A 144,179-nucleotide genomic window follows, 5' to 3' on the forward strand; every position below is an offset into this window, starting at 1 on the left:
AGTAGCAATAACATTGAAAAACTCAACTTTTTTTTTTTCTTCATTTCACAAAGAATTTTAAAGTTGATTTCCTCGATATTTGAAAAACGTTCCCTTTGATTCTGGGTGTCGCATTACATGTAACACTAACTTGTATAACTTGACTAATGCGTACGAGACCTAAGGAAAGTCGAAGAGGAAGGAAGAGAAGAGCCACGCAACGGTCAACGTTCTGCTTCTTACGTGGATTCTAAATACATTTTAATATACGACTGTGCTCGACTCGCGTAGTGTTCGCCGTCCATGAAAATTTGGTACGCGTTAAATTCGTTCCATCCAGGCCAGCTGATCGAGGCGAGGACCTTCGATCGTGCGCCTCGCACCGAAAATCGGAAATAAATATATTACCGACTGATCAGAAATAAACGTGCCGGGATAAACGTAGAATATATCGAAACGGAAACTCGATTCCGGGGAAATATCGGCGACTGACGAGAAATCGTCTCCTCCAATCGAATGAAAAGACGATCGAGGAATTTCGAAGAAAATTCTTGTATTATACATCGTTAGGCATTATTTGAATGAAACGCTTGAAACACATAATTATCTGAGTAGCGCAACATCTTGTTTGGCTACTCGATGCTATTTTGAAATAATCTTGCGATTTATTCGAACAAACCGAATAGTTTTTCTCGTTGAAATTATTTCATTATTTAGTCAACAAACGAAATAGCCTGCAATTTATTTATTGCACTCTTTCATTTTATTTTGTATATTTTGTGTTTTGTATTTGTTTCTGAAAATAATATTTCAAATACGTGGTTTCTAATTCTGTTTGAGTAAACTCCATCTTGTGCTGTGCCTGTGCTGCGATTATTTGTTATTCTGCTTCGATGAATTAACTCAGATGAAATTTGATTTGCAAATGATTTGTTGGACAGAGGATAAAGTTACTTTCTCGATGTTATTTTTAAAGTAAAAATAATAAATAATAAATGGAAATTTACTTGATTTGGGATATATTTAAAATAAAGAACAATTGAAATTGATTAATTTTGAAAATACAGAATGATGAATTTTAATCTTTAATATTTCAAATAAAATATTTTGAATTGGTAATTTGTATTGTAACTTGTGTAACATATGTACACATTTATTTTACGAAGTTCCATTATTTCGTACATATGTAAAAGAAATATATATTTGCATGTAGGTAACAATATTTTTAAAAATTGCCAGTAATTTCAGCAAATTATTTATAGTATTTTTTTATTTATTATTTATATATATAATCCTTGCTTAGGCGGCTTAGGATGACTAATCCTTATCGTCTACGTCTTATGAATCTAATTTGCCTTTTGCTCATCTACTTGTAGGAACTATGAGTAAAAGTAAAAGTAGAATGTAGAAGTGAAGCAAAAGGTAACAGGTACAACAGTGTGAAAAATAAAAAGAGCTTTCTACTGTCTTCTACTATTGCTTCTTCTTTGGTATAATTATTTATAGTACATTTACTTTCTTTAATTCTTAACTGTCATTGAGAATTATATACACATTTAGAATTAAATTATTTAATTCTTAATTCAACTGAATTTTATTACCTCTACCACGGAGAATATAAAGTACAAAGCCAAGAATTTTATAATCTAACATAAATTAATCTATCATAAATCATTACGATCTACAACATCTGAAAGTTAAGTTAGTTTCTCCAAAAACGTTATAATTAGTTAGCAATAGACATGTTTGAAATTTCATGAAATGAAAACAATTCTGTAGAATAACTCATTAAACAACTGATTAAAGATATATATCGTACAGTATCGCAGTGAAATCGCAGAAAATCACGTTTTCACGTGAAAAGAGAAATTTCGCGTTGAAGGAAATTTATTACGCAACAACTGATTAATCAGTTGCACGCGGAATATCGCGTGTAAATTGCATTAATTTCACCAATAATTTCATGCGTCCGTGGCATAACATACATCCGCGTCATTTACGAAACACAACGGAAGTTTGACGTATGAAGGTGCCCATCGATGAAACTATCCGCCAATCAGTCCCGTGAAAGATACACGAACAGTCGATATTCTCTCATTATAACCAACGAAAATAGACATCGTTACTTCGTCGCTAACACGAAGCCGCGGTTCAACCGCATGGCGTTATTTTTAGGTAAAACATAAAGTGTTACGTAAAAGTCAAGAAGCATATATCGACGTTCCGAGACATTTTCGCGTGAATCTTTGTTCCCCTTCGGTGTCTACTTCGCCATTCAAATCTTTCGCCTCGACACTGTTAATCTTTCAACTCGTATATTATAACGCGCACAAATTTGTTATTCGATATATTCTTCGTAATAATACATCCGTCTTTTCCTCATTTGGACACTAAATTCAAGATATTGATATTGGTATGCGATATATAATGCATATTTAATACGTAAATATATATAAAATATATATTTTTAAAGCTTAAAATATATATATATATATATATATATATATATATATATATATATATTTCCAGCTTAAAAACGCTGGAAGGATATTAACAATGTTAATTATGAAGATTAATATTAATCAAATAAGTTAAATTAGTCTGACAGAGTTTAAATTAACATCAGCGTACTTAAAAAACGGTGTAGATTTATCTTTTAAATGATTTATATCTTCGAATTTATCAAATTATATATATTTTTATTTTATTAAGTGAATTATTTCATACTGTTTAATATTAATATGCTTACTATTTAATTTTATTGTTATTGTTAAGATGTGGATTTTCTGCATTTATGAGAAATTGAATGTTGCAATAACATATATAATTAATGCATGCAATATACAAAAATATTTAGATGGAACATCCAAAGCAGAGCATATTATATCATAGATAAAAGTAGAGTATAATATATCATAGATAAAATAAACTTTGTTTAGATTCTATTTCATTATCATTAAAACTTCCAAAATCAAGATGATTAATTTACAATTTTTTAAAATAGTTTTACAGATACACAACGCATTTTTTGAAATTTGAATGATTTTTGTAAAATGTATGAATAAAAGTTTTGTCTTACTGTATTACAAATTTTTTTCTTGCACTCCAATTTCTCTGATACAATTTTTACAGTTTAATCGTCGCTAATTCCAATGTTAATGATGTTCATAAAAATTTCAAAATAGATAAATAAAATCCTAATTATTATTATATATTACTTAAATATAAATATTAATTTATATTTAAATATAATATAATATAGTTTAAATATAATATTAATCTCGATCTTCAGAGATTCAATGTCTTTAACAAATACAATATTTTAAACAGTATCAATTCCAATCATTAAAAGTTCAATGCACTGTTACCAAAAATTTAGCAATTTTTTAAACAACAGATATTAACACTGAACGTTAACACTAGAACTACCGATTAAACCATAAAATTTCCATCAGAGATATTAAAATAAACAAAGTGGAAAAACTTTGGAATATTGAAGTTTCCATGTATATACATTAGGGATTAAAATTGACAGAGTCCTTTCATTTTTAAAAAAATTCTATTCGAATTTACATAATTCGTATGAAAAAAGTATCTGTTTTTGTGGAATTTTTATAGAAAGAAGTGTTGCACATAGAAACATCTTTGAATAATATTCTCATAGAACAATCTCTATAATAAAAATTCAACAGAAAGAAATTTTACAATATTTAGTTAAAAATCCATTTTTATATTCGAGTTCGAGTTTTCGAGTACTATATTTCATGGAATAGCATCCAGTGTCAGTATTTGCTACAAATAATTTGATAATCATAAACAAATTATCTATTCTTCCGACTGAAAAATTTTTAATTGTATATTTTGCAAGTTCCATTTTGTCTAAAACTTTTATTTTTAAAAACAACAAAACTATTCTCATCGGGACTTGCATTAAATTGGTAACCTATTTCAAAGTTACTTAATTTCCTCCATCCTTGATTTATATATTTTACGAAAAATCATTTAAATCTCCAAAACTATACTAGAGTTACAACTATAAAGTTTCTAACAAAAATCATAAATTAATCGTCTCTAGCACTTCGACAGTTCCAGTATCAAAGATTCATTGTTTGAATATTGTACAATTTTTTTAGTAATCAGTTCCGACCTCTAAAGATTCAACGTATTCGCATTATTATCAAGCTCTAATCCTAGCGAAGCTCTGTTAAATGGAGCACGTGTACCAGAGCTTCGATAGAATTCAGATTAACGTGAATTCTACCGGAGCGATTTTGAAAATAGAACGTTGAACGTGACTAATTTGATTTTATTTATGGACATTTTTATAAACGACGTGCTAAACATTTACGATGACATCGGACATCAGGTCTCGGATGATCCCGTAGGACCTGTTCCCGGACGAATCACCCAACGATAAAGAGAAACACGTTATTTCTTTTGGCAAAAAGTTTGAAAACGGAATCTGTAATAAAATCCCGAGTATATTTGACACGTTTCATGGCTAAAGAAAAACAAACATGCTAGAGAAATCTTAAATTTAAGTGAAGTTCTGTGATAAATTCTCTCGCATCCACACTTCAGATGAATAATAAAACAAACAATATCATTGTTTGCTCGTTGCAATTTTAAACCAGTCGGCTATCGTGAAACGCTGATGGTTTTATGGGAATTTTTGAATAGAATCCTTTCTGGGTTAGGTTTTGCATGTGTTCTTTTCGAAAATTTTTAAACATCTTTTCGTTTCGTTATGTTATGACTCTACATTGACGAATATGTTCTTTCGATCCTCGGAATGAGATGTAGGATTTCTTTTTATGTGTGTTTTATTAAAAAACGTTAAAAACTATTAAAAGCCAAAATTGAAAAAAAAAAACAGGATAAACTAGAAATTTATGTTAACCAAGTTTTTCGTTAACTGACGTTCGCATAATCGATCCTTTCGTTAATTAAAATTTTAGTGCATTAGAAGATAATAGTTATTATTATCCGAAAACTCATGTTTCCTGAATTCCCTACTATTCGAATATTCTGTTATTTGAAGTCTCTGTTATCCGAACACGTTTCGTATGTACACAATTCAGTCTATGTTTAGCGCTGTAACAATACAGCAAATGATTTGAACAAGTTTTCATAGCAGCAATAAAGGAATGTCAATTAAAAAGTCGCCAGAGGGAAAATACTCTCTTATTACTAGACAATGCTCCGTCTCACGTGCTTTGTCTGAAATTCTAAATGAAAAGTTTGAAATTACATTATTGCTATGAACCAGTGCAAGTCGAAAAAGTTAATTTCCGGATAATGAAGTATAGTAAAGTTTTAAAAATGTTAAGGCTTGAAGAATGTTACATCTCTCTTATGCAAATCGGGCTGGGTAAAATATTAGTTCAAATAGTAAATAATAAATTGAACAGTAAATAATCTTATTTATTTTAAAGTATAACTTTGAAAATGGAATATTTTATTTTTGGTAAATTTTTAAAATAGTTCCTTATATTTCAATTTTTTTTTTAATATTTTAAAAGTATCTTTTTAAATATTTTAATAGGTTTAAAATAGTTTTTAGTAATTTAGTAAGTCTTTAAAATAGTATTTTATTTGAAGAATTTTATTGAAAATGTTTGGACTTTGTCTTGAAATATTTTATTCATTCTAATTCTTTTTTCTTTATTTTAAATCTTATTGATTTTGAATAATGATTCATATTCAATACAAATTCCTTTATATACCGAAAATTATGATAAATTGAAAGATTAATTTCTTCCAATATCTCGACTATAGAAATTCTTAAGTTCTAAATAAATGAGTCAAGAAAACCGCACTTACTTATGAGATGACCGAATACAAAAAAATTTTAGGTTTTTTAAAATAAAATAAAATATTTCATTTTATGGTTCAGCTTGTTAAAATGAAAATATCTTATTTGTCGAAATTTTACATTCTACTTAAAATATTATTTTATCTAAGCCGAACAGAATCTAAGTTTAAAATATTTATTTCGCCAAATATTACTCAGCTCTGACCACTGTCAAGTTGTACTTCATATAATTTTTATATCTTTCTTTAACTTCAATTTTTTTTTTATATAATTTTTACATAAAATAGAATGAAATTTAAATTTTTGAAATGTGATGTTAAGCGAAGCAAAGAAAAAAATTTGAAACACCACTTTTGCCAACTATTGAAGAACTTCACTTAAAGAATTGTTGTTATATCGTGGTATATACTTGAACAGATGTTAAACATGTATCATTAAAAAGAGCAATAGAGAAGACAATGTCGAAGACACATGGAAATATAACGCAGATAATAATACGACAGAAACTCTTCTGCCTTCCACACAATATCAGGATACAGTGACTGTATTAATGTTGGTACGATAGAATGGTTTCAATCTGACGAAACTTTTTTAATTGACCATGATACAAGTATTGTGCGTGCTTTGAATAACGAGATGTAACCTGAATATAATGATTAGACTGCGGATTTTTATGCATTTGTAGGGAGTTTTAAAGTTCCAAGTCGCACAGAGTGCACGTAATATGAAAAATATATATAAAACGTTGAAAGTATAATCTTTTTAATTAAATCCTCAAAAATATGAAATTGCATAAAAATCCGCAATCTAATGACAATATGTGCTGAACTGCTCTAATATGGAATACCACGGTATTAAAAAATCTTGACATTGCCATCTATTGACGATAAATACTGTCAGTTATGTTTGCCAATAAACATATGCAGAAATTATAATAAAATACGTGTTTGCAACCGATTATTGAGGAAATCACACTATCAGAGTTTTTTTTACCGGAATTTTTATACCGATATCATTACGTCACAAGATAAGCCCTTCATTTTTATGCGATTATCTTTCAAACATAGTCAAGTTTATGTAATCATCGTGGAAACTATTAATTTCTATCTCGTTAATAGAATATTGACGAGTATTGAAAACATAAGTAAGAATGATTTTTCTAATATGGGATATCTCGAGAAGCTCAATGCAGAAAGTAAATGTCCAAAATCTTTAAAAAGAAAATGTTCATTTACTCAAAATATAATTTTATCAATAATACCACCAATGTTAATGTGAAAGTATTAGTTAATTTTGATTGATAATCACTTTTCTGCTTAATTTTGCATTAAAAAAAAATATTTTTTAAAATTATTTAATTATAAAATTTTATTTTATTTAATTATGAAATGCGTTATTTACTTAATCCATCAATTCGAAAGAGTAAATTCAATATTATGTGGTATTTCACATAAGGCACAAACGGTATTTCATATTAGAAATACCATGAGTCAAATATAAGAAATGAAGATCTTAATAAAAATAATAAATATTATCTAAACCGTTATTATACCTTAAATTTGGTTGTCATCAGCCAAAAGAGCATAAAATTTCTTATAAAATTATACTAGGTTCGTACAATTATAAAATTATATTTAGGTTCGCGGGGAACAAAAATTTAAGACAGACTTCAAGATGAGAATGTTCCTATTTGAATGCCTGGTTTTGGCAGTTCTGCTATACGGTGCTGAACTATGGGGATACCAAGAGAGAGCAGATGTCGAAAAACTAAATCTAAGGTACATCAAGTGGACATTGGGACTGGACATCAGAACACCAGAATATATTGTCTTGGAGGAAACGAAGAGAACAAAAGTAAGAGTGGCAGCGAGAAATAGAGTCTTAATGTTTGAAGAGAAAGCAAGAGAAGGGACAGGAAGACTATTGGTGAAGGAATGTCTGAAAGAAAAGGAGGAAGGGAAACAGAAAACAAAAAGTGGAAAAGAAAAGGAAGAATAACTAAAAAAGTAATGGAATTAGCATGTTGGGGTTGGAGCAGGAAAGAATACGAGGGAAAAATGCCAAGACAATAGCCGAAAAATTAAGAAGATGCGACACAGAAAGACAGGGACAAATACAGTACAACAAGATTCAGAAATCACGATACAATAAAAGGTATAAGCACATAACGACGGTAGGGCTCCCAGAGTACTTGGGCAAGGCGGGAAAAGGAGATAGCCAAAAGTTGATGGCACAGGCAAGGTGCGGAAACATGGAAAAGGAGAATAGGTACTGGGAAGAGGAAGAGAAGAGGAAGTGCGACCTGTGCAATGAGGCACCAGGAACAATCAAACCTGGTGAGAGACGAAGGGAGGGATAGAGGAAGAGGAAGTGGTTAGCAGGAAAGATGAGAAAGTAGTAAAGTGGCTGGAGATGATAAGGAAAAATAGGGAAAAGAGAGAGAAGGCAATAAGAAGATATACACCAAAGAGGAAAAAGGAAATGAGGAAAAATTAAAACCAAAGCAAATAGATAAGAAAATAGAAAATAAGTTTACAGAAGTAAAATGTATGTAAAATTTAAAAATAGTCGAAGCAGTATAGTTTTTTTAATACAGCGTTGCAAAACAGTATTGGAATGAATGAGAGAAACGAGTGAGTGAGAAAAGAGGAAAATATGTACACCAAGTCCACGTTTCATGGCTCTGAGGCCGAAATAAAGTTTATTACTATTTAGGTTCGTATAAAATCATTGTAAATTGATAAAATATGTGCATTAAAAAAATATTCCATATTAGACCAACTCACTCCTATGCATTTTGAAGCATTTGAGGTTTTAGAAAAGACACATGAAGTATATAATTTTACCGAATTAAAATTACTAAAATAATTGTGTGAATTATGTGAGCTGCTAAAAAAAAACTTGGAACTCATAAATCTCTGATCGAGTAATGTTTAATTTCATTACTCGTAATTCTCATTAAATAATATTTATGTCCTTTTTTGGAATATATAGAGATCAACGTCAGAAAAGTAACTGATTCGAAAAGTTCTCTCACCCAAACACCCATGTTTCCGAATTAGTTTAAATAATCGAGGTTTTACTATAGTTTGATTCAATTGTCACCAAAAAACAAAAAAAAAAAAAAATGCAATTGCCACGTTTCTATCTTCAGTTGTATCATACTAAAATTTTCTTATTTAGGAATTTTAGTTTAGAAATTTCTAGTTTAACGTCTTTTCCCAATTTTGGCTATTTCGCAATTAGATTTCTTTAACAAGAGGTTTATCAAACAAAATTTTTATCAATCGGAAGAAGTCGAAAAAGTTATATAGTTCTTGTTTCTTTTTTTCTTTAATGTCACACTGAAAAATGTATGACAGAATAAACAGAAATAGCCAAAATTGGCCGCTAAATTAGAAATTCAGCCCCATTTAATCATAAAACGAAATAAAAATAAAAAAAATGTCACGTCTTTTTTTTCTCCTATGATCTTCAACTGTTTCGAATCTCGTTTCTTCCGAGGCGAGAGGAAGGAAAGAGATCCAACAGAAAGGTGAAAGAAGAAAATAGTTTCGAATCGTTAAACTGGCAAAGCAAGAAGACGATGATGTGTGAAGAAGAGGCAGAAGAAATCACGTAGCCGAGACGTTGAGTTTTGGTCAGAGCCAACAAATCACGTCGAACGCTAGACACACGGCCGGTGAAGATTTACAAGCGAGGATCAAAGTTGAGACTTCGAATGACAGATGGGGGTTACAGGGGGGGACGCAGAGCGCGCGAGATACATCTATTCTGGATTCTGGCAACAATAATGCCCGCCAGGGACAGCGGACTGAGTGGATCAGCTGTACACACGCGCCTTGTGCTCCCGCAAACAACTAATAACGCGGCTCGTACAAAGGCCGCCCCGGTCTAATTTCGTATTATCCTTTGCATCGGTTGTCTAAAAATACGAGACCAAACAGGCCTGGGTACGTTCACTTTTTAACGAGGAAGCAGAAAGCCACGCCGTTTATCGACGATAATGATGACATTAATCTTAATCTCTTAGTGCCGATCGAAAAACTTATAACTGAATGAAAAACAGTTTGGCAAGGAAAGAGAAAAGTATAAAAATTCCGTAGAAAAGAAAAATAATTATTTGTTAAATAAAATTATTAAATTATTAAATAAATAATTAAATTATTAAATTATTAAATTGTAAAATAATTATTAAATTATTAAATTAACAATAAAATTGTTAAATTATTAAATTACAAAATAATATTATTAAATAAAATTCAAAACGGAACATATTAAGAAATAAAGCGGGAATAAATTAATATAGCCAATATTAACGATATATCGTTAAATGCTAAAGTTAACGCTAAAATTGGCGAAATTTTAAAAGAGAAACTTAAACGTAAGAAATAGGAAAAAAATCTGTAAAGAGGTTGTTGTATATTTATTGTATATTTTATGAAATATACAGTATTCTGTCAGATATCGTATGAAACAAATTCGAATTTGTAAAAATATTTATGAAATAGATATGGAAAATAACGATGATTTTGATCATTGTCTGGTAGTTTTACTGTTGAGAGATTTCGGTAGGACGAATGACGAAGGACATAAACCGGATTCTGTCTGCAAGAAATACTACCCAAAGTGATTTACGATCCTGCGTATTATCGAAGGATATAAATGCAGCAGTGGTTACCATAGATAGTTATATATTGTGGAGTGAATATACATAATGTTTTTATGGAAGGATGAGTGTGGCGAGTGTGCATATAATTGTGGTGTGATCTGAGTGTTTAACATATTTCATGACAGAAGAAAAAACGAATGAACAATTGAGAGCACGGTGAACACGAGAAACAGTTGTGATCAGGAAGATCCCCAAAACGCGAAGCATGAAAGACGAGAAGCAAGAGTGAATAGATAGAGAGTGAATCAATGAGTATTAAATATTATATGTGTTTCATAATTTATAAATATTAAATCTGTTAATAATCAGTGTGTTTTTTATTCGATCCACTAACAATAAATTGAGCAGTTTCCTGAAAAGTAGGCTCTATGAGCTGCTAAATTATTTTTAATCATCTGCCGCATTATTGTGTACTAATTTTTTATCTGAATTTTATTGCAATCTCAGTGTAAAAACCAGGGACTATTATAACCAGAATGAAAAGAGTCAGAGGATAATAATTATTCTTTTGACTGAAATGTTTTTGATTACAAGTAATGATTACAAGTGCTTGAAAAATTTTTTCGTTGTCAATAATCGTTATTGATGAGAGACATTTATACGCTGAATTTTTACGCTGGATTATAAAGAAATAGTAGTGCATGCACGTAGAATGTTTTCTTACATATTGTATTTATTTTGAAAAAAAAGTCTGGTTGACAAGTGGATTTTTGCACGACGATATTCAATCGATTTGCTATCCAACAACGATTAAGTAAAATCTCATTAAGTGCATTTTACATAATGTGCAGGATGGATATCCATCATATCAACATTTTTTATAAATGAACATTTAGAATCAATTTCCTTCCAATGATGTTTTCGTATCTGATGTGTTTGAAACATTTTTTTTCGACTACAGTAACATGGAAGCAAAACACGTGTGATTAAAAATACGACGATGAAAAAAAAGAATGATTTCATTAAGGAAAATCACGGTCCACGATATTTGTCTTCCGGAACATCTTTTTCTGTATCGTTAAAAATAACGAAATAAAGATATCAGTAGGACGATAGAATCAAGATCAAATCACATATTTTTTACTATTTGTTTTTATATCGCTATTAAAAGTTTACACTATGAAAATGAAGTAATCAAATGAAAAAGAATCCTAATCAGGATTGATATTATCACTGTTAAAAATGAAAATAAACATCAATTAATTATTGTGCAACAAATTATTGTAACAGTAATTTTCTTATAATTTCGCGAAACTGAAATCCGACGTAATGAAAAAGAAGAAACATTTATTGTAAAAATTCAATTCATCAGTTTTATCATTCCTACTCTTAAGAAAGATACGTTTAATGACGTTGGATGGTTGTTTGACTTCTTGTAAGTCTGTTGGTAATTCAGGGTTCTTAATTAGAATGCTTGATGTCACGGAAAATAGAAACGGATAAACACGTTGATAGATGTACGCGTGAGTTGAGAGATAGATTTATAAAATTAGTAACGAATAAATAAAAATTTACTAACGCAAGGGTTAAGAGAAGAAAAGATTTGAAGCGATAAAAACGAAGTGAAATCTTCAAATTTCTATCATTTGTATATCTATCGCTAGTACAAATAATTTTTACGAAAAAAGAAAAAAAAATACGTCGACAATTAATTTTACTTTTCAATCTCGGTAAACTCAACAACTTTCTCAGACAACTGCGTCCCGATTGCGAGCTCTGTCGCAAAGCTCCTTATCAAAGTAATCCATTTCCCTAGAAAGACATTTCGCACTGACAGGTCCAAAGTACTTAATTGTTTATTGCCCTATCCATAGATACATAATAATGGCTTTGAATATAATTTAGTATTACATATCTTGCTTATCACTTAGCTAATCTATGTTGCTTAAAGAATAGTTCTTATGTCTAGTACGATCTCTAATTATTTACAAAACATTGGCGGAGAGTTTGGTACTTATCACAATTTATATATATATATATATATATATATCACTTCTTGCAGACTATTGCACTAGGGTTTGAGGGCTGTTTTAATTTAACTATCTCGCTTTCTTGTAAATTCGCATATCTTCATATCTACCTTTCCCTTCATAATTTTGTCTAACTGTCTGTCTAGATCTTTCTCGCTTGCAAGTTCTTCTGCCCAATGCCACAGTTCACTCTCAGCAGCACTTCTCGTGTTTGGACACTTCCAAACATGTTTGAATTCAAGAGGATTGTAGGTAAATAATTTGGCATAAAGTGGGCATAATTTTTCCCCCGTATCCTTGAACCTTAAGTTTCCTACATTCCTACATCTTATTCTAGCCCATTGCTCTTTATCTTTATCCTTGATGGAATGATTGTTCCAGTAACCTTCTTGCCCAAAACTGTCTTTCCAGATTTTGTACTTGTTGTTGTAGCCGCAACTCTCTATTCTGCACCATCTCGCCAGAATATTCTACTTTTATTTTTAATGCCAGTTGAAGACTGTGGGCCCTCCCTCGTTCTAGTCATTTCCAGTATCTGGCCCTGTCCAATCTCTCCAAGTGCATTCTCCAAATTTTTCAGCCATTTAGAAGCTTTCCCCATTTTTCCATGTACTAAATTCTTCCTCTAGACACATCCCTATTAATATAAATATAGTTAATATATATTCATACTAAGTAGTATTTTTATTTAGAAATATAATAAAAATAACTACTACTACTACTATTACTAAATAAAAAATAAATACTACTTATTATAAATATGTAATATATATTAATTATTTATAATATACTTATATATATACTTATATATAATACTACTTATTATAAATATGAAATACATATTAATTACATATAAATTAAATAAAATTTTATTACTTTAATAAATAATTAATAATTAATAATATATATTAAAATTTATATTATATTTAATGTAAATTGCACATTAAATTTTGATTTTAAATGAATCGCGTTCCCCTCATGCGTAATAATTTTACCATCTGCTCGCCCTTTTCCTCCAAATTTGTTACCTCCAAATTTTCTCTACCCGCTTCCAACTGCCGTAAATATGTGTTTCGGAGTGTTTCTATTATAGGCCCATACTCGTTTTGACGTATTTGCCCAGGTTCAAAGTGAATGGAGTAAATGAAGATGGTACACATGCACGCGATCGAGGAGAACAACAACGGGTCTTTGGCTCGTATGGTTGCGTCGCGGCATCGCATTCTTTTCGGTCGGAAGTCTGAGAGACGCGGACTCGTCGTCGTCATCGTCGTCGTCGTCGTCGTGTCTGTCAAGCGGCCACACGATAGCCCGATAATGAATCAAAGCGCGAATCGGCCGCGGTTCTCTGTCCTCCTTCTCCTCTGCCTCTTTCCTTCCTATTCTCCGTTCGTTGATTTACACTCGGGGTTAACAACGATGGAACGATCGGTGCCGCTTATGTAAAATCTTGTGTACGAGTAACATTGGCATTCTAATAATAAACAGGGCGGTGATGCTAGAAACGCGTTCATTATCCCACCTGCCCGCGTGCAACGCCGCAGTCAGAAGAAGAGCGATTTTGCTATGTAGAGAGGACATCCCGCCGCGTTAGAGGTGCTAAACTAAAAATACGTACGGGGTCCGATCAACGGCCAACTGGGCCAGTGAAGTAACCGTAGCTCAACGTCCCAAATATAGTCGGACATCTGTACGTATAGTCGCGGAGTGCCGATAGTTGGCATCCGCGGCTACGCACAACCACACACCGAGTGCATAATAGCGGCTGTCACCACAGTTTCCTAATGACATACCGATCATTGGATCGCGTCTCGCCGATCCAACACGAGTCAAATATTCACTTCTGACGCGTTACTTTTGCCCTTTTTCTCTACTCTTCGAATTCTCCAGGTATCTATGATCACGTTGTTCTTTTCTTATTGCGTATGGTGTTTCTTGGCGTGCAGGCTAAGTAGTAAAAGACGTGATTCTTTATGATAAATGTAAGAATGATATTGATGTCAGTCTTTGCTTTCGAGGAAATCGAAGATTTCTGACGGTTTACCAAGCACATTTAAATTTACCTAATTTTAGATGTGACGGACAAGAATAATTAACAGGAGATTATTCTTCGAGAAAAATTAGTAAAGAATATAGAGTGAAATTTGTTTACTTTCAGCTCCATTTTCAAGAAAACAGAATATCTGATATGTGTTTCGTTAAAAATTGCCTCGGTGCAAAAAAATGTCATCCCCTACTTTTTTCACAATTCGGCCAAACCGAATGAAGATTGAAACTAAGAGAGAAAAATTTGTAGTTAATTCTGATTTTCGTTATTTGTCGACTACTTTTATTATTTGAAAAATAATTTTTTTTAAATAAATACATTTAGTTTAATAATTCTAATCATTGGAACAATAACAACGGTTTCTTATTTATTTCGTATTATCAAGGATTGATTAATATTTAATTTTATTTGTTGTCACGAAGATAAACTAATAAACAATAATAATATTTTGAGTTTGAATTCTTTTAAAATCTATTGCTTCAGCATAATTCAACGTTGCCTATAGATATCATTCTGTATATGTTACAAATTTGAAGATCAAGGAATCTCAGAGAATGATAATGATCAATAGATCATTGGTGTATCTAGGGTAAGTAAAATAGATTTGGCAGTGAAGTATTGCGTTTGGTTTGATACACAGTCACAGTTTTCGAATAATATTTATTATTTAGTTATTAACTGCTCAGTGAAAACGATTATTTCCCTTTCTTTCTTTACAAACTCTGTCAGAGGTAGAACTGGACCATTCTATAATAAAAGAAAATTAATTTTAGCTTGATGAATCTCAATTTTTATAAATACACATGCTTGACGTAATATGCAAATATAACACAACAAAACCAACTAAAATATCGCCGAGATCGATCAATTATTATGTCCAAAAGTCCTACCTATCACTTATTTCAAAGATTGCATAAATGTGAACATTATTTCCGATTCAATTTCCAACGTATACACGTAAATCTAAACTGAAATAAAGCTGAAATTCGGCGATCGTTTGCGTTTAAAATCACGGAATTTAATTAAATGCAAAGTGTTCTCCGCGTTGATTGAAACCTCGCGGCTCAAGAACTGGTGGAGGGCATTCGTGGAATGAATTTTTCGAATGATCTCGTCGAAAGGGACCGATGCCAGAAACTTAATTTTACGATTTTCGCCAGCAACGGGCCATCCTTCGTACTAAATCGTTGCCAGGAAACCTACACTGTTGTTACGTTTGCTTCGATACGATCGACGACGACACGTGCAACGGTTATAAATAAATGGCACGCGATTGTTTATGCGTCGATAGCGACTGACGACATCGTGAAAGTGGTCGCGGGACGTTTGCATCAGACGTCTGGTTACGAATCCGCGCGACGTTGGCCGTGGAAGGGTCGTAGAAGTCGCTTCGACCCTGTAAAGGCAAGACAAGATGTTGATGGATCGCAACGGGGGAAAGAAAATAAGCTCCGCTCTCAAGGAAATTCGAATATAAATAACGCCGTGAAATTTATATACGCAACCCCGTTCTGCGACACGAGTTTCCTTTTTCCCCTTTTTTACCCTCAAGTTGCATAGTTCGAAGGACAACCGATTTCCCACGCAAGATCAGTTTGAGGGGAAAAAAAAAAAAAAAAAAAACGTCGGAGTTGTCGGGGACATCGATCATTTTTTCGACAGTTTGGAAAAAAACACTGGTTACCTGGAGGTGCTTCTTCTAAGGAACATCGAAAATAATGTAGAGACAAAAAGGGGGGGCTTGAAGAAGCGACGAGGAAGAAAATAAAAATAAACATGACAGTAAAATAAGAAAAGGAGTATCGAGACGATGTTAATAAAAAGCTGCTAAGAGAAACCATATAATCGATCGCGGTAGGTAACAATATTAAAGAAAAAATTGTAAACAATATTAGAGAAGAATTTGAAAAATGATATTTCGACGTCTGATTCTAAAGACTGTTATTTATTTTATTCAAGGTCACGTCAACTATTTATATGGTTAATAGCGACCGCACTTTGTGTGTTACATGTGAAAAACACACAGATGCAACAGCTTCGTGTTACACGTATAAAACAATATTTATGTTTTATCAAACGATCTTTCTAAAATTTCCTGGAATTCTTATTTTAGTAACATCGCACGATCTTCTTTTTATTGCCCTTTGTCACGCAGCAAGGAAAAGAAACGAAACAGAGTGACAGTGTGACGAATTCCATATGACCGACGCGTAGAGAACGGAGAAAACAAAAACAGAGAAAGGGACGAAGCGTACGTCGTAACCTCGGTTGGCGAGGTGTCAGAGATTACGTTTACAGAAAAATATTACGTAGGTATTCGAACTCGTTATTCCAGAGGCACGTAGTGAATCGTCACATTTTCAACAATACGATTGAAACAATTTTTTATAAATCATACCCATAATCATCCCCCTTTAAAATTCAACGAACGATCCTTCTATTAATTATCCATGAAATTAGAAAACGAGAAGACAATTCTTCGATGTTTAATCAGAAATAGAATGTAAAGATTGAGGGGAGAAAATATAAGAAAAAAATAAATAAAAATGGAAAAAGAAAAGAAAGGAAAAGGGTCACGGCCTGCCTTTCATTAGACGTGTTTACGGTTCGAGGTAAGCATCGATTAGGATAGCTCTATTTTTATAATACACCGGATAAAAAATGTGTCTGCAATCAAACACTGCAATATTTGGAGAATCTTTATCCGCCGTTAATCTTATTCGTTTGTCTATCATTTTACCTTTTTATTGCTCTGTTTGTTAAGCAGCATTTTATTTGCTATTCTTTCCGATCAATTTACACAAAATTTCCATAAAATTTCACTTTTTAATAATGCAACAACGAAAAGAAATTCCAAGGATTCACTTAACATTTTGCCTTCTGGCTAGATTTTACAATTTTGTGAAATTTCAAAAAATTTGAGTATTTATAATAGTACTAATGGGTTAATCTTTAACAGTGTTTTAATAGCAACAATGCGTCAGAGATTATCAAAGTGCTGTTTTTAGTATTTACAAAATAGTATTTACAAAAGTTGAAGTATTTAATTTTCCGTTGCATCTTGAACAGAGTATTCAAACATAAGGCGTTACTTAAAACTAATTATTAATAAATAATGAATATTAAATTTCCATAAACTATTGCATTAATTAAAAAATATGAAATTATATGCTTCTTGAATTTGTCTAAATGTATCCTGTAATATAATGAGAGAAAAAAATTTGATTCTATTTAAAAAACACAAGTTGACCTTGGTTCAACTATGAAAACAAGCTATTTTTGAAGTTTTAATTATCGCCATTTCAATAAATTTTTGCTTAATGACCATTTCTTGTCAAATGGAAACTGTGTATCGTATTTTCAGTGATAAATTTATACCTAATCTATCTTGAACAAATATATATTTTTTCTTATATAAACTTTATTAATAAAAGTTGTTAATAATAGTAATAACTCTTTTATAGCTAATGGCGGTTCGGAGATTTCAAAGTCCATTCTTTGAAATATAATTATGTATGTTTTAATCCATTAATTGATGCAGCTCGATGTTTTCTATTAAAAAGTATTAATCTATATATATATATGTCAAATGTATAGACAATACATGTTAAAAAATAATTAATTTAGGAAATATTTTAATTTCAATTTCACGCAAAATTCATCGAATATGAAAAACAATATCCTTGTCTTTCATGCAATAAGTTTCACTCGAAGTTGAAGTTAAAATATCTTCTAAGCTAATAATTTCTCGACACGTAGAATGCTGTATCGATATCAATGAATCAAAAAATATACGATTGCATTCTAGAAAGTGAAGTCCTTGAAATCTTCCACACCTCCCCAACAATTATTATGTACATACTGGACAATTTTCGTTAACAAAATCTCTTTCATACCAAAAACAACTATTTATTGTGTCATAATATTTATTGGATGTTATATTTATATTATAGATATTATATTTATTATTTATACATTATATTTATATTATACATATTATATTTATTATTTATACATTATATTTATATTATACATATTATATTTATTATTTATACATTATATTTATATTATACATATTATATTTATTATTTATACATTATATTTATATTATACATATTATATTTATTATTTATACATTATATTTATATTATACATATTATATTTATTATTTATACATTATATTTATATTATACATCAAAAATAAGTTAAAAGAATAATACCGATTGTTTCATGTCGTGTAAATAGCTACATATGGAATAGAATACAGTAAGAAAATTCGTTATAAAATCAAAAAGTAAAGATTCGCGCAAAAATCAGGATTGGCAAGCGTTCATAGCACGAGTACAGGCCGAGGGGACCGCACGAGGCGAAATCAGAGGACGAAACGGTAGCAAAAACGACAGGTATTGTCCGCAGTCCTAAATTATTCGTTCCACGTTCCCTGCCACTGGTTCGAACGGGAATCTTTGGCAGGTTTCGAGCAAACGCGTCGCAGAGGAAACGCAGAAAATTCTCATCTATCATGTCGAAACGTGTTACGCGCGAAAATAGTCGCAAGGATAGACCGAGGTCGGACTTGGTAAGACCGTGGACGGGATGATGTCGGCGTCAAGGGTGCACGCGGATTGTCGAGCGTATGCGATCAGCTGCCGTGACACTCTCACTATCCACCGTAAACGTTATCGATCGCTTTCGATCGCTGTCTCGGCTTCTCGTCGATTAATTTCAACTTCGAGAAGAATCGAGAGTCTGGAAGCTTGAGAACTTGAAATGGAAATTCCGAAAGTTTCAAAGGTTTGAAATGTCCGAGTATTTTTGAAAATTTGCAAGTTTCAATGTTCCAAAGAGCTTGGAAATTTTGAAAATTCTTCTGAAGATGAAAAAAACTGTGAAAACTAAGAAAGAGTGAATTCATTCTCCCTTTTTTAATTTATTTAATTAGTTACATTGAGCGAAAATTGTTTTAAAAATGCGTTCAATGTTTCAACGCAAATTTTTGCAGGTCGACGCTTCGTGCGACGACGGACTGAAAATCTTGGACAAAATTTGTTCGCAAGAAGGCCATAGTGTGTTAAGTGCATGTGCACTTAAATTCGATATAATTTGCCCAATGATATATCAGTCCACTGTTTATGTTTACTCGCAAATTTTACGAGACTTAGACTAATGATCGTGTTATTAATATAAACAATTTTTTAGGAATCACATCCACTGTAAAGCTACGCTTTTAATCAAATATTCTTAACCAAGACTATTTCAATTTCTTCGATATTAAAAAATATTTATGCCATTGAGACTTATTTCTAATTTTAATCAATCCTTTGAGCATCGTACAAATAATCTGAGATGCGTCCATAGAACATTGTACAAATAATCTGAAATGTTTAACGTAACTAAAACAACAGAGATTCAATAATATATTACAACATATTGAATAAACATATTACAAGACATAAATTTAAAGACAAATGCATTATCAATTTTGTCATGTACTTTTCATTCGGTGTTAAACTCCCAGACTTTATGTAGATAATTTTAACGAGCACTCAAAAGATTTTGTAACTTGTCTCGTCTATTTTTATTAAAAGACTGAAGCTATTTATAGGACATTATGAAAGTGTGTATAAATAGTTTGCGGTACCACAAATGCGACATAAAACATTCATTGTAAGTATCTGCGTGGATCGGCCAGGTTGACGCAGCTTCTAATGAGCGTCATGAAATGGAACGATTGTTATCTTGACTTGAAAAAAAAAGAGCAACGCAAACATTTACACAAGCCCTGTCTTAATATTTTTAGTGTTATACTCACCTTCGTTTTATCGTTCATTTTGTAATTGAAGATGATAGTAGGAGATGGACAATAGTATTCAGGACGATGGATGATTTCACTTCTCGAAGGATTGATAGAGCCAGGATGTTTAGGTGAAATTCTTACAGGATTATAGTATTCTGAAATAATAAAAATTTGTTTTTATTACATCCAATCATTAAGATGATTTTAGTGAAATTAATTTTGTGTTTTAAATATTATTATTATTGTTGTGGATGATGTTGCTGTTGTTATTATTATTGACACTAAATATACCTGGTTAAAAAATTTGATTCAAAATTCTGTACTCATTGTCATTTCGTTTGTTCCAAAAAATGAAAATATATAATTTTGTTTCTTATCGTTTAAAAGTTATTTTGTGCATTATTCCCTATATTAAATTGACAATTAGCTGCGTTCCTTTTGTAGAAAGGATCTTTATTTCATAGCCGGCTATTTAACCGATAGGAATAGGTATATTAAATATTTAAATTATATTAATTTGCAAAGATGATTAAAAAACTGAAAATATAGTTAAAGAAACAAGCCGAGGATGAATAAAGAAATAGATTTGCCTAAAGTCTGAAAATTAGATATAGAAGACAGAAATAGATTTTGCTTAAAATGCGTAAAGAGCAAGAATCTTCATTGACAGACCCAATGAAGGAAAGTCTATTTAAACAAGGAGTATTTATAATTCCATACTTCTGTAAAACGTTGGATTATTTTTGTGTGCTTCCAATGATCAGAGGAGACGTAACGTTTAACTTCTAAGACAGGTAAGTGTTCTATAAAGTGTTTAATACTCATCTTCATTCATACACACACGCACACATAACATACAATGGCTATAAAAAGTATTTACATACCGTTTGTATACATTGTATTATATTCATTATTATACTTCCACATGTAATCAATGAAGTTCAAGCATATTAAATTTCGTATCACTTAATGAAAATGGAACATGAAACTTAATTTAAAAACATTACATTGAAAAATAAAGGTACATGTAAATAATTCACGTCAAACAGTCAAACACTAATAAATAAAATAATTAAATAACGATAAAACGTAAATACACTGAACAAATAAATTTCACTTATATTTCAGAAGGAAAACAATATTTCTAATTTAATTAATTAATAAAATTTAAATAGTATTATTTTACATTTATATTATTTGACATTTAATTAATAAAATTTCATGCAGAAACACATTATCTGAATAGCCAATGACGTTTGACTTATGTCTCTAAAGAAATCGTATAATACACTGGGTAAATAAATTTCACTTATATTTCAGGAGAAAAACAGTCACTCCATCTAATTTATTCTCACGTAAAATTTCATAATCTAAACAGACGCGTCATCTAAGTAGGCAATGACGTCTGATATTTGTCATGACGTCACAGTATGTATATCCTTGAAAGAGGTGCTATTATAGCCGGTTAAGCCTACGCTCTAGGCCAGGGGCTAGGCTAGACTATTTCCGCTATTCAGCTTATGGACCAAAATAGTCCTAAATAGAGCTTTCGAACAAGAAGCTGCTGGGATCTTTAGTACCCCTCCGCCAGAGAAAGACGAGTTTTCCACTTCCTCCACTTCAACCTATAATCTCTTCAATCCTATCGCATCGTTCATTTTCTTTATCTACGTACGATACTTCAAATGTAATATAAATTTTTATCTTCAATCATTTCCACCAGTCGTTTGTCCATCATCCGCTGTTTTTTTTTTTTTTTTTTTAACTTAATGTTTAGCCTAATAAATAAAAACAAAGTTGATATAGAAAGTTTAACAAACGTTGAACAATCAAATTGCTAAAATTAGAAACCAATATTTATCCATTAATTTTATTTTCTTTTTTCCAACACTAAAACTATCAAAATTTATGATTTTTTAGAGTGATTTTTCAACTGATTTAGAATGCTGCGTTTTCAGGGATTTGAATAATTTTTGTAAAATACACGAAAAGTGTATTTTGTGTTCTTTATTATATTATAAAATATTATTATATTAATAAAAATTTATTAAAAGTTTGTAAAATTCATTATAGTATAAAATTATAGTTATTTAATTTTAATTAATTTATTATAATTGTAAATTTATTATATTATATTATATTATAAAATATTATTATATTAATAAAAGTTTTCTGTTCTTTATTATATTATAAAGTTTTCACTATTCCTTGCGCTCCATTTCTCTGATATAATTTTTATATTAGTTCTAGTATTAATTAACCTTTTGAATAATCCTCGCTAAAATTATACATCAAAGAATATGTCAATTATATATCAAAAATCTAAAAATCCGAATAAGGATCATATAAAAAGCATTCATCTTAAATATATATTTATTTAATCTCTAATAAATTAATTATTTTAAGCATTATCCTCAGATTATTATTTATTACGATATTCTAATATGGATTTGAACGCTCAAAAGATTGAACTTATAACTCGATAGTTAAAAAATAAGATTTCTAAATCAGTTTTAAACAATTAAATTGCTAACGCTAGGAATCAACATTTCTGCATAAAAATTCTAATTTTCATTACACAAAAACAGAGAATTTTTTGCCAATTTTCCTTACAGAAAAGAAAAATACCCCATTTCCTGCAGTTGCTTTCCCATTTCCAAAGAACGAACAATGTCAATGTCTTAAATAATAAACATTTCATTATCAGGCTTAACAAAGTTTTATTACAAAATACATTATTACTATTAATTAAGCTGTTGTGATTGTTGTAAAATCGTTTACGATTGTAACATTGGATGCAAGAAGCCTCTTTTCAAGTAAAATTAGCATATTAGCATTCTGTACAAATATTGTATACAACTCAGATCGTGTTACCCATTAACGTCTGTTATACTCAAAGAAGTACACTTATCTGCCTGTGAAATTTCTAGATGCTGCACTTTGAATTCTCTCTCCGTTTTGTTATTTTATATTCAAAAGATAATCGTTGATGAGTGTAACATTCAAAAGTTGATAAAATTTTAAGTCAAGACTTAATACAGTATTAATCGTGTCGCACAATTTGCTTTTAAATCCAATCTCTAAAAAGTTTAAAGAAGAAAATAAACAATTCGCTTCGAAGAAACTTACGAATGAAATTTTACTTGAAATGTAAACGATCTACGAATTGTCTATGGAGAATTAAAAAGAAATATGAAATTATAGAAGAAATATTCTTTAATATTATGAAATCATAAAATCATAAATTATAATTTGTCAAGTCAATCAGTTGAAGTTTCACGAAAAAAAAAAATAGAAAAATAGATAAAGTATTGTACATCGTTTTCAATACTTCTTTCAAAATTTAAACTGAAATATATGACAGTAAAATGTATTATTACAGACGTACAGTGAAGATCATAATTGAATCAACGTCGATGAAAAATTGTTATGTTATAAGATATTTATCATGTTATATATAATTTAATATGTTATAAAATAATTTAAAGCGACGTAATTGCATAAAAATAAATCTTACAACAATTTATTTAGTTTCATTTTAGAACGTAAACTCCTTACTTTGATAATCCTGAGTTCGAGTTTCAAAGATGATTTTACAGCATGTAGCGGGCTCGAGAAAAGTGAGCATATTTTTTTCCGAAAATTATAAAAATTGAAATATCTGTAAAAACATTAAAAAATTTTTTTCATGACTACAGCAACCATCAAAATCAAAAATCGAAATCTCTTCTTTACTTTGACTCTTTAAAACTTACTGTATGATTTTTTTCGTTTGACCTTAATATTTAAAGTTTAATGAAATGGTGAAAAATGAATGATGAAATCATACAATAAATTCCAAGGGATCTCATTAAAGGCAAGACTTTAATCGTTAAAGTGGTGATAAATCTAGTCGTGAAAAAAATCTTTTCATACTTTTACAGACACGAATTTTTGAATTTTTATAGTTTTCGAGAATAAAAATATCCTTATTTCTCCATCCGCTACATAATGTATAATCATCTTTGAAAAAAAAAAAGAATTCAAGACTGTTAAAATAGAGACTTTATGTGTTAAAATGAGGTCAAACGAATCGTTATACGGTCTTGTATTACAAAATTTAAATTATCGGCAATTTTTCATCGTTATTGGTCCAATTACATTCTTCGTTGTAGCTTTTATCTAATGGCACGCAAAATGCATAAAATAGCGCGTCCTTGGAACAGTAACTTTGCGTAATTTCTTCTGAAATAAATTATTTATCAAACAAATTTTTGTTCAATTGCTAAAAAAAATCTCTTTCAAATGTACGAAATTAAGCATCAAGTTGACACTAAAAAAATTAAAAAAAAAAAAAAGACTCAAAAAGTGTGATTGATCTCTTCCCATCCCTCGATAATGTTCAACTTAATAATATTTTAACTTTTAAATGTAACTGATTTTTTGATCACTAAAATCCTTCTTGCGTCAAATTTGCAATATAGCCCGATTTCAGTCGGTAATTGATGCGAGCAATTAATCTCGGCGCACCCACGGTAATCGCGATACTCCTCATCGGCGCAGGCGCGCGTTCCCCTTCGTTGAAAACATTTTCACTGTCGGCGAGGCGCGACAGGTGCTCGGTCCATGCCAAAGCAAAAGCGCAAGCCAGGCCCACACCTCTCGTGAAACATTACAATTCTTAGCTGCGCGATGGACGTTACGAAACCGTGAGACCAGAACGCCGACACGTGTGGGTATTTTCAATCGTCTCTTCTATTTGCTGGCAGAGTACGTTCAACGGTCCGAGCGAATCGCCTCTCGTCCTGGCCAGACCGATAGATGAAGGCGATCGAATCGAGTCACCTCTCGACGTATTTTTGGGCAAGCACGTGATACACCGTTCTCCACCTAGTGCACAAGCTGCAGAGTAGGCCCTCGCTACCAATCGTCGAAATTTTCTTTTTCAATCTTCCTTCATCCTTCCGCAAAATATTTATTTCATCTCGAGGATTGCGTAGCTTGCGATTTAGTGGATTTCGTAAGAGAGCCAAGATATACGAATTTACGTGGATTTTCGGGAATTGATGATCATTGGGGTTCGTTAAGCTCGGAAGATTTAGTGATTGTGAAACATAGAATTAATAAATTTAACGATTGATTATTTTTCGCCCTAAGGAAAATATGAAATCCATATTGATTTCACGAAGGCTGAGTTATTCTGTTAGTAGCGAAATTTTTAGTAGAAGTTTAAAAAGTATCCGGAGACACACGAGCCCCTCCGCTGACGAGACGCGTAAGTAGAAAATTAGGAAAAATGAATTGTTGTAAAATAAAATTGAGAATTATAAAAATGGTAAGTACTGAGAATACTTGTTTCATTTATCTATTTAACTTGCGTATATTTTATTTTATATTAATAAAAAGTAAGAGTGAATTTTTATATAGTGAGTAAATAATGGCATTTGATTATTTATCGTTACTTTACCATTAGTATATTAGTATATAATTACTACTCTTCTCACTTTACTTCCTTACAATAAAGCTACAGCTGTTTTTTAACTTGTTATAAAGTATTACACGAAGTCCAATTTTCATGATTAAAAAAGGGAAGTCTAACTTTCATAAATAAATATTTAATTCACTTATCAACTAAGGGACTCGTATGAAGGAGCTATAGTCTTGTTAGTAAACCTAATTAGTAAAACTAGTTGAATGCTCAAGATTAGTCTTCTCTCATCCATTCTTTCTCTTTTTCATCACTGTCCACAAAATGCATGAACCGAGAGATGAAGGGAATTGGGACAGGCTTTTGTTTGTTTCGAAAAAAAAAAGCAGCAACGCAACGGCGATTAGATAATTAATACCGATTGCTGAAGAGAATTTCAAAGATGAACAATAATCTAAGAATGTTCGTCATAGAAATTGTGCCTGTAGAAACGAGAAAATGACGAATTTGGTTCACCCAGTTCCATAGAGACCTCGTTTCTAGCGCTCGCGACCTTTACATTAACAGAGTCGTTGAATCGACTCTGAATGCGAAGAAGCCGAAGAGTGAGATCTCGGGAGCTGTTCCACCTGCCACCGGACACCAGTGTGACCAAGCTGACCGTCCGGCAGCACGCCCACACGAATTGCTACTGTGTTATTTCGAGTGTTTTAGCCTTGGGTGGCGGCCAGAGAAAACTTTTGAAATATCAGGGAACGTTTGGCCTCTTCCTTGGCCATCAGGATTTTCGAGCTAAGTACAAAGTGGCACAAGTGGGTTCTTTGAGTAATTGCAACGGGCATGCGATTGACACAGCCTCTTTTCCATAGAACGATCATCTCCTTATTGAGAAAATCATTTAGTTTGTCTTATTCACTCTACCAGACTGCGGATTTTTATCATAAATCATATTTTTATGGAATACAATTGGAAAAGTAGAAAATTGGCTACGAAAATGTTTTACGTATCAAATATTATAAAAAGCACTGTATTTTGAATATTTCATGCATTTCTTTCTTCATGTTACATGCATTTCGTGCAATTTTATATATTCTAATTCGCATCATATATTTTTAGTGTGGATGATTTAATTAAAGATCAATTTTTTGATCGAAATATTCTCTCGAAGATTTTGGAATGTCATCGACGTCACTATTTTCTTAAGGAGACCTCACATATTTGAACATCGCTTAATCGAAACCATGAATCTTGGATCATTTGCCAAGATTACAACGATATTTACGATACGATCTATTACGTGTTATTTCTTGTTCTTTGTTTTCGTTTCGTCATACGAATATAGCCGTCCGAATATGTGTAATATTTTCATTTTATTTATTTTCTAAAAGATTCTAACACAGTAGCTCCTAAAAAAAAAAAAAAAAACTAACATATACATAAGACAGACTACACACATATCTGTATATAAGAATAAGGGACATTAATTCAATTGCACATACTTCAGCAATAATCTACATGTGCAGAAAGGAACAAGAATGCACGAGATTGTTAAAAGAAAAATAGAAAAGAAAAGAAGAAAATATGACTAGCAAAATTTCGATAGATCGTAGGCAAAGACAGGGGTGATTGGATTTTTCACGAATGCAGAGGGATTTGGCACAACGGTGAATAGATTCCTTGACAAAAACGAGCTCTGGCCCGGAACGTCGACAAACCAGAACGAGAAATAATAATAACAGCTCACAGTAAAGATTCCACTCGCGATTTCGATCTAACATTTAAATAGATTCTGCAGCTGGTGGTCGCGTACGAGCGTAAGAAACGAACAGAGACAGAGGCGGAGGTACTCTTTCTGAGCTGACTGATCTGTGGGAACCTAACCGAGGCTTGTTTTATTTTTTCATTTTTCTTTATATTCTTTACATTTCCATTTTATTTTTATATTGTTTCGATCGTTGACGATCTATTGTGTAGGCTCGTAATAATATTATCTTGTTAGAGGAAATTTATTTAATTTTTGTCTATTTATTTAGAAAACTACGATTTTTATATGTTACACTATTTATTTATTTATTTTGACTTGACATTCATGCAATTATATCATTTGTAACATCGCGTTGTTTGCAAAAGTTCATCGTCCACGTTTAAGGACAAGGAAACAATAGTAAATGATTGAAGAATTAAACCATGATTTTTTGATACAAAATTATATATTTAAAAAACTAACTTACAAAAAAGTATATCATCAAAAATGGCACAAAAGTGGAATTTAATTTTTACTGTATTCTGTATAGAGTATATATCTGTATATGCAAATATACTTGATCATTTCGTGACTTAAATTCTTACAGTACCTCAATTATTATCACTAATTATACAATAAATACAGCAAAAACAATTATTGAGTTCAGATACGCGTTAGAAATATTTTTTTAATAACCACATAAACAAACCCCCAAATAGAACAGCTCCACTCCTGTAATTAAAAATGATTCCTAATTAAAAATAGTTCCTGACACAGTTCTTTGTCCCGTTTGATTTCTTATAGAAAGCAATGTAAAAATCTTTGAAAAATGTGAAATCTTTAATCCACTGCCTTACGATTATCTTTTCAATCTTCTTAGATAATCATTGATTATTATAATTTATTACATCATATTGACATTACGTCTGTATAATTTATTAATCTTTAATTTAGAGAATTAAAATTTCAAATTCGATAAGACTAGAAAAAATCAGAACAACGTACTATGAGCATGATTCAATATCGTTTTAACAAGAAATTAAAAGCTTGAAGGCTTAGAAAATGTAAAAAAATCTAAAAATGAATTTTTGGAGGAAAATGTAATAATTGTGTCTATCTTTAAGCAATCAATAGTGTATTGATAATCCTATTTTCGATCAAAGTTCGATCAATCTGATTAATTTTTAACTGCGTGTAGAATACATATAATTAATGTATATTAATGCAATTAATATCAAGGAAAAACCGTTATATGATGTTCATTTCGAAATAATTTCGACAGACATTGAGAGACGAATCGAATTCGACAATTTTATAATTTCAGCATTAGGTAATGATGCGATGGACACGAAAGCTTCGCAACAATTATTGGCACCGCGACAATTATCTTCACTTATGCATCTACGGTAATCTTGGTGCTAATTAGAGATTCTGCAGTCACACACAGATCTGTGTGGAAGAGTCATTAATTTGTTTGACGTAACGCGGGCTCTGTCTCGTTCGAGCTGAAACACGACGATCGAATTTAGGCCTCGCCGGTGTTGTGATAGTGTCACGATTCATGCAGAATTACTGCAATTCTCAAAATGTCACGGACGACAACCAATCATTTAACGACATGCTCATTTTTGAAATAATAATAATTTTTTGATCGAATGACAGTCTAGTCAATTTCGATTTCCAATAAAAAAATTATTTCCAAGTCGTTTTAAAATCAAAATTTTATTAAAATTTCAAATGCTTCGCGTATATCTAAAATATAGCAAAAATTCTAATAACCGAGATTAATTTAAAATAACATTAATATCTCGAATAAGAATATTAATATTATTATTAGAATTTTAGATGCTCATTGTATTTAGATACTTATCTAATGATGAAAACATCTTGTGTGACTGTATTAGTATATGAAAAATAGGAAATTTTGCAATAACGTACCACAAACCAATGGTGATGTGTTTCGCGTGTCTTAAACGGCTGTACGGTGTCACCTGAATCTCCGAGTTGTTCTTGAAAAACTGCAATATGTTTATCGCGCTGCAACAGAATTTTTCAAGCGACCACGATTTATAATACATTAATAATACATGGGTAAAAATAATTTCGTATCGATCACGTTGAGCAACCTGGCCTGATCGACGCGTGTTACAAAGCAAGCTTGAGTTACAATTTTATTAATAACATCAATAAAATTAACAAATAAGTACTTGCTAAATTCAATTTGCCCATTATTTAATCAATAACCCTTTTACTATTCATTCAGCCACATTATTCGACGTTACTTTTACTGATATGCTTATTGAAAGATTTCCAAGAGATTTTACGAATAAATTTACACAATACATATGAATGTAATAGAAAATTCAAACATAAAGAACGCTACGGGATAGAATCTTAAATACTGTTTATAAATTTGTGAAATTTGCGGAATTTAATTCAACTGATCTATAGTTCGCTAAACTAATTCTCTGTTGCGAAACAAATCTAAGAAATTCGCCCAATAATATAAAAAAACTGCATAATCATAAAATTATAATTTAATACATGGCGATAAACAAATGTTGTTTAGTAATTGAATGCTGGAAGAATGCCAGCAACAAGAGAAATTTGACGTTTATAATATATGAATACGAGATGCAAGCTGCGAATGAATTGTGCCGGATGCTTAACGCTAACGAAAGAAACTGCATCATGCTCGTGAGAATGCACACTTGATAGCGGAGCACTAGATAATTCATTTCGATCTAATTCGGGTTCGATGAAATCAGTCGATCTGATTCGCGAGCATGCGACAAGTTTTGCGAGTTGAACGGTTCCATTTCGCGATCAAAGTTATTGGTATCAAATTTGTTTTCTCAAATATATAAGAAGGTTGATATTCTCAATAATGATTATACGTTTATGCATACATATGCCTTTTGACGATCAAAATTAACAAAATTGTAAACTTTATATTACAACACATTTCTATATTTTTTTCTTTTTATTCTTTGAATATATTTATTCTATTAATTGCCATTCAGTTCAAAGAGATAGATTTAATAGGTCTTCTACTAAATTAATAATTTATTATTATTTTATATTATTAATCGTTATTAGTAGTTGAAACAATAAATGTTAGGGCGCAATGAAAATTTATGGTAGAAAACAGTAGGATGTAACGATTTTGCGACAATAATACTCATATTTAAGTGCCTGTTATTTCGATGGCTCAACGAATGAAATGTAAACAAGCTTCTAATTGATTTGCCTAAGATGATATCAATACTGATGGTGGTTTGTGATTTTAAGCTGATGAAGAATGAAGAAAACGCGATCGATTGCTCGTTCGATCCGGCCGAAGAAATAAACCACAAGCCAGAGCTGCCAGTTAGAACAACTCAATACGTGTATAAAATAAGACATTATGATATTAACTAGTTGTCAACGCATCATGTTCATATCACATTCTATCTGCATCGAAGATTAATATTATGAATATCATGATGATATTATGAAACACAGTAAATGTAATTTTTATTTTAAACGTACAGCAAAATATGAAGTATTTAATAATCGAATGAAATTTGAATTCGTGCAATTAATTTATTTTTTGAAAATATATTCTTCAAGCAGAAGAGTTTAATGTATACCAAATTATAATTTGATATAAGAACACCAACGAGACGTGCATGATCTTCAAGAGATCTTAGGTCGTTCACCTTTTCCGCTGATAATTATAGTTTTCCTACTGATGCTCTACTGACAAGACGTACGATTATAATTAATCCGTTTCCTGGTAATGCTATATTGGTCTCGTTACGTTTTAGAAGCGTAGCTTCTAAAGAAAAAATACTATGCTTCTGCTGGTATTTATTGGAGCCTTGAAACGAACGTCTCTTACCTGTTGCATTTCTGAAGAGGATTATATATAATCTATGCATCTAAAATCTTACAAAACAATACGCGGTTAAAATATCAAGAGCAAATTAACTAGGGCAAAATTTGGCAAAACGAAAATTCGGTTACGTCATATAAAATCACGTGCATCGATATCACACTTTGTAAGTGCAATGATGAGTATACGCGATTGCCCTTGGATAAGATCCAAAATAATTCCGGCACCTTACTTCGAAGAGCTTCATACTAAAATACCAACTGCGTACTTAATACCTAATTATATTTGCTTGGTGCGTAAAGTATAACAGAAAAATAAAGAAAATAATTCGAAAGAAATAATACATATTTGAAATGATTACTACATATCCTACACATTAAGAGTCTCGCACGAATTCATATTTGCTTCTTTCCTTTAATCTCGCCTCATTGTTTTGTTAACCTGCATACCGTAATATGTAAAATATAAAATGGGATTCTAGGAACCTATGTTAGCTTGACGACTAACAGTGAAGATACTTATACTGTAACATCATCGTTGTAAATCGCACATATCTCGCACGAATTCGCCATATTTACCTTTTTCTCTTGATCTCACCTCATTGTTTTGTTAACTTGAATATGTAATACGTGATATGTAAAACATAAAATACGAGTTTCTAAGAACCTGTTTTGCGTCAATTCGACGATTAATCATGAAGATATTTGTGCTGAACGAAGACAAAGTTCAAATGTGTTTCAAGCTAAATAAGTTGATTATCTAACAATATATAGCTGCATACTTTTATCATTTGCAGATTAATTGCAGATTAATTGCGTTTCGTTGTTTGTTACTATTTTTAAAGGATAACGGAGATATGTTTTGTCAGATTATGGATCAACATTAAAATTTCTTATATTCTTAATCATTAAACATTTCTTTTGTTTTATGATAAAAAGTATTGCTAATCAAAGCAAAAATTATACTAACCTATTATGATTTGTGACAGCTACTAAAAAACACCTATGAGCAAAAGGCATTACATCTACTGTACCAAAAGATGAGAATTTGTTTATTAACTGAAAAAAGAATAAGTACAGATTAATATAGTTTTCAAATACAATTTCATATTTGAGAATACCTCCTTAATATCTATAGATGGTGAGTTTAATTTGACGTGAAGCCATTCTGGTCTTGAAAATATTGGATCCTCCCCATCAAATTGCTAAAAATTTATACTGTAGTTAAAATATTATTTTAAACGTATGTTTTATAATTATAAAAATGTATTTTTCTTACCATATACATTTCATTGCTTCTTGCTATATTTATAGAATTTACAAATTTTTTTACAGAGCTCATTAATTCAGAATGTGTTACTATTCTTTCTTCTAAACCTCTAAAGACAACAATATTATTTATAACTGTTTAATTGATATTATTATCAATTATAATATGAATATAACATAATTATGAAACATACGTTCCAAATTTTTTTACACAAAATAAATGTGCCATTTTCACAAATATACACCCCGCAAAATAAGCATCCCAGCCAGCACTGTGATAACTTTTCTGATCTAGAATAAAATTTGAAATAGATTTTTATATAATGATGAAATAAAGTTGAATAAGTTATAAAGTTAAATTACTTGAACATTCTTCATTAAGGACAATGTTTGGTGAATTGAAACTTAAAACTCTTCCTGTGGTCGTAAAATATTCGTACAGAATATTCAGTGAATTTTGCTTCCAGTTCACTTAAAACAAAAATATGTTCTCAAGTTTATACATATAAATTATCTTTACAAATATTTTACATTTATATCATCTTTACAAATGTTCTTTACCTTCAGTTTTATATAAATTCCGCAATTTGAAACTTAAAAATTTTGTGTCATATATCTTAGGAAACAATGTATGTATATTATTTTTGAATTCTGTGTATGAATCTGAAACATATATAAAATTAAATTATGTGATTTATCAATTATTGTTATTTAATTTAATTTATTTAATACCTGGTAATGGTTTATAGAATTGTTGATGTATGAACATTAAGTCCAAAAGTACATTATGCCCTACTATGAATTTCTTAGAAGAAGATAAAAGTTTAAATATTTTGGAAAATCTCATAAAAGAATTTAGCAGTATTTCTTCCAAATTATTTTCCTGCTTCGACACATACTCCTGTGTATCAGGTATTGTTTTCAGAAAACTCATCTGAAAAACAAACAATCTTATGTACCTAAACTAGTATCCGAATAAAAATAATACAATAATACATACAGATTTAGTGTCTGATATAGTCCAAATATTATAATTATTTCTTAAGTCTTTATGTAATATATATTGCAAAACAGGATTAATAACTGGCAATTTTAATGTTGTCTGTTCTGACCTGGCCATCCATTCAGAAAGTTGGTTCTTATATTCATTGAGCTCAACTTCTTCTTCAAACGACAAATGTTCTAAAATATTTGCTAAATCGCCTTGTGTTAAATAATCCTTTAATAACTTTTCATCTGGCTCGTTCAGATAACAGATACCATCGTTTAGAAACTAAAAAATTCATAAATTTTTCTATGTAGTATATTTATTATTGCGAATAAATAGATATGTTTTACTCCAAGTATATTATCATAGCTTACTTTATTAAAATCAAAATTATGTTTACAAAGAAAATTTAACGATGTCACTTGCCATGATATTTTTCTATTTTTTAATGGTATAGATTTAGGAAACAAGTAAAAATTAAAGCATTCTGTTTTATAGACATTTTCAGAAGGCACATGGTGAAAAGTTGCAATGCCAAATTGCACTATCGTAAATTGTTGAATATTTTTCTTCAGTGTCTTGTAACGATCATTAAGACTATCAAACAAACTGAAACAAAGAAAACATTAATGTGAGAAAGGGAACAGTTAAAATTGAGATAACCTCTAAATCTAACCTATGTTTCAAATGTTCTTCTGAATATATGCCCGAAAATTCAGCATCTATAGTAATGAAATTTGCATTGTTCACAGCATTCTCTATTTGTGGATATAAAGCGTCAAAATTACTGTCCACAACTTCTTGCATATTAAATTTTATTTGTTTATATATAGCTAACTACTTTTAAACGAACAATCTGTTAAATATAACCTAACTAACCTATAGCACTATTTTATTACAAAAATCTTTGAACGAAATGAAATCAAACAGTTTTATTTAATTCAAATTTTATTTATGAAAATATGATTTTTATAGATTCGAACTTATCAACATCACTGAAGAAAGTAACTAAAGCACAAAATCGCACGTGTTCTCGTTTAGAGATACAATTATGAATTAGTAAACATCGAAATGTATGACTTTCTTTTTATTACATTTTTTATTATTGTTTACTGTACTCTTATTATTCATTAAACAAGACTTCTAATTATCGTGATACATTTGAGCTTAAGCTTAATATTAATATCAATATTAATATTAAATATGCTAATATTAAATAAATTAATGGAATTTATTGAAATGTCACATGCAATATATTAAAATTATAATTATGAAAACTATATATATAACATAATAATTAATCTCAGTTGAAATGTTGAAATCTTTGAAAATTTCAACTCTCAATTATAAAAATAACAGAATCGACTGTTCAACGATCGTGATTACTAATTCCACTTTCTCTAACGAGAATGAACTTACAGCAGCAGCGATTAATTAATCCTCTAATTAACAGCGAATTCAAACTTAATCCATAGTCAGAAATAAAAAAATATTTGAACGTGCAAAACTCGATTTAACAATTTATTTTTCGAAAACCTTCCATTCGAACGATCGCTAATAAATAATAACTTTCTTATTGTTAGATAACAAATAAATCGGATTAATCGACTAAAAATAATCGAACAAATAACAATAAAACTGCGCTTTATTCCCAACTTTGATAATAGAATTCTTCTGTGCAACGTAAAATTAGAAATTGCTGGTAATTTCCTTGTCATTAACAAGTATCATTTATCCGCACTACCTTTTCCATTCCTGACACTCGACTGCAGCATTTCCGTTTGATAGTAATTGTCGCTGTCTATATATGCAGCTGCGTGTCAGATATCCAACAGTTGTTGACAGTCTTGACGACAGATACAGGCATCTTCCGTGTAGAAGCAAAAAGTGACAGAAGCGCGCACAACCGAGGTGGTAAACGTGTGTTTCCGCAAGATGATCTTTCCTTTTTAATCGGTAAACAACTCTCTCTCTCTCTCTCTCTCTCTCTTTCTTTCTTTCTTTCTCTCTCTGGCAATGAACTTGCCTCTACCGCTGGTAGTGTATCCGCGGCTACGAAACTAGCCAGTTCGGTCTGTTGAACGTGTCGTTCTTTCAGTTACTTGAGCCGAGTGCACGTCGTCGAATACATAGGATCCTTGAACCGAGGTACAGTTCACCAACGATGTTCTTCAGGTTTGCTATATTCGTCGGTTTGAGTTCCGTCGTCGCAACCATAATCTACTTGACGCCTATACCAGGTTAGTGCTATTTGTTAATGTTTCCCTTCTTTTTCAAATTTTTCGAAAAATTAATAATTAATCGAGATACGCGCGTGTTCGTTGTATTTAGGAAGAAATTTAATAGTTGAAACGAAGTAGTTGAAATAAAATTGAAAGTTGAACATTGTTTGTTGTGAGCGATGGATTCTTATTTAAATCGTTGCAACGTGTCTCACATTGAAACTATTTTATTTTCGATGTGAGATACGCGACGTAACATAAAATAACGAGTTTCGATTGTGTAGTTCTGCAATAAATATGAGAAAGTGTTTTGTTCGCCTGTATTGCAATGTAATATCACGTATTGTTGCTTTTTATAATTATAGATTATATTTATTTGGAAAACTGAGAATATTGATTGAAATTTTGTAAAATTAAAAAATCAATGGTAGAATAGATATTCAACAATAAAAGATCAAATGATTCGTGATGCACGATGAAAGGTTCAGAAATGTTGTTTATTTACTATTACTGAACATGCAAACGAATTAGATCCATGAGAAATCGTCGACACATACTTTAGAAAATACTTTACGTCGAATTTATCAAGGTGAATGACCTCGAATCAAGATTCAGCAGCTCTTAACTGTCGTTGATATTCACACACAAGAAGTAATATCTATTGTAAAAAATGTAACAACCGTTATGTATGCCAGATGCGATTCAACTCACATTATGTCATTTCATCCTATCACTAGATATCGTGGCTCGTGGTTTTATTATGAGATTGAAAGAATCTCTGACGTTTATCCGAACATTTTTACATGCAATAACAACTTTTTACATGCGTCAAAATATTTTTTATATATAAAGTTCCAATCCAATCACTTAATATTTCTTTTACTATTGTTATCATCGAAAAATCTTTATTACTTTCTTTGGTATCATTTCTGCCATCGAAGAAATATAAATAAACGTAAAATCAGAGAAAGGGAAAATTATTTTGTTAATTTATACATGAATTAAAGTTAAAAACTTCGAAAATCAATTTTTTTTCTCCTCGCTGAAAATCTCAATTTACAGATAAATAAATATCCACGGACTAGCAGTATTTCATCGCGTGTCAAGCGATTGTACGCACATACATATACTTATCGAAGTGGACGAAAGTTGCGCGAGAAAGCGCGCCAAACATTATGCCTGTCCGCTCACAGACTCAGTATGTACCATCTTCGCTTTCTTCCGCATTCGATACTAGCATCTCTATAACTTCGAATTTCAGTCTTATATTAATACATACGACTCGGACCAGTCGAACTTTTTTTCTTATTTGCGCAGTCTTCATTTACTTGTACGTGAAATCACGATCGTGTACTTCACTTTCACCATCGAACAACGATATCGTGCATGTAAACAGAATTCGAGAATACACGCGTTTATAGAAACTTGTTTTACAACATTCGATACCTGCTATATTCTTCTTGTATACTTGTATATATCTAAAAAGGTCATAGGGAAATCGAAATCATTTCTTCTTTCGTAACATCGAATGTAATAAATCACTTTCTTCCTCGACGAAAGAAACGGAGAGTCGTCTTGAAACATTGTCATTGTCTTCGGAGCGACTAGACGCGCAACGAAAAAAAACCTGTTTCAATTGTGTGTGTCGAGGAAAGTAATTCGTGAGGAGTTGCATAACTCTGCAAGCGCCTCCTTTTTCAACTGGACGGTTTCCTCGGTACAAAGACGCTTGAACGATTTTAAGCCGCGCTGCGGTCTGTTTAGTTAGGCTCGCGAGCACAAATCATAAAAGTCTTCTTTAACATGTAAAACAGAACAGGATAGCACCATAAGACGCTGAAAGCCGTGACGTTTGTTGAAATTAAAAGTCCAGCGAGTAAGAGAAGCTTGAGAAGAAGAATTCAAACAACGGCACAGCCACCCCTCCAGCGTAAAGTGAAAGCGAGCAAATATTATGCCGGGATTGTCTCGAACGCCCCGTATAAACTTTATATCTTTGTATCTTTTTCAATGGATATTTCTTTAATCCTAATCTTTTGTCGAGGTTTTTCTGTTGCGAATTAATGAAGAAGTCGCTCTTGCACACGACAGGATCAATGAAAAAAGCGTTAAGCTACGGCCGGTGAAACTTAACGCGCGCGAATAATCCGTCAGTATGCGTTACATCGATCGGCTTTCTAACGACTTCGAAACGAAATACTTCGGCAACAAGAGGAGAGGATATGTCGCTCGCTAGATTTCCGCGTTTCAGTCATTGCATTTCGGCAAGTTTTTAATTTCACTTTCTCTTTCAGAGAATTCAATAATTACTGTTCCTTCATCAAGATATATATAGGTGAGATTTTGTCAAGAATAGAAATTATTCACAACTTCGATTCAGAAAATACTGGTATCTATGATTAATGCTTATCTATCGACTGCGGCGCAAGAAGAACATTAGTTGAAGAGAAATCGATGATTAGGATAATTCTACTTGTAAGACAGACGTTACATTTGTTACGAATTCTACACAGCTGTTCTATTTAGCAAATTTTTCATCTTGCGAGCATCTTTTTTTTTTTACAAACTTCACGTGAAATTGACAAGTCTCATCAAATAAATGTTTGGTTCGTATAAAAAAGTAATCGTATAAAAAAGTCTAAATGTAATTTTTTTCGCATTGAAAACATGCAATAACACGCACCATTTACACTTAAAAATCGTTAAAGATCACGCTAATGATTAATCAAGTGATTAATCATCCCGTAATTAGAAATACGATGATATTGTTATTTGCGAGTTCATTAGAGAGTAGACTTCTTCATTAAATATTTATAGTATGTACACTAACCACGAGTCTATAAACCACGTCGATCGTAAAATTTCTTTAGTGGGAAATGTTATCGAAGCTTGACACGACGAGACTGTAATAACAATATTAATTAGCGAGTATTCTAGTTAAACAAATCGTTGTAACAAATAGAAAGTCACGGTGGTATGTATTTAGAAGGAACGATACTCGCTGTACGACTGGATAGGCACTCCGTTAGCACCAAACGAAAGCGAAATTGAAATCTTTTGGCCTGTGAAAGAGGCAAAATCAGAGATGGGTACAGAGAGACAATAAGCAAAAATTATAATTAAAACTGAGATTATAAATTAACGGTGAACATAAATTGCATAGAATAGAAGAATGATAACTATATAAAAATCGAAGACTGTAATAATTATTACAAACAGAATGAAGAAAATTATAGAATAACAATTATTTTTTTGACCAAAATTTGTTTTTGCCTCAATAACTATTGTTGATGAGAGGAATTTATTTCGATTATTCATGTGAGAATTATCAGCGAGGAAAATTTATTTCGGTTCTCTTTTTTCGGTTAATTTATTTTTCTACATCAAAAAGTAATTCTACAATTTCTAAAATGTTCTAATGCAAAGGATTGTTTCCAGTCGAATGCAAAACGATATTTTATGCTTACATTTATGCTTACATTATATCTGAAACAGAATTTTCCTAGTTTATAACTGTTATCAGCAAAAGTATTCCTTGATAGCTGTTATGAGCAACCGAAATAAATTTCCCTAATCGATAACTATTATAAGTAGACTGCGAATTCTTATACATTCATGAGGAAAAAGATACAAAATTCCGCAGAATGCATATAATATGAAAAATACTATATAAAATATTCAAAGTATAATATTTTCATAATATTTGGCAGGAAAAATAATTTTCCATCTAGATTCGATTTTTTTAAATTTTAAATATGACTTTGCATAAAAATCTAATTATAAGCGAATGGAATAGATTTCTTCTCATCAATAATAGTTTTCAGCAATGAAAAAGATTTTCAATCACTGATATGTTGAATATGTTATTATATAACTAGAATGTTTAATTTTTTAATCTTGTAATTTTGTAAAACATTTTTTTACATTTTGAAATTAATACTAATTATTACTAATTTTTTTTATAAAAATTTTTGGGATGAATGTGCAAGTTGAAGGTTACACAGCTGAATGTAGTGTAGGGATGAAAACTGATGGATAAAAGGAATAAGAGCATATCATAAAATCTACATAGACAAATTGGATATAAAGACCAATCAATTAACTCTTTAAATTGAAATAAATTAAAATATGATCAGATTAAAACTTGTAAAAGTTTCGATTGAAATGTATAAATTGCACGATGACTTAATTAACCAACTTTTCAGACGTTAATATCAGTTGGTGGAAATGAATGAAATGAATTAAATAGAGAGGAGAAATGCATACGCAGAGAAAAGGACGAAAATGTATTTCGGTGGAGGAAAATGGAGAAACCCAGAGAAAAAAGTAAAACAAATATGTATGAGCACACATAACCATAGAGGAGCCGAGATATATACCAGCGTGAAGTGGTTCGTCTACCGACTCCCTTCAGGCGAACTTTCACTCGCCATTTCGCCGTCTCTGACACATATTCGATTCACAAATAGTCGTGCGGTTTCGAGAAACGTAGAAGGGGCAGACCACGATTTTACTAAACGATATTGCCATCTGCATCCAGTCGTTGATTGCTCCGAGAGAATTTTAGCAGTGGCTAAACACCGGTGACAAGGCTTGAAGAAGGCAGGGAAGCAGATGAAATGTAGCAACGGAGGAAACAGAGTGAGGAAGGGAGAATCAGATAGAGAGGGAAAAAAGGTTATTTCCAGTTCTGGCAATGAAATTTCGGCCAAAACTGTTGGCTGCTCGTCAGTCGATTACGGAAATCGTGACAGTGTTTTGCCTCCTCTCTTATTTCGTGTTTACATTGGTCTGTGCAGTGAAACTATCAATTTTTTCCTTTCTTTTTTTTTTCTTTACTAACTTTTTAAATTCAAATCTATCCACTCCTCTTCTTACTTTCATTTTCGTTGCCGTTCATTTTCACTTTTGAATACGTCATTTGATTCATTAGTCAATTTGAACTAGTATTTCAATGAAAAATTGAAATTCGGAATTCGAATTTGTTACTGGACTTCCTATTAAATGAATGCATATGATAAATGCATTTGATTTACGAAAAATAGAGATAGATCATTCATTTTAAATAAATTTTTTTATTTGGTTCTGTTTAATTTTTAAAAATTTAAGAAATCGTCTACTAATTGTATCTATTGCATCATAATTTAAAGTTATAATACAATTGTAAATTATACATGAAATTCTAATGCAATAGTATTAGTATTATAATAAATAAATTTTATTATAATAATAATAGTGTTGTAACAAAATTATGATATAAAAAATAATTCTATACAAAGATATAATTATTTGATAATTGTATACCTTTGTGTATAATGGCTTGCAGACTATTTTTTTCTTGTAAATTGACTTTTATTATCTGTGTAATGTGTCATTTCTTTTCTAGAGAAAGAAAGAACAATTGTCGCAGACCATCGTTTCATAATTTTGTTCATCGTTCTCCATTTATTAATCTTATATTGTGAATCTACGAAATTTCAAGCAAAGTGAGAAGGTATGGTTTGTTATCTCGATATTTTATGGGACTGACAACCGGAAAAAATCCACAGAAACTCGATCGCTTTCTTTTCGTTTACGGTTAGTTGCTGATAAAAAAAAAAAAAAGAAAAAAAAAATCAATGACCGATCTGGAAGCGGCACGAGGTCGTCTGCGAGAAAAGCAGAAGGAGAAAGGGAAAGGAAGAGAAAGAGAGAGGACCAGAGTTCAGTTCTGGCTATGAAAATTCGGCTTGCTCAGTTGTTGGAGAACGAGAAAGCGTAACAGTGTTCACGTACATCGGGTTCAGGTTTGACATGGGATTCCTGATCACTGATTTAATCACTTTTGCTTGTTGGAATTCTGATTCAATAGGAACAGCCTAATTGCTTATCTCTCATCTTAATAATCTTTCTCAGTAAAATTGAACTAGATGTAGTAGAGATATAGTAAAAAATTATTTTTATTTTCCGTTAAGAATGTTGAAACGTTTGATTAACAGTTTAATTAATCGTGTTTTAATTGATATAATCGTTGAGTTTTCTCTTTCAAAAATACATTAGCAGATTAACTGTGCTTGAAATCTTTCTTTCATTCATTGGACATTAATTAAAAGTTTTGTTCTCTCTGATAAAATATTATATAGTCAGACAATTTCAGTTCGATGAAAATTAGTGTATAAGTACATAGTGTGATTTCAATTAGTGCACGCTGCAAAGGGACATGTTATATTATGCGAACATTACACAAATTTTTACGTAATGATGCTCGATTTAATGGACACGCGATTGGATGATCTTTATGCATTTCCCTGAAACGTTATTCAACGTCCTTCTTTTTTTGCTTGCCTTCTTACCTGCGATATTTTCAAGGAATATTCATTAAATTACATCATCCACGTTGTACTTTATATAGAAGTCTCTTCTTTTCCTCTTCCTTAAAAATAATAACCTTCCTGAAATTGTTCGTTCTTACTAAAAACTAGCTCTCCGTGAAAGTTTTTCATTTCTAAACAGAGTTTTATGAATTTGAGAATCGTGGCTCACGAAAATATATTTAGGATCTTTTTATGGATATATTACGTGTATTATATAAAACATTTAAAAATTTCGTTTGCAGTGTAGTTAAACACGATTGTCATAATTATATCGATAAGATTTGAAACAAATCTGCTAATGGATAGAGAAATTTTTGTATTTATTATTTAAAATCATGAATTATTAATGTAGCGAATAATTGACTGTAAATATAGTTTAATAATCTCTAAGAAATATAATATTAATAGATATACAATATATATATAAATAATATAATAAATATAATACAATACATATACATATATATATAAAATTTATATATTATATATTATATTTAGTAATATTATATTTTATAGAGATTATCAAAATATTTTAACAGTCAATCATTCGCTATACTAACAATGTAATTTAAGTAATGAGACTAATTGTATATTTACTGTTGTATACTAATTTTGTACGTTTGTAATTTTGACAGCGACTATAATAATCGCGTCTCATTACAATATTAATGAAGTTTTGCATAAGATACATAATATATTCACAAATATTTTCCATAACGCGTGGTCGAATCAGTATTCAGCTATTCCAGATTGTTTATGTATATACCTTTTGTACTACTTGTAAGTTATCGATAAAATATTTTTACAATGATAATCAATCGAGTGAAAGTTCCTTCATGGAATTAATCGAAAGCGTACAAGTAATAAAAAGGAACAACATCTTTTCACTAAATCAGTCAATCAGAGTCGTTAAGCCTTAAGTCATTAGAGTACGTTATGTACGTTTTATATGGTCTTCTCTTTTCGTAGAAGATAATCTCAAATATATACTTTCTGAATTTCATTTTTTCCCCGCTTTCCATATCGACGAAAGGAAAACGAAAATCGAATAAATAATTACTTAGTCATCCACATGAGCAGATGTCAAATAGCTTCGACTTTCATCTTCATCCGGACGATTATTACTTTCGCTTTTTTTCCCCCCCTGTTTCAACAGGCTCACTTTCTCCGCTGCTGACAGAATTTCGTGACAATCTATTTATCAACTTGAACCGCTTGACAGTCTATCCTCGATATGATTAATCTTCTTTTCATTTCATTGATTTCCCTCTATTCGACGTTCTTCTCAATCAATCATCCTTCAAGTTTCGTCTACTTTTGAATAATTGTGTTTCATACGCGTGGTGAAGAAGGGATACGACGAAGGCAATCTCTCAGAGGTCTAAGCAATTTTAAGTTGCTTCGGAGACTTTCTGAGTCGAATGATCGTGAAAAGAATGCAGTCACCTGCTGTTATCGTTGCATAACAAATCGGGTAGACGATGCGGGTATCTACCAGTGCGGATTTGGCGATGATGCTGACCACCTACGGTCTACGATTTCTCGTGGTCGTCTTCACGATCGCGGCGGCCGCCACGTTTTTACACGTGAACAATTACAGGCCCAGTAAGTTTCGTGCAACTTTCTCGACGCAGCTACAAGAGGCATAGAATTTTTACCGACTTTGCGATTCGAATATCACATAATTTTATTCTTAGGCAAAGTAGATAATTTCGTTTATAAGGGAAACAAATAATTTTACTTTTGAGAAGATTTTTATAACTTTGTTCTTAAGAATTTTATAACTTTATTCTTAAGGAAATGATATAATTTCATTTCTGAGAAAGTAACGAAAATAATTTCGTGCATTCTGAATCCCAGTTTGAGGTTGTGATTTAAATAAAATATTGCTCTTATGTCAATTATAGAGCAAATATTCCTCTCCTGCGACAGACCATGTCACCATTTGGATTGGCCGATGATTTGTCGAGTGAAGCTGACTCTAGAAGTGTTCCAATCACTTAGCAAGTAAGATATCGTTTGTTTATTTGCAATTATTTGTAATATTTCTATAATAAGCTATTAATATTTCTGTAATAAACTACTAACCGTACAGATGTTACTATACCAGTATATTCTATGGCTGCAAGTAAAAAATATAAGTTTTACAATTATTATTGGATTGCAGATAAAATGGCCAAATTTATAATATAACTTTCAAGGCTTACAACTTTCTTAAAGTTATAATGATATTAATTAAATTCCAATTCACAAGATTCCATATATTTTCATTGCAGAACAATTTTATAATGATTGTAGAAGTTAATTAATGATTAATGATTGTAATTTATAATGATTTATAATTTTCATTATAAATTTTATAATGATTGTAATTGGAATCTTGTTTGTTACGATTGAAATTGTTGACAATTTTGTGACTCATTGTTCATGTTTGTATTTTCATATAGCTTCGTCTAACTTTCTTATAACTTCATATGACTTTACTTCATACAACTTCCCAGAAACCTGTTATTAGTGTTAGACATGAGTAACTTTTACTTCGTTAAATCAAAGTTTCAAATTTTACAAAAAATATACACGAATTCGACGATCATTTATAGTTGATTCTGATATGTAATCTATCTTTTTTCACAATAAAACCATCAACGAAGCATCAAACTTTTAACTTTTTATAAATGTTTGAAGAATATCATTTAACAGTATTTTTAATTACTACGTTCTAAATGATTTTACATTTTTAAGAAATTGGCCATTTTATATGCAACATTTTAACATATTGTACGGTTATAATATAAATACACATAGATTAATTAAAGCTTTATTAAAAAAAGCTTTATTGTAATAAAAATACGACTATTAACTATACCCATGGAATACACTCGTAAAATTATTAGACCATAGAACTTTCTATACATTAAAAATTAGGGATTGAAATTAACAAGTTTCTTTCATTTTAAAAAAAAAATTATATTCAAGCTTGTATGTTGTTTAAAAAAATAATTGTTCTCGTAAAATTTTTATGGAAAAGAATGAAAAAGAAGTTACAACTTCTTTGAAAAGTCTTCTCTCTGAACAGATATTTCAGAATGTGTGTAACAAAAATTCTATGGAAACAAGTTGTTTTAGAAAAACTCCATTTGTTCAAAAGGTTCCGTGAGATAAAATTTTATTTAAAAATATATCATATTGGTTTAATAAAACATATGAAAATTACAACGCTAGATAATTAATAATTACATAATTAAGCTAAGTAAGTAATTAATAGTTATATAAGAAATATGAAACAGAAAAGACAACTTATCAAGAATAATATCTAGATAATATATTTTTATAACTTAAATGAACTGAAATATATAGAAATTAATTAATTATAACTAATACGTATATTTCTTAACAGAATATATAAATGTACATCTACTATTACTATATTATTATTATACTTAATTTTTGCTCTTCAACTTGACAGTATTATAACTACAATAATATTAACTGTTATAACTACAATAATATATCGCCTATTTAATTTAATTTCACAAGCAATTATTTTCTAAATTTGTAGGATTTATATTACATCTATTATCGTTGAGAAAACACATTCACGAATAACTTTTGTTGCTTTGTAAAGAAACTTATATTTCATTTTTTCCAATAATCTAAAAAATTACTTTCCAGAAGAATCACTTTTAATTTATAGTCGTCAATGTTTCCGAGTGCATCTACATATGAATCATTTACATAAATATTTCAAGTAAAGAACATACTCAGAATATCACCTAAACTGTGAATAATATTCAGTATTTGTTACGATTATTGAAATTCTTTTTTAATATTAATGAATAAATTATCTATTCCTATTACAGACTCCATTTTTATATTTCCCAGTAATTTTTCTACTTCAAAACTGAAACTCTTACATTCAAGGCCCTTTTTCTATCTGTTCTCACCGGAACTTGTTATGTAGGAACACAAAAAACAGTTGCACGCCTCCTCTGTTAAATAAAACTTATTTAACAATTCCAGAACTTTTTCGATCGCTGATTTCTATCGATTCAATTTCCCGTCCTGTAAAAAGGAGAGAGAAGAAGTGAAAGGAGTACAGGAAAAAATTACTTGGTTTTTTCCACAGTATGGATATGAATGCAATTTCGAATACGAACATGTAGCAAAGAAGATATTTACGTATTATGCTTAGTTATATCAATTTCGTAACGATCCTCGCGTTTAGTTGATTCCATTAGAATTATCGACCAAGTTACCAACTCGGACAAACCGTTATGTAATTTCTCAAACATTGGAAACGCGGAAGGCTACCCTATCGTTCACGCTTCGTCCGTAATTGCCGCGATTTATGGTATTCGCAAACACCTGTTTTTCTTGACTGTTTTCAATCTTTGCTCATAGATCATGCGGCGATTGCACGAAGAACGAGACGGCATGTCTGTCCAAGCATTGCGTCTCGGCGGATGGACAGAGACGGGGGATCCTTGCGGCGAATCGTCAGATGCCTGGCCCGACTATTCAGGTATTTTTTAACACGCTGATAGCTGCGGTGGGTCACCGCTCCACCTGCGTTTCTATTCCTCTAAATATTTCAACCGTTTGAATCTGAAAAAGTCCTGTTGGGAAACACCAAGCGGCGCGATATTAGTCTATAAAAAAAAAAAAGAGTCGATTTCACAGGTAATAGTTAAATATCGCCAACTTTTTCATCAGAGAACCAAGTAAGAAAACAATCATTTATAATTTTGGTATTTTATTATAACTTTGTAACAATCTAATTAAGATTTTGTGTTTACATAACATTTTCTTCTTATTTTTAATTATAGAAATAATGGCCAACACCATTTAGCAAATTGAGAATGGAGCACCTTGTTTGCATGGCTCACATAATTTATAATCCATATTCAACAACTTCATGTGTATAAAATCTTCTGTTATTCTTCATAATTTTTAAAGAAAAATATTCAAGGTCTAGTTTCTTGAAAATGAGGCTTCAAACGAAAAAAGTTTATTCTATATTTTTCACTTACTTTTGCACGTAGAATAATCTTCTGTTAATTCTTTTGTGTCACGTCTAAAATTCACCAAATTCCAGTGTGCTTGATAAATTTTCAAAGTCGATTTTCTTGAAACGAAGCATTTTACGATAAAATTTTACTTTTCATTTTCAACTTATTTTTTCATATAGACTTTGAAAATCCTCTCTCCTTGCTTGTACTATACTAGGACACCCTGTATAATATCAAAATACTTTAGGAAGAAATCGAATAACTTTACCAGAAAAGTCATATATATTATTTGATTCACTTGCATTTAATTCCTTTTAATAAATAGATTATAATTGAACAGATAAATAAATTCTAATTGGAGTAGAGAAATAATTTACTATTTTTCATGTATTTTATATTTTATAGATTGAAGGAGGTGTTTAGAATAACAACTTATATAGTATAGTATAGAATGACACTGTATAGCAACGTGGAGAGTTAATACAAACAATATACAGTGCCATTGAAAATGAAATTAGTAGACTAGCAATGATCAGTAAAACTTCGAATAAATCTGTGCTTACGACAAAAAGGTCGTCATTTTAATAAATAAAAAAAGATAATAAAAGAAAAAGAAAAAAATTATTTCTTTATTCCAATTATATAAATGTAAAATCTATTGTATGAAACAAATAAAAAAACTTAATATGATCTTTATTCAGAATAATCCATCAAACATAATTTAAAGTTATTTGGTTTCCTTCTGGAACATTCTGTATATTTGTATTGACACTAACTATTAATTTGTATCATGAAAAACCATAACAATTTTATTAGAGTTAAATTACTTATTGTTAGTTTTCAGAATTTTTAATTTAATTGAATTTTATTACTGACAATGAGAGTTTAAAATACACAACAAAATAAAATACTTTGAATTTCAGTGATCTGATATAAATTACTATTTGAGAGTTAAATAAAAAGGAAATTCCAATTCTTGCTCCCAGTTTTTCTTTCGAATTTTTCAGGAATCGATTTCCTGATAATCGAGGATTTTCTTTGTAATTTCTGAAAAATGAAGTTGCGCAAGAATTTTTTTCACCTTTTTACACTAGTTTACCAATTTCTCGTACAAAGAACCAATTTCAAATTCCATTAATTGAGAATATCGATTTTCTGATAATTGAGTTCCTACCGCATGCTGCGAAGAGAAAGTGGAAACATAGTAGATTGCGTTGATTATCACTATTTGTGAATAGCAAATTAGCAACCGTATGGAGAATGGTAATTTTCTCCAAGGTTATCAAAATTAGAATACGTCGATATCCGAGAGAAATCATAATAAGCTCAGGGAAAGAAGCTCAAAACGAAATAAGGAACCAGCAGGCTGTAGAAATTGAAATAGTGGACTTCTGACATTGGAATAGAAATATGGCATCCCGAGGAGTTATAAAAAGAACTCGGGAGCTGTATGCATTAAAACAAAAAACTTAGAGGGCAATAGAAATTGAAATAGAAGGTCATCGTAGAATCCTGACGCGTAGGATTTTAGGATCATAGAAAATCGAGAATATGGAGATCGTAAAAAGCTTCGCAGCTACAGAGAGTACTGGCGTTATAATCTACATATACAAGTAGAGATTTCAAATATCACGAATGTTATACGATCGAGAATACCTGTGGTGATAAAATTTGAAACAAGAAACTTTAAAGTTATCTAAATAGAAAGAAAAAAAATTACTTTCTCTCTTTTTTTTTGACATTCACAATTTCTTCATTTCTTCATTTCTTTATATTTATATTTCTTTATATTTTTTTATATTTTTTTATATTTCTTTATATTTCTTTATATTTCTTCATTTCTCATTCATTCGCGTCGAGTGTTCGAGTTCATTTCGAATGGACAGTTATCTTTCCAAACCACATACTAATTGCCGATAAATTATAACTATTGCGTTTCTACATAAGTATATTTGCCATTCCCGAGTGTTTCTATTTAGTTTTTGTCGTGTTTGTTGTACCCTTGACATTTAAAATAAATTTCTAGAAAACACATTGCAAATAAAAAGCACGATGTATTTAACCAATTAATGCATCTGGAGACGTGTTTGTTTTTAGGTTTGTGAAAACGATATCTTGGTGGTCGACGTGATTAACCGGCTTCCAGGCAAAGCTGCAGCAGTGCACTGGCGTGGTCAATCTCAGGTTGAGACGCCACACATGGATGGCGCTCCTCTTGTCACCCAGTGTCCCATACCGAGCTATACTACTTTCCAATATAAATTCCGCGCATCATCCGCTGGAACTCATCTATGGCATGCTCACGCTGGTAAGTAATTAAACCTTCAAGTCAACTAATTATACGAACTGCATCTACGACAAAAGGTTTCCATTTTCTGCGACACAACTTTCGAATGGTTTTATTTCCGAGATGAAGTAGTTCAGTTGAATAATGACATTATACTGATGGCGTCGTTGATAAAACACGACTGCACAAATGGTTCAATAACTAATCGAGTTTTGTGTAATGTAACGACCTAACGTAATAATAATAATAAGTTGCGAGACAGTTTATGAAATTACACAATAAATAATACCAGATAATAAATGTTTTCACAATTAATTTTATTATTGTCTCACGAACATTGGTGTTCTTATTCTTATTCGAAAAATCTGAAAAAAATTTATCCGAGGTATTTATTGTAGTTTCTACTTTTAGTTTAGTCCGTACGGACGTAGTGAAAGAGCGATTTCGCTGTTTAGTCCTTTCATCGTACGAACAAAGCAAGCGAGTGAGATCGTTTTCCATTAGATTGTCAATTTTTATACGACTCAGATAAGGATATCATAATAACAGGTTTCTGCCTCATGCTACAATCGAAGACAATATGGCATTGACTTTCAAATGATATAAATTGAGCGTGATATTAGCAAGTTTAGAAAGGTTTTTCAGAGATAGTTATTTCAAAAATTTTCATGAAACTTGCTTATTGCACTTAAGTTTAAGTTGAGAATATTACTGTCATAAAAAATGTAAAGAAAAAGTTTCTTCAAAAAACCTACGTGATTAAAAAATTGGACGGTTTGATTATAAGTAACGGTTATAAGTGACGAAAAATTTTTTTTTCGTTATCAATTATTGATGAGCGGAATTTTATTTTGATCGCTTATAATAATTATCGATAAGGAAAATTTATTTCTTTTATGCAAATATATGCAACATATTGCAAACATATTAAAAATTTAATATAAGTATTTATTAAAAATTTAATATAAGTTTAAAATATATTATTGAAGATAATTTCATTAAATACTAAGACTTACATAGATAACAATAAATAGTAAATAATCGACTATTAAAATGTTTTGATAATTTTTATGAAATATTAATGTTAATTTCAAAATATTTCTACAAATGTTTGAATACAAAAATTATATATATATGAATACAAAGATTACTACATTTTCGAATACTTAAATCACTTTTTATTCGAAAGAAAAAATATTAATGAAATTCTAATGAGCCAGTGTATATTTATAAAAAATATATATATATATATATATATATATATATATATATATATATATATATATATATAATATATATATATATATATATAACAAATCACTACGTTTCTGAATGCGTATAATATTATAAATTACTTTTTATATTCGAAAAAAAAAAAAACGTTGATAAACTTGCATATATGTATATCATATTCTGACATAAAAAAAATAAATATAAAATAAAAATAAAATAAGTATAACGTTGATAAACTTGTATATATATATATATATATAATATTGTGAGATAAATAAATACAAAATAAATAAAATAAGTAATAAATTAAATATAAAATAAATAGAATAAGTAACAAAATAAATATAAAATAAATAAGTAATAAAATAAATAAAATATATTAACGCAACGAAGTTGTTACCATTTCTCTTAATTAATAAAACTAAAGTCACATTAAATAAAGTTTTTTTTAATTTCTAGGGGCTGACGTCACTAATGGTATATTTGGCGCGTTGATCGTCAAGCAGGCAGATATCAGGGACCCTCATCGCGCTCTTTATGATATCGACGACCCGAATCATGTGGTGCTTGTGAGCCAGTGGCAACATTCCCCAGAGATCACGTACACGGAGGGCCACACGAAACCAGCGATTCTTCTCGTGAACGGCAAGGGACGCCAGCCAAATGGACCAAACGTACCTTTGACGAAGTTCACCGTTATTCCAGGACGACGTCATAGATTTCGCGTTGCTAACGCTGGCGGTGCTGGATCCTGTCCAATAACCATCTCTGTAGACGCTCATCCCCTTCTTCTGATTGCCCTCGATGGTCAGCCAATGGAACCGCGACAAGTTACATCGATTACTTTGGCGAAAGGTGAGAGTTGCTGTATGCATCACGCATTATGCACTTGCGAATTGTAGGGCGTAGGCTATAATTCACTTAGTCTAACAGACCAATTTTCAGACTAAATGAATGAGACTAAATGAATGAGAGGATAGCTATGCATTCATAGAGATATTTGAGCCGTTCAAAAGCGATTAATTCTATTCTTTGAACTTTTTAACACATTAGAACAATCAAGCCAGTCAATCTGAACAGATTTCTTTTTTCTTTTTTCTTTCACAATCTTTGCTTTTACAATTGCTTAAAAGATGCGGGTTTCTATTTACTAACTATTAATATAAATATAAATATAAATATAGCTATTTACTTTAATTATTATTATCTAAGTCACAACGATTTATATGTAGAATATTTTGATATATATATTTTAAAAGTTGTTTTAATATTAAATTTTAATGCCAAACCACTCAATTGATGATTGAGTTATTGTCTTTTAAATTATAATGATTTACACGTAGAATATCTTGGCAAGTATTGAAATTCACTTTTCTCAATGTCAAACATTAACGCCAAAGCACTTGATTGATTTGAATTTTATATATTTAGAGCAAAGCATAATAGGCGTCCCTGAACATGACTAACGAGACTGAAACTCTGTGTTAGAAGTTATTATAACTCGGGGTGGTCCACACAATTATCTCAGATTTATAACCAATGCAGTTGCAGAGAAATGTCAAAGGAAAAAGATAAATGGTTCAAAGAGTATTATATTATATAAGCACATTTCTTTTAAAAATGCAATGATGCATATGTATTAAACAACTGCCTTATTTTTTTAATATATATAAATGGAAATGCATACTTTTTTTTTTAGATAGATAAATCCTCCTCGTCATTCTACTTAAAACAGTATTGGAGTACAATGTTAATTAATGAGATATTTAAAAAAAGTGTCTTTATATCTCGTCCAAAATAACAAAGGGCGATTGGGAATGAATGAAACGTATTGTTATTCTTTTCATTTAATGATTCGGATTCATGTTTTTTGTAAGAGAAACTTGGGACTCTGTTGGTTGTAACACTTTACATCAAGTTATAGCAAACTTTATCGAAAAATGCGCGAACTTTCTTGATTAGTTGAAAATATATTGAAAAATTGTTAACATTTTAAACTGTCATAACTTCGTCGTAAACAAAATTGTACAACCATTCAGTTCAGACTTTATTCTGAAGTATAAAGTTTCTACTTTTAAAAGATTGTAAAGTTTTGGAAAAAATTAAATTATAATTAAATTATAATAAATTTCTTTATTAAATTATAATTAAATTATAATAAATTTCTTTAATAACTGATTTAGATCTGTCATGGCGATGGAGATTGAAATTTTCTGTTTACAATGATCGCTTAAAACTTGCTGTATGATCTTTTCCATTTTATTGAAGTTTGAATATTAAAATTGATCTGCAAAATTTGACAAAAGTACGAGAGATCCCAATATTTCTAATATTCAAACTTCAATAAAATGGAAAACAACAATTATGTAGTATGAAATGAATCGTCTATTTTTGAAAGTGACATAAATTACTTTTTAATAATGAAAAATGACAATGATTCGTACTGAACAAAATTTATAGTGAGAAAAATACAAGTATCTGAAATAATAAATACAAATAAATTTTCTCGAAAGTTAACATCAATTTATCTAGACACGTTAATACGCAGACTCCAAAATATTTTTAAACTCAAAAATATTTTTTAACTCAAAAAAAGAAAGTGATTTATACCACTTTCAAAATGAACGGTTCAGATATTGACGATTGTCCATCAAGCTTGTTCATCACTATTTTCTTGTGAAAAGAACGTAATTGTAGCAAGTCTAAAACAAATAATTATAATATAAATATAACATAATATAATATATGATAATATAAATATAATTATATAATATGTGACACTATAATATAATAATATATGATATAATATAATATAATATAACATGATAATATAAATATAATTAAACGAAATTACAAGAAAATATAAGATCACAATATGAAACTGACCTACACTGACTTATACATAAGAGTAAGATTTGTATGAATTGAATATAAAAATTATAATATAAATATAATATAATAATAATATAATAATAATATAATAATAATATAATAATATAATATAATAATAATATAATAATATAAATATAATTAAACGAAACTACAAGAAAACACAAGCTCACAATATGAAACTGACCCACACGTGACTTACGCATGAGAGTAAGATTTGTATGAATTGAATTAATTAAAAAATTAATTCTACCTACTATCGATCAAAGAATTTCTAAATTTAGCTATTTTTATTTTTTCATTGTGGATATTAATTTTTTCATCACCGTGTCAATTTAGAAAAATGACGAATTAAGATTAAATTTCCAAAAAAAATTCATTATGGGTCAAAAGATCAGTAATTCCATCATTAAATTTCAACGAGAATTCTTTTTTTATCTCAACGACTTATTCTTGCAATCATATAAATTGCAACAGATAATTATCCCAATTGTGTCACAGGTGAAAGAGCAGATTTTATCCTGAAAGCGAACAAACGAGTCGCTTCCTATTGGATGAACGTGCATACGTCGAAGGAATGTGGTACCAGTCCTATAAACGGTGTGGCGCTCTTAGAGTACAAGGGAAGCACAACGGAGAATCTGTTGTCTGTGACGGAAGCGAGCGAAGAGTTGGAAGTTGAGGAAGCGGACGTTCGAGTTGCGATGACAACAAATCCCGCGGACAAGTGTGGAAATCCAGAGAGCCTGTGCGTGACGGAATTGCATGCATTGCGCAAGATGCCAGCTGCTTTAGCGAAACCGAAGACCGACATTACCATTTATCTACCTATTAATTACAGGCTGCAAACGAACGATATCGTGGGTAAGTAATGAATGGTTGATAGACGGTATAATAATTCTTTTCAAACGTTTGAGTTGAGATAATTTCATCTGAGAACGGATGTGTTTTGTGGTTGTAATTGATTTTAACTGCTGTTGCTGTTATAAAAGAAATCAGTTGCCGCAAGTCATCTCATTAAAGATGGCCTATGCCCTCATATATTATGTTATTGAAATTAGTAAAATTACGTACAAGTGTCTTTCTGTCGGTAAAATCTTCAAATTGAACAGTATATCCTAATAATTATGTTAAATTGATCGGATTTTTATGCATTCCAAAAAATTTTTATCAACGCAAAAATACAAATGACCCTGAAAATTTCAACACACACAAAAAATTGATACGCTACATTTTGCATCCCTTAAAACCAACCAACAATTTTTGTGTCAAACAATTTTTCATTAGACATTTTTCATTAGATCAAAAGTTATTTCAAGTATGCAAATTATGTGAATCACCCTGTATAACAGACAGAATGTAAATTCAAATTTAGAAAATAATTTGCTTAATAACTGGAACATTGCAAAATTACTCCAAGAAATTGATCATTTTGATTAAGTTGGCGATTCTGTGTTAAAGAGGTAGCATTTTCTTAAAAGATAGAAAGCAGAAAATTGTAAAAAGCATTGTATCTCAGATAATTTACACACTTTCTCACATATTACATGCATAAAAATTACATTAAAAATTACATGCATGAATGCGTAAAAATAGAAATATATATAATAAAATAGAAATATTTCCACAAATCTAATATAAATTTTTTTCTGTCTTTTTTCATTTTGTCTTCTCGTGATGAGCGATTTCAAGCTTGCGTGACTGAAACCACATTACAACATAATCACTCGTAATTTCATACAATTTGATTTAATGATACAGAAAGAAAGCGTGAAAATTGACAGACACGAAGTCGATATTTTAAACGTCAAGAAGTCGGAAGGTATTATAATCCCTAATTACAGTACCTACTGTCTGTTCTTCAACGTTCGTATTATACTTAGTTTGATCTCGATGTGTCTGATATCGTCCATCTTATTTCACTTTCAATAACTATCAAGGATACGTGTCTGACAAGGTGCGACACGAAAGTAATTCCGAAGAAATTTAATGGTTAATGAAATGATGATACGATGTGAAATGTGACGACAGAAGTGTAGATTTTATTTCTTATAAGTAAATAGCGAATTTTTATATATTGACGCAAAATTTGAAGGTGCCAGAAATTTGTAGAATGTGCACAGTTGAAAATTATATATTAAATATTAAAATTATATATTAAATATTATTGTAGTATAATATAGCACTCATTACATACTGTCAACATACATTACAAAATAATTATAGGGTGTATCTCATTTTATTCAGGATGTTCTCGAAATTATGGTACAACCGTCCAATTTTATGTGTAAAAATAGATCGGGGGAAAAAAAATAGAATTTTTTTGAGAAACTTGAACTTGAAAATTTATCAAGTATACTTGAACTTAACGTATTCGTGACAGAAAAGAATAATTAATAGAAGGTTATCCTACATACGAAAAAATGTAGAATAAAATTCTTTTTTATGATGCTTTGTTTTCGAGAAAATCGTATTTAAAATGTTATTACCGAGGCAATTTTTAACGGAACATGTTCAAAGTCTATTTTCTCGAAAATGAAATTTGAAAATGAAAAAAATGTTATGTCACATTTTTAACTTGGGTTTGCACGTAGAATAATCTCCTATCAATTCTGTTCATCTCATAGTTAACAAAATTTGAATATATTTAATAAATTTTCAAACTCGATCTTCTCAAAATTGAAGACCTAAATGAAACAATTTTGTTCTGTCTTTTAAATTTATTATTAATTTATTATTAAATTTAAATTCAATTTATTATTAAATTATTAAATTTAACTTAATTAAAATTTGTTATTATGTAGAATGACCTCCTTTTTGATTATATCAGGAACACTCTGCATATTTTATATTTTATATTATCACCGGTTAAAAACAAGTCGAAAAGAAAGAATAAAATTTTTTACTTAAATCAAGTACACTTAAATTTACCTACTTTTCAATTTCGTTGATTAGAAATGAAGAATAGGAGATTATATGTAAAAATGAGTAGAAAATGTAGAATAAAATTTTTTTGTAAGATATTCCGTTTTCGAGAAAATTGAGTTTAAAAAACTAAATTCGAGTAGCATGAATTTAGTTAATTCTATACTTGATAAGAAATTGTTCTATTTACGAAAATAAGTGAAGAAACGCAGAACAAAATTTTTCTGTTTAAAATCTTATTTCCAAAATAGGCTTTGACAATATTTAGTTTACTAGTTAAAAATTAGCAGAAATTGAATTTTCTTGAAAATGAAGGGCATTATAAAAATATTGTATTTTACTTTTTTGACTTATTTTCACAAATAAAATAATCTTCTGCTCTTTTTATACATTTCTGACCAGTTCAAATTTAAATATATTTGATAAATGTTCAAACCCAATTTTTTTCGAAAATGGAGCCTTAAAGGAAAAAAATTTTATTCTTTCTTTTCGACTTATTTCTTAATGTAGAATCACTTACTTTTTGGATCACAAATACTTCATATATTATTATACGTTTATTTATAATAACAAGAAGAATTCATGATACAAATTTCTAACTAGCTTACATTTTTTTCAATTAGACAAAAGTTCAAGAATTTGCATAAGCATTCGCAGTCAAGTGCAATAATGTTTGAAATAGCATTTTAGTATTTAGAGGAGTATTTAAAATATTATTTGCGTTACCTAATTTGTAACATCGCCAGTAATAGGTACAAACGATGTGTTACTTAACAGATATTTAGAATAAACTGTACTGTTGATATTTCCGACTCAATAAACACAGGAGCAATAAATGTCAATTAGCGAAATTCAGCGAGTTTTCATTCAATTGTACGGTCGTAGCTGAAATACGTCAAAATTATAAACTAGATAATTTAATCTATTCATTTGCACGTTATTTCTACGGTTTCGTGTCAATTTTGCAATCGTTTCAAGAATTTTACTATGAAATTTTAGCCCTCTTTAAACTAATTTTTAAGTTAATTTCACAGTTAAACAAAATATAAATAAAAACGTAACAGCGTATAAAAATATCTAATCCAGATCCTTGTTTAAAAACTGTACTCACTAATATGTGAACTGTATTTGGATCTTCCTTTTTGCTTCTTTTTTTATCGACTATAGTGGCGAATGATGAAGAGTGTTTCAGAAGTAACAGGACACTTTCTGGATAGATTCTTCATTTGATTTGGACATTTCACATTATCATTCTATCATGATGATGTTTATGGAAAAATTCGGAGTTGCAAAAATGTATGCGTAAAATGCGCCAGCGCCACATGTTTTTAAACTGTAATTATCCTGTAACGCTGTTTTAACGATTAAGTGTCTAAACGAAAAATTTCTAATTATTATTTAAGGAAACAGTGGCGAGGGGATGAAGGTTCTGAATGTGAACAACGCGACGTTCACGTATCCATCGTCGCCGTTGTTGACACAAGGTACCGACATCGCCGAAGAAACTTTGTGCTCTTCTACCCCCGACGAGGACGACGCTCGTGCTGAGAACAACGAAACGGCGTCGTTGTCGTCGCGACGTTGCCGTCGTACCGATGCAATCACTTCAAACATTTGCGAGTGCGTTCACGTGAGGTATATACCGCTCGGAGCAACCGTCGAAATCATTCTCCTCGATCAAGGTAATTAATTATCTTTTTTTTTACATTTAATCAATTTAATTTATTTCTATGCATTAATTATAGTGCAGTAGTTAGTAGTTGTTAGTTTTATTTAACGTTTACTGCATGACCAAGTTATTTCTATTAATTATTGTGTAATAGAATTTTGATATAATCCAGCCATAATCGTACGCATGTGCAACCTGAGTAACTGATCATGCAATAAAATTAAATCTTTCTTTATTCAATTTATTGCTTTGAAAAGAAGGCAAATAAAGCTTTGATGACTCTCAGTGATACTTTAACATAACTCATCTTCTTTATCTACTAATAAGTTACTTTTTACTTACTCGTTTACTACATTTGTTCTTTTAGTCTATCTTCTACCATACCTAATACTTCTATTTTCATTATTTTCATTTAATCTTTCTTTATTCAATTTATTGCTTTGAAAAGAAGGCAAATAAAGCTTTGATGACTCTCAGTGATACTTTAACATAACTCATCTTCTTTATCTACTAATAAGTTACTTTTTACTTACTCGTTTACTACATTTGTTCTTTTAGTCTATCTTCTACCATACCTAATACTTCTATTTTCATTATTTTCATTTAATCTTTCTTTATTCAATTTATTGCTTTGAAAAGAAGGCAAATAAAGCTTTGATGACTCTCAGTGATACTTTAACATAACTCATCTTCTTTATCTACTAATAAGTTACTTTTTACTTACTCGTTTACTACATTTGTTCTTTTAGTCTATTTTTTACCATACCTAATATTTCTATTTTCATTATTTTCATTTGTTACTGTGACTATTACTATCTTTATCTCATTTATCTTATTATCCATCTATTGTGTATTATTATTTTATTTATATATTAGTATTTTATTACATTATTTTATTTATATATTAATATTTTATATACTAATATCTTCATCTTATTTATTTTTGTACTTTCACGCTTGCTCTTTTCACTTTTTCTTTTCCTTTTTTTTTTTTTTTTTTATAAGAAGGGATTTTCTCCATTTATTTGAATAAATTAAGTGAAATGATTATTTTGAAATAATAAATTTACTATTTGAAATAATATCTTCGAAAAAGATTCACGAGGAAATTTCGTTCTTCTCTTCTTCTCCCTCTTTTGCAATTTCGTAGAGCAACGTAGAATGATCTCGGAAATGAAAAGCTAATTATTCATCATTTAAAAACGTTTGTTCGTCTAAACGAGCTGTTAAAAATTTATGAGTCATTTCCCTGTTTCAATCGTCTATTTTTTTCATTTCGTCCCTCACTTTTCGAACTTAATTTGTTCCTTGGTGTCGCGCAATCGTAAAAGATGAATCGTTAAATTTAAAAATTCTTCTATCAAAAATAAATCGATGAAATTTTTCTATTCAGTATATAACATTCACACACTTGCGTATAAATATTCAATTTTATGTCGCGATCTCACTTTCTTTTTTTCTCCAGTTTCGTCTGATGTTATTTGCTAATTGTTTTGGATTTTTACTTGTTTCAATTATATTCAAAATTATAGATACATCTACACTTTACACGCACCGAGAATCTTGCTACATTGCATAATTAGAAAACGATATACTGTCTGTTGAAGGAACTTGAAAATATTATTTGCAGCTCTGGTACATTTTGTCATGAAAATGTCAGAAATATGTGTTATATGCCAGGAAAATAGATTAGAATGTTACAGAGCTTCACTTTTATTACAAAATATATGAAATGTGTTGTATAACACTGTACATGAAAAATGTGTCGAATTGACACAAGGGATAAAATTCTCTAAATAATTTTAGTAATAATATCACTAAAAATGTTTTACGATTATCGAATATTTTAGTGACCGATTAAATTGTTATGAAAAAGAATCTATTAAATTTTAAATGAAATAAAATTTTCAAAATTAACTGTTTGAATTATAATATCGAGTTACACTCGTCTGTCGATTTAAAAGAGAAAGTTAACTGTAGTCCTGTGGAATTGGAAATTTCAATTTTTCAAACTGAAAATAAATACACAGTTATGTACATAATATTACTGAATAACTAATGTTTGCTGAAGACTGAGAAGAAAATCGCAGGGCAACGGATTGTATTTAAAAAAGAAAATTCATTCTGTTGGAATATTTTATATACATACATATTAATGTCTTCGATGTCTTACGGAAGATGCCTTATATGTGTACGATCGTAGGGTTTCGTCATGAAACGAAACGAAAAATCAAGTTTCCACTGGCAAACATCTTCGTATCAAGTGTTTTGAAATATTCGGTTTGAAAATCTTATTGTATTAATAAAATCGTAATACCGATAGAATATTTTCCAAAACAATGTTGCGTAAAGTTCATTGTTAGTATAAATGAAAAGATAGCAAAGTATATATTGCATGGCGTAGTAAAAAAATCGGATTTTCTCTTGTTAGAAAATATTGAAAAAAGATATATATGTGCATAATGTTATATTTTAAACAAATATAAAAATTTTCATACCATTACCAGAAAATATAAGAAATCTTCTCAACTTTATTTTTACAAAAATAAAAATAAATAACTAAATATTTCAACTTCAATGAATTTTTTTAATAGTTGCATAAATTTATATTTCAACGTACGTTTTAACAAACTTTAATTATTTTCAACAATTTTTCGCAGGATTATTGCGTTTTTTAAATCTATATATTCTAAAAGATTTTCAATGTCTTTTACTTTGGCTATTTTAAACGGAATAATAGAAGTATGTCTTAGTGATTCATAAGGTTTATTATGATTAAATTCATTTTTTTTTCGATTTCGAGATTTATATTTAAATGATTTGCAATTAATAGGAGAAAGATATTATTTTTTCACATTTAACGAACAATTAAATAAATGAAAAGAGTGCTTATTTTTTCGTTTAATTCTTTTTTTCTATCCAATTACTGCGTTGTATTAAGATTCGTAATTGAGTGACATATAAAGTTAAATCCATAGATTCCAAAAATGTAATAGGAAAAGAGCATTTTTCAAAAAAACGGTCATATTTCTAAGAACTCTTCAATTTTTATTTGACAGAATTATTTTAAAAGAAATCTAGTGGAACATTTCTGCATTTCATGAAATTTTTCATTCTTTTTTGAATGATAATTCATTATGAAACTTAATGATAAATCATCGTGAAACATTTTTACCTCGAAGATTTATAAAGAAATTTTTAAGTTTTAATTTAAATTTTGACCCTTTTAATACCCAAGAGCTGATATAAAATATCGGCTCCGCGATATTTTACACTTTGAACAATATTTTGAACAATCAAATGGCTTCTTACAAAATGTCTTTACTGAAAAACAGTGTGTCTGTTTTTCACTTGTTCTGTTTCTACGACAATGCCTCGTACTTTCAGACGATATATAGAAAAGTTGCAAGATACTAAGAGGGTTTGTTATACTTACCATCCACTGCGCAGTTTGACTGCATAACGCTCGAGATTGAATTTAAAATTAATCACCCGAAGAGTGATTATTGCTTTTCACAAAAAGTGAATGCGAAACACTCGAGACTGCAATTTCCAATTCACAGGTTCTCCTTGCGAAAATGAATGAATTTAAAAAACACCAATCCTCCAGGTAGCTGTATCAATATTTAATTTTAATCTCCGTAGTGAATTAAATGTTTTGTTAAATTTACGTAGACGCGTGAAAAGTATCAAGGATTGTTTCGGAAGGATTGGATAAAACGAACCGGATTAACACGCTGCTGGAGCGTTGCCTTGAGAGCTGAGAGCCTTGCTCTATATTTCTCTTCGTTGCAGAGGCTGGAAATATTGATCGTAACTTTGTTCCACGACAGTTGTTTCTGACGTAAAGCAGAAACACAGTTTCTTCGTTTGATTCTGTTACTATTGTTGACAAATATCACCATTTTTAACTTCGTCGTTTCTCGTTTCTCGTTTCTCGTTTCTCACGTCTTTCCGCTGTGTTTCTGAAAATTGAAGAGAAAGTTACAATGTATAATACTACTCGAGAATCGAGTTTCAACTGGTAAAAGCGCTCGGAACTTAAATAGAAAATGGTAAACGTCGACTTCACAGTTTGAAAATATTCGTATCTCAAGAAAGTTTTTAAACGTATGTGTTACTTATACGCTTCATCATCATTGCGACCCATATTCTTGACTCATTAAGGTCAAGAACATCTCACTCGGAACTTTTTTTTCCAATTATTTTGCATCATAATAGTTATAAAATAAGACTCCAAGAAATCGTTCGGTATCTTTGTTCAAAGAGAAAGAAATCGAAAAGAGAGAAATCGGAAGAAATCGTCGATGAAATAAATATACAAAGTAAAATATATGCAGTACGTGAATTATGTTTTCGTTCATTGACAGTACAACATGCACGAAAGTCCGATATTTAATTTCGTCTGCCATGTTTATTAAAAAAATTTGATACGAGTATTGTTGACCAGGAACCACAAGTGACAGTTAAGTGAAAAATTTTTACAAAGAACATCAATAACTAAAATTTGTTCATTCCTGAAGTGAAGATAAATTTGTTCATTGTTGAAGATATTACTCTCAAAATGTAAATAAGATTTTTTAAAAATTAAATGATTACAAAATTAAACATCTTCATTATAAGCAGTGATTATAAGTGACAAAATTTGTTTCGTTACCATTCGATAACTATTATTTGATAAGGATTAATTTTATTTTAGGTATTTCGGTTGCTCACAGAGTGAGAGCGCATTGAAATATTTTAAAAATCGTAGAATTATTTTCTGACGCAAATCTCGAAATTAACGAAGAGAAAGAATCGAAATAAATTTGCCTCATCGATAGCTGTTATGAGCAATTGAAAAGGAGTTTTTGTCATAACTGTTATGACTAACCGATTTAAATTTCTTTTAATAATCTTTAAATTTCTTTTATTAATAATGATTATTGGTAACAGAAGAATTTTTCGGCCAAATATGATCATTATTTATAATCAAAATGATTTTAATAAAAACACAATTGTTATTTTATTTATAATAATTATATTACGATTATAACAATCTGCTTTTGACAAAGATTGCATAGAGTTGCTCATATTAATATTCGGACATTTAAATATAATGTTTAATAAAATAATGAAAAAAGAAATCCCTTATAGATTTAGTCATGAAAAAAATTTATACAAATGGAGATTAAAAAAATTATAAATTTATTTTGATGTTTAAGAATGCTATATTTTTTTTTTACTACTGAATTATCAAATCTTTTTAGTACAATTCCGTAAAAATGCATTGATTTTATGCTTCGAATCATTGAAGTTCATTTTTTGATGTAAGATACATTGTTTTTTTTTTTTTTTTTTTTTTTTTTTTTCTCGAAAAAATGGTGATTCCTGTCAGTCGTTAAACGAAACGTCGATTTATCACAGAATCAAACATAACATTATGTTCCACTGACGTTATATTTTTAGTAAAATTTTCTCTCATAGTTTGGTAAATTCTTTCTAATTGTGAAAAATAATTATAAAAAACATGACAAAATATATAATAATAAATGTAAAATAACTCGACAGGAGGCCACTAGGCCACGATTCTGTTTGAATGACAGACTGTTCGAATTAAAATTCTCAAACAATTTCGATAATGTAATTTATAATTCTCATTATGTGTAATTTATAATTTTCATTGCATATAATTATATGTAAGTGTCATTGTCTTTTACTATTCTTTTACTTTATGAATACTTATGTCCATCAGACTCTTTCGAAGTTTTTGGTAGCCAAGAGTAGTTAAAACCTTAAAGATGAATCTTGCAAGCTGCAAGAGTCAACCTTAAAGGCTGATGTCATAGCTCATGTTTTCAAAGCTTTAAGACTGAAGCGTTAAATTTTTAAAACTTAGCTTTAGATTTATTCCATGAGTAATACGACACTATTATTTATATACGTGACATTTGACGATGTTGTAGATGTAGATCTACATATTTATAATCATCGCTGTATACAGCTCGACTTTTAATTGGCAATATACACGTAGTTTTCTAAAACGAAAGTACTTATGTGGAGTACTTGTGAACATTCGGTAAAAAATAACATTTATTGATCGCGAATATCTGTATGATTTATGCCCCTTTATAAAAATATAAATAACGTTAATATATATATATTATTATTATTATTATTATTATTATGAAAAATATAAAATGTTAATATATATATATTATTTATATTTTTTAATATATATATTAAAAAAATATAAAAATATAAAATGTTACTATATATATATTATAAAAATACTATATATATATATATATTAAAAAAATATAAAAATATAAATAACGTTAATATTTATATATATATTATTATTATAAAAATATAAAATGTTAATATATATATTATTTATATAAATTATAAATATATATGTTAAATGTTAATATATATATTATTTATATAAATTATAAATAATTATATAATATGTTAATATATATCTTAATATATATGTATGTTAATATATATATTATTTATATTTTTTAATATATATATTAAAAAAATATAAAAATATAAAACGTTAATATATATATATGTATTACATATAGACATATATGAATACTAACCTTACTTCAAGACGCAATGTTTATAATCGGACAAATTATGATTTAATTATCAGATCGTTGATTACACGTGCGTGCTATCCCCACGTGGGTTCAGAATTCGAGCATTTCAGCTTTTACAGATTCAACGCTTGAATCTTTGAGTCGATCAGCATTGCAGTTGAACAAGCCCGAAAAGCTAAGAATCGCGATTCGATTTTTTCCAAGCTCGAAGCTTATTTTAACAACACTGGAACATAGAATTTACGAGAGGCAGGTGGCTTATCTTTGTTTCTCTAAATTGATCTACAGTCCTCTAAAAATAGAAATCCTTGGGAACGGCAGAAATGTTCGCTGTAAAAGAAATATAGCTTTTGATACTTTTGTGTTGTGTTTTAGATTGTTTTCTTTCCAGTATTGCTTTCGATATTATTGTTTGGCATCTTTTTATTGTCTTTGTAAGGTGGTTTCGACGATTTGGTGTATCACCTGCATGGATATACTTTCTACGTAGTGGGAGCGCGAAATTTCGGGCGCAGCGTGACTCTGAATGAATTAAAAAGCCTGGACGACAAAGGTCAACTGTTCTCACGGAATATCGACTGCACCGTGGCTAAAGATACCGTAGTTGTGCCGAAATTCGGTGCGGTTGCCCTCAGGTTTAAAGCAGATAATCCAGGTAATATATATTATTTGTCTCTTATCGTATAATTATTACAATTACGTTCATCATCGGGACATTTTCGTCTTTATCGTGGATTTATTTTAATATATCTTTAATTCTTTGAGTAACATAAATAAAGAGCCTTGCGAATAGACTTATCACGACTACGTTAGATTTACTGATACAGAAAAAAGGTTCTGTGAATATTTTCTAATATGTATGCAACATTTTAGATGACCAGAATCATAATGTATGATGACTTGTATTTATAAATTATAAATATAGACGGAGGCATGGTATACTCTTATCAGTATTAAAAAATAAATTTTTATTTATTAAATTTGTATTGAAAAGATATTAAAATTCTTATTAGCGTTTAAAAATAAATTTTTATTTAAGAAATGCACCGATAAAGACATATGTTGAAAAGCATTTGTCACAAACATTAATAATTATAACCAAAATATATATGATATATAATAAAAAAAATAAAATATATAATGCACAGTAAAAAATTTATAAAAAGAACTATGTCTCGTTTGTAACAAGTATATTAAAGATATTAAATTTATTCATTTCATAGTAAGAAAATTTGCTATATACAAAATTTAAGAGACACTATCGCACAATACGTAAAATTTGTAAATAATGTTGTAAATAAAAAGTATTAGTATCATACATGTTAAAACTTGTTTCTTCATATGTTAGTCTTGGTCAATAAACGTTCCTTTTTTCACAAATTAAAATTAAATTTAAAAAGTTAAATTGATCAGTTAAATTAAAAAGTATATCATTTACTAAATTAAAATCAAATTAATTAATTAAATGAAAGGATTACATACTTTTAAATTGCAAACTGAGGAAAATTGAAAAATTTTTTTGGAGATAAAATTACATTTCATTAAAAAAATAATATGTACATTTTACTATATGTTATATATATAGTATGTTATTATATTTTACTTGTCATTATATGTTATATGCTACCTGCGATACCAGGTAAAATTCTTTCAATTTTATGTTAAAAAGAACAGAACTTTTATTGTACAAGAGAAGGTACCACTTGTCAATGCCGATTTAAAATATCAATTTTTTAAAAAAATGACAGCTATCTACGTGCAATTTTCTCCGTGAATTTTCAATTTCTTTTTAATATAAAAAAGTGCATGAATTAAAACCTCAAGTATAATATATTAGATAATAGCTTTGAAAATATTACCATAAATTTTTGTCCAATTTGATTCAATAATCTTTCACATATTTCTGGTACCGATGTTGAAAAATACTTTTTAGAGTTTCAGCTATCAGTTACCGTTAGATGCTGACAAAAGTTCCAAGTTAATTCTAAAGTATCTTAGATTATTTTAGAAGAATCGTAATAATAGAATGTTAATATGAGAAACGATTTTTCTGATTTTATTAATTATCAAATTCGAATTAATTAAATTGAAAGAAATTTCATTAATTATTAAATTCAAGCTGAATTAAAAGAATCAAGTTAATGCTGACGGATATTGATTTAGAATGTGTTTGAAAACATTTGTTTGATTATATTAATTCAGGTTACTGGATGTTGCGTGACGAGCACGCCGCTGAGTGGACACGCGGATTGGACGTGATCCTTCAAGTTGGAGAAACAAGTGATATGGTGCCTGCTCCGGAAGACTTCCCCAAGTGTGGATCGTTCGTTGGACCAGACTACTTTCTTATATAGACTGTTATTTCCCTTAAGAATCGCGAACGTCGTGTATATAGTTGTAAATAAATGCCGATAGACTGAAAGTATACACAGTTTAACGAAGATTCTGTATTATTCACTTTTCTCCCTTTCACTGTTAGTGAATTGATTGTATAAATTATTCAAGAACTTTTGTATCATTCGTTTACTATTTCTCACTTCTATCTCTATAAATATTATTTAATAAATGTTATCTTAAATTTTGTACCACCATTTGTTTTATTCGTCTTCTTATTTGCCAATCACTTAGGTATGCCAATTTTATATTTCACAAAAAGAACATTCCTTCTATACACTTGTTTCCTAATTCTAAATACTGCTGATAAACTGTTCATATTCTTTTTTATGTTTTGTTTTTTTAATATCTTACTTTTTTAAAATGTATTATTGCTGTATCCAAAAGTAGCTTTGTTGTGCTTCGATAAAAGATATAGTTATAATTAGTTCACGGATGTTTGTACAAGTTCATATTTTTGAGAAATAATTAAAAATATAATTAAAAAAAGTAGAATCTTATGTTCCAAATATTTTATATATTCTTTTATGTAACGTATATTGTGCTTTTTAAAATTTCGTATAAATGCAAGAAAATTCACAGTTTAACTATCATTTTTGATACATATTGTAACTGGTGCTACAATTCTACATGATAAAACTAGTCGAAAGAAAGAAGAATCAAATTTTTCGAGATTTCAAGAGATTCCGTTTTCGACGGAAACGAATTTGAAAAATTTGTATTACTTGACCAATTCCCGGATTAAATTGGAATGAACAACAGATGAGAAATTATTCTACTTGCGAAAATACACGAAATGTAGAATAATTTTTCTTATAAAAAGTTCCATTTTCCAGAAAATTGGATTTGAAATTTACAGTGTACTTTCGAGAATGTACAGAGCTAATTATTAATTGAACATGTTCCAAGTTTATCGTCCTAATGAGACACTGAATGGAAAAATTTAATTCCAAATTTCCCAGTTATTTTCATATGTGAAACAACTCTCTGATGATTACACTGGTCAACATGATTTTTATCATATGTAGAAATAAAATATTTGTTATCCAAATATTTGAATTCTAAACTTTTTTTTTTCAAAATTGGTTTTCTCAAAAATTGAAAGTGATGGAGAAAATACTATTAAAAAAATACCATTAAAGAGAAATACTATTAAAATTACCTATTAAACCTTTTGTGACAAGAAAGAAAAAGTAAAATTTTGCGGGCAGAATTATCAAATCACATCAACATACCAATATTTATATCAAATACATCAATTAATATCTTTAATCAAGTTAAATTGATATAAATATATTTAATATAAATATAAAAAAATATTGACTTATTTTTGTTATATAGTTTACACCACCATTTATCTATATAACAGCCTCTCTCTCTCTCTCTCTCTCTCTCTCTCTCTCTCTCTCTCTCTCTCTCTCTCTCTATCTCTCTATCTATCTATTTCTTTATCTCTCTCTCTCTCTCTCTCTCTCTATATATATATATATATATATATATAAAGCGTATTGGAATCACTACGATTTTTAAGGAAAACTGAATATATTAAAGGAAATTACACATTTTTACAGGAACTGAGGATATTTTATTTATCAAATCTACTAGACAACAATTTTTACATTTTCTTTCGTATTTTTTTTCCCATAAAGAAACAGATATTTTTCTTAAATCGCCTTTTCATTGAAAAAGCCGCCTTTGCTTCTAATAACTGCCTGGCACATTCTGGGCATCCTGGTAATGAGTTTTTTAATTGTTTCTAATTTTATATTCTTCTACGCTTCTTGTAGTACTTGCCGAAAGTGTCCCTTCGATGTTAGGCAGTGGAATCGGATATCGCTATAGATCTCTTCCCATAAAAGCTCGATTGGGTTCAAATCTGGTGACTGTGATGGTCATCTTATGTTCTTCAAAACCCCCCTGTATTTCTTTTAGTAACAAGAACTTACACAATTTACACAAATCAGATGAGTGTTTAGGATCCTTATCCTGCTGCATAATAAAATTTCGACCTATAAAATGGCAACCTGGTGGTATGGTATGTTGCTCAAATATCTATTTACAGTCCTCCTTTCTCCTTTCTTTACTTTTATCAATTCTCCTACTCCAACGTTCGAGAAACATTCCCATACTATAACTGAGCTTCCACCATGTTAGATAGTCGGTACAATAAATTCTGCCAACACTTTTTGTCCTACAAGTCGACGAACAAATGTTCTTCGGTGCGACCCAAATACTTCAAATTTGGATTCGTCCAAAGGACTCTCAAATGTCCTCAATGTCCAATTTTTGTGACTTTTTGTCCAATCCAACCGCATTTTGCGATTTTCTTATGAAAGCAATGGTTTCCTGACAGCTATGCAGCTGTTTAAACCACCAGCTCTTAGTCGTCTTTTCGCTGTGGTCAGAGATACTGGAATCAATCTACTATGATTAAGAACTGCACGAATTTGTGAGGCTGTTAGCCATCTGTTAAGTTTGCATATAATCTGTATTCTAATATCTTCAGCCTTCGACGTTATCCTGATTGTAGTTTGTCTTTTAAACAGCCAGAGCTCTCAAAACGTACGCTGTACTGCCTTGTATGATAACTTCAATTTGCATATTCCGCAAAGAATAATCTTCTTTTCAAAGTGTGATAATAGCACTTCTCGTTTTAACACTAATCTGTTATCGTTTTTTGCCATTTTCAAATACTGGAGCACAATTTTAACTGCTGATCTCAGTTGAATGCCTTCGTGAACGAGAATGATAACAATGTATGGTAAATGTGGCTTTTATCAATTTTCTCAGTGTCAGCGTCAATTAGTTGGCGTCTGATATTGTATTACTAAACTCTCATTGGATAAACAAAAGAATCAGGTAGCCCTATATAACGCGAAAACAGATAGTCATTTTACGTGATAGAGAGATTCACGTTTAACGTTACTTTAAACTGGGATTATAATCTCTGAAAGAGTATTTTCAATGCAACAATACAATTAAATATCTAAAAACTTGTACATTCTTGTTAATATCTAGTATACTAGCAGTGCATCAGTGCGGAATGTATAAGAATAATCGATTTTGATAAAAATCTGCAAGTGATTCCAAACTTTTGGCCGGTAGTGTATACTACTATATAATATATAATATATATATTATAATTGTATATTTTATATTTATATATATTATATTAATATATTTATATATTATATATTATGTTATATTTATATATTTATATATTATATTATATTATATTATATTATATTATATTATATTATATTATATTTGTATATTATATTATACATTATATTTATATATTATTATATTTATTTATATTTATGTATTATAATTTTATATTTATATATTATGTTAATTATAATAAATAAAATTAATAATTTAGAAATTAAAAATTATATTAAATAAAAAATTATATATATATGTAATTTTTTATTTAATATAATTTTTAATTTTTAAATTATTAATTTTATTTAATACAATTAACATAATATATATAATTAAATATATATATATATAAAATTAAATTTCAATATTTGACCATTATAAGCATATCACATCTTACACCCTCAGAAATCTTATTTCTCGATTCAAGAGTGTCACTCCGTTACGAAATAATTATCTACAACCCTTCCTTTCATCGAGACCGAGATCCTGTCGATCATGAACTTGTCAATCAAGCTCGCGACGGGTGGAGAGGGGAGGAGGAGTAGGAAATAGAGGAAGATCGACAACGCGGTTCATTTCAGGCGCAACGTCACATGTCTACCGTCAAGAAGTCTAACCATCGTTACAGCGTGTTCCATGCTGACGTGAATAATTCGCCAAGGGCCAGGCTGTTGCACAGCCTCCACAGTGATGTCCTGTTTGACCGCTCTCGATTCGCAGATCGTCACGCTGTTCTCCGTGCCGCACGAGATACTCCTCCTTCAGCACAAGGTCTTCCGAGAGTATGCCAAGATAGCCGTCGGCCCGGATTTTATCCACACCTTGCCCTCGTTTTTCATTCTGACCTCAATGGCGATCGTCCTGTGGAGGAATCCACCCTCTTGCAACGGGTTAGCTCAAACCGTAGCGTCGACGGCGGTGTACAAAGCTTTTCAGGTAACGTCGCGTCGCGTCGTGTATCGAGGAAATGTTTCACCGAGGGTAACGTTAGACCTGTTTCTGATTGAAGCTGCTGGTCAGTTGGGTCGTCGCCGTTGCGGTTTTGTGGTTCTGGCTAATGGTGCAGAGGCTGCTTTACTGTTGCGTTTGGACGTCTTGGAGTTACGTAAGTAGAATCCTCGCGTAATCGTTCTATCTGCGGCTCTCAAGCTACGTGTGCTTAACGTATAGCTAACGTTTAACACATATATATATATATATATATAACGTTAAATGACATGATAAAAATATATATATATATATAAATATTTATTATTTTTTATTTTTATATATTTATTTCATGATTTTTTATTTTTATATATTTATGATTTTTTTTATATTTATATATTTATTTTATTATATATATATATATATATATATATATATATATATCGGCTCTCAAGCTACGTGTTTAATATATATATATATATACGTTAAACGTTAGTTATATGTTAAACACGTAGCTTGAGAGCCGATATATAATAAATATATATAAATATAAAAAAATCATAAAATAAATATATATAAATATAAAAAAATATTTTATATATAAATTTATATATATATATATATATATATATATATATATATATATATATATTTATCATGTCATTTAACGTTTATTTATTTGAACAGGCAAATGATTTTTCTCCGAATTATTGAATTACTGAATTATTTTAATTACTTTACTTTATTTTAGCTATCAAATAAAATAATTCCTTATTCCATTTCGTATTTTGTATTCGTTTCTTTAAGTAATTTTTAATCCTATCGTGTAAACTTCATCTTCTGCCGAAATGATTTGTTATTTTATTTCAATGAATTAACTCAAATGAAAGATTATTTGCAAACGGTTTATTTCGACACAAGATGAAGTTACTTTTCGTAACTGTTCACCAAAAAAAAGCAGCATCCAATACTGGAGCTAGCTAGTAAATCAAAAAGAGTTACAGGCTTGTTTGTTTGATATTTGTCTGATTAGTCCACCGTCAATCTTGCTCATATTCATGTTGTGTCATGTTACAAATGTCAAATGTCTACACATGCCTGCGTTTGATGTATCAATTCCTAAATAAACACAGTTTATTTGACCAGTTCGCGAAAGTGGCGGCGCGGCGGTAACTAGGAAAAAGTTGCCGAGAAATATTTCTAGGTCATTGAAATCAGTCGATATCGCTCCCATTCCGAATAATTGCTGAACAATTTTTATTTTCATAAATGTGTAAGTGAACGTTTCTTCATCTGTCACTGTTGAAACTTCTAGTGTGAAAATAGTACTTTTTAAAAAAGTTCTATGGTTCATCTTTCGCGATTAAACCTATTTAATGGTTCCATGGAACATTTTCGATCTGATTTCTATCGATTAACCCTTTGAACGTTAGTGCGAGTAATCTTATAGTCGATAATAAATTTAATAAAATAATTAAACTTATTTATTAGAGATTCAAAAAGAGTAATGTGTACACTGGATAAGTGCATGCTATAAGTATACAGGATGAGTCACCACATATTGCCATGTAGATTTACATCATTATAATAATAATTAGTAATAATGCGAAAAATGTTTCAAAGGAAGTTAAATATTAATAACGTGTCTTTTCTTCGTTAAAATACTTCACTATGAAGTGATAATTCACCGTACCAGGATAAATATCTAGCAATAAGACAGACTAAATTCTACATAAGGACAGTAGTTGTACTATTCTCAAATGCGTACATTTTATAAGAATCTGTTGACTAGAATCGTAAATGAAGCTAACATTAAATAAGAAAGTAAGAATTATCGATACAGAAAATGCTGTGTAATGTAATGTACATTGAATTCATGATGTTGATGAGAGAGAGTCACGATTTCCTAACAACATTAAAATTAAAATATTTCTTGAACTAGTGACTTTTTAACATAAATAGGTTAATACTTTTTTGTAAAAGACATCAAGGTGCATCAACTGATGCAATAAAAGATATATGATTCCATTTAAAAAAACGTTAATGAACTTCATATGTCCTCTACACGTCCACCTACAAGGAAACTAGTATACAGGGTGTACCACGTTTGAAACGTTCCACGCAATTATCTCTTAAATTAATCGTTACAGAAAAAGGTGTTTCAATGGAAAACTTTATTTCTATGGTCACAAATCTCGTCTAAATGAACATGCCTCCGTTTGTTTTTTTTTTTTTTTTTAATGAAACCACGTATTTTTCTTCAGTACTAGCCTGTTCCATGACAAATTCTAATTAGAAACAGTTTACTTTGTTCGCAGGAATCCGAATATCGAGTCGTCTCTCATCAATGGTGGCAACAAGTTTGGTCCTCCTATTATCCGCCACCGTTGCAACCTCCAGTTATGTCGGCTGATTTTATCAGCTGGTTAATATCGATGTCGATCGCCACGACTTGTCTAGGCTGCGCGGTTTCCACGAATCAAGTATGGAACATTGTCGTGGATTCTACGACTGGAGCAAGGGACATGCTCGTGACAACGAAGTGTTACGCAGACGCGTGGTTCAAGAGGTTGGTACAACAATCATTCTAAGGTAAAATCCACTACTGACTCTGGATCTCGTTTTGCACAATATGGATGGTCAAGGAATACAATGACAAATTCAAATTAAAAATTAATGTCTTTGTTAGTTTGCAAAACAAAGTTGATATCTTTTTCAATTGTTATACATTCGGTATTGGAACATCGTTACTTGAAGTACATTCTGCGTTATTATTTTGCACGAATTGCGTTAATTGATACATATTTTATTATAATTATAGTTCCAATTTTATCGTTTCGTCATTTTAATTTTAAAAATACCGTCTATGTATAAAACGAAATCGAGATGTATATTGATAACCTTAGAATCTTGTAAAAAAATGAAAAAGTTCTTTTTATCAATCTGAGAAGTTATCAGAGATATTTAGCTGAAATATTTTACGGACACTTAAGTATTATAATTTTGTGTAAATGAATTATACGATAAATCTGGGTTCGTAAAGTTTCGAGACTCTACTTTCAAAATGAATTGTCTATTTTATTCTAAAATATTTTTAATAATTCTAGAAATTATAATATAATTATAATATTAATAAAATATTTTTATAATTTTTAAAAATTTTTATCACGCAGCAGGTGGTAAGTGAAGTTAGTAAAAATTGAAAAATTTTGTTCAATATTGAATGAGGAAAAAAATCGTAACATTTTCGTCGTTATATTCCTTTTTGCTTGGCAAAGTTCAATAAATTAGTGAAAAGAATTATATATATATATAAAGTTATATATTAAGAATTATATATATATAAGTTATAAATTAAGAATTATATATATATGTATAATACTTAGTAATATATATATACATATATACATATATATATATATATATATGTATATGTATATATTACTGAGTTATATATTAAGTTATAAATTAAATTGTTTGATTCTGTCATGAAAAGAATTTTATAAGTATATATACTTAGTAATATATACATATACATATATATATACATATATATATATAAATATTTTATTAATATTATAATTATATTAAGTTATAAATTAAATTGTTTGATTCTGTCATGAAAAGAATTTTTCAACGTTTTTTACATACTATGGAAATTTATAACATTTTCAAGACGAGAAGTGTCTCTGCTTTGTCAACTGTTACATACTATAAAAGCGTTTTTAGCAATAAATGATGCATTTTAAATCTTTAAGCTTAACGAGCCCAGTTAACTGTTGGCTTGTTCTGGAAACGCGCGAACGAAAGTTGATTTTCAGCCAATAAAGGAAATGGAATCACCGGTTTATCGTATCGCGACGCTTCGTTGAAATTCAAACTGGTGGTTATTCATGTTTTCATCGTTCAACGCGGAATCGATGTTTGCTATTCCACGCGTAAATAAAGTAAAAACTGTGTAAAATACCGTGTAAATGTGAATCGTTTAAAAAAAACTACCGTACAGAACGAGCTCTAGATACATATGAAAGCACAATTTCACATATCGTTAATTAATTTAATTAATTAGTCACTTAATTCGCAGTAATTAATTTATCGTTAACAAACCTGACGTGTAATTCACCGCAACCCGATTAACTAACAAACATCTTCAAACTATTAATTTAAGCGTAATGGCGTGGTGAATTTGAATTTCAGTTTAAACTGTGAAACCTTTAAGATGAAGAAATTCCATTTAATTTCATTTAATTTCATCTCATTTAATCAGAAAGTAATGATTCATTAACAACTGTAGTTAGGAAGTTTTCATACATTCAAAGATCATCACACTTATTAATTATTATAATTATATACATGTATATTGCACAGTTTAAATTGTATACTGTAACTTCACGAGAGAAGAATCATACAATAGTCTACCAATGACTTATTTTAAAGTGGAAAGGTTCTACTTTTATAACACTAAATTCGTTTTTCTTTTAAAAGCATTTTTACTTTTGTCACTTTGGACAGAATAAATGAAGATACTTTCTCGAAAACTTTACAAATTCAAACATCTGTAGGGAAATATGACAATTTCGTAAATTGAATCCATTTCGATTTTGAAGATTGAAGTAACAATCCCTCTTTGTAAAAATCCCTTAGAAGTTCATTGTACAATTTTTCGTTAAGTATACGAATACCTTCTACATCTATTATGCGTTTTCAAGAAAATTACTCGTGAAATTAACTAAAAATTTTCGGTATGAAACCATTCGTGAATCATTTGAGATCTCAACTCATTTTGTATATGACAATTTCAATAAATTCTCAATATTTTTCTTCGTACATAGAACATTTGATGCTTGTTTGATCTAAATTGATATCTAGATTGACGTAGATTTTTATACATCTACGAACAATTTTAAGACGCAAAAACGTATGTCAAATTTAAAATATAATACGTTTTGTAGTATTTAATATATAAAATAATTATTTACCTAAATTTTATATTTTTAATCATCTTTATAAAAATATAAAATTGCATAGATATCTACCTCTAGTTATATCTAAAATTTAATAGTGACCAAATTTAACCATTTATAGTGCAGTACTGTGGATAAATCAGTATTGATGATATATAGATATGATCAAATAAGATGATCACTTTGAGTATTGCCAAAGGTATAATGTATTTATAAATATATTTATTTATAATTATATTTATGTTGAATAAACGGACTATATATATATTTATTCATCTATAAATTAAGACTTCATTATTTAAATTTAATATGTTTACAAATAAATGCGAAAATTGTTCCCATTTGAGTAAATGAAATCATTTCCCTGAAATAGAAGACTCTTGAATCAAGTTGTGTTTCTCTCAGAAATTGGGAGTCATTCAAAATGTTAAATATTAACAATTTCCCAAAAATAAAAAATCTAGTGTTCGAATATTCACAACTATAAATAACCGTAGATAATAAATAATAAAAACAATCGCAATCACCGTTACATGCAATATCAACCAACACCATAAGTGGTAAAATACACTTACCAACAATCATTAAATCGTATTTCTACCTTCCTTTGAATCTTGATCGTAAAGGGGTATTCTGGTAATCCGGCTTGAGAAAAATCGACTTTTTGGTACATTTTGATATGCAGTTTTCGCAAACAGATTTATTCATACTTAAAGAGTATTTATAATTTTTTTTTTTTTTAACGAAATTAATTAAAGTTGTGGAAATTATATAGCCGTAGGTAAAGCATGTTTTTAAAAAAAGGGTTCGAATGGAACATGATTGCGATCCACCTGGTTATTTGAAACTAAAAAACTATTTTAATTAATTAAAAAATGCATCTTAATTAGTATAAATATGAATACCGCATGAACCACGGAAACAGCGAAATTTCGAAAATTAAAAAAATGGCAGCATTTTGAAATTAAAATATCGATTTTTCTTGTACTTTTCGTCTTTTGGGTGATAAAAAAGAAATAGAAGAAAAAAACATCAGATTTTGAAATTTATGGTTCATGCGATAAAGGTACATCTGGTGAAGATCTCCAAATTTCAAGTCAATCGGCCAACGAAAAGGTGAGATATCCCGTCAGTCAATTTAAAAAATATGGATTTGAGAAAGACACATTTGAAGTTACCCGTTATACAAAAATATTCATACTTATAATCCATCGAGCAGTACAAAAAATAAAATATTATAAAATAATAATAATATAAAAATAAATAATAATATATTATAAAATAATAATAATATAAAAATAAATAATAATATATTATAAAATAATAATAATATAAAAATAAATAATAATATTATGAAATAAAATATTTTTTTGAGAATAATACATTTGAAGTTTTTGTTACCGTTATACAAAAATATTCATACCTACAATCCATCGAGCAGTACAAAAAATGAAATATTATAAAATAATAATAATATAAAAATAAAAATAAATTATAATAATAATATAGAAATAAAAATAAATTATAATAATATAAAAATAAAAATAAATAATAATATTATAAAAATAATAATATAAAAATAATAAATAATAATATTATGAAATAAATATAATAAATATTTAATATTATGAAATAAATATAATAAATAATAATATTATGAAATAAATATAATAAATAATAATATTATGAAATAAATATAATAAATTAAAATGTAATAACTTTGCTAATTTTACGAATTCAAACAAATCCTTTTACATAGACATTTTCGAAAGCATATACTTCGAGAAAATATATATATATAAAAAAATTGATTTTTTTAAAGCCAGATTACCAGAATACTCCCCCCTCCACCCCTTAATAATGTCACCTATCTTTGAATCCAGGATGATAACCACCGTGCTACAGTTGTACTGGCCGCCAGAAGAGCCTCCGCCAATCGCGAAGAAGACGAACGTCGTTGGCATAAACGACAGCGAGGGCAGTTCCATCTGCGACGAGTGTCGGTCCGAGATCTCGAGCGACGCGACGAACGAGCCCCGAAGGGAAATCCTCCCGATATCATACGGCACGAACTGGCTGCCGAAGCCAGACTTCACCGGTTACAAGGACGCTCAGAGGAAAGTCTCGATGAAGTCTTTGCACACGGTAGCGGTGGTGAACGACATCCAGGACAACTCTGACGACCTGTCGCCTCGACAATTGCGTTACAAACGCGGATGTCACACGGTGATACCGAACAACTCCAGCGACCAGTCGAGCGGATGCTGACAAACAAAGAGGAATTAACCCGCGGCGTTATTGAAAGAGCGTGTTGGGGGGGGGGTGTTGCCACTGCGACAGACGGCTGCTACTTAAAACGAGACACGATTTCTTAGCTTAGGGAAATGGGAAATTTTGGCTGATTCGAGTGTCTGATTCGGGTCATTGTTGCTCGAACGGATGTCTGGATATAATCTGGAAATTAATTTTTAACGGCGACACGCGGCGATAAAAAAATAAAAGCGGAATGCTTACGAGCGTGTCGCGTGTACGTTTTATGTTTTACGAGTTCAGGCAGATCGGCGAAGTGGTACGAATTGGACTGTTCTCTTCGTGTTTTTGTCGATCGATCGATCCGGGACCAAGGGTACGTACAGTGGACGAAAGTGGTATTGGCACGCCAGTAGATTTTATCTTCCAATTACACGTTAACAAAATCTGTTTTCATAAAATTGCTACGCGGCAATTTTCAATAGCGAGCTTCACACGGAAATATAAAAGAGATATAAAAATTCGAGAGTCGACGAATTATGCAGTTGTAATTTAATGTTATTGGCAACAACTATTGGCGGAGTTCTATGCATTTAAAGGAAGTTTCAAATAGAGAACGTACTTTCTAAAAGTGCTTGCTGTGTAAAACAACTTCCAACTCGGGTTCTGTTTGATTATATTGTCAAAGGTATATAAATTGCATAAAAATTCACAGTCCTATTAATAGAAAAGCACTTTGTAAGCACTGAAATATTGAATGATTTAATATTCTGTTGAAATTTAAGGTAGAGCTGCAAACAGAATCTTCTAATGAATCATTGAAATCTAATTCAATCGATGAAAGTTATTTATATATATATGAATTTTTGCTGCAGTTCCACAGGGTATAAACAAGCGATATTATTTGACTAACGTGAAGGATATTCTGTAACAGTGTTCTAACAGTATTCCGTCATTAAATGTACATTAATCACTACAATCACACAGGTGTATCAATTTTTTTCACTTTCAAATTTCTTCTATTATTACCGTTATAACTCATTATTGAAAGTTACTATCGTGCAAGTTACTTTTGTATGTAGTGAACCATTCATCACAGATCTTGTTAACGTAAAATTTGTTTTCACAAAGGTGTTACAAAAAAGCCAAGTGTACTATACTTTTTCGATCCACTGTGTAAATAAAAAGAAAGTTGAGCAAACGATGCAAATGATGATTGTAGGGTTAGAAATTGACGAGTTCGGCTGGAGAAAATAGTACAATGAAATTTGTTGATCGATAACACGTCACTCTTGTCACTATATTGGCAATTTTTCTAGAAAAAAAGAAAATTCGTAAGTTTCTGTAAACTATGTGGATAATCATGTCACTTCATTCCGCCCCTATCTAGAAACGATTTATAATAATATAGATGTAAAAGATTATAGAAACTATTGTATTGTATTATACCATAAAAATTATACGCCTGCATATTTTTTCATAATCTCAATGCTCTTTTTATTGTTCCATTAATTTTAATCCTTTTTATTCTTCCATTAATTAATGCTTAATGCTCTTTTTATTCTTCCATTAATTTTAATCCCGTCGAGTGTTATATTTTTAATATAATATTTTTAAATTATCAGTTAAATTACAAAAAAAAGAAAAAAATAATAATTGAAAGATATATTTCGCGAATTTTGAAGTGTGTATGTACCATTCGTGGATTTTGTAATTTTAGAATGTATTGAACAAAACTTTCAAACAGAGTTTCGAATGAAACTGTCAAAATCTCTAATTAATTGTGAAACAACTGTTATTATCTTTTCTTTGCCGATAGAAACTGTTATAAAATGCAGCGAGTTATTAACTGAAACTTTTATTTCGTGCAAATAAGAAACTTCTATTTCTATGGAAGCAGAAAAAAAATTCTAGTTAAACAGAAACATTTATTCTGCTCTGAAAAAATTGAAGCTGTGGCGAGCAGATATTCTGGAAATATTATGGGGTAGATAGATTCGAAATTGAAATGTATTTCATAAATGACGAAAGTACCAAGAGTGGATTTAACTTGATACTAATGACGCTGTAAGAGCGGATACTGAAACACTATGAGGTTCTAAAAAAAGTGCCTGTAAAAAAAAATGACTAAACGATTGTCGGAATTAAATATACTTGTTAGGATAAATATTTTAGCCAGGCTAAAACGACGTTTGTTGAATCGGTATATTTTTAATAATATTTATTATTGCTTGCAAAGCAAGGAAAACTTTATCCAAACTGTGACAATGACATAAGAAGAACTATATTCGCGAAACGATTGAACTTTTCAATCATTCTGTCAATTGAAAATGATATAACTACAAGAATAGGACAATTTATACGAAATATACAAAAATCATTTACATTCTTACAAATAGTAAACTATATATTTCTTTATCATATTCCTTACATTACAATTATGCGAATTATAATAACACTTTATAATAAAGATTTTGTTAAAATTAATTGTTATAGGCTTTAACTTATGAATCCTAAAATGAAACGGAGTGCCAACGATGATTGGATCTAAGCTTCATGTTTCGCAAGAGTTAGATTCGCTATTGTTCAATTTCTCGAATTAGGCTAATTAAAAAAAAATTCTTAACTTTCACATTTTAATATCTGTTCGACAGTGTATGATCTTCCAAAACTTTTATTAATCAAATACAAATCCCTTACAAATACAACTCTTGCAAAATAATTAAAATTAACTTAAAACAGAAAGGAAACGAAAAATTAAAAATTCAATAAATTTAATCGTAAAATTAAATGAAATATGCATCATTCTGTTCAAAAATCTTCTGTTGTCTATTGGACAATATTATTACTCTTGTTTGTATAAAATTTTTTTTTCTTTTTAAGCAAGAAAATATGTCTAAGTGATTTTTGCAGTCGAAAGATCGATCAGATCAAGAAGCGAATCATTTTGATATTATGAATATCAAAATTTTCATCTTTGAAACGATATAAAAAATAAAATTAACATTTCGAGAGTTTCGAGTTTCAAAAATTTCGGATTCTGAGAGTTTAAAAATTAGTTTCGAATTCATTCCTAAGGAAATATTTGAAAAATGATGTAGCTATTTGATTCCTCTGACGTATTCGTCAGAACTTTTAATATATCGTGTATTCATTGCAATCGTGTCCTAAATTATTCAAAATCAACTCAAAGTTTAATTATCAAAACCAGACTGCTAATGTTTACGCAAATTCATATTTTGCTGAACACAATTACGGATTAAATTTAACTGTAAATGTCGACTTGTTTTACATTCTAATTAACGTACTTTAAATATCTTTTGGTCCAGTTCCATTAAAAGATAAATTTTGGGACGAAAAATCACGATTTTTTGTTTCGTTTCCAGACGAAATGTTCTGCAGTTAATTTTCAACAGTTTACTTTAACCGAGACCATAACTGTTCTGCTAAGATAAAGTTGATCTAAAACAAACAATATGCCTGTATCATTAATTACTAATAAAAATAGCCAAGACTTTATAAAGTTTGTTTAAACTTTTTGAATGTATTTAAAAACATTTATTTCAAGCAAAAAATCAATCATATTAACGGATTTGATTGCTCTAACAGAAATATTAAATAATATTTTTTTGCAAGAGTTGTATAAAAAAAGAAATTATTATAGAAAATTTGTTAATGCTCTGTAATGAAGTTAGTTCGTGTTAAACAAGAACGAATAATGTATACACGAAATAGGTAGTGACTCATTTTTCATTCTACATTCCACACATACAATATTTGTTCGTAACTCTGTAACAAATTTTACATAATATTGTTTCCTTTCTTTTGCCTGAAAATTAAACCTTCACAGTTTGGCTATGATAGATTTGGGACACTCTGTATAAAAATGCAAATAAATTTCTATTTAAACTCTACTTCTTTGATTTTATAAATTTAAAAATGCATAAAGATCCGCGGTCTAGTAATATGTAAGAACGATTTTTGCACAATTACTAAATAAAAGATGCAGTTACTCGCATTAACATTTGAACATTAAATATTTAAATTGTTACAATTTCGTAAAACAAAGTCATAATTATAACAACAAGCTTGAGGCTCTTCTAGTCTTAAAATACATTCAATTAACTTCAAGATGTTTATACATCACGCACAGTGTGAGAAAAATGCTAGCTGTTATAGTTTTGATTTAAAAGGATCACGATAATCGTGATTTTTCGTCCCAAAATTGCAATATTTTCTTTTAAGTACATTTAAATATAACCCAGGCAAAATAAACAATAAATTTATCACTCCTCAATGATTTCTATCATATACCGACGAGTTTAAGGAGACAGCGACGAATTACTGTACACGGTCATTCGTTATGGTCCGCGAACCAGTTGCCAGCGCAAGGTGGTTAATATTAACTTTTGGTCGCAACTTTCCTCTGTCAGATTATCGAGAATGCCTCGAAAATAGTGGCGGCAGCTGAATGAGACACCCCTGCGTACCGTTGATCTCTTTTTTTTTTTTTTTTTTTAATTATTTATCGAATCCAAGAGTCCTAGAGGCCCGAGCCACAGGACAGCTTCGCTCCAAGTTTCTGGCGGGGGTATTCGCGACCGCGCATGCGTTTCAAAAGGGGTAACTACTCCCCAACTCGCGGCCAAACGTTATTCTATTGCGACATCCCTTGCAGGGTGGATCGACACGAGGAACTCTCGCCCGGATCTAACGCGCAATAAAACCGACTTTCAACCGATGGTACGACGTCGGACCGTGTCGTTTGTTACTCGTTACGAATAACTTCAGTGAGAAACGTTGTTAATCGGATCAGCGAGTATCTCGATTCTGGTTGGACAAGTGGAACGAAGCGGAGTCTGTGGTCCACCACGACGGCGGAGAGTCGGGCGTCAACGAATTGTTTTCCTCTGCGGACGTCGTCCTCCGACTATTGAGCTACCGAAGAATGCAAACGATCGATTAGGAGGAAGAGCCATTCGAAGAAGGATATACCGGTTACGGAACTTACGTGCGTTTTGGTGAAGCTTGGATCGGGTCGGAGGGAGATCGTTGATCTCGTTGTTACCTTGAAATTCCGTGACTCTAAGGTAAGACAGATCTCTTTCAATTTAATTTAATTTGCTAATCTCGATTTAATTTAATTTTGCTAACGTGACTATTCGTTCGAGGAACACGCGAAACTCGAATCAAATTTACTATTTTTGTGAACGAAGTAAGAATTTATTTTACCTCTCGGTATCTAGATTCTTTTCACTGAAACTGTAAATTGAACATTTTTTTTCTTTTTATGGCTGCAACAGCCAAATAAGTAGACTGCGGATGTTTGACGATCTCAAAATGTATTGAAATATATACGAGTAATATGTGCAAGAAATCTGTGAAATATACATTGAAATATGTGATAACAACAACAACTTTATTTGTTATTTAGAATTAATGTGATAAAAAATAATGATTAATATCATTGATTACAATTCAAATTACAATAAACTATATAAGCGTCTTTAATGCAGACAAATGATAATAGTTGTTAGTTGAAATTAATATAGGCAGAAAATGATTGTTGACATCACACGATGCAAGTGCAGTGTATCTAAATTTACTCCAACAGCGATCTTTAATTTTTATTAGCAATTTCAGTTCCTAGAATCTTAACAATTTGCGATATTTGCAACCAAAATTTCTTTTCAAAATAATCTTTTGCATTCCAGTTCAAAATAATCATGACTTTAAAAACATGATATTAAAAAAAAAACATAAATTTTATTATTTTACTTATTAAATAATAAATAATATATAACATATATATTTAATTTCAAAAATTAATATCAATCTAACAATTACATAAAAATTTTTTAATTTATTAATTTATATTCGTTTTATAATTTATAGTTAGGGTGTGAACCTAAAAGCTTATATTTAGCTTATTATATGACATTAGATGTCTGATAAAAGAATTAATTTTCATCGTATTGATGATTTCACAGAATCAATTAATTCCATTCGTCTTTAACTTTATTTAAATATTAAATTTTTTTGCAATTTGTAGTTGGTGATATTTATATTAAATAATAATAAATATTAATCCTTTTTACGGATACTAATAATCTGTTTCTGTCGAAGTACCAACTCCGTGCCAATTTAATTCCACTTGCATTGCTTCACAAACAGATCGTTTCTTTCTTTGTCACTTCAATTCGAGAAAATCCATCTCGCGATTCGTCGTGGCAACTTTAATTTTTTTCTTCCTTCCCTTTTTGTCAACGAACAAAATCATTCGTATCAAAAATCCCCCACGCCACACACAGATCAAATCGATCCACGTAAGAAAAGAAATGGAAATCAAAAGACCAGTATACAAATCCACGTGTACGCTGTAATCTGACACAAAGCTTATTGATTTTATGTTCAGCATCCGTGGTGCGTACATGAATATTTGTATACAAGCGCAGTTGTGTACGTTCGCGCGCGCGCGCGCACACACTCTCACGTGTGTCAAACTCACACAATGATGATAAAACGTGAACGCACATGCATGTGCAGCGTAGATATGGGCAAGTAAGAAGCGGACACATGTACGTTTTCTCTATTCCGTGTCTGTTCGTTGATTCTGAACCGGCTTGGTGGTAATAAGGGTAGCGGGACGCGCATTAAGGGGCATCCACATTTGTCACTGCTACTTGTTAGTGTTAATCCTTGCCGCTATCGTAACACATCGTAACATATCGTCCCACTTGTTTACTATCTTAGTTTTCGATTCTACTTTTAATTATGCGTCGGTATTGGTGTGACCAACTATCTTATGACGCAATTGCTAGATATAATAATGTAACTCAAATCTAAAGGTGCGTTCAGATTTGTTACCGTTACCAATTATAAGAAATATATCATGGTAGAAAATGTAAACAGCATTATTTCACTTTCACTACGTACGTCTGTAATTTAAATAGGTTATGATTTGTTATCATTAAACAACCATATGTATAATGGAAATTAATTATAAAAAATACATACCCAATGCAAAATTGCTAAATGCTAAATCATTATTTATGATTGTATAATCAAGTCCATCTGTAGAAATATTTTTACATTTTCGTATTATATATATGTAAGTTGATGTAAAATGTTCGAAATTATTATTTTGAAAAAGTATTAAAATATTAAATTTCGTTAAATATTTCACGCACGTTTTACATTCATAAATCAGAAAAAAAGTTCGTACATACATACTTGAATAGATAGATAGATAGATAATTTTATTTTTCGGCTTCACAGCCATGAAAGTGGACTTGGTTTACATTTCTCTTTTTTTTTTTTCATATTCTTTGTTTCTCTTACTCTCGCTCTTCACTCTTCATATCTGTTATATACTCTATACTTTTGTGCCATACTTAACAATTTACACTAACCTACACTATACTTTTATGCTATACTTAACAATTTAACCTCGATTGTATTGTCTAACTCCTCTTTCACTTATCCTAGATTGCCCTTTTATTTTCTATCTTATTACTCTAATTATTTATCCTATATATATTATTAGGATATTATTTAGGATATATATATATATATATATATATATATATATATATATATATATATATATATATATATATATATATATATATATATATATACGAATGTACTGTGTATTACATACTTGAAATATAAATTAACTATCTATATGTGATGGGAAAATTCCATTAAAAGTGAATTCATTTGAAGTGTATATAATTTTTTATATTATTGCATATGATTTTTTGCGTGATTGTCATCTGATGTTTCACTAGATAACTATTAAACGTCAAACGTACGTGCAATCGTTATTTGCATAAGCATTAATGACTTTCCGCGACTTACACGCGATATGAACTGAAATACGAACGATTACATTGTACAGGGGGTGTATCGTAATATGTAGAATTCATTTTCAGAATGAACAACAACAAAAATTCGTATGGACGTGCATCTTATTTGACCTCGTTTCAAAATTATATTTTTATGTTTCTGAGGAAACAATTGTGTACTCGACACCTGTCACCAATGTTGAAGTACCATCGTGTACAGATTCGTCATGAACTTTTGAAAGCTTGTGAAATTCCTTAAAATTGCATACAAACTGAGGATGAACATCTTTTACAAAAGTTGCCGATTGTCAAAACGTAAAAATGACTATAACCTTGAAGTAAAGTTAAATTAAAAAAAAACGTAAAAATGACTATAACTTTGGAATAAAATTAAATAAAAAGAAATGTGAAAATGATTATAACTTTGAAATAAAATTAAATTAAAAAAAAAATGTAGAAATGATTATAACTTTGAAATAAAGTTAAAGTAATAAAAAAAAAAAAACATAAAAATAATTATAACTTTGAAATAAACTTGAATAAAAAGAAACGTAAAAATGACTATAACTTTGAAATAAAATTAAATAAAAAAAACGTAAAAATGACTATAACTTTGAAATAATGTTAAATAAAAAAACGTAAAAATAAATAACTTTAAAATAAAGTTAAATAAAAAAAACGTAAAAATGACTATAACTTTGAAATAAAGTTAAATTTAAAAAAAACGTAAAAATGACTATAACTTTGAAATAAAGTTAAATAAAAAAAAACATAAAAGTTAAATAGGACACGTATGAATTTTCTTCATTTTGGTGTCCATTTTCCACCCCATATGTTACAATACACGTTATATATATACGTATGTATACATATATGGATATATCGTGATTTGTTGGATGAACATCAATAAAATAGTCCGCTCCAAACGAAATATTGAACGCGCTATCTTTTGAACGACTTTGGGCATTAACAAGATTTAGAGAAACGGATCCTGCAACAAAAAACTTCCTTTCTTCATGCAGAAACCTTTCGTGTGATTGTCCCTTTCAAGAGTAGAGAGGGGAATTTTTCAGTTGATTTTCATTCAATCACAAGAGATCGCATTCAAAATAACTCCATGAAATCGGCACCGACACGTAGTTAGACAGGGGATTTGACGCAAGAAAACAAGAGTGAATTTTAATGTCGAACTTTTTTATAGTATGGTTTATTAACGACCATATTATTTATGATGACATTATCGTAACTTCATGTAATTCTTGGTAATTAATAACTGTCAAAGTGTATTATAAATTTAAATATATAGCTTACGTCACGTAAAATGTTACAAGCTGGATTTTCTGAAATTATTGCATCAATTTAAAATTTTAGCGCATTAAATGGCGCAGAGGAATATTTTATGAGTTTCTTTTCAGGGATGGAGGGAATGCAATTTTCATTATTTAGAAATGGAACAGCACATTAATTAATTTTTGGATATTCAGAAATACGATATCAAATTGAAAAAATTTTATCTAAGTAATTGGTTTCATTCAACTGTAGATAATAAGTTCTGGTGACGAACAATTTTCTTCAGAACTTTTAACTTTGAATATTAAATATCCAATTTCTATTTTCCATTCATTTCTATCTTTTATGTATTGTATTATTTATTTATTTCATTTTCATATTTTTCCGTATTGTTAATAACATTCTTCAGGTTATTGAGGCACAAATTACTCTTTTTTCTTTTTTATTATATTTTTTTATGTGTCCTTTCATCATCATATTTTTCATCTATCTTATTTTCACTTGTAGAACATATTGGCAAAATTTGAGCAATAAAACTCGGGATATTCGAGATAAATATATTTTTGCATTTATTTAAAAGTCGCGTATTAATCGTTAAAGATTTAATATCGAGTATCAAAAGTTGGATGTCAAAAGATTGAGTAGCTGTCGTTACCAATGAACTATTTTATGTATAAAGTATATATTTTTAATTAAAGTTGTTCTTTTTTTATTACTATGTATATACAGATCCAAATGACATCAAATCACAATATTTGCGCAGACATCTGGAATTTTTGCAAATTTTCCCTTTTCCAAATCACTGAAGTGATATATATATATATATATATATATATATATATATATATATATATATATATATATATACTATCAAGTGACGTACCTTCAAAAAGTCTTCATTTCTCAAACAATTAAGAAAACCTAGATCTCTAGGAACTGTTACAGAAAACGAAGGTAAATAAATAAAAAAATAAACAATATTATTTTGCGCAGAAAATTTCGCTATCGATCTCTCGCGGCCTCTCGCCACGGCACGTGTTTCGTTGAAAACTACGTATAACGAAATACGATATTTTATATCGGATTAATTTTCACGGCGTACCTACTACTACCTCATCGTACGAAAGTTCAATCTAATTAAGCTCGTCGAATCTTCGGTTCCAGTGTTACGAAATGAAAAATTACCCGAGCTTGAACAGGAAAGTTTAAGAAATTTTCCACCCGGCCGAATCGACTACATACTCGAGTATCCAAACAACGAAACGGCGAGAATTTTCAATTTCACTGTGTAACTACAACGTCGCGTTCCGTCATTTGAACACGTTTGCCTATTTATACAACGGGATGGAATTGCCGCGTGAATGAAATGCCGTTTAAATGAGAAATAAAGGTTACCGTGATACGCGTGATAGTAACGCGAGTCACAAATTGAAAGGTTTATTGGCACTGGGGCGCGGGTAAACGTTTCGCACGCAACGTTGAAACACAAGATCCGATGTCGCGTGTGTGCGATTAGCCCAACGGTAATTAAATTTATTGTTTACGTACAGGGTGTGTCCGATTTGAATCTGTAAATATACAATGCTCGCGCGCGGACGCGCTGGTTTATTTGCAATACACAAAACCGGACCAACACCGTGATTTTATAATAAAAATGCGACGTGTATGTACGTGTGACTATCGCGGAAGATTCGCGGAAAAGAAAGACGGAAAGTGAACCAGCATTCTTCTTATTTGTTATTATCTTTTTTTTTTTTATTTTGCATCAAGTATCTTATTAATAAATAAAGTATAACATTCCTTGTGTGCATAATAAAGTTATACGAATATATAGAACAGTAGACAAGTTTTATATGGTTTTACTATAATATATGTTTCAATACTGTTTTTTTTATTATCTGCTTTGTTTGTTTGATATGTTTTGCATCATACATCTTATTAGTAAATAAATTATAATTCTAATATAATAAAGATATGTAGATAAGTATATTTATATTTCATTATTATCTTTTTTTATTTTGCATCAAATATATTATTAATAAATAAAGTATAATATTCCTAAGTGACGTCCTTGTGTGCATAATAAAATTATACGAATATGTGTATAATAGACAAGTTTTATATAATTTTTATACGTTTTACTATTGTTTTCTTGTTATCTTCTTTCGTTTTGCGTTACATCTCTTATTAGTAAATAAATTATTAATAATTCTAATATAATAAAGATATGTAGATAAGTATATTTATATTTCATTATTATTTTTTTATTTTTATTTTTATTAATAAGATGTTTTATGAAATATCTTATTAATAAATAAAGTATAATATTCCTAAGTGACGTCCATGTGTACGTAATAAAGTTATACGAATATATGTATAATAGTAGACAACTTTCATATAATTTTTATACGTTTTACTATTGTTTTTTTATTATCTTCTTTAGTTTTGCGTTACATCTCTTATTAGTAAATAAATTATTAATAATTCTAATATAATAAAGATATGTAGATAAGTATATTTATATTTCATTATTATTTTTTTATTTTTATTTTTATTAATAAGATATTTTATGAAATATCTTATTAATAAGTAAAGTATAATATTTCTAAGTGACGTCCTTGTGTGCATAATAAAATTATACGAATATGTGTATAATAGTAGACAAGTTTTATATAGTTTTTATACGTTTTACTATTGTTTCTTTATTATCTCCTTTCGTTTTGCGTCATATCTCTTATTAGTAATAAATAAATTATAGTATTCCTAACTGATATCCAAATAAGTATACATACTTATATAACTTTATTACGTATGTAAAATTGGATATTTAGACAGAAATGTTCATTAATAGTAGATAGATATGTTTATATAGTTATTTAATCTTATGTACATTTTGCACATAAAAAAAAGTACGACGATTGAATAAAGTTCATAAAAATCAGGCATTTTTAATAAATACTAAAATCAAAGCTGAAATACAAATTTCAATTTATAATACGCTATAAATTTTCACGCGGCGGTCTGTACACAAGATTGCGCAATAAGCTCTTACTTCGTGTTCGCAGTCGCTGTTTAAACGCGAAATGACACAGATAGATCGATGGTCCAGATAAAAGTCGCATGAAGGGGAAACACGCATCACAGAAAATTTACCGAGTTGTTTTACAACAGTGAATTTACACGCGTGATTCACTATACTTTGAAAATCGCGTGATAAACGATCGCGAGGTCGTTTTTTTCCCCTTATTTATTCATAAACATCTACTCGGCGGATTAAACGGCGGAAACACGAACAGACATTAGTTTTGAATTTCGACGAAGCGACGCCGCGACCCGATGATTTCATGTATTTTTTTTTTTTTTTTTCTTTCTTTTTTATTGACTGAAAATCGACTTCGGTTGCGCGTTGGCGAGAAAAGCTATCCGATTATGCAGCAAAACTGATGAAACATTGTTGCAAATAGGCTTACTGTGTTCGGCATCGTTTGTACTTTGCGAACGTAGGAAGGTTAACTCCGACATTTGTTTGTGAGGTTGCACAAACGAAGCTTACGAGATCAAACGTGGAAACTATATTTGGAGGAAATATGACATTAACTTAGAATACGAAAACTGCCATTGATATTCAGACGTTAAATACTGAAATTGTTGTAGTTTTGTAAAACAATGGAACGATAAACCTGGGCTCGTTTTCAAAGTTTAAAGATTCAAAATGCATGATTTAGTTTTCAAAATGTTTTTATATTATGTAGCAGTTGATAGAAGTGGACGTGCTTCTCGAAAATTCTATAAATTCTCACAATGTGTAAAAACACTGAAAAATTCTTTTCATGGCTGAATTTACAATGGATTTGAAGATTGAAAGCCTCTTCTTCGTAACGATGCCTCAAAACTTGCTATACGATTTATTTTCGTCAATTTATTAAAATTTGATAGAATTTAAAGATACAATTGAAAAGAAATATAACGAAAATGATACGATCTTTTTTCGTCATTCAAAGTTCTAAAAAATCGTAATCGCATCAAATTTTTAAAGGTCGTTGCAAAGAGGAGGCTTCGATTTTTAAATCGACCATAAATTTAGTCACGAAAAAAGTTTTTTCAATATTTTTACATACTGTAAGAATTTATAACATTTTCGAGAAGAAAATATCTTGACTTGTTCATTTTGAAAGTGGAGTGTTGAAGCTTTAAAATGAACCCAGGTTCATTATAATATTAGTATAATATTATAATAGTATAATATTATAATTAGAATATAATATTATAATAGTATAATATTATGATTATAATATAATATTAGTATAATATTATAATATAATTATTAGTATAATAGTATAATATTATAATAAATTATAATAAAATTATAATAGTCAACTTGTCAGGTAAACTAAGCTCGTCAATGTTTTGCGATTTACAAATATTATTTCTCTCTCGTACTTTTGATATTTATTGTTTTAATACACGTTGGAAAGCTTGACGATAGTGAGCAGGTTTTTTTTTATCAGTCGTTCAATTCTTTTATTTTGCTGCAAGCTTGTGTAACTCCCCAATGTGTAACTTTCTTCGCGTGCATAATTATATTTAGAGTAATCATGATTGCGAATTATGCGTTAATTATTTTTCTACAGGGTCTTCTCTATTAGTGATAGTACGAGATTTGTTTCTGACGTAATTTAAACTGTTTCATGAGATAAATTAGATTAAAGAACTATTTTTTTCAAAATATGTTTTTTTCAAGATTATTCATATTTTTTACATGTACATGATTTTTTTCTGTTGTACATGTGGCTAACATGAAGCTATTTGCTGTAAAATACTGTAACCTTGGTATAACCTTGTACTCTAAAATTTTTAAATTAATTTTAAAATAATTAAAACTTATGTTGAATTTGATCATCCATTTGATGCACCAATTGCTTAGTTTCGTGTCCAATATGCGGATTTTTATGAACTTTGGCGATGATGCTTCTCTGAACGTTTCAACAGTTTTTCGTTTCACATGTTTCTTCGACACTACGAATTTCGTAAAAGTTTCAATGACATTTGCATGTACAGAACGTGATGGACAATTATATTCTGGAAATCTTTCTTGGTAAAATTGTTCAAATTTCTTAGACACTGTCGAGCTTCGTCATAAATAAAAATCACTTACCATAAACAAAATCATTTTCTTGCTTTACAAATCATCAACGCTATTATAAATCACTTGTCAATACACTAAGATCATTTCAAAGTCACAATATTTTATACAAATACAATAGAATCAGCTACACATACAATAGAAAAAATTATGTGCATATAGAAAATACGAACGAACTTAAAAAAAGTATAAACAATATTTAAAAAAAAAAATAGTTCTTTCATTCGATTCGTCCCTTGTCACAGTTTGAATTGACATAAGGTTGTAGGGAAGATGTTCAGGTGATTTATTTTAAGCGAACACTTGTATAATGCACTTGCAATATCTTTACATTGACGAAGAGTTATTTTTCGCATCATTTTTTCTGACATGTACAAAAATAATATAAAAGATCACCTCAACTTTTGGATTTATTAAATATAAAGCCATCGATACAAATCTGAATTTTCTTCCGAGTGGAGATGAACAATTTAAGTAGAAATACTTTTAGAAGTTGGTGATGATATCGTGTTTAATTTGATATAATATAGTGAGGCATAGGCCAATATAAATTAATGCAGATGTTCAACTGAATGATAACAACGTAATCGTGAACAATTTGTCGAGGAGGAAAGTATGTTCATGAAAGCATACGTCGGTGAGAATAGAGTATCAGTGATTAGGGATTGTCAATGAAAATATTGAAGAAATCTGTCATATCTATTTCATTATATAACGGTAAATAAGGTAGATATTTAGGTGATCCCTCCCTACAAATTGCGTTTTCTGTTTTAATGACGCTCTATAAGTGTCAAATTTTTATATTTGTATGATTAACATTAGGACTAACAGCTGAGACCTTAATTGGACAAGTGAATGTTATTAACTAATTAAGCAGCTTCATATAATAAATAGAATAAATAAAATGGAAGAATAATTATGACAACATAATCTTTAAAAAAGAATTAAATTTTTTTCAATAGCAGACCAATGCTGAGATAACGAATAATCAAGTTCCATTATTTGCTTACAACGTACAATAGTTGACTCTTACTTTTTATTAACGTAGATTTTATTAACAAAATATATGCGGATGAATATATTAGAAGTATAATTAGTACTCATTTTTCCTATATTTGGATAGTCACTCGTGTAGTCCGATATAGCGAGGTACTCAATTAATAAAATCAAGTGTTATAACATTAATATTGATATTAATATTGCTGATTATCGACGTTTAAAGTAAAACGTATAAAAAATATATCAGGGAAATTAGAGTGCAATGAATAAAAAAAGTTTACAATAAAATAAAGAACATGTATTTATGTATTTTATAAAGAATCATTTAAATCTCTGAAAATATATGATTGCAAATTGTAAAATTTCTCTGAGAAGTTACGAATTGGTCATTTTGGTTTTCAGTGTTGATATATTTTATTACGTTAGAACTGGCAACTTTGATGTGTGCTTAAATATGTTGTAGATAACTAATCAAAAGTAGAGTTATATTAATATTAATATAATAAGTAGAAATATATTAGTATTAATAAAATGTCAATATATAAATGTCAGTATTAAGAATTAATAAAGAATTAAATTAAAAATATTAATATTTTACTATTAATGTATTAATATCATGATATTGACATTAATACACCTTACTTTTAATTAACTATTAATTAATTAACAATTTGCAACTCATTTAAGCACACATCAAGGTCGTCAGTTCTAGCGTTAAATTTTTATCACGATACAAAAGGACAAATAAAAATAATAATAAAAAGAAATAACAAACAATAAATAAAAAAAATAATAATAAAGAGAAAAAGTAAATACGAGAAGCATATTCTGTTTCGAAGCAGAAAAGATTCCACAATATTCTACCAAGGGAAAAGAAACGTTACAAAAACTTGGTAGCAACGAAAAGTATTTAAAATCAAGTGGAAAAATCCCAGAGTGTGGGAAAGCTGAATGCCACCCACGTGCAGCCTATTATTTCCCCGAAATCCAATGCAATAACTAGAAAAACCATCATGTGTAGCGGCAATTACCAACGAACGATCGCGAAATTACCTCCGAGTTAAACCAGCCTCGACAATGTCCCATGATTTGCGTGTTCACTTATTGTCGCGTGCCATTCCCGACGAGGATGGCCCTGCACGTGTAGGACGATTTTACGTAACCACAGCCCGATTATAACCGATTAGACAGAATTACTCCATGATGGTTAGTAGTCTCTTGAAACTTCACGTTCAAGGCCACGAGGATGTAAAACAAGCATCGCGTGATTTCAGGAATTATGACGGAGAAGATGTACTATTGGGCGGAAGAGAGGAACCAGGCCGATTCGGAGGAGACGTTCGTGGAGTTCAAGGCCAAGTCGGTTGGTCCCTCCAGCAGCAGAAGAAATTCGGGTTGCGCTGCCCTAGGGACGGCCGTCACCGCGCCTCAGGGCAAGACGACCTCGCTAACCGACAACCGAGAGGAAGACGCGGAACGTGGCGGCTGGGACAACAAACTGGACTTCCTGTTTTCCTGCATCAGCGTCTCCGTTGGACTTGGGAACGTGTGGAGATTCCCGTACTTGTGTTACAAAAACGGAGGAGGTGAGCGGTATGATTGGAGGATGATTTTTAACCTCTTGCGCTGGAATGACGGGTCACGCACGTCGAGAATTTTTCGTCCCAAAATTGCAATATCTTCTCAGTTTTAAATATATTTAAATATAACTCAGGTAAAACAAATAATAAATTTCCTACTTCTCAATAATTTCTATCCAGTGACATGACTCGTACCGACGAGTTCAAAAGAAAAGGAAAGCAACGAATTATTGTATACGGTTTCGGTCACTCGTCATGGTCCGCGAACCAGTTGCCAGCGCAAGGGGTTAATATCAAATTTTAATCGCAACGTTACGTAGCTACGATACAATACGGTTCACATAGTATGACATGGTATTATATGGTATAGTAGTGTGGTATAATATGCCGTACTATGGTACAGAATGTTATACTGTGAAGTAATACATTTAATATGGTATAATACTGTATAGTATGGTGTAGCCATATTACTGACGAACTCAAAAAGAGAGCGACGAGTTATTGTATACGGTTTCGGTCACTCGTTATGGTCCGCGAACCAGTTGCCAGCGCAAGGGGTTAATATCAAATTTTAATCGCAACGTTACGTATGCGTAGCTACGATACAATACGGTTCACATAGTATGACATGATATTATATGGTATAGTAGTGTGGTATAATATGCCGTATTATGGTACAGAATGTTATACTGTGAAGTAATACATTTAATATGGTATAATACTGTATAGTATGATGTAGCCATATTACTGACGAACTCAAAAAGAGAGCGACGAGTTATTGTATACGATTCGGTCACTCGTTATGGTCCGCGAACCAGTTGCCAGTGGTTCTATTGCACATGGCGTGTGCAAACGTAAGAGGCTTGTTGAATTTGTCGTGAATATTTTTTTTTTTTTTTGTCAGTCTTTATCATATTTCTTTCCGTTAAAATTTGATAAAATTTTTTTCAAATTGAAATTTGACCGTTTGACGTGTCGACGAATTGTTCGACATTATATTTAATATAGCTCGTATTGTATTTTTATTATTCTGGATTTATATTCGAAGGGATTGATTTATGGGACGTCTAGAGGTATATTTATCCGCGGCTTTCGATAAATTTATATACAAGGCATACTTGTACATTGAATACGTGTAATTGAGGTATTTAAATTTTCCGTTCTGTCGCACTTGTAATCGCTCTGCAAACGAGTCGATATTGATGCACGGGATGCGATAGAAAATTGCGTTTTCTGTTATTTGATTTTACTAATGAAAGTTAGTTACGATATTGCTGATATTGAACTCTCATTCGTTACTAACCTTAATACGAGCCGATTATTCTGAAAGTAAATCACATCGTTTTTAAATATTTAAGACTTTGCGCTTCAACATGCCTAGAAAAACTGATGCTATAGCTTTCGAGAAGATTTTCTTGTATTATCTCGAATATTTATATTTTGCTCAATTAAATAATTTCACACAGATGTTAACGAATCGCCATTTCTCATTACTGTGAAGCGATTTATGCCACTTCCAAAATAAACGGCTCATATGTGATACGTGCACATATATTTTTCAAGCAGATATTTACAATCTATTTACAATCTCGTGCATAAGTATTTAGACAATTTTAAATGATTGCAATATAAAATATAGTTCAAATCCCTTCAATTTAATCTTACCACATATAATTAATAGATATTGATAAAAAGAATAATAATCAACATATTTACCGCGTTGTTCTTATGTGGGAGAAACAGAAATACAAGATAAAGGAGTTCACACATTTTCTTTTTATTTTTTCAGTAATATATGCTGAATAAAATGAAAAGAAATAGAGATTGATACATATAATGGAACGACAAGGAAGTGATTTAGCGATAATCTAGTAGAGATTAACACAGAACGTGTTAAATAGTTGAAGGTTGAAAAATATATTTGTTTATTGAAATCTTCCAACGATTAAAATACATGCTTCTAACTGCATTGAGGTTTATACAAATTTTATGAAGCATTGGTTATTTATTAAAAATGCAGAAAATTGACAGCAAAGAAATGTTTGTCGATACGTAACAAAAATATCAAGCTTTTAATAGAATTGCAATAGATATCTAATTATTTATGTGTACGTTTCTCGGAATGTGAGGGGTTAAGTAAATGTAGAAATATGAGAAAGCATCATAATTATTACAAGTCAAATTTTAAAAATTATGATGTAAGAATTAATATTTCTAGTGAAAAATTTTGCTTACGAATAATCATTAAGAAGTTTTTTGGTTACAAATGACCATTATTAATATCCGATATCTTTTTTTTTTTGTTACCAGTAATTAATATAAATAACCGGAATTTATTTTATTTTTCTTATAAACAAATATCATAAGTAATAATTTATAGATTAGAATCAATATGAATGACCAGTTAATATCAATGAAAAAAATTTTTTCTGATTATGAACACACTGATGACTGGAATTGTTACTGTTTTTAACATTATTGATGACAATAATGAAACTGTATAGAAATAAATATGACATATACATATAAACGACAACTGACATCGAATTAAATAAAAATTAATATTTATTCCATGACTTTTGTAAAATATAAATAAACAGTTATTTTGATTCTCTCTGTTGAGAATATTTAAAAAAGAAATTGTTTGACAATTGAATTTGCATTTATTATTCTGACAATCTCGTGGAATTTCAAAACTTATCTAACATCTATGATTTTCATGGAAGAGAAGCAAAGTGCAAGCATCGCGTTCCATAATAAGCAGACTATTGTCACATTATAATATTATAATATGACGAATATTGTAGTATTACATATTTGTAATTCATCTTTTACTACGACGCGTCGATAATTATTGTGTATTTGTCATTGCGTAACCAAACCTATATTCAAATTAACCAAAAGTGAATTCACGTTCAAATCTGAGTCCAGGTCTCGTCGAGTATAGATTTGGATTCAAATTTTCATACGTAACTTGTCGTTAATTTGAATACAAGCTTACAAGTACAAGATGAAACTCGAATTTTCCGAATACAAGTACAAATTCACAAATTCACATTTTCCTCAATGGCAGGTGCTTTTCTAGTCACGTATGGCATTGCCATGGTGTTCTGTGGAATTCCGATATTTTTCCAAGAAGTAGCCATTGGCCAGTATCTCGGGGCGGGAGGAATGACTTTAGTCGGACAGTTATGCCCTCTGATGCAAGGTATTTCAAAATAAAGTCGCCGCTTCTCACTGTGAATATTTTGTAATTCGAAAAATATTTTCTTCTAGGAGTTGGATACGCCACGATGACGATAGTATTTTTCCTGGACGTGTATTACTGTATTATTATAGCATGGACGCTTTTCTATCTGATAAGCACCTTTCTAAACATACCGAATATACCTTGGAGGAATTGTGGTTGGTTCAATAATTAATAGTAATGAACATAAATGTTCCTTACGTTCCTATTTAAATGACATTTTACAGGCAACTGGTGGAACACCAAAGATTGCTACGATGGCCTCGAAAAAGTTGAGAAACTCGATTCTGATGTCGAGTTTGTTGATTCGAATAGCACAAATTCGACGTACATAAATCATAACGATACCATTTCTCACCATGCCACTCCGGTGGAGGAATACTGGGAGTAAGTAAACTACTCTACTTTCGAGTAAATAATATAGTTACACAGTGCACTTAGAATTATTAGACTATAGATTTTTATACGAGGGCTGAAAAGTTCTGCACTTTTTCACTTAAATAAGAAATGGACGGGAAGACATGTCTTTTGAACGTACAAAACATAGAATAAGAATGCTTATTACGTATTCTATATGTATTTTTCTATATAATAGTCAATAGTTTTTGTAATTAATTCATAAGAAAGTCAACGTCTCTTTCTCGAAATCATTTCTTCGATGCAGACTTCACACAGCTGAAATATCGACCTTTCAAGCGTTCCTTTAATTTCATGTGAAAATCACTAGGTGCAGTGAGGAATAACAGAAGTAAACATTGATTTTTCTGTGAATGAATTACGAAAGTTAATGCAATGTGTTGCAATGATGCATTACGTGGAAAAATAAGTTGCACAATATTACATGATTTTAGATTTAAGATTTAAGAATGAAAACAGAATGTAAAAAGCGCGTGAAATAAATAAAATATCGAAAGTGAAGTATTTGTTACAATATTTATCAGCATTAGAAATAATTTTTTGCTTGCTTCTTCAATCGTAAAAATATGAAATTGCATGAAGATTCGTAGGCTATTTGTTAATAACATAATAATTAGATTGCGGATTTTTATGCAAATTTGAATATAATTTAAAAGATAGAACCTAAGTAGAAAATAAATTTTACGTAATCAATGTTATAGGAAGCATTGTCCTTTGGATATTTTATACACTTTCTTTCTCATGCTGAGTATTCTCTACAATTTTGCAGACTGAAAAATTTCCATAAATCCATAAAAATAATAACAAATAACCGTCTTTAATATTAGAAAATGAAAAATTGCCACATCAGACAAACTGACGATAAATCAATTTTCCTTCTCTTTTGTAAAAGTTCGTGACGATCGCAATTGTAACAATTCGAACGAACCGCAGAATTAATATAAAGTAAAAATTGAAATTATTACGAAGCTAATGTAAAGTTAGCTCGACTAATAAATTCTTAAAATAATAATGTACGAATGATAATGGCTTGTTTGACAATTTTAGACGGAGAGTTCTTGGGATGACTTCCGGTATCGAAAGCATCGGTGGCATACAATGGGAGTTGTTGGGTTGTCTGACCATCGGCTGGCTGTTCGTTTACTTTATCATCCGACGCGGTCTGCACCAGAGTGGTAAGATCATCTGGTTTTCAGCCTTGTTTCCCTACGTCGTACTTTTTATTCTTTTGGGAAGAGCGATTACATTGGACGGTAGCTATGACGGTTTACTCTACTACATCACGCCAAGATGGAACGAACTGCTGTCGCCTGGCCCGTGGATCGACGGCGCCACGCAAATTTTCTTCGCCTACAGTATCGGCACCGGGGCCCTCCCTGCTCTCGGATCTTACAACAAGTTCCATCACAATTGTTACAAGTAAGTGTGCCATTCTGAATTCGTTCCTGCCAGAGTTAATCTAGTTAATGATTAAGATGAATTGAAAGGATCGCGATCGCTGATTATCAAACAGTTACAAATTATCACTGAGTAACGAATCACTGATTGAGAATAAGCAATCATAATCACGAAATGATTGCACTTTTGATTATGCTACAAGCTACAACATAGTTGTAAAAAAGAACATTGCAAATATTTTGTGAAAACACGCGTTCATTATTTTTGTTTCTATGTTTTGAAGAATATGATTGCAACGCTATTAAGTTTGCAGAATCCTACAATTTTATGAGAATTTGTTGCACTTTCTTCTGGTAAATAATCAAAAAATTTCTATAATTGAACGATCGATTTGCATAAATATTAAATCGTTATTGGCACTATTTTCCTTTTTAAGATGGACTACTTAATGATATAGTTGTCGAATCATCAAAATTTTGACACTCTTCAGTATGACGTTCACTCATTTTCGTACCAAAGATACATATTAGAGAATAATAAACTTCAAGAAATTAGGAACTCGACAATACAGATATTATAACACGATACTATTTCGTAGAAAGGACAGATACAGAGATAATCTCTTAAGCTTTCGTCTACAACTGAGTTGTGAACTCAGCTGTTACAAGATGATACATATATACGTATGACTATATGCTAGCTTCGACGAAGTTCTATTGAAAAGCACAGACTTAGGCGATTAACACATTCAGTATGATTGCCGTAAATCTGATCACAGCGTTTACACGGAACGCGTTAAAACAATATGAAGAAATAATGTCTGACATATAGTACAATTTCCAATATACAAATACATAATACAGATCCTAATAAAAAAACACAAATTAATTAATACTCAACGATTTCGAGACGACTGATTAATGATTACAAATTACAAAAATTAATCGATTTATTTCAACGATGATTAATAGAGTAATAATTACAATTTCATACGATCACATTCAGTAATCGATTATAAAAATGATTGATTGCTGTCCAACTCTGATTCCTGCCAGATCTCCTTAGTAATTAATAATAATGCCACGGAATTGTTTGAACAATCATAATTTTGAAATTCTAAAATTAACCATACTCGAGATAAACATAGCTGAGATACTTTTACTTTTTAAAAAATATCTCAGTAACAGTGTCAATAAAAGTATCTCTAAGCTAATCTCTCGAATAGGTTTAATTTTAGAATTTCAAAATTATGATTGTATATTGTATTAGAAAAAACTGTTAATCTCAGTAACAATGTATTTTAGACACTATTTGGTGTAATACAATTTTATGTAAAATTCGACGCTCTATCCGAATTCGGGAAGAAATATTAACTATTCCATTTAAAAAATTGAAGATGACCTTCATACCTCGATAGAAAAGCAAAATAACATAAAAATTAATATTTCATCCCGAATTCTGATAAGGCGTTGAATTCTACATAAAAAAGTGTTACACCAGATGGGGTCTAAAATATATAGTTACTGAGATATTAGCAAAAATATTTTTTTACATTGTAAGAGACCGTTAATCTCAGTAACTATGTATTTTAGACCCTATTTGGTGTAATACTTTTGTATGTAGAATTCAACGCTCTATCCGAATTCGAGAAGAAATATTAACTATTTTACTTAAAAAATTGAAGGCGACTTTCATACCTTGATAAAAAAGCAATATAGCATAAAACCGATTACAATACTATATGTCCCCCTGGAAGCCATGCAACTTCTATCTGAAACATTTTTTCGTACAACAAATATTTTATGAGTTATTTGATGTCGTCACGTTACGAGACTATCAGAGTTGGGCATATTTTATTCGAACGAATAACGAATAATGAATAAAATACTGTCAAATTTATTCGTAAATAATGAATAATGATTTTATTCGAGGAAAAATTTCACGAATAACGATTTATAAAATTTTCTTCGAAATGTTATTCGAATAATGTCCAATTCTACCCTGTACATACATATAATATTTTTATTACTCGTGAAAATCAGTGTGAAATGAAACGTCGTAACAAAAATTTGAAATTCAGTTCAAAAAAGATCGAAACCCCGAAACGTATTCAATTTCAGAACGAAATTCCAAAAATTCTAAAGATTTTATAACTAAAACCTTTCGATCGCCGAATGTGTTTGAAGATACGAGGTTTTCTTTTAGAGACACGATAATCACTTGCATAGTGAACACGTTAACCTGCTTACTGGCTGGCTGCGTCACATTCTGCATCTTGGGTCACATCGCTCTGGAGCAAGGCACAGAAGTATCGGAAGTGGTTAAAAGTGGGCCAGGATTAGTGTTTCTCACTTATCCGGAGGTGGTTCTGAAGTTGCCTGGTGCACCAATGTGGTCCATCATCTTCTTCATCATGCTGCTCGTAAGGAACGCTTAAGGGGGTATTCTATTGTGAAGTGCATGTTTTTTTAACTTTGTTAGGAAATTTTTTGCAAAGAAACTATTACAATTTTTGCAGTCAAATTGACAAGATTTACTTGTATGTATTTCAACGACTAATTTAAAATTTTCTTTAACAAAAAAAGTTAAAATTAGTGGCACTGCATACTCTCAAACATAGTCGCTGTTAAAAAAGGTCGTCTCACAGTGTCCATAATAATTCCGGCCATTCTGCTTGTTGGAAATAAAAGACCGTGAATGTTACTTAATTAATATGAGTTTGGCTATAGCAATTATCGATTTTTGCATGTTTCTGTTAAACTTCCGAAGCCTAAAAAAATATAAAAAATAAAATTTTTTGGTTGATTCTGGTAGGGGCTATAGTCACACATGTACTAAATGCGTACTTAAAATTTTGAGTCAATTGGTCAAGTAGATTTTGAGATATCATGGACACCGTTCTGAAAAACATAGTTTCCAGAAAAATTTCCTTAAAGTTTAGTATTGCGGTAACAATGACGCGTCCTTCAAACAACCATAACTTCGTCAATTTTAGGAGTTCACATGTAAGGTTGCAGAGATTTATTTTTGAAACTATGTCCTTTAAGAATATGCAAAAAAAAAAAGAAAAAAATCGATTTTTTTTTCAAAAGTTCACACTAGAATACCTCTTCAACTCCACGGCTGAATTTCATTTTTTTCTTTGATCAGTATTCTATACGCTGTGTTAACTCGAATCTAAAGTTCTCGAGTTCGAGAACTTTCATCATTCGTGCTTCTCTTTTATTCGAATATGGCGTAAGTTCTTTTTCATAACAATTAATCTTTTGCATTCCAATCATTTTGTTATATGACCTATCAATAACTCCAGAGTATTTTTGTAAAAAAAATACTTTGATGAACATTCAAAAATATTACTACATCAAGTAAAAGAATCTGTAAATGATCATATCTAAAATTTTATTATATAGTTTTGAGGAGAATTGTAATTTCTTTGAACTTCAATTTCATTTTCAATAACTCACAATTCTTAATCCATTCTTGGTTTTTTACTTTCCATTACTGCCACAATATTGCCGTTATAAATTTCATTATAAATGACTGAAATTAAATTATTCTTACACAATATGATAATCGAAGTCATCTGCATTGTCAAAAAAAAACTCAAATCTTTTAATGGTCAGAAATTATTTCATGAAATTGTTTGCACACAATTATGATCATCCTTTATGGAGCACAAAGGGTTGAAGTTTTATATTAATCGTCAGCAAAAATTAGATTTAATATCTTTTCTTCCTCTTAGATGGAATTCTTTTTTTTCTATACTATATATTAAATTGAAACGACTCTATTCATTTGCATGCTAACTTTCTATATGAGTATTAATATCCTTTATGCATCTTTTTATTTTGTAATTTTTAATCTTTAATTTAATTCTTTTTATCATTTTACTAATAAAATTATCATTATTTTAATCATTAATTTTTAAAGATTGCAGGATATTGCGAGTTATATGATCCCATGCATTTAAAAATATTAATATTGTTTAATTAATGCAGCCAAGTATATAAATTAATCAGACGTTTATTACTTATTAAATAATCTTGTGAATACCAATGAATTAATTGCCAAAACAACATTATTTCATTTTTCCTTGACAGATATTAGGAATCGACAGTGAGTTCTGTATTGTGGAATCCTTCATCACTGGCATTATTGATAATTGGCCCAATCTCCGTGCCCATAGAAACAAGTTTACCATCGCAATCTGCTGTCTCATGTTCTTCCTGGGTCTGACTATGGTGACCAATGTTAGCACCAACTTTTTCACTTTCTTTTCTCAAACATCTCTTTCAAAATACAAATTTAAAAAATATGTATTTCAGGGTGGGATTTATATATTTCAATTAATGGATTTCTATTCAGCGAGTGGAATGTCCATTCTATGGGTTTGTTTCTTCCAAACGATCGCGATATCGTGGATTTTTGGAGCGAAAAAGTTCTGCGATTGTATTCATCAGATGATGGAAATAGAATTGAACAAATTTTGGTACATATGCTGGGTGGTGCTTGCACCGATGACTATGGCTGTGAGTAACAAGAGAATCTTTCTTTTTCTTCTTTTGTGTTCTTTTCTGTTTTTTTTCCCTAATAGAAACTAGAATAGTTTATATTCCTACATTAAGATCTATATTAACACAACACTTTTTTTTTAGTTAATTTACATTATTTACTTAACAGTTATGAAAGTGAATTTCAAACATTTGCTTGGTACTTTTTCAATCCAGGTTTTACAACTTTATCTAATTTCAGAATATTGAAATATTTATAAATCCTTGTTTTTTCCTTAACGGGGCGTTAGAAAATATTTTCGCGACAATTAATATCGAATTAATATCAAGTAATAATTCATCACGAATATTTGAAAGTGCTCAGCATTGAAAAATTCCATTTTAAAAAATAAAAATTGAATTGAATCAAAATCATAATTATTATCTTTTTCTTGTAAAGTCCATTCTTTTATTGTTATAAATCAGTTTTTAATTATTTAATTAATTTTGAAAGCGATCTAAATCTGAACTTAAAAGGTCCAAGTCATTTGATGTTTAAAAAGGCACAGTTATTTTACATTATGAGAGCAAATATTTGACCATATATTTTATTATTATACTAACAAAATATTGTTTTATACGTATAAATGAAAAACTTTAAGTATGTCTACAAAACAAAGAAATGATGACTTAATCTACTTTCATAATCACCGGCATGTATTATATATTATACATATAATTTTTTGATAAGAAGATGATATAACACTTTCAAAGTTGCTTAATTCATTTGTGAAGAATAATCAATTAATTTCATCATTGACGAACTTCATCATCCAAACTTATTACCACAATATTGTGTTAATGCAATATTTAATGCAGTCAATTTACAATTTCTTAGAGTAAAATAATTTATATTATCATTAAAAACAAATATTAAAAAAGATATATGATATTGTGAGTAATATTGATAATATACCATTTAAGAGATAATGAATGTATTAATAAAAATACGATCAATACCCTCGAAATCTCTTCACAATCATTCATACAAAGATTTATGCATTGGCGAAAGTCAATTTTATCGGCAAAGTCGATATTATTTCAAACAATTTATTTCTTCCAAAAGAAGCAAATTTGACATTAAATCATTTATTACTCGGTGATTTTATAATTAATTATATATTGGATTTTATAATCTACATTGTAAAAAATACAGATACTGTGTGCAACTTGACAATCGACAAATGTTGTCACTTTGACGTTTATATTCTAGTCTTTATTTATATGACCTACTACACATATATCAAATCAATCTATTTGCAAACAGTCAGGAAAAACAGAAGCGGTATACTCTTTACGGAGAGAAGCATAAGGAAAAGAAAATTTGCGTACCGATCAACAAATAATTTATTGACATTGAGGTGGCAAGATAAACAAAAATGTTATCGGGCTAAGATGATGGAAACATGAAGTTAAAGTGATAGAAACTGAGCAAAGGATCTTACAGGATCGTACAAAATCATCTTACAAGATTATACAAAATAAAATCAGAATGTTTAGTGGATTATGACTCCAAAAAGGCTTCTGTAGATTGTGTCGACATGGTTTTAAACACAATTAATTTGATAGAGAAACGTCTAAAATGATACAAAGAGAGTTTTCAATTTTATTAGACATAACATTATATAATCTCTATGTTCTACGGTGAAATGTCATTGGTAAAAATATAACGATTTTCATCTGTCGTTAGCAAATTCTGCAAAAATATCCGTAAAATAAGGAACGAGTAGATGATGGAGGAAAAAAGTGTTGCAAATTTACCATTTTACAGATAGGCATTTTGATATTTGAAATTGAACACCACACCCAAATGAACTATTGAATTTCTTATTATCATATATTTATGTATTATTCTTCTATTATTTTCTATTATCTTTTCTATTATTATTATTATATATTTATATATCATTCTTCTATTATTTTTCTAATATTTTCTATTATCTTTTCTATTATTATTATTATATACTTATATATTATTCTTCTATTATTTTTCTAATACTTTCTATTATCTTTATTATTATTATTATTATTATTATTATTATTATATATTTATATATTATTCTTCTATTATTTTCTATTATGTTTTCTATTATTATTATTATACATTTATATATTATTCTTCTATTATTTTCTATTATCTTTTCTATCATTATTATTATATATTTATATATTATTCTTCTTTTTTTTAAATATATGTATACTCGAAATCTATAATTTGTTTACATATAGAATGTTACAGTATTATGTACGAAGTATTTACGTAATCTTCCAGCTTTTCTGTTCTATTTCTTAATTTCGAGTATTTAAATTCACATTTCAATTACCAAGTTATAGTAATTTAGATTTTCGTATTTGTAAATAAACAGCATATATATTCGTGAAAAATGAAGATGTTTGAACCAGGTAATATTCTCTTGAACTATTCGCTATAAACATGTTTCAAATAAAGCTTACGTTGTTTCGAAGGGGAGATCTTGTGATAGTGGCCACAAGTCCAGATGGTCATGCTTCTAAGGTGACTTTTGTTTTTTTTTTTTCTTTTTTTTGAATAAAACTACATATTTCACAGTCTTATAGACGAATTCAACGACCTAGATAACGTTGGTATTCCAAGCTCATTCAAGGTTATTCAACGTTGCTCGAAGCTTACCTTGATGTGACCTTGGGCGCCAATACATTGATTTATTCTGTCCTTAAACAACAGTTGCACCCTTTCCAATGTTTTGGAAGTAATTTGCTAGCAAGTATCCTTTATACGATTTTTCACATAATGAGGAGTATGGAAAACCCGACAAGAAAAATATTTTGCAACTGTCGTTTAGGGATAGAATAAAGATCAGTGTATGGTGCTCAACGTCACCATTTCGAATATCATAGATAAGGAACAATCTTTGGATGCTCAAGGTAACCTTTGAGCAGCGTCGAATAACTTTAAATGACATTATTTCGGTCGCTGAATTTGTCTTGACATCAGCTATATAAGATTCAAAAATATACAGTTCTATTTAAAAAAAAAGAAAGGTCACCTTGAAAGCACGACCATCTGGAATAAGATCTGTGGCCACCACAAGATATCTTGAAACAATATTTCAAATAAGTTTTATTTGAAATATTTTTCTCTATAGCGAATAGTAGTTTAAGAGAAAATTGCTTGGTTAACCTCATATGGGACACTTTGTATTTCCAATTTGTACGGCAGCAAATAGAGCGAATGTGAATTTAAAAAATCCCCGCCATTCCTTGGAACGAGTCAGCAGCTCAAACTGAGGAACTGGTCGACGAATCATTGTAACTTAATCCGAAATGAACGATAAAAATTTTTTTAATTTCCTTGGAATGGAATTCTACTTACATTTGTTTCACAAACTGTCAGAAATAGAACCGTGCTATAATTTTAATTTTGTCATTATCATGACTGAAATATAATAACTTTGAGCTAGTAACAGAGTTCGAATAGAATAGGCTTAGCATTATCAAATATTTAACAGAAGAAATTAGTTACGAAAGAAAATGTAATTTTAATAGTGGCTCAGAGAAGAATTCTTCTTATTTATTATTAGATTAAGAGGATAGGCAATTGTCCTCTTTCAATTGGGTTTTATTTGAATTATTTGAAAGCAGAGCAAGAAGATTGAATAAGTATGACAAATAAGAATAGGAACGTGATTAATTTCGACGAAATCGTTTTTTTTTTTTCAAGATGGATGACAGTGTCATTTATTTCTGCCCTCGTGCTATATTACTTATTTATATACTCTACGCTGCGATCGATATTGTAACGATTTTGCTTATAAAATTATAAAAGGAAGCTCGAGAAGATTGATCCGCGTGTGAGAATTATTAATCAAACAGCCAAGATTAAAAACTGGATTTTATACAGAGTATAACTCACTTTATATTTCCTTTATATTTTTTATTATATTTCCATCATTTTTGAAAATATGGAAAATCTTTGTTAACGTAAGTTGTTCATCACGATATGGCAGTAATAATTTTCCTTATCTTATGTTTATAATAATGTATTATAAATACAATATAATAATATAATATAATACAGCATAATAATATAATTGTTTTATAATGTATTAAAAATACAATATAATAATATAATCTTATGTTTTGATTCATTAGCTCGATATTCTTCATAAAAGAGTACTAATACTAAAGAGTACTAATACTAAAAGCAAAACATTATAACTATAAACATTTAAACTGAAGAATTCAAACTGTGACGTCCTGCAACGAGTGCAGCGGATTTTTATGCAAATTTATTTAAACAAAATATTAAAAATATTTCGAAGAAATTGAATCTCAGACAGAAAATTGTTTTACGTAGCGAACATTGTAGAAAGGAAAATATCTCGAATATTTCATATGTTTCTTAATTATGTGCCTCATGTGCGAGCTTGCCTTTTAAAATTAATAAATAAAAAATAAATATAAATAAACATAAACACTTAGAAATTCGTCTAAATGCATGTCTTTGCTTCTTTTGCAGTTCATCTTTGTGTTTCAATGCGTGCAATATAAACCGCTGAAGTACGGAAACAACTATGAATATCCAACTTGGGCGGAAGTCGTTGGTTTTTGTCTCAGCTTCTCATCTATGATTTGGATTCCAGCTTATGCTCTCTATTATGTCACCATTACTCCAGGATCCATTAAAGAGGTGAAACATTTACATGTATACTCTTAGCAAAAATATCAATCTTTGTTGACTGGTGCAAGTATCTTTTATTTGAACGGATCTTTTTTAAAACTGAATGAAATTAAATCAATCGGAAAGACAGAAAATATCAGCGGAAGGTACAATTGAAATTCAGAAATCATTTACTAGATTCACTACGAATCTTGGAATTGTGATATTTTATTAACATTTCCAATTGTTGTTAATCGTTGAAATCAATTTTCATTTCCACAATCCAAATTTGTAATTATGTTACAAATTTAAAAAATATGTTTACATTTGTATTTAATTTATGTTTATATTTACATACAATTTTATAACTTATATTTATATTTTATTATATACTTACATTTATTTTTACAATTATATTTATGCATTTATACATTTATATTTTGTAATTTTTATATTTTATTTTTATATTTTGTAATTTTTATATTTTATTTTTATATAATATTATGTAATATTATTTTATATAATTTTATATTATTTATATTATTGTAATTTTATATTATTTTTATTACATTTTTATATTATTTTTATTGTATTTTTATATTATTGTAATATTATTTTATATAATTTTATATAATTTTTAATAAAATATTATAATTTATATAATATTTTATTAATATTCGTATTTCATAATTTATATTTATATTCTTTAATATACTGATGTTCATATTTTATAATTTATACCTACGTACCGTTTTTTAACTTATATTCATTCATCATTATTCATCGTTACGTTCATTTATCAATTATTTTAACGTATTTTAACTTATATTTTGTAATTTATATTTATACGCCAGATTATTTTTAATTTTACTCTAAATTTTACTCAATTTTTATCGAGAAATTACAAAATTTTACTCGAAAATGTATTTAGATTAGATATAAGGAGATTTACGTACATAATAATTTTCAGAATATCACAAAAGGTTTGCAGCCAAACATCAAGTCACACACAAAATCACGAAAGGGGAAGAAATCAACAGCGATGCCAATGTCAGAGAGCAGTGCCGGCTTGATCACCAAGAATAATAGCTTCCTCAGTCAAACGTTACCTCCGTAAACAACAACAAAATGAACCAATTTCTTGTTCCTTATCCATTGGTGGTAATTATTCTAAGTGTTTTAATGAAATTTCAAATGTACGTCGGACGCGCAGAGTTACGTTCGAGTTATTCTCGCGGTCGTTGTGAAACCAAATTTGTAAAATTTCAAAAATTTAGAATGCGGATTTCATGCATTTACGACAAATCGACAGTTGCAAAACTATACACCTAACTGCATGTATAACGTAGAAAAGTATGTTGTATAAAATATCCAGAATAGAGTACATTGTAGTACATGTTAGACAGAATAAATTTTTTTTCTAGGTTTTGTTTCTCGAGCGATTTTCATGAAAACTTTAACATGCATAAAATCTGCATCCCAATGACGACGCGTATATGTTAACGAGAATAATTTGAGCGGCAATGTTGCAATCAAATTACTGACCTTGTTCCTTCTACGTATTATATCAAACGACACTACTGGTACCGCGTAAGGGAAATCGTTTAGAAAAAATGAGACAGAACGAAGGAAAGTTAAACGCGAAACTTAGATATTAGGTAAGCAGTCGCTAGTTTTTGAATAGCTACCGAAGATAAGACGAAGAGGCCTATATTTTTCTACTGCAATTTTTAATTGCGATGCTCCTGCAAACGATTATTAAAACACGAGGAACATAGTTTTTAGTTGACAGCGAGGGAAATGAAAAGCTTAACCCTTTCCCCCAGCTTTTTAACATAAATTTACATTAAATGAAACATGCATTTATTTCGCAGCGAACACACGAGAGTAAAGATCGCGAGTCAATCAATTAAGCAGATTTCCAACGAAGAAATATCGAATATTTATGTTGAAAATATTTCTGTGAAATAACTCTTTTGAGGGGACAAATTGCATTTGCATTTAGCAGACGTTTCGTTTTGAAACTTCGAGGATCGACTTGGAAATTTTCATCACAAATTATCGACGATCTGACATTTTAACAATCACAACAAAGAAATACATAATAAAACATAGTGATGAGTAATTGTTCCAATAACAGTGAAAGATTGTCGATAATTTGAACTGATAAAACTTTGAAAGATGATAGGCACGAAGCCTATACTTTGACAGTCGTGACTTTCGTTTTTTTCCAAGAATGATTTTAAATCGCGTGAGAAAGCGAGGAAAAACTCTTTTCATGATTAAATACACTATTTTCTTGAAATTTTCTCCTTGCAACCTTTAAGATTTAATTTTTTTCTACCATAATTTATTGAATCTTTGATAAGAGTTAAACGACAAAAGTTCAAATCATTTTGTCATCTGCTTCCAATTTTCAAAATTTAATGAAACGCTGGAAAAAATTGCCTACTCGTGTGAATTAGTAGGGGTTGAGTAACTTTTTCCAAGATTTCATAGATAATATTTAAAGTTCAATAAAATGGTAAGAAAAGGTGGTGTAGCAAGTTTTAATGATCCGTCGTAAAGAGAAAATTTAAGTTGTCGAGAGAAGATTTCTACTAGTGGTTTTTATCACGAAGAAAATTGTTTAATATGCAATTGAATTCTTACAATTTTCGAGAAAAAAGTATTGTTGTCACTTTCCACCTTGTTGTGCATAAAAAAAAAAAAAAAAAAAAAAAAAAATGAGTTTATGACTGAAAAAATATAGGTTTCGTGCTTTAAAGTGAGACCAAGTGGGTCGTTGCATAATTTTTCTTTACGAAGTTAGATCAATTTAAATTATCGATGATTTTTCATTGTCATTGGGACAGTTATGCTAGTGTCACTGTACACAGGTCTCTCTTTCTTTTTTTAAACTGATCAATATTTGCGGCTATAATTGTTTTTAAGATTAATATGCTGTTCAATATGCGAATCTCGCTCAACGAAAGTTTTGTAAAACTCGATTTCCACGAATCACAATTTGTACCAAAATTTTTATCAGAATTTTTATATTATTCGATGAACGCCTGTTTGTAAACGACACGGGCAGCTCGATCGTTAGAGCGGTTGGAACAATTAAATTAGATAATGAAATTTGTGCCTCAACGCTATCACCAATCGGACTATTTTTTCAAACGGAAAATCTTGTGGACATGTTGGATCTCTATTGAAAAATTCTCGTCTTTTATCATTTGAAATAACACGATCCTGGAAACATTATCTTTTGTTATTATAATCTTTATTCTATTAATTAAAAAAATTTACTTTTATTCTATTTGTTCTATTTTATTTAAAAAATTCTATCTTTATTTTACATATTCTATTTTATTTAAAAAAATTGTCTTTATTCTATTAATTAAAAAAATTAACCGGAAATATTTACGATAATTAACCCCTTAGTGCCAGAAATTCGTGGAATTTCATTTTCAAGCATCGAAATCTTTCTTTATTAACAACTTTTTAATGAACAACATTGGTGTATCGTTCAGGGCGATGGTTTATTAAAAAAAAAATCGAGATCCGAAGGGTGAATATCTTTATGTAAATATTTATCCAATTAGCCAGTTCTGAAAAATTTGAGTAGATTCACATTAAGATGATTGAGTTGCGGGAAAAATTTTTCCAGTATTTTCACGTACTGCGATAATTTGTGGAATTTTCGCGAAGGAAACTCGCATTTTGTCGTTTGTTACACATAGTGTAAAAATATCTTAGAATAAAATGGACGATGCTTTTTTAAAAGCAGAAGCTCCAAGCTTCGAAACGAGCCGAAATTTATTATTGCACGGCTTTCTTTTACAAAATTGTAACAGCATCGATATTTAATGTTCGAATATTAACAACTGTGTTTCGTTCAAAGAGAACAGAGTATTTTTCAATGGAGATACGTCGAGAAGAGGGTGCAAGACCAGTCGAAAGGATGCTATTTTTCGATGAAAATGTTTTTCGATGCGTGAAATTGAGTAAGGAACAGAAGTGTGCCTCGCAGAAATCGTTGGTACCATAATCCTCAGGAACCATTGCGTCAGAAAGAAACAATCACACTGTGAGAAATTCAACGATATAAATCTGCGAAAGATGTACATTTGACGAAAATTACATAGAAACATCTATCAGGCTATGTTTCTTTCGATCGCAGTGGTTCCACGTTAATTCCAAAAATATAAATGTAAAGTGAAAGTATATAATACTAGCTAGTTTTATGGAAGAAATCTATAGCGATTTATCGATGCACGATCCTAAGATTATTATTAAGAACTACTTTAGTATTGATTGTTACCGGCATTGATATAGTATATTTCTTGCGAATGAAATTGAACAGATTAATAGCGAGTTGAAAGAGGAAGGGTCGTTAATATCGTTTCGTTTCGGGTGACGAGTTTGAAAATACGATTGAGATGTATGTATGCAAGATGGGTGAAAAAACTTGCTGTCGTACGTGTTGAGTTTAATTGAAAGATGTTCAATAATGCAAACAACACTTTCGAAATTAATTTTTAAAGTGGTCATTTAATACTAAAACTACCAAAGACTAAAGCATAGAAGTGAAAAAAATAGAAATACAGTGGAATACGTGTATTTTATAAAAAAATCATTTAAACCTCTAGAAAACACTATTCTGCACCTGTGAAAAAAATAGAAATACAGTAGAATACATGTATTTTATAAAAAATGTGAAAAAATAGAAATACATGTATTTTATAAAAAAATCATTTAAACCTCTAGAAAACACTATTCTGCATCTGTGAAAAAAATAGAAATACAGCAGAATACATGTATTTTATAAAAAATGTGAAAAAATAGGAATACAGTAGAATACATGTATTTTATAAAAAATGTGAAAAAAATAGAAATACAGTAGAATACATGTATTTTATAAAAAAATCATTTAAACCTCTAGAAAACACTATTCTGCATCTGTGAAAAAAATAGAAATACAGTAGAATACATGTATTTTATAAAAAAAATCATTTAAACCTCTAGAAATACTATTCTCCATCTGTAATGTACGTATATCTAAAAAAAAATTATGAATTAGTCATTTTGACCACATTGGTAGTTCTAGTGTTAATGAGAATCTTGTTTGTTAATAATGTCAGCTATTTGAGACGTGCTATGTCGATCATAATTATTTAAATACTTTAAATTAGTTAACAACCACCATCGGAGTAAAGATTATTCACAAGATTTTAAAGAAAAATTCAATAACAAATGGATCCGATTGAAATTGAACAATTTAACCCAAATAGTTTTATATCTACTATCCGATTTATCGAATTAAACGAAGAAGCTTGAAATCGAACCATCTGTATGGCAGAAATATGCCTAAATTGCTCATCCTGTATACATATGAACACAATAAAAGTGTTAAAAATAATTGAACGCCTCGACAGGAAAGAAAATTCACAATTCATTCTGTTCGCGGACATGAGCAATGCGAGTGGCGTGCGAGAACTCGAAAATACCGGGTTCCTGAAAATATTCAGGATTGAGAATTACGGAATAATATTAGATAATATCCTTGTCAAAGTCCCGACATTTCTCCGTATTTCTCGCAGATTTCTACTTATCACGCGACGTTGCAAGTACGAAAGTCGGCCTAAATAATAATTTCGTCGCTTAAATGATTTACAGATGATCTAAATTACATTAGCTAAATCATATGAAAATGAAATTATATCACACAGCTCTGTGAACTCTGATTAAAGCGAGTTTTAATAATTAATCTTGTACGAACTCTCATTCGATGGACCGGCATTTTTCGAGCAAATTTGAGAGACACGGCTTTCTCCCAAACAGGCTGATGAGCGGCGATAATAATGTATGTAAACAAATCATTGTTTAAATTTTTGGTAAACTTTTCTCCCAATTTTGGCTACCTCCCAACCGTCTCTCTAATTGAAGGTTTATTTGATTAATAAAATAAGAAATTAATCGAAGGAGACGGAGAAAGTTGTATAATTGTTGTTACTCGTTTCAAAAAAAAAAAAAAACAGTTTACAGCGAAATAGTTGAAAATTGGGAGAAACCGCGAAATTAGAAATTCAGCAGTTTTTTTTTTTTTTTTGTTTATTTCAATCTGAGTTTAGAAGGTTGAAAAATATCGTACGAGTTATTTTTATGATTTTTTTACAAAAATTTTTTTAGCTAAGTGAAGAATATCGAACACGAAAGACCCCGTTTACAATTTTTGGTATCTGTGAAAATGTTTACAGAGTAAGGGCTAAGATCGTTCATATTTTATTATCACATTGTTGCGATGCGAGCCACATTTAATAATTAAAACTAGAGGAAATGCAACATATTTGGAATACCTGTTGTTTTATGTTTGTTTAAGACGAACGAAAAATTATAGCAGTGAATGGGAGCGAAAGAAATATTACACAATATTACAGGGAAACTAGTCGATCATAATATTTCAAATTCGTTGCGTAAATACGTCAAGTAAACGTTAAATAAATAGCTATTTTAAATTCATTTCTATAAGAGAGAATTCCCTGTTTTGTATCTGGACAGGAAAAATATTAATTAAATATTTAATAAATATTAATATTAATTATTTATTAAATATTAATATTAATTAAATATTTATTAAATGTAATAAAAGAAGTAACATGGAGTTGAAGACGGAAATGTTTTTCTCAACTGACGTCACGTATTAAAAATTAGACATTAGTACCTTTTTAGATACTTAGGTACATTATTGAAATTACCAACAGTATCCTAAATATGTTGCATTTATCGCAAGTATACATAGTTCGATATCTTCAACGATGACAACGTATTGCTATTTTTTTTTATTATAAATATAATTTTGGACAATGACGAGAGAGAGAGAGAGAGAGAGAGAGAGAGAGAGAGAGAGAGAGAGAGAGAGAGACAGAGAGACAGAGAGATAAAATCGTTTATCTTTGAGATTGTTTAATGTATTATGTGTATTTTCATGTAAACTGAAAGGATTAGACGCGAGGACGCACGATTCTCAACACCAATATTCTCGAAAATATCAGTAATTCATGAGAATGTTGGTGAATTTGTAGCCAAAAAAATTGTCTAGAGCATAAAATTGGAAGGAATGGATACACAGAATTTTCAAGAGGATATTTTTCTAAAATTGCATGAAATTAAATAATACAAATATCAATTCTACAATAGTCAAAATTATAATATCACTGATAAAAAGATACATTTAAAAGTAGATAGAAATATACAGAGTGGGCTGTAAGTAATAGTATGAATAAACAAAAACATTGGTACATTATAAAGATTTTTCATCGAAGCTTTGCTTTCGAGGGAATCGAGCTTGAAAATTCACGAGATACAGAGGTGAATAAAAGTATTCGCACGATCAAAAATGATCGACATTTTAAATTGTGCAAACTCTGTGGAATAAAATCATACAACTCAGATGGCCTCGTTTTAAGGGGATATTCTAGTGTGAACTTTTGAAAAAAATCGATTTTTTTTTTTTTTGCATATTCTTAAAGGACATAGTTTCAAAAATAAATCTCAATAAATGATCGAAATCATGGATACCACGAGACAATCTTCTTTAAAAGCGACTATGTTTGAGAGTATGCAGTGCCATTAATTTTAACTTCTTTTGTCCCAAAAAAATTTTAAAACGTCGTTGAAATACATACAAGTAAACTTCGTCAATTTGACTGCAAAAGATATAATAGCTTTTTTGCAAAAAAAAAAAGCTTTTTTCCCTAAAAAAAAAAAAAAAGTTAAAAACGCGCTTCACACTAAAATACCCTGTTAAAGCGTGAAACCTCTACTTCAAAAATCTTGACTTATTTTCTTTCAAAAATATGTTTTTACATCTTTGGTAGAAAAGCAAAAACATTTTTGTTGTAAAAACACTATAAAAATTTAAACGCCCTCAGAATCACTAAAAATTTTTTTCATGAAATGAAAAATTCAAGAAATCTCAAGATTTTGCCATTTAACTCTAATGTTCAAAGTTCAATAAAATGCGAAAGAAAAATCGTTCATCAAGTTTAAAGAGGGAACTTCAATCTCCACGACCGTAGTAGATTCATTCGTGAAAAAAATTTGTCAACGCTTTCAAAGGCACTTGAATTTTTACAATTTTCGAGAACAAAAGTATCTCTGTTTTTCCATTTGTTACACGATGCAAAAACGTGCTTTTTTCCAGAAAAACTAACATAGGTCTGTCAAAGTGGAGACTTCACACTTCAACGCTGAATTGTTATACAATTTCTTTTTATGACGTTATAACAGAGTATAAAGTATAATGTTTCATCGAATGCGCGAGTACTTTTGTCCATTTCTGTACAATTAACTCTTTCGCTATCATGAACGAAATATTTCGCTATAACTACGTCAGTTATACAATATATCGACGAGATATCTACAATTCTACTTCGTTAGTGATATTGCAGAACCGACATAGTTTTGGCGAGATAATTACATCGAAAATGATACAATAGATTTTTTCAAAATATGCATTTTTTATTTTAATGTATTTTTTCATCGTGAAAATGTCACCTTCATTTTTTAATTTTAATTTAATTAAATTATGTTTTATCAATATTAATAGTAATATTAAGAGTTGCTTTTTTAACTTTATTTGAACGACAAATTTTGAGTTATGTACAATATCGTAAAGGTCCAAATAAATTATTATTCAAAGGTTTATTTCAACCTTTTAGTGATAATTTAAGCTTTTTAATTTATCAAATTGCTGCACAATTTTTATTATAATATTCGGTTTCTTAGGATATTGCGATATAACATTCTACTTTTTATTTATACTCTAACCTCCTCTCAGTGACCTCTCAGACTCGATTTCAGACGAAAAGATTTTGTACAAAATTTCTCATTTATTTTTTCTCCATGTAGAATCACCATCAATGCTATTACTTTGATTGGGTAGTCTCGAGTATCATAGATACTACAATAGAGATTGTAAGTATGCACAGAAACTAGTGTCGAAATTGATACGCGATAAGGAGATCTCGCGATCGAATCGATAAACGGTATTACAAGAGATTAATCACGACGAGTCGAATTATTCGATTCAACGGCCCGTGACACATAACATAAACCAGCTTAAACGAAAACAATGGAGTATCATGCATGAGTTCATTGGAATTCGGGATTGGTCCTCGTGCGTCTAACCTTGTTCATTGGTCAGCCGAGGTGATTAACCGAGCACAGAGCACAATTCGCCAAGTGAATGACCAGTAATTATCGCGATGTTAATCAATATATGTACGTTTGATCGTTTCTCCCTGAATCAAGCTGTACGCGATGCGTCAGAAACTGGAACGAGACGAGCATAATCGCGTTCAGTGTCGTTTCGTGCCAGTATGTTCTCACCACGCGTGAAAAACTATCAATGTCTATTAGAAATTTCCTGAAAATAAATAGATAATAAATGAATAATAAGTATCAATCAAGTTTCAATTCCCTGGATTCGAATCATTTCGTTTGTTTCTCTGTTGGGAATTTTAATCGTTGGAAGTTCTAGTGTTAATGTAGCTTTTGTCATGTTAGTGTGACAAGCAATTTTTAACTAATTATATAAAAATTATTATGAAGTTATTATAAAATAATAAAATAATATATAAAATATAAAATAATAAACATAATATTAATAAAATATTATTAAATTTATTATAAAATATTAATTATTACATATTAATTATTATTAAAAATATGAAAATATAATTAAAATATTATATTATTAATAAAATATTATAAAAGTTAAAAATATAAAAATATAAGTAAAATATTATATTATTAATAAAATATAAAAATTATTATAAAATAATAAATAATCTAAGTGTTTATAACAAAACGATCGATGAACTTCAAGCTTTAAGTCGACGTTTAATAAATATTATTTAAAAGTATTTTTAATCGCGAAATTCCGAATAGTTTTACGCACTTGTGAAATCCGCCATTTCACAATGTTGAGTCTCGTTTATTTTCTAAATATCTTCTGAAGACTTTAACTCGTTCGTTATAATATAAATCAGTATTTTACACGACTCTTTTGCAATAAAAATTATGCATTGAGACTTAGACTGAAAGCTTGCAGAAAATTTGGGAACATCAGGTTTTATTTATTTTACAGTAAAAATTACAAATAACACTGAATGTTTGCAAAAAATTGTGTCAATCATATTAATTTACAGAGCGACGAATAGACTGCGAATTTTTATGAGTTAATTGGAGATTTTGAAATATGAAATTTAAAAATGTGAAGACTGTATAGAATATTCAAAGTGCACTATGATGCATAAATATTTAGACAGTTCTAAATTATTACTAACATATAAAGTACAATTCAAATGAATTTTTTTAATTTGCAACGTACAATTTTGAAGTTATTCAAAGCGTGTAAGTTAAATGATACACCCTGTATGTATATGAACATTCGGTTACATGCAAACATGCGAAGAAATAGAATATGTCTGTGAAACAGTATTATTTCGTGAGCGAAAATTAAATGTAACTACAATGGACACAACGAATTTTATTCGTTGTAATTCGTTTTGACAAGCTGTCCGCAACTGTCCTCGTACAAATTTTTCCCCTTTGTATTATTTGAATACTTTTTTCGTTTTTTTTTTTTCTTTTTTATCAATCGAACGTTTAATTTACAAAACCATGGCGATAAAATCAGTAATAACGCGAGAAAAATATTCGAAACGAAATAACAATGAAATTGCTTAAAACTTAAAACCAAAATGACATTGAGAGATGTCAAGAATAATTCTTGTGAATTATTTCACATATTTCTTTTTTCGTCAAATTAATTTAGAAAAATATTATAAAAATAATAAAGTTATTATAAATATAATCTTATAAAATTACGTATTAATATACATTGATGTAATATTAATACGTAATATAATAATTATGTTAATTACTATATATTACATAAGTATTATATTAATATATAAAGTAATCAATGTATTATTATATTAATATATATTATATTAATATTTTTCTTTGTTGATACAGTTTATTGTGATAAAAGAAACTGAGGCTAGTTGAAGAAATATCAAGAGCGTAAACTTCAAATTCTTACATTTTGAATTTTAAAAGCTTTTTGCGCCTTTTATAAAAGTAGTTTAAAAGTTAGAGTTCTGTTTTCCAAATTTTGCACGTTCAAAGGATGACATGAATGCAGATTGCAGAAGAAGTAGAAAGTTTCACGATCCTAAAATCAATTTGCACAACTCTTTCAACTTTCAACCAAAATCTATTAATTCATCCTACAAGTAATATTCGATTCAAGATGCTATAGAAAAAAAATACGCTTTTTCAGGCCATTGAAATTGTGCTATGAACATACAAANAAAAAAAAAAAAAAAAAAAAAAATGAAGGAGACAAACGAACAAGAATTCATCAACAATCTTCTGTGATTTTCAATAAAATTCTTATTATTTAAATCATTATTGTTAGAATTCCAGCGGTAATAAAATTTTCTCGATATTCTGTAGAAAAGTCCTCAGCCTACCTGCAAAATGTTGAATCGGGCATTTCGCTCTTTAACCGAGCCTCAAAGCCAAGAATTAACAAAGTCACCTGTCAGTCAATTTTCTATCGTCAAAACGTATAAAGACCGGTGAAATAACTCGAAAGTCAACTCTTTATCTCGAGGGACGTTGAGAGAGTTCTGAAAAAACCTGAGATTCGGACTTTGTGGACTTAACAATAGACGTAGGAAGTCGACAGGGAGCAAGCTCGCCCGAAAGACGGTGAAATAGGATGAAAAAGCGAAGGGGGGAGAGAGAGACCGGAAGCCCTGCACAGAATTTCCGATTGAATTCGTTTCACAACAAAGGCCCTATTCACTGCACAATCAACGCGTGCCACGTTTTCGTGCCGGTTTTCATTCGCCTTTCTCGAATATTCCCCGGCGCGAGTTCGTTCTCTTTCGTCGGAGCGCGCTTTGAATTTTTGACGGGCACACGCCGTGCCAGGCGATAAAGTGCGGATCAAGCACGGTAACAAGCTGTATCAATTTTTCTAGCGTCAAATAAATTCCAATCAATCGTCACGTGACTTTGGACGTTTGTGTGGACCCCGATTATCCATCCGACATTCGTTTGTAGATGTTTGCGAACGACTCGCGAAACTTGCTCGCCGGCGAATAACAAACTGATCAGCGAACAGCGAACACGAACGAACAATGTTTGCTTGGATGATGGTACGTTAACTCTTTGGAGACCATGGATATCTACTTTCACGACACACCGTTTCTACAATGCTACTGAGTAGGAGTATGAATGACTCTCGTGCATTATTTCTTACTAGGATCAATTGAAAACATCGAAAGAAAGATTAAAATAATTATAATAGTAAAATATATTATTTGATATTAAAAATTATTTTTGTTAATTGATCGTTTGACACGTCAAGTGCGGCGTCCCCAGTTTAAGAAGCATCAATCCCCAGAGATTGACAGTGAACCTTCCGTTTAAAAAGTGTCAGTTCCCAGGGACTGACAGTGAACCTTTCGTTTGGGCGGAGTTTGTCCATGGGACCAGCAGAGTCAAGGTTAAAAAATAATTTCTTTTTGTAATTTTGTAATTTTAATAAAGTTTATTGAAACATTCTTACTACTTATTAAAAACGACAACCTTTTTTGTTAACTTTCTGGCTGTATTGCACCCGAATGTTTTTGCATTTGTTTTATAACATTCAGAACAATATCTTCGGATTTTGTGCATGTCTCCTTCTTCTTTCTTTTTTGCAATTGATGAACACTTTTTCTATTGACCCAGATTGGAATTTCTTCATCTGACTGCCAATTGTTTGCGAAATGTCGTGATTTACATTTTTCTTCCTCTTACATTTTGAAACATAAATAAGGACATAATTGGTTCTAAATAGTTTTTTTGCATTCATTTTAAACCTCGAATAAACTTTATATCTGTTCTTGGTAGCCAATACCAGCCCATATTATAATACCTCCGCCACCTATCTGACAACGGCTCAAAAATTTTACATCTTTTCGCAAGTCAGAATAATAGTAATTCCACCACCTGTTAGGATCGTTAAATTTCTTCTCATCACTAAATAATACTCTCTTCCATTTTTTAGTCCAATGCACATGTTCTTCGGCAAATTCCAATCTTGCCTTTTTACGTGCCTCTGTTGAAGAAGGTTTCCTTTGCAATTTCTTTCGCTGCAAATGTTTACGTTGTTTTTTAATATTCGTTTTTATCCTACAAACTTCAGCAAATCTGCCTTGCAGTCAGCGACACATTTGATGCTGCTCTTATAATGGCACTTTTCTCGCGTGTGAAGAGCTGCATGTCGTCTAGGACATCATTCTTTTTCCCGTAACTTTTTCGATTTCCAAGTAAATTGATGATAACTTTCCGACTTCTACTAATAGCTCTTGCTATCCTCGATATACGGAGAAACTTTCTCTTGATAATAACGAAACTGTTTGTATTTCACTATCCGTTTGCTTTTTACCACGACCCATTTTTTACAAATACTTTACAATATAATATTGTAAACGATGATTGACAGTCACTTGCTCGTATTCAACTGAGAAGTGAAAATATGCAACGTGTGCTATTATTTCGTCGGACTGATTCTTTGCGAAAAGTAATACAACAACGATTCCAGGAATTAAGAGGCAATGTTTACATGCCGTCGTCACGTCATTAGACATATAAACAATAACTGAAGAAATGTACAAATTTTATAAAATTTACAAGGTGTGCTACTTTTTTGTCGCGGATTGTAGCCTTCTAATATGTACTTCTAATCTCATATTTAGTCTATAATTCGCATATTTTTGGCTGCGCCATTCCCAAGCAAATAGTGAAACAATGTCGTCACGGCGGTCCAGTCCGTTTATACCCTATAATCCAACGTTCTTATGATCGAGTGTGATCGCCGGCTGAACGGAAAGCGCAGCAAAATTAGCTTCGTGCTTAACAAAGTGTCAAATATTAAGTTAAAAGTATTAACGAATAAATCAATTTCACAGATGTGGCAGAAATAAGATATGTTCAATGCTGGTTGTTTGAGCGTTAAATATCAATCAACATCAAAGTAACACATCCTCTAAATCAGATATCGAATACCGACACACAATCTTATCTAAGGGCTGATATTGTTCTTCGTTGCTCTTCGTCGCTTATTTTATCTTGTCGGATCATTGGCCTCACAGCGCCTCTTTAAGAGACATCATGTCCTCGCTGAAGGAGATGACAATACTCCGCTGGCTTTCGTTTGTCAACAGTACACCAACTATCGCCGCCGACGACAGATCTTCCCTGAAGGCACTCCGCTGTTGTTCGAAGACCGGGTACTCTTTCAGGATGTGCTGAGCCGAGTCAATCTCTCACACACTCCGCCGATGTCTCAATTCGTGCCTAGCATCAACGCACTCCAGCGTCGCCTTCCATTTCTGCTGCGCCGCAGCTCCAGCACCAGGTGGTGGATCTTAGCATCCTTTTCTTCTCAAAGGTCGTGTGGGACCATCTCTGCAAGTGTGAACACCTCGTACACACGCACGACTCTGATGGCCATCCACCATGAACCTAGGATTGAACCTCGTCAACTCTTCCAGGCAACCTCTCATTCTTCGCAAACATTTGCTCCTCATACTCACCAACAACACATCGCAACAAAAACTCACTCGCCGCTTTCGTTATTTTATCAGTAAATATAAACTTTCTCACTTTGTTGCCAATCATTCGCAGAATCAATATCGTTTATATGTACTACGCTTAGCTCTTTTTATCGGGCTCACACTTCTCGATATCCCAACCACGCTACGCCCCTTGGGGTCCTCGCGTATTTCAACCTTCTGCGCAATATCGTCTTTGTTCTCCTCTACGAATTTCCTCACAAGTTGGGATGAAAAACACGTTGCTCCCCGAGTGACGCCAATTTCGGGGGGAAGATTACTCACTACAGGAAATCGCTAGGTGTCCTGAGATGGATGTTAAGGACTGATGCGCCCACCAGTCCACCCCCCAGGGCTCTTCGACTGGGTCGGTACCTCAGTGTTCGGTTAGAAACTTTTTACAGAGGATCATCCACGTGGAGCCAGCCGATTAAAGCAAGTCCCTCGCTTCTGTGAGACATGACCACAGGTTTACCCGTGCACCTCGGGATTGCTAACCACGTACTGCAGCCGACTGTTTTTGCACAGCCGCCCCCTGGGAGGGGAGTGATCTTAAGTATGGGGGAACCCGATGTTGGATGAGGGCCCTTCGTATTTCCCGCTCAGGGTAAACAATTGAAGGCGTTAACTATAACGGTAAACACTGCTCCACCTTGAAAAACTGCCGACTCCGCGAGGAATTTGACGCAGTCGATTGACGAAACGGTCCACGTCGACTGTCAGCAAGATCGAAGCCCTTTTGTTGATTTACAAGAGGAATATGAGTCGTCCGACTCCTTCTTTTTCTCGCTCACTCTCATTCTGGGAGAAGCGTGCTTTCTTTGTGCCACTAGTCCCAGTAGCTCTTGCGGCAGAGCAGGTCTGGACACTCACCTGCTGCTCAACTATCTTCATCAAGCAAAGTTTGGAGTGGCAGACACAGGCACACCGCATTAAACATGTCAAAAACGAACAGATGTGAAATCAATAGTATTCTTTATTGAATTGAATTTCATTTCTCATCGGGCAAAATCTCACTACATTGACACAGACATAACACTTGTTCTTTACGTTCCGAGATTGTTCAAGATTGTTCAAAATTAAAATAGTGCATACCATCGTAGAAGATGCATGGGACGAACATTATCTCTTTGAATAAAATCAGGATTGCCATGCAGCAATACAAGATAATTTCAATAATATTGATTCTAGTACGATAAATTCAAGATTGCTATACAATAATACAAGATAATTTTGAAAATTATAAGTGATATTTATTTTTACAACAAAATCAAGATTGGTGTACCGTTATAAAATAGTACAAGATAAGTGGGATGTAGAGAGGTGTATATATGACTTATTATCAAGAGCATATTCATTCTGTATCAAATTCAATTCTTTAACAGCAGCTGCGAATCGAAGAAAAAGTCAGTCATGTCAGAACTTACTTATTTGTTGTATCGTATTCCTGTCAACAATATCTTCTATGTCATATCTGTTAGATCTGCTCAACTATCCCTTCTGTGCCGAGTCTGGAAGCTCCGATACCCCCTGAACCAGGTTGTCTTCTTATTTTCTTGCCTTCCACGTCTTGATTTATAACCGTCTTAGTCGTGTGCTGCGTGCTAGGCCTGGGGACTCCGATACCTCCTGTACCAATTGAATTCATCTTTGTTTTGTCTCTTTCATAGTCCATATTCTCCTTCCTCTGTAACTTTGACCACTCACTCTTTCGCGACCTGTTTTCGGAGGCCGAGGCCTCCCAGAGATTCCGTGGGTATTCGCGCATACCTAGAAATGCAGGTGTTGTTGCACCCTCCGCGCGATGTTCTTTTTCCGGCATGCAGATAAGGAAGTGGGGATACGCTTTCCCCCTGTGGCCATGGAAGCTGTGCCGGCCCAAAAGGCTAACTAGATCCTCCGATAGATGCCTGCGATGTTATAGGACCGCCGCTCAATCTTCAGCTGTTATGGTAGCTGGGCATCATTCTTGCACCTATCTTTTAAGTGCCCACTCTCTCCGCATTCCTCACACAGCCTATCTTTCTCAGTACATTCTCGCATCATGTGTCCGGATGCAAGATTGTGCACGATGACAGCGCAACACATTCACAAAAATCACGCATACAATCGCCTCTTCATTCATTGATATATCATGCATACTCTCTGTTCCATCTTATTTTCTTTGGGGACTTTAAATCCCAAATCATCTAACTTCAACACTCGCAAATCGTCCTCACTGGCATTTACAACGGCAAGTCCTCAACTCCTCGTGTTCCTCACAGTATCCACTCGGATATTCACAGCATTACTCGTACCATCTTTGATCATTACTCTTCGCTCGTCATCCCTCGGCCTGATTACAACCGCATGAGTCCTATCTTTCGTGTTATCTCTTGTCTTCACCACCTGATTTGACCCATTCGCACTCGCTCTCGCAACGCCGCATACGTTCCACCCAGCCTCATTAACTCTCTCTGCTTCAACTGTTTCTCACAATCGTTCAATTATCCCAGAAGCCTCTCATTCTTCATCTTACGACATTCGCACTCGCCTACATTTTAATGCAAACCCACATGCAGCTTCGGAAACTCTATTACTTTCCGTAAATAAAAACTTTGTTAAATCGTCATTCGCTTTCTTCATCATAGTCAGTCCTTCGACATTCATACTGTCACAAGCAATGACGCTCGGGCTTCTGCCTTCCAGGATCCGTTCAGCCCGTTTAGCGTTTCTCAAATTTAATAATTATTTCATTATTAAATTTGAGAATTGTAAAAATTCTAAACTGTAAAATTAGATCAAATGCTGGTAATGTGGAAAAAATATATAACATATCTGAAGTTATAGTATTTCTATAATGTTTGGTAGCTGAAATGATTTTTTACGATGAATCTGTTTTTTCTCAATATATTGTCAAAAATGTGGATCTGCCAAAATCCAATAATTCTTATTATCTAATATCTATTGTTACAAGATTAAAAATAAATTAAAGGAAACTTGGAATTGTATTTTTATATCTTGGGCTGCAAAAGGGCTAAAAATATTTGACGAACCCCCGATATTTTGCAATAAATGAATGTCAGTCGATATATTAGTTTAAATTAGTCAATATCAATCTGCAGAACTACTATCATAAAAATTCTCTAAATAAATGTTCCAGAAAGTCACAGAAACGAATATAAGAATATAGAATGGCGAGTCTAATTATATGTTCTTAAGATTTTTAAATTGTCGAAGAGAGAAATATAATCGGCCATATTTCCCTGTCTTTTGTAGTTTGAAATTTCAATATAACCAATTCTACATCAAAATTGTCTTTTTATTTGTCTCTGAGGATTAAATAGAGCAAGGAGCATAACCGAACCAGTAACAATAAAATGTTTGATAATTTAAACTGTCATAACTTTATCAAAAACGAACTCGGGACAGCGAAAATAAAGGCTTTACGTTTTAAAATCGTTATCTGATCTCTCTCTCTCTCTCTCTTTCTTTTTTTAACAAAGTTATAATAAATAACCGACAATTTTTCATCGTTATTGGCTCAGTTACACTCTTCATTGTATTTAATAAATGAAAAGATTGCTTTGATGTAGAATTGGTCGACATTATATTGAATTTTAAAATTGCTTCTCTGCGAAAGACGGGGAATATAACTAATCGTATTCTACAACCTTTGTATTTTATTGGATCGAACGTCCAATTAATAAAATAACCATTTAAAAAATCTTAAGAATACATTTATTCCAAAGTTAAGCGTTACGAAATCTGCAGATAAAATTCGAAATTTTTGCTACGAATTTTTCAATTGTTAATAGTATATCACAAAATATAGGTAAAAAATCTTTAATTCTGAGTGCAAATATAAATGGCAAAAAAAAAGAATAACATTTTCTCATTTGATACTTGGTTTTCGAGAAAATTGAATTGAAAAGTTCGTCAAGTATGCTAGTGTAAACAGAGATTCAAATTTCGAAAAGGAGTGATTCTACATGAAAAGATAACTCGACAATAAAGAATAAAAATTTAATCATTTAGAAATTCGTTTTCATTTAAGAAGATTCATTAGGTATACTTGATTTTGGTTAATTCTGACTGAACAAAAAAGGAATAATCGACGAGTGGTTATTCCACGCACATGAATAAATGAAAAATGTAGGACAGAGTTCCTTTTTGTTTAACGTTTCGCAAAAATGGAGTTTCAATTTGTTGTTACATATACATGCGTTTGGTGCACATACATATTCGACAAATTTTCAAATTTAATACGCTTTAGTAAAGCGTCCTACAAAAAAGTTTTATTCTATACACTTTTTATTTGTACGTAGAATATCGTTGTGGCAATTATTTTTCTTTTCTCTAGTTCAGAATCAACCAAACGTGTAAATAATATATGATAAATACTAATATATAATTTAAATAATATATTATAATATAATAATATATATATATAAAATATAATATAATAATATATCAACTAAACGTGTAAATAATATATGATAAATAATAATATATAATTTAAATAATATATCATTACGAAGAGATGTATTGTTACAAATCACAATATTATGAAAATGATGATCAAAATTGAAAAGCGTAAGGTCCACCGAAACGGGGAACAGAATAAGGAAGAGCAAAACGATTTCGACGTGACGCAAAACTGAATGCTTGTCGAAGCAGGAAACTATGTTTGACAAATGTCTGAAGCAATGATGAGAAAGCTATTGGCCTAGTTCTACACTGCGATGAATTAATCTATACTTGGCAGACCACTTAGTCCGCTGTCTCGTGCAATTGCATTGTTCTGTTTGCGCGTACGACAAACATACGGAACTTCCGGGAAGAAACTTCCAACTATGGAACAAACCGATGGAGAAATCTTCGCGATAGTTCCCATTTCTATCGCTGGAATTAGCCTTACGACGTTGTTACAAAAGATCGACAACGTTGCATTAGATGATCCGCAGATACATCAAATTTTGCATTATTTGCTTCATGAAAAATTCATATAAATATCTCATATAATCTGTCTTATTTATTGTTGTACAGAAAAAAAAGCTTCTGAAAACAAAGTTGCATTATTTCAAAAATAACGTTGGAAAGAATTTCTTCTTAAAGTCATTTTTCGTTAAGCAATCTGCTATATGATATTTAAGTTTTCTTTATTAAAATGTAATTAAATAATAAGTAATTAAATTTTAGTTATAATCAGTAATTATAATTAGTTATTAAATGTTAAGTAATTAAATAAAATTAAATAAGTGATTAAATTAAAAGTTTTCTTTATCAAAATGTAATTAAATAATAAGTAATTAAATTTTAGTTATAATTAGTAATTATAATTAGTTATTAAATGTTAAGTAATTAAATAAAATGAAATAAGTGATTAAATTAAAAGTTTTCTTTATCAAAATGTAATTGAATAATAAGTAATTAAATTTTAGTTATAATTAGTTATTAAATGTTAAGTAATTAAATAAAATTAAATAAGTTATTAAATTAAAATGTAATTACTTTTTAAACTAACTTTTAGACGCAAGTATCTTAATACTTTTATATGGAGAAAATTGCAATGATTGGTATAATAAAGTATAAGTGTTATGAAATTATTTTCATTCGTTTTAAAATATAATAAAAATAAAGTGTAATGAAATTATTTTCATTCATTTTATTGTCTATATACCAATCATTTTATTCTCTATAGCAATATTAAACACTTAGCTCAAAATAATTAAATTCTAATATTCTTCTATTTCACGTAGTTCAATGTATAAACCAAAATGTGTAAAAATATGTATATCTAAACATAAAAGTAACCCCTTACTTTGCAATTTTCTTCAATAAACAATTATTACAACAATGTTACATCGTATCAGATGCAAAGCATTGAAAGCATTATATATAATTTGTATTTATTCAATTTAAAATTGAAAATTCAAATTTACATTCCATAGGACTATAATTTGCTTTTTCTCAAATCAATACCATAATTCTTGCCACAAGGGTAGCTCGATATTACAACTCAAAGTGTTATAAATAACTCGTATAATTCGAATTATGACATGGATACTTAAATGAATCCACTTGACTGATTGTGAGTCACATCCATAGTATTAAGAATTTTAAAACATTTTCATATTCTAAAAATTAGAATTCCATATTCGAAATTATGAAATTTTTTTGTTTTTAACTGATAAAATTTGATGAGAAATGAATGTTTAACATGTTTGCTGCCACCTCTTGCGCTGGAATAACGTGCCACGCACGTCGAGAATTTTTTGTCTCAAATTGCAACATTTTCTCAGTTTCAAGTATATTCAAATGTAACCCAGATAAAACAAGTGATAAATTTATTACTTCTTAATAATTTCTATCCAGTAATGTCATATCGACGAGTTCAAAAGAAAAAGAAAGCGACGAATTGTTGTATACGGGTTCGGTCACTCGTTATGGTCCGCAAATCAGTTGCCAGCGCGGTTTTTTCAAGTGGAGGAATTTTTTAAAGTGGAGATAAAATGATTCAGTTTTTTTATTTGATTATGTTTTATTCATTTTATGTCGACGGCAATTCAGTGATTCACAAAAAGAAACTAGAGAAACTATAAATATATGCTTAAAACAAAAAACACAGTATTTTCATACGTTAATAATAAATTACGAATGAAAAATTCAAAGCATACCATTTTTCACAGATGTAGCGAATTCGTCATACACAATTTTTTTTATGGCATCTTGAAGAATTTTCAAGTTCCATTTTTTTTAGAATAGCGACTGTCTTAAATTAGCCTGATTTTAAGAACGACTTGGTCAAGCTTATTTTTTGATCTGTTCATATCACTGTTATGAATATTATTGATTGATTTGAAGACTCGTTTGAATGGTTTTACCACGATTGAAGAGAATCTATGAATTACTTATTGATTAAGAAATTTTTACTTTTATCATAATCTAACAAGTGCTAACAAAATAGAAGGATTATATACTGTTTGAAATATACTTGCACAAAATCTGCCATTATGAGAAGAATGCTGCCCGAAACGGTAACTGTAGATTTATAATTTCATATAAAATAAAACTAACAACTTACAAATTCTATTTTTAAATTAATACAATCATTGAAACTGACTATATTTTACACACTTGGTATTTTATGCATCAAATATTAATGATATTCTTGAAAAACATTTTTTCACTTTCAAGTATATTTAAATACCCAGGTAAAACAAATGATAAGCTATCCAGTGATATCGTATCGACGAGTTCGAAGAAAAAGAAAGCGACAAATTATTGTATACGGTTCGGTCACTCGTTATGGTCCGCAATCAGTTGCCAGCACAAGGGCGCTTAAGGAGCGCATTCTAGTGTGAACTTTTGAAAAAATCGATTTTTTTTTTTGCATATTCTTAAAGGACATAGTTTCAAAAATAAATCTCTGCAACCTTATATGTGAACTCTTAAAATTGACGAAATTATGTTTGAAGGACGCGACGACCAGCGTCATTGTTACCGCAATACTAAACTTTAAGGGCATTTTTCTGGAAACTATGTTTTTTCAGAACGGTATCCATGATATCGCAAAATCTACTTGACCAATTGACTCAAAATTTTAAGTACGCATTTAGTACATGTGTGACTATACCAGAATCAACCAAAAAATTTTATTTTTTATACTTTTTTAGGTTTCCAAAGTTTAACAAAAACATGCAAAAATCGAACTTCAAAGTATCGCCACTTTTTTAATTACCGACTTTTTTCTTTTATTTTCGTACCTGCTATAGCCAAACTCATACTAATTAAGGAACATTTACGTTTTTTTATATTCGACAAGCAGGATAGCCGGAATCATGGACACCGTGAGACGACCTTTGTTTAAAAGCGACTATGTTTGAAAGTATGCAGTGCCACTAATTGTAACTATTTTTGTCCCAAAAAATTTTAAAAAACGTCGTTGAATTGCGTACAAATAAACCTTGTTAATTTGACTGCAAAAGGGTATAGGTATAACAGTTTCTTTGCAAAAAATTTCCTAACAAAGTTAAAAAAATAAGTACTTCACATTAGAATACTCCCTTAAAGCACTGTCGACTTAACATGTGATCCCTATATATATCGAAAAAAAAAAAAAAAAAAAAAAAAGAATTACCAGTACTAATAGAGAAACCAAATGCCGCTCTTCGATACGTTTGCTACCACTGTCGAAACATTGTCCACGTAGCACATGATGATTCATGTCGGGATATAATTGTCGCATCGCGATCGCGTCGAAACATTGGTCGAATCGCATGAATCATTACATGTTACGTCGACAACGCATCGACAGTTGCAGCGAATGAGACTTGATACATACTACGATATCAAAGATTTACTATTGATAGTGAGAGTGTATGACTGCACCAGCAGTTACACCACACACTTTGATTCTATCTCGTCGCACATGCTTTTACTATGGGAAGACCTTTATTACGGGGAAAAAATACTAAAACAGTGCGTCTTTTGTAGAAAACACGGTCAATCATTAACGCAACTAATTAAGAAAAGGATATACACTGCATAACAACACTCCAAAGCTAATAAAAACTGACATTTTAATTGAGATTTAAACAAGACGAAATATAACAAATTCTTTGAGAAATTATAATAAATTACGATCAATGATTTATAAAGAAAATTGTGATGTTAATTCGCAATATTAAAGCAAACGCGACTGATATTTCATCGCGACACTAAGAGCGAAAGGTTAGTTATGCAATTCCTTTGCACATGGTGAGGTGGTGATTATACACTTCCACAGTGTCAGTGGGAGCAATTTAGAAACGCAACTCTAACAAACGCGATCATTAATCAACGCAACGTTAATTAAGAATAGAATTATAAATCGCAATGCTTTCAAGTTTCAGTTTTCAAAGGAATTTGATGAAAGTACAATTATAAATATAAAAGAAACTATTTTCAAAAGAAACTAATCAACAAGAAAAAAAATTAAAGAAATTTTAATAACATTCTTTGAGATATCAAAATTTTAAGAACAATCACGATATTTCATTATTTACGATACTAGGGCAAGCACTAATTCAAGCCGAAGTCAGTAATTTTTCGCAACGTTAATGAAAACGAAAAATTTTTCTCAATTCGCAATTCTAATTCAAAACTTTTTCTAATTCGAAATTTTTATCAAATCGCACCGCTAATTCAAAGCGATAAAAATTGTCTAATAGAAAGAAACGTGTGATTATAAGGGTGGCCTGAAAAGAAAATGCTACACATGCAATAAGTGACAAAGTAATAATAAAAATTACTTTTGATACACTGAGTCAATTGAATCATACTAAAATCTAAAAAATAATTAGTACGTTTCTGTTTACAATTTACACTTACTGATTCTATTATAAATTATACCAAAATTTAAATTTATACGTCTCATTTTGTAATAACTTTCTCTTATCTGTCCTTTCATTTGCCATTGTAATAAATTTTTGAAATTGTAATCTAACTTTATGGACACCCTATACATTAAAATTCAAGAACAAAGTTCAAATTCAGTTTACAAGTTCCTTGTTGCTTCTTCGAAATGAATCGTGCTCATTGGATGATCTATAATAATAAAGAAACAATAATTGCAGCTGAATCAAAATGAACTTACCATATTGTTACCATGTTTCTTCATCAAGTGTAGTGGAATTCCCACGTCATTCAACGTAATGAAGTTTAAAACTAGCTTATTTTAGGTCTTATATTTGAAACACTAATCTAGAGAATATATAAGCACTAATTAGCACTTTTTGTATAAAAGGAACAAGAGGAAAATTAAAAAAATAAATTTGTAGAAATTTTACTTGATCACTAAGATCAAGTAACAAGGAGAAACTCTTCGCTATCAAAATTTTGTAAGCTGGATGATGTAGCTCTATATGGAAAGTGCTCACAATATTATTTATCTTACATGCTTTATCTTATAATTAATTAAATCGTACCACGAGGTTCCACATTGTAATTCTTAATTTGACACTGTTTCTTCAAACACTACTTTTTCGAAATATTAATACTTGCATCTTATCTTTGAAATGTAGATAATAAAATATTTCTACAATTAAATAAATAGTAGAATAATAATTAGAATAATGATTAAAGGTGCTGTTAATTAATAAATGCTATCAATTGGATATATTAATATTTTTATCGTGTTCCAAATGGTACTTGGGAAACGATAGTAAACAGTAATCATAAATATTAAAAATTCGAAATATTAATGTTTAGAAAACAATATCGATTAGATTTCACTACGAGAAGGTGACTCACTATTACATTTATATACACATGCAAATTTCAGTTTAAATTATTGACACCAAGTGCATAATAAAAATTTAAATATGCTGTAACTCTAAGTTCCTCTAAGAAGTTCCTCATTGCAATGTTAATAAAATTAAATTAAATTATTAAATAATATTTAAAGATATTATGAAAATAAAATAACTCAATTGTTATAAATAAATTATTAAAAATATCAGATGACGTTTAAACATTCAAATATTGAACCCAATACCAAAGAAACTAAATTATGCAACTCGATCGAATTCAACATTGCAGAATATGAATGCGTTTTGATGTTTTGATTGCGTTTTGTTGCCCGCTTCAACGCTGATTACAAATTCTTCCTTTCATCTTTATAATATGAGCGGTTTGACGTGATCCAGAATTCCCTAACTGATACACTTTACACTGGCACTTAAATTTTAGTTGAAGATGTCGAACGATTATTTAAATTTATTTTTTAAATTTCAGAAATTTAATTTTAATTTCAATAGATAATTGCCAACAGATAGCCATCAAAAGCCAAATATTGTATATACTCTATTGATATATTAAAGAATTTAATAATTTAAATATTGTAAACGAATCATCAAAATTGTTAAATAATGTCTAAAAATATTATAAAATTGGATTAAATTTGTTTGTTGTAAATAAATCTTGTAAATAAAACTAATTAAAATTAGTCAATGTTTAAAAATACCAAGAAACTGAATTAATGATTCAATTACTGTACAATTATTTCAATTATTATGTTAAAATTGTTGAATAATGCTTAGAAATATCGCGAAAATGTATTAATGATCTAACTGCTGTAAATAGTCTATTGAAATATTTAGAAATGTTATGGAACTGAACTCTTGTACATAAAATTGTTAATTAATGCTTATAAACGCGTTGTAGAAATATATTAATGGTTTAATTATTATGAATAATTCATTAAAATATTTAAATAGTATTTAGGAATATTATAGAAGTGAATTAATAACTTAACTGCTGTAAATTAACTATTAGAAATTTTCATAGAAATTTACATACAATATTCAGAAATATTAACGTAAACTTGAGCGGTGTTTACATAACGAACGTTTGGTTTATAATGAGTTTCTGCGTCAATATCAAAGTGGTCCTTGACCGACTTGGAAATCTCTGTTAATGTCTCAAGAAAATTTTCCACGATCCATAATTTTATAATTTTCAGATTTTATTGAAAATTTACAATGTCGGTTAATTGAACACAATAATTAATTATTATTTCCAGGCCGAAATTAAATTTATATTTCCATTCATATTAATTTTCGATTTATAACTGCGTTATTGTACAATACGATTTTTATATATGTATATAAATCATTAAAAGTAATTTATAATATTCAAGGATATGAGAGATTCCAATTCATCACTTAATTGTTACAAATCAATTATTAAACTATTAAATATCATTTGAAAATATTGAATTAAATTATTTATTTATAAACAAATTATTAAAGTTATTTAACATTGTATAACAATATCATAAAAACGTATTAATGATTCAACTTTTATAAATGATTCTTATAAAAGTTTTTAAACAGATATTTAAAAAATGGAATAACAAATAGTATAAAAGTTTCAGACAATAAATATTTAGAAATGTTATTAACGATTTACTTGTCACAAATAAATTATTAGAAGTATTAGATGTTATAAATGTTCAAACAATTAGAATATTCGGAAATTTTATTAAAATTATTCAATAATTATTTAACTTTTTCTCGATGCTGCATAAATTCAGTGCAATCTTTTAGTACTGCAGAAGCATTATTCAAATGATTTCGAATAGATATTATCTAAAATAATTATTCGAATATATTTTTTTATCAATTTTTTATTACCGTTTTGATGTGCTTCGTGCAACTAATGATACCCACATAGAAGTGTATTAAATATATACGTCTCGTCTTGTAATAATTTCCATTTATCTGTCTTCTCGTTTGCAATAAATTTGTAATAAATTTTTGAAATTGTAAATTTTTGAAAGACACCCTATATTATTTTCCAGAAGCGTATCTTTCAACCTGTTTCGATTTTTCTTGCTCTTCCAAACTCGTTCTTGAACCCAACTCTAGGCAAAATCTTGATTCGTTTGACGTTCTATCTTCGTGATCGCTTTCTGATCACTCGTTTCTTTTAATTTCCTTTTGTAGAACTTTAATAAACTTCGCACCCCTATTTTTGACGATCTTCTGCGATTTCGATTCCCCACAGCCTGTCGGCTTTGAAGTCGTCCACATACCCGAGGAAGATGCTCATCTTAGGCTCATGAGTTGTATCTAGCACGTATGCTTTAAACCCGAAAATTTTTACGATACGAAATGTTTGATTTCTTTCCATAGTCACACTCCAAACGGCATGAAATCCTCGAGGGATTCTGACGGATATCTGTTCTTTACATAAGTGGCTCTGTGTAAACTGCTTCTGTCCGGAACTTCTTTGGTAAATTTGCATATATCGACATTACATCTCGCCATTTCGATCCATGTTCCATTGTCAGAGTCTTTCGACGACACCGTTTTGCTGGGATTATATTTGCTTGGGATTTTTATTCTACGTGCTTTCAATTTTCTAATGAAAGTCTTGCTGCAGTACTCCAGCCTATTACTGATTCCAAGAACTTCTCTCTCCTTTTCATTTTTAATGCTTGCTTTGAACTTCAGGAAAGCGTCTCTCACTTCGTCTTTCGACTTTAAAAAATACACCTCGGTTCACCTGACATTTTTTTTTTTTTTTTGATAAATGTGGACCACAAACGTTTGAATGGATCAAACTCGAGTCGAGCTCCTTCTCGCTTTGATTGCGTAAATCGCAGTAAAGTTTGCTTACCTTTTATACAGATTTCACAGGTAGGTATTTATACAGGTAGGTATTTTCTACTTAATATTTAAGTCCAAATCTTTAACTATATTTTCAACTTCTTGCCAGGCACGTCGAGAATTTGTTGTCCTAAAATTGTAATATTTCTTTAGTTTTAAATATATTTAAATATAACCCAGGCAAAACAAATTTATCACTTCTCAATAATTTCTATCCAGTGATATGATACCGACGAGTTCGAAAAGAAAAAGAAAGCGACGAATTGAATACGGTTTGGTCACTCGTTATGGTCCGCAATCAATTGCCAGCGCAAGTGATTGAACATTAAGGCTTCTAAATCTAATTAAAAAGCTATGTTCGCTTTCTGATTTTCTATTTTAGCAAGCTCGATGATGATTTGTCACGAAAACGTTATCTTGAGTACGGTGTGTCTTCTATAATTTATTAGATGTTAAATCTAATCTTTGGCAATAATTGCACTCATGAGACATGTATGATTTGCTAGGTATATATTTCTTTGTGCCTCGTTTTTTGAGACTTTTTTTTATTCTTATTAGTACCTCGAAGGCTTCGGTTTATTTGTTCTCCTTGTTTGTCCATTATATAAAATCTTGCACACTGTTGTTTCCATTAATTCTCTCACCTGCTTCAAACTCTCAATGAAAGAATTAATCTTGTGAATCAATAGCACATCTAAAGTTTTTCTAGCTGCTAGAAATTCAAAACAACTATGGATAAAGGATCTGAAACTTGTGCATTCATTTTCTTCAACTTATCAATCATACGGAACAATTCATTTAAATATTCATTTAAATAATTTGTTATAATTAGATGTTAACTCTACTTTTTGGCAATAATTGCACTCATGAGACATGTATGATTTGCTAGGTATATATTTCTTTGTGCCTCGTTTTTTGAGACTTTTTTTTATTCTTATTAGTACCTTGACGGCTTCGGTTTATTTGTTCTCCTTGTTTGTCCATTATATAAAAGAAATCTTGCACACTGTTGTTTCCATTAATTCTCTCACCTGCTTCAAACTCTCAATGAAAGAATTAATCTTGTGAATCAATAGCACATCTAAAGTTTTTCTAGCTGCTAGAAATTCAAAACAACTATGGATAAAGGATCTGAAACTTGTGCATTCATTTTCTTCAACTTATCAATCATACGGAACAATTCATTTAAATATTCAGCCATGGATTTATTGTCCTTGAGCTTTATGAAAAGAAGTTGTTTCGGGGGCGTTACTCTTTCGAGACATATGTATAACTTCTCTAACTCAATCTACGTTTCATAATTTTTCATGTAATATAGGTCAGATGAACTTACCGCAAAGACAATATCAGTCTTTTGTCTTTCTATTCTTTCTCTCCTCAGCATTACTTGCCGTTTGATTCGGCTTGAAATCGCTCACGTAACTCTTGAATGCGGCGTGTATAATTTGTTATAATTAGATGTTAAATATAATCTTTGGCAATAATTGCACTCATGAGACATGTATGATTTGTTAGGTATATAACTTTTTTTTTTATTATAAGTAACCTTTCGTTAAAATTGCTTCAACTTGCACTCTCCAAGTGTAATTTTCTTCTGCTGATATTTCAATCTTGGCAATTTTGACGCTCTTTATTTGCAACTTCAACACAGTAACTACACAGCGTGGCAACGCTGACTTAGTATCAAAGTCATTCTGGGCCCACTGAGATCAGATTCAAAAGTGCACACTTTCTAACAATAAATACCAATTTTCCTTTCATTTCGATATTTTCAGGCAAATTGCAAATTACAAGTTTTTGTTGTAAAAATCAACTTTGTCGTTGAATGAAAATTAATTACAAATTTTCTAGTGTTTCACGCTGCTCTGTATAATTGAAATTTACTTTTCATCGTATCATCGTTCGTGCGAAATGTGATAAATGAATAATCAAACGGCTGATCAATAACGATATTAATTATCCTTTACTGTGTTTTAACGATTCGTAGTTATTTATGTTATATTTCATCGTGAAACGCGACTCATCCGAACGAAAGAAGAATTCACATTGAATCGCTGAAGATTATTTCCCTTTTTAACGATATTCCTATCGATCATTCACTATGTTTTAAACGAATTACGAAAATATAATTATCAAGAAAAACCTGCATGTTCGTTCGATTTAACAATATTTTCCATTTGACAATTTCAACGTTCAGTCACGGTGGTCATTTGCAGAGCGATCGATCGATATGAATTCATCGGCAATTTGCCTTGTTCGTAAGTTTCGTACAATTGCTAATCGAGTTTCATGCAGTTTTCGCTCGGACGTTCCGGAAATCATGGGATTTTTTTACTCGATCGAAAGCAATTTCATCTCAAAATCGAGCACAACTTTTCCACTTTGCAAACTTGCACTATTTAAGCACGTACACTTTTCAAATCGCTTGCTATTCAAGCTCCCCGTAATCAGAATTTCAATCGTTTGCAGAAGGAAAGTATCGTCAGTTAAATATTATAAAAATTTTCCAACTAAATAAGTTTCTCGATTTGTAAAGTTTCGGCTAAATTTCATAAAAGTTTTCTAATTAAATAAATGTTTATAATTTGCAGAAAAATTTTCGGAATTCGCAAAATTTCACAGAAAGTTAAAAATAATAATCTTCATACTTTCTATTAATTTCGAAAAATTTTTCAGATAACTGAGTTTCAATAAACCTTCAAATTGTCGAATTTTCGAACCTTTAACTTTCACACTTCTTCACACACTTTTAACTTTCATAAAGAATCTGAAATCGGAATTCGAAGGAATGTCAAAAGTGGCAGAGTTTCATTATGGATTCCTTTACTTTCAAGATTTACAAAACTTTAGTACAAGATTCTTTTGAATTCCAATCATTATAGAAACTTTACGCTGCCACTTTTCTTTACAATATCATGCAATTAGTACAATCGTATCAAAATATTATACATACAAATTATTTTAATTTAAATAATAATTAAAATAAATAGATTTGTACAATTAAATTTCTAGCCAAAAGTAGAAATTAATATTAATTTTTACAAAAATACTCGTATCTTTTAAATAGTTTGAACAAAAGTCTGAAATCACTCATATTGACGCAGTTCCACTGTTATAATATATTAATAAAATTACAATAGTTACATTGAAATATAATAAAATATAATAATATAATTACATTTATATTATTAGAATATAAATATAATAAAATAATTACATTTATATTCTTATAATATAAATATAATAATATAATTACATTTATATTCTTATAATATAAATATAATAATATAATTACATTTATATTCTTATAATATAAATATAATAATATAATTACATTTATATTCTTATAATATAAATATAATAATATAATTAATAATATCATATAATATAATATTATAATATAATAAAAATTGAACAATTATTCAAACTTCTATAATGATAGTTCTCATGAATAATATTTCTCACGCGCAACTGTCATTTCAAATATCCCTCCCCGAAAGTGTTAATAAAACTGTACGAAGAACGTAATAACTACTGACAAAATAAGTATTCGTTCATGCTCGGTTCAGTCATGCAAGCCAGTGAAGTCTAATCGATGGCTCGAGACCATGCGAAGGATAAATTGCAAATCACCTGTGGATATGCCATGTATCAAAATCAATGTGCCTCCAGAAAGCGAATACACTGCCAAAATATCTTTTCTCATCGAATCGACGACGTACGTATATAAATCATACAACATCCTCCTTGGATGGCATTGAAAAGCCCGAGCTTTCATTACGGCAAATTGATTCCCGATGGTTGATCGAATGAGGAGGGACTGGGACATCCGTGCGACGGAATTTCCGTCCCATTAGTTCATTGCTTCTGTTTGCGTTTGACATTCGAGCCTCTTTTCACAGTCTTTGCGTCTCTTCGAATATTTCTAGTGACGTCACATGCCTTCCAAATACTTTTAACGACATTACAAATATCTTTAATGGATTTGAAACTCATATAAGTAGACTGCTAATGTTCATGTTGCTCGTATTTGTGAATTTTCTTTTTTATACATTTTTATGAATTTAGTTAATGAAATATAACAGATTCTGTTACGGAAATTTTTATCATGGATATTATAATATTATTGGATATTATAATAAGTGCTCTATATTGGATATTTAATATATTTTTTTATTATAATATTTATTTATAATATAATTTTTACTATAATATTTATTTATGATATAATTTTTATTATAATATTTGTTTATGATACAATTTTTGTTATAATATTTAGTTATGATACAATTTTTGTTATAATATTTATTTATGATATAATTTTTGTTATAATATTTAGTTATGATACAATATTTGTTATAATATTTAGTTATGATATAATTTTTATTATATTTATTTATAATATAATTTTTATTATAATATTTATTCGTGATATAATTTTTATTATAATATTTATTCGTGATATAATTTTTATTATAATATTTATTTATAATATAATTTTTATTATATTTGTTTATGATATAATTTTTATTTTATTATGATATAATATTTATTTATAATATAATTTTTATTATATATTTAATTTATCTTTTTAATATATTCAGTATATTTTTCAAGTTCCAGTGCACTGTCTCCTAAATAGAACTTAGTAATTGTAACATGATCGTAACAAGTCAAAACGAACAATGTTGAACAAAACTATATAGAAAATAAAATCACGATACAATGACTTATTTGTGAACGTAGAATTTGCGTAAATCTTACGTGCAACTAAACATACATTTAATCTATTTATTATCAATAAAAGACTTTGAAAATTTAACTATTTAGTTCATTATTGTAGACAAACTTGGGCAACGTAATCTGATTATTAATTAACGATTATAACTAATATGAATTCAGGATATTAATCACGATTATTAATTATCAAATAATCAATAATCACTAATTAATGAATAAGGACAAGTAATCAGAATCATGAAATGATTGCATTTCTGCTACAATTTTGTGAATTTTGTGAATATTTTGTGAAAACGCGTATTTATTATTTTTATTGTTTCGAGGAAACAGTAGTAAATAGTGATCGCAACACTATTAGGTTTACACTTTATGCACAATTCAACAATTTTATGAGAATTTGTTATATTTTCTTTTGGTAAATATTCAAAAAAAAGTTTCCATCAACTATAGTTGGATGACTGATTTGCATAATTTTTAAGTTGTTATTGATGACTTCTACTGGCGATTTGATAAAGATGGACTATCATATAATGATATACTTGCCGAATTTATCAAAAGTTTGACACTCTTTAATATGACATTCGCTCATTTTCATACCATAGATGTATGTATATCAGTAAATAATAAACGTTAACAAATTATTTAATATTAATTAAATATTATTCCCTATAAAATAAGTAATATTAGATTTTAATTATTATTGTTGTTATTATCATTATTATTTAATAAAATAGTACCATTTTATCCAAATATGGGAACTGGATGAAGAGTTTATTGACCATTGTCATTATATTTATATCACCTTCTATTGATTTAATGATTCTGTCTACTCATATAACTGGAATTTCATCTATTGTAGGTTCTTTCAATTTTATTGTTAACAATTTTTATAATAAACAATTTTTCTCTAAACTGATCAAATCAATTTATTTTCATGATCAATTTGTGTTACTGTAATTTTATCGATTTTACCAGTTTTACCAAAAATAATTACCATATTATTGTTTGATCAATACATCAATACAAGGGGGAGATCCAATTTTATATCAACACTTATTCTGATTTTTTGATGAGATTGCACTTATCAGTGAAAATTATACTATTGTTTATTTGTCTTTAATTAATTATAAAACCTGTAACATTGCTATTGCTTCTGCATTGAATATACTGGCTACATAGTTTATTTTCATTATTTCACTATCTTTAGAGGTTGCTATATCTACCTTATTTCTTATTTTGGATACATCATTTTGTATGTATCTTTACATTTGTTAATCCTTTGACTACTGCTGGCGCCTATAGGCGCTTAATTTATTCTGATCTGCTGACACGAGAGGCGCCTATAGGCGCCCGGAAAATTTTATCCACCATAATCCCCCAGAAATATCATTTGAACCGGACGTAAGTGAATGCTAATTCAACAATTACATATTCCATTAGTTATATATTATTTAAATATGTTTATTTTACAATTATATTTTTTATATCCTCAAAATGAAAAATTGGAAAAAATGGTCAGAAAAAGTACATACAAACATGACACAACAAATGATTTATGTTGTGTATATTCATATTTTGTAGATACGATGTGATTGTTTGATAACTTGGTACAATCACCGTACTACAAAGAGAAAGAATAACTACGTACTTTATTTTTAGAACGTATATTAAACAAAATGTATGCAACAAAATATATATTCTTATACAATGTAAATTACAACGAATTAACTTCACTGCTCTCTATGCTTAAACTCTCTTTTTTAATTACTTGACAATGACTGTATGTTCATCTCCTTAGTGACTGTTATATATATATTCTTAACGATTATTTATAAATCTCCTTGACGATTGTTATAAAAAAGTTTAACGTTAATGATAAATTTTTGGTATGTGCACTAACAATTCAATGCAGAATACGAATAAATAAATAATATTGGTTTAATATAGTGGAATTCAGTGTTTTGATTATTTTAATATACTTTCTCAGAAATTCACGCCTGACTAAAAGTTTCGCCATTCTCGGCGACTGAATTTTTACCTACTATGGTACGGTTGGTACGTCTCAGTTTACCTAGTCAAGGGG

At 30.0% G+C, this 144,179-nt stretch overlaps 4 protein-coding genes across 14 annotated transcripts; 3 read left to right on the forward strand and 1 right to left on the reverse strand.

The window, feature by feature from the left end:
* Positions 1 to 13,055: 13,055 nt before the first annotated feature.
* LOC122527531 (pre-piRNA 3'-exonuclease trimmer-like) lies at positions 13,056 to 34,665 on the reverse strand. 5 transcript variants are annotated; one of them, XR_006306359.1, is made up of 13 exons: positions 34,241 to 34,661; positions 33,939 to 34,173; positions 33,577 to 33,849; positions 33,309 to 33,510; positions 33,138 to 33,239; positions 32,940 to 33,047; positions 32,771 to 32,867; positions 32,587 to 32,686; positions 32,429 to 32,512; positions 32,278 to 32,366; positions 29,370 to 29,468; positions 20,296 to 20,435; positions 13,056 to 13,073 (listed from the first exon to the last, which is right to left on the reverse strand). XR_006306359.1 is itself a non-coding variant. In XM_043651794.1 (12 exons), the coding sequence occupies exons 1-12, from the start codon at positions 34,369 to 34,371 to the stop codon at positions 28,106 to 28,108; spliced, it is 1,578 nt and encodes a 525-aa protein (XP_043507729.1). In that variant the 5' UTR covers positions 34,372 to 34,661; the 3' UTR covers positions 27,938 to 28,105. The 5 variants fall into 5 exon arrangements, 4 of the variants coding, with proteins under 4 accessions (XP_043507729.1, XP_043507732.1, XP_043507731.1 ...); XM_043651794.1 differs by lacking the exons at positions 13,056 to 13,073; positions 20,296 to 20,435 and adding an exon at positions 27,938 to 28,163; XM_043651795.1 differs by lacking the exons at positions 13,056 to 13,073; positions 20,296 to 20,435 and adding an exon at positions 28,178 to 28,936.
* Positions 34,666 to 35,399: 734 nt separating this feature from the next.
* Positions 35,400 to 67,178, forward strand: LOC122527529 (laccase-4-like). 7 transcript variants are annotated; one of them, XM_043651787.1, is made up of 12 exons: positions 35,406 to 35,520; positions 35,663 to 35,804; positions 36,849 to 36,984; positions 43,489 to 43,744; positions 44,047 to 44,146; positions 46,541 to 46,661; positions 49,246 to 49,456; positions 51,128 to 51,523; positions 54,059 to 54,421; positions 57,886 to 58,164; positions 65,181 to 65,396; positions 66,944 to 67,178. In XM_043651787.1, exons 4-12 carry the CDS (start codon positions 43,621 to 43,623, stop codon positions 67,093 to 67,095), a joined length of 1,962 nt encoding a protein of 653 aa, XP_043507722.1. In that variant the 5' UTR covers positions 35,406 to 35,520; positions 35,663 to 35,804; positions 36,849 to 36,984; positions 43,489 to 43,620; the 3' UTR covers positions 67,096 to 67,178. The 7 variants fall into 7 exon arrangements, with proteins under 7 accessions (XP_043507727.1, XP_043507722.1, XP_043507726.1 ...); XM_043651788.1 differs by lacking the exon at positions 35,406 to 35,520 and having other exon boundaries at positions 35,618 to 35,804; XM_043651792.1 differs by lacking the exons at positions 36,849 to 36,984; positions 43,489 to 43,744 and having other exon boundaries at positions 35,400 to 35,498.
* Positions 67,179 to 70,707: 3,529 nt separating this feature from the next.
* Positions 70,708 to 78,649, forward strand: LOC122527534. Its single transcript, XM_043651805.1, has 4 exons — positions 70,708 to 71,236; positions 71,310 to 71,405; positions 73,546 to 73,796; positions 78,075 to 78,649. The coding sequence occupies exons 1-4, from the start codon at positions 70,991 to 70,993 to the stop codon at positions 78,457 to 78,459; spliced, it is 978 nt and encodes a 325-aa protein (XP_043507740.1). The 5' UTR covers positions 70,708 to 70,990; the 3' UTR covers positions 78,460 to 78,649.
* Positions 78,650 to 83,113: 4,464 nt separating this feature from the next.
* LOC122527533 (sodium- and chloride-dependent GABA transporter 1-like) lies at positions 83,114 to 111,355 on the forward strand. The gene is made up of 11 exons (XM_043651804.1): positions 83,114 to 83,531; positions 94,998 to 95,309; positions 98,377 to 98,511; positions 98,580 to 98,708; positions 98,778 to 98,937; positions 100,015 to 100,386; positions 102,571 to 102,787; positions 104,466 to 104,615; positions 104,691 to 104,894; positions 109,414 to 109,584; positions 110,525 to 111,355. The coding sequence occupies exons 2-11, from the start codon at positions 95,003 to 95,005 to the stop codon at positions 110,669 to 110,671; spliced, it is 1,992 nt and encodes a 663-aa protein (XP_043507739.1). The 5' UTR covers positions 83,114 to 83,531; positions 94,998 to 95,002; the 3' UTR covers positions 110,672 to 111,355.
* Positions 111,356 to 144,179: the final 32,824 nt, after the last annotated feature.

Source organism: Frieseomelitta varia, unplaced genomic scaffold (assembly GCF_011392965.1).
Source record: "Frieseomelitta varia isolate USP_RPSP 00005682 unplaced genomic scaffold, Fvar_1.2 scaffold_224, whole genome shotgun sequence".
NCBI lineage: Eukaryota > Metazoa > Arthropoda > Insecta > Hymenoptera > Apidae > Frieseomelitta > Frieseomelitta varia.

Bases quoted from the DNA above. Each gene is read 5' to 3' on its own strand.
- LOC122527531 (XM_043651794.1), bottom strand. From the start codon at position 34,371: ATGCAAGAAGTTGTGGACAGTAATTTTGACGCTTTATATCCACAAATA. The intron at 32,367-32,428 runs GTATTCTCAAAT...TTCTTTTTTCAG, and splicing joins CATCTATAGATATTAAGGAG to TTAATAAACAAATTCTCATC. The intron at 29,469-32,277 runs GTTAGTATAATT...ATTCTGTTGCAG, and splicing joins GCTGTCACAAATCATAATAG to CGCGATAAACATATTGCAGT.
- LOC122527529 (XM_043651787.1), top strand. From the start codon at position 43,621: ATGCGGGTATCTACCAGTGCGGATTTGGCGATGATGCTGACCACCTAC. The intron at 43,745-44,046 runs GTAAGTTTCGTG...TGTCAATTATAG, and splicing joins CGTGAACAATTACAGGCCCA to AGCAAATATTCCTCTCCTGC. The intron at 58,165-65,180 runs GTAATTAATTAT...TGTCTTTGTAAG, and splicing joins AATCATTCTCCTCGATCAAG to GTGGTTTCGACGATTTGGTG.
- LOC122527534 (XM_043651805.1), top strand. From the start codon at position 70,991: ATGTCCTGTTTGACCGCTCTCGATTCGCAGATCGTCACGCTGTTCTCC. The intron at 71,237-71,309 runs GTAACGTCGCGT...TTCTGATTGAAG, and splicing joins CGGTGTACAAAGCTTTTCAG to CTGCTGGTCAGTTGGGTCGT. The intron at 71,406-73,545 runs GTAAGTAGAATC...CTTTGTTCGCAG, and splicing joins TTTGGACGTCTTGGAGTTAC to GAATCCGAATATCGAGTCGT.
- LOC122527533 (XM_043651804.1), top strand. From the start codon at position 95,003: ATGACGGAGAAGATGTACTATTGGGCGGAAGAGAGGAACCAGGCCGAT. The intron at 95,310-98,376 runs GTGAGCGGTATG...CCTCAATGGCAG, and splicing joins GTGTTACAAAAACGGAGGAG to GTGCTTTTCTAGTCACGTAT. The intron at 100,387-102,570 runs GTAAGTGTGCCA...GTTTTCTTTTAG, and splicing joins TTCCATCACAATTGTTACAA to AGACACGATAATCACTTGCA.